At 39.5% G+C, this 144,179-nt stretch overlaps 1 protein-coding gene across 3 annotated transcripts; it reads right to left on the minus strand.

Annotated features, from left to right (window-relative positions):
* Positions 1–2,396: 2,396 nt before the first annotated feature.
* UBE2E3 (ubiquitin conjugating enzyme E2 E3) lies at positions 2,397–93,062 on the minus strand. 3 transcript variants are annotated; one of them, XR_004969263.1, is made up of 7 exons: positions 92,718–93,062; positions 91,402–91,620; positions 89,579–89,629; positions 9,478–9,610; positions 4,950–5,097; positions 2,929–3,181; positions 2,397–2,599 (listed from the first exon to the last, which is right to left on the minus strand). XR_004969263.1 is itself a non-coding variant. In XM_036319157.1 (6 exons), the coding sequence occupies exons 2-6, from the start codon at positions 91,593–91,595 to the stop codon at positions 3,084–3,086; spliced, it is 624 nt and encodes a 207-aa protein (XP_036175050.1). In that variant the 5' UTR covers positions 91,596–91,620; positions 92,718–93,062; the 3' UTR covers positions 2,543–3,083. The 3 variants fall into 3 exon arrangements, 2 of the variants coding, with proteins under 2 accessions (XP_036175050.1, XP_036175051.1); XM_036319157.1 differs by having other exon boundaries at positions 2,543–3,181; XM_036319158.1 differs by lacking the exon at positions 92,718–93,062 and adding an exon at positions 92,097–92,426 and having other exon boundaries at positions 2,543–3,181.
* Positions 93,063–144,179: the final 51,117 nt, after the last annotated feature.

Genomic DNA, 144,179 nt, shown 5'->3' on the forward strand with positions numbered 1-144,179 from the left:
AGGACTGGGCGAGACAGCCCCAATAGAGATTGGACGAGACAGGCCAGACACACCCGGGAGCCCTCCCGTAGTCCCTCCCCAGCTCTGATCGGCCCCAATCGGGACTGGGCCGAACACACCCTGGAGCCCTCCTGTGGTCCCTCCCCTGCTGGCCCATCTCCTGTGGTCCCTTCCCCAGCCTCTAAAATATTTCTTCTAATTAATTTCCTTTCAATGTGCATAAATCCATGCACTGGGCCTCTAGTATGATCATAATTAGAATACTCTAGGCTCAATGAGATGCATGGTGCCATGACCATCCTTGAATACTTACAAAATTACATTTGGAGTTTCACTTGTAAAATTTGCTCTTAATGGAAAAGAAAAACTCTAGATTTTGAAATATTACAATTTACATCTAGAGCAAAGTTTCAAGGGGAAAAAAGCCCTTACTTATCGTGTACACAGATGAATACCTATGTAACAGGGAAGTGGATTTATAGTTTTTCAAAAGTAGAGATTTTTAAAAATTTCATAATTTTAAGGGAACCTCATAGTAAACCAAATGATTGGTTTTTATTTCAGTCCATTTAAAGCTGTAGCCTGTTCCCTGAAAGAGAGAGCAGAACAAGCATAACAAATTTTATAAGGTTAGAATTACCTTTGAGGGTTAACAGAGACTATGGAAATATTCAAATTCAACTCTTTTGTTTCATATGAATAAACTGAAACTCAAAGAAGTTTAAGTATCTTATTTTAAGGCTCCCAACGTAGTTTGTGCAAGAGCACAAATACTTCTAAGGAACCAATTCCCCCACTCTGCCCAGGTGAGTAGAGGACACAGCCCACAAGTAAGCAAAATAGGGTAGTGATAGTCAGTAAGGTGATAGCAAATGAAGGACGTCCAATGACAGCATCCCCAGACATCCTAACATTCAGTACGACGAAGGCTTTTCTAACACTAAGAGAGAAATGTAATACTTCAGGGTGTAGAATGGACAATACTGGGAGTGGGGAAAACTACTTCCAAGAGCTGACCTACACAGAAAGCCTTGCAGTTTATAGGAAAGGACCCCACTTTCATCACATTGACTTGGACTCCATTATAGATTATTGGTCACCACTTAATACAGTCAAAGCTTAGAGGTTTTCATAGGCCTACGCCTGAATTCCTCAAAATAATACCTTTTTGTTTGGCATTCCTTTGTAATATGGGGAGATTTTTTAAGGGAACAGTTTAAGTGAAAAGTAGACATACAAATAATTTTATTTTTACCCTAATTTAATACTTCTATTGACACTCAAGTTAATAGGAGATCACTATTCTTAGTGAGGGGATATGAAACTATAAACGTCTTGCTATATATTTTATGCTAATAATTCCACTCTATAAATTTTGAGATGGTATTCTATTTCCATATTTAGGACTGGAGAAGACATTTGCCTCATATTCCACAGTGTTGGTTCTATGACCAGAGAATTACCTCAGAAATTATCCATCATAGGGAAGAAGTAGCACATTTATACTGTTTACCATATCTAAATACTGCAAAGTAATACTAACTTCTTTAAGAAATCTAATATTTAACAGTTGTAACTAGAAAGAAGGAATTTATATAACCTGGGAAACCATTAAAATTTGGTATGTTTGCAATTGAGAAATAAAGCCAAATCTGCACACCAATCCAGAGTTCTCATCTACTTTCAGGCAGAAAAAGGTTTGTGTTCAACTCTGCCTCTGGCTACAACTGCTAGCCAAGTGCCACAGTAAGAGTGGTAATGCACATAATACACCATAAACATTCAAGAGCAAGGTCAGAAGCAAAATTTAAAAAGTGCACCAAGACATACAACAGCGACCAGATTGTGTCATTTGACAATATTTTCCAATGGTGAACAGATATCACCAATCTGGAAAAGGAATGTTCCATAAGGCAATATCAGATTCCTGAGTGAGCCAGAATTTCAGTTTATTTTTATCTCAAATATCGTATCAAAATAAAGTTTTATATATTTTTGAGACCAAAGGCTTTAAAATCCAATTTTCCACCCTGGCCGGTTCGGCTCAATGGTTAAAGCATCTCAGGTTCAATTCCCAGTCAAGGGCACATACCTCAGTTGCAGGTTCTATCCCCAGCCCGTTGGGGGCACCTACAGGAGGCAATCAATCCATGTGTCTCTCCTACCTTGCATGTCTCTCCCTCTCTCTCTCTCTCTCTCTCTCTCTCTCTCTCTCTCTCTCTCTCTCCCCCCTTCCCCCCTTCAGCCCCCCACTAAGTCTCTCTAAAAATCAATGGGAAAAATATCTCTGGGGTGAAAAATAAAAAACAAAAAATAAAATCCAGTTTTCCATATTTAAGTTCATTATATTCTCTCAGTAGGACTTAAAGGAAAAAAAAAAAACTATACACATTTAATAAGATTCCACATGTTTTCTATTTAATAATTTCTTTATTTGTACTGGTCTTTAGTAGTCATCTTCATATCTGCAATTTTATTTCATCAACAATCATCTCAGACACACCTTCTAACAAGACTGACTTAAAATAGTACGACAGGAAGCTATGCCTTCAGGAGCATGTTTATTGTGTTTGAGATGATACATCAGGTGCTCTCTGAGCTACAAAGGGTAAAAGGAAATCCTCTCATTACAAACTGACAAAGGTAAAAGGTAAAACATTTTTCACAACAGCATTAACCACATACTCAGAAATAGATCTGGGTTTAATACAAATGACATAATTCCTAGTCATCTACGGCTACTTTTATAACTTCATACAGATAATGAATTAGGCTAAAATGCACTATAATATTTGGTAGACTTCAGGACCAGTATCCTTAGTACATCACAAAATACATTTTGATATCCCAAAGAAGCAAGACTTGCAAGTAGGCATTTTAAACATAACTAATCTACAGCTACAAAGTTCTACCCTTGATAGCATTTACCTTTTTGGGGAGTCTCCCAGTCTCCAAAGGATAAAAGCAGAGAGTAGAATCAGTATAACATATACACAGAAGTCCGTATTGTAAAGGCTATAAAGATTTGCAGCACAGTGAGAAGATGCCTTCTGCGCCTTCACACTGCATACAAATTATGTGAATTATGTTGCGTATCTCTTGGTCCACTGTCTGGCTATCCTGTCATGTTCTGCTCTGTTGGTCAAATACTGAGTGGCTATGCTTCCAACCAGAGGATCCGCTGGAAAAGTGAGTAAAGGATAAAAAATATTAGATATCTAAAAGGTACAGTTTTAACATTCTATTAAACTGAAATGTTGATTTTTAGCAGCATCTGAATATTAATATTCAATTTAGCTAAAGGCCCTGTAACTAAAAAATGAGTGTTAATAAGTATGATTTTTATAAAAGGGGTATACTTTTAATATACAAAAACTGTTTCTTACTCTTGGCATTTTATTAAATAATCAAAGTGTGCTGCTCTGGCCAGTGTGTTCGGTGGTGTCAGCCTGCACATGGAAGGGTCCCAGGTTGGATTCCCAGTCAAAGGCACATACCTGGGTTGCAGGTTCATCCTCAGCCCTGGTCAGGGCGCATGTGGGAGGCAATCAATCAATCAATCAATGTGTCTCTCTCACATCAATGTGTGTGTTTCTTTCTCTTTTTTTCTCTCTCTCTCTCTCTCACTCTCTCTCTCTCTTTATCTCTCTCTCTCTCTCTCTCTCTCTCTCTCTCTCTCTCACCCCCCCCCCCCTCTCCCTCCCTCCCTCCCTCTCTGTTCTCTCTAAAAATCAATGGAAAAAATATCCCCGGGTGAGGATTAATAATGCAATACTATTCAGAATAAAATGTTTCCTTCATTCTACATAATTGTATGACTCAAATATCCTTATCTCCAATTGAAAACTTACCATTCTGATTTACATAGAATTCTGAACTGGAAATTGAATCTGAGATATAAACCTCCATTACTCAGTTTTTTCCCCTGGCAAGTGATTGTTACCTGTTTACAGCATTTCTACCCAGAGATATACATGTGTACAAGCATGTAGAATATATTGTTATGCCTATGTTTTTTTCCCCAATGTCTTACATTTTTAATATATCTTAGAAAGCTTTCCCTATCAGTTCATAAAGAGCTGTCTCATTCTTTTTAATAGGTAGATCCTCTATTAATGGACATTCAGGTGGTTTCCAATCTTTTGCCGTAATAAATGATGTTATAATTATCTATCTGTTTGTCTGTCTATCTATCTATCTATCTATCTATCTATCTATCTATCTATCTATCGTATATGTATAACTGTTGGGCAAAAGATAATAGTAATAGACTTTGGTGATTAGTCAAATGTTTAGAAAAAGTAAGTCAACTTCTTTTAAAAACTGACCCCTCAGTAAGATAACATACAAAATCCTTGGCTTAAACATTTTTTTCAATTCAGTACCTCAGTTAATGATCACATGTGGCAGTTATGCATTTCTTTTAAATGTTATAAATTATGTACTAATGACTTTAACCTCTAAGTTTACATAATCACAATCTAGTCCAACAATCTCATCAGCTATAGTTTTTTAATATCTTTCACTCTTACTACATCTAATACAACGAACTAAAATCCAAAAAGGAATAGAAAACAAGAAGTTCTTCATTACTAAGAGGTTGCTTTAATGCACATGGAGGCATAGAAGAAGAAAAGGAGGCACTGGAGTTAGAGACACCACTCTACTGCTGTCAAAGTGGTCTGGACAGGTACACACCTCAGAAAACAGAGTCCATCAATGAGAAGGAGAAAATAAGTATAGGCTAGTAGTCCATTAACAAACCACAGGAAGCTATTGTGAAACTTTTGGTCTATTCTAATTGAAATGGCATTGATAATTTCCTTGCAAAATGTTTTACACTAATCTTTCCACCAATAGTACTACCTTTCCAAATCTACATTTAAGCTACCAGGAAAATGCACTGGTGTCCACAACCTCATTGTATGTGGTAATAAAGATGTGCTTACCAGGGTTGCAGTCTGTCAAAAGAGAACAAATTGACAGCAAAACCTTTGAAATAGTCAAAGCGGGACTCCAGTTGTCTTTAAGGATGTCCAGGCAGATGACTCCCTGACTGTTGATGTTGCAGTGATAGATCCTGGTGCGGAAAGTAACCTAAAGGCAGTCACATTAAAAACAGGAAGAAAATGAAATGCTTTCTTACCAACTAAGACTCTCACCAGCAAAAATGAAGAGTAACATATCATATGATACTAAATAACAAATAATTTAACTGAAGAGCTAATAGAATACTGGGTTTAAGTGCTAACAAAATCAAATGGTTTTATTTAATTTGGTTAAAAAAATGTTCTGGTTTTTACCCAGTATAGCAAGAACTATATTGATTTTCAACCAAAGTGAGTAGCTGATTTGATTAGTTTAATCAAAATGAATGATACAGCAATTCTATGTATGTATGTGTGTGCACACCATACACACAAGCATGAGTGCACATAATACCTGTTTAAAGACAGAAGGGAAAACAAAAATGTGTGGTTGACAAAGGTAAGAGGAACTGGTAAAGAATTTTTTAAGCATAAAGTGAAAAGTTATATTAGTTTGTTAGTAGAAAATATCAGTATCAACTCAGCTCATTTCTTGCCATGTGTCAGAAAATAATGAAGAATTTAGAGGAAGACTGGTTACATCACCAACCTATTTCCTACCCTTTTATTTCCACAACTGGTTCACTGTCTTGTTAGATAATTACGTTAAATAAAACAAGCAAGGTCTTAAGCTACTGAATAAAGAAAGTGTATCTCCAGATGTGTGAAAAAAGAGGATAAATCATAGGAACAAATACTGTCAAGTTTCAAAACAATCCCAAACACTGAGTAGTTAGTCTTAATTTGGAGGTAGAGAAGAAAAAAAAAGGGACAGTTTTTGATCCCTTAGAACTAGCAGTGTACTGTGATATCCCAAGTGGAGTGTGGGAAGAAAATATTACAGTCCTCAAACGTGTATTTCTGATAAGGATACAAAATTAAAGACAAAAAAATTAAAGGTAACAGGGAAGGAACTACTGGTCTTGCAGGAGTGAAGGAAGGGGACCATGCACCTCTAGAATTGCTCTAATTTAGTTACACAGAGCTCTTAAAATATGGCTAGTAGAATTGAAAAGGGATAAGAATGTAAATTACACATTTCAAAGACTCAATACCAAAAAGAGATTGTAAAATTCCCTCTTATATTGGTTACATGCTTGAAATGACAATATTTTGGATGTACTGGGTTACATAAAATATATTATTAAAATTAACTCAGTTTCTTTTTTTCTTTTTCTTTTTTTTTAAAAATATATTTTATTGATTTTCTACAGAGAGGAAGGGAGAGAGAGAGAGAGCCAGAAACATCGATGAGAGAGAAACATCGATCAGCTGCCTCCTGCACATCTCCCACTGGGGTTGTGCCCACAACCAAGGCACATGCCCCTGACCGGAATCAAACCTGGGACCCCTCAGTCCACAGGCCGACACTCTATCCACTGAGCCAAACCGGTTTCAGCAAACTCAGTTTCTATTCTTTTAATGTAGCTACTAGAAAATTTAAAATTACATGTGTAGTTTGCATTATATTTATATTAAACAGTTCTACTATATAATACAGGAATAACACATGTTCAGATTATTGACAGCTGACTCTATGTATGGTTTACAAACACAATACAATTAATATTTTGAATTTGTTTAGCTATTAATAGAGTGAACAAAAGAATTAAATTATTCTTCTTCAAGAAGCTCAACACCTTCTCTGAACTTCAAAAAGAATCAGTATTGTAGAGAAATAATTGTACCTAACACTAAGATAACAGCAGAAGTCTTATTTCTTTTTCACTTGTCCACCTAGAGTTCTGAATGCTTCATAATACTGTATATGATACCTTAGGCAAAAGGAATTAATCAACATTAAAGGGTTAGAAAATTAAAATGAGACCAGCAAAAATATTCACATGCTAACTTAATTTTAAAAAACGTTATTAACCAAAACAATTATGATAAATCACATATAGGAAACTGCAGTTTGAAACCTTTATTTCAGTCAATTTCTATTTTCCATTAAAGATACTAAGAAGTCTTTTTCTTCAACAGATTTCCACTCACGTACAAAGATTATTTTGAAAAATATAAATCTTGCATATTTTTTCTGCTAGTTTTCTATCATGTTAAAACCACTTTTCCAATATGCAAAATGAGGCATGTAAAAATAAGTATCACTATACAGTCATGAGCTGTTTTGCTAAAGTTTTATTTGTTTTCTATAATACAGAAAATCACTGAATGCAACTGAACAGTTGGTGACATGCTGCCCTTTAACACGTCATTTGAATATGAATAAAATTTGTGTTATTATTAACATGAGGGTCTTATGCCTTTACTTGATTGATCTAGCAAGACATACTCTATATAACTGAGAATATTAAAGCAATCATTTAAAGATCTTAAATTCTGATGGGACCAAAGAAAAAAATACTCAAAAAACTGATAGCCACATTTGAGAGCCAATACTTCTAGGGGCTAGGAAACCTTGGTATCTGCAATTTAAGGTAAATAGCACTAGGAGGAAATATTCTTACCTTATTAGATAATATACTTTCTGGGTTTTATCTCTTTCTTTTCTTTTCCAGGCATTAAACTGCTACATATATTTTACACAGCTTTGAGAACAAAGTGAACTATGTTGAAAAGGAAAATGTTTTATTACAGTTAAGGGCTTGATAGCACAGGTTTCCCTAGCATGTCAGAAATCTCTGAAATGAAATAATTATGCTCAGACTTAATATTGGTGGTTTTTACCAGCTGGCCTGACCATTTTATTTTATTTTATTTTATTGTATAATGAGAAGTCAGAGGAAAAATCTATTTAAGTAAAGGTTATGTTTAAGACTTGACAAATAATTGCCAATCGTTACAAGGCACAATTCAACCCTTCTCTGTTATCATCTAATTCATATTCAGAGACAACAAGGAGGCATTAAGTCACCCAGCCACACTCATTCCCATTACTACATGCTACCAACAGAGGGCACAACATACGTTTACTAAATAGTATTAGTTTCCCTCTTCTTTGCCAAGGTTTTCTAGATTTTGCTCATCTATAAAGATAAGCTATTTAGCACAAAATTCAAGTTAGTTAACCCTAATTTCTAGAAGCTGTTAAACAGGTTTACTTTTGAATCCCAGTATGTTTCTAAGGAAGGTTCATAGGATATTTTCCCTCATATCAAAAATCCATCTGCTTTTCTGATGTGCACATGGTATACTTTTATTTATAGTTAACAAACCCGAGAAAACCAAGATGGCGGCATAGGTAAACACCGGAAATTGCTGCCTCGCACAACCACTTCAAAAATACAACTAAAAGACAAAACGGACATCATCCAGAACCACAAGAAGGCTGGCTGAGTGGAAATTCTACAACTAGAAGGAAAGAGAAAAGCACACTGAGACTCAGAGGAGGTGCGAAAGTAAAGTGCAGAGGTACGGAGGCGCATGGAAAGGGCTGGCAACTGAGGACGCGGTTGTCTCTTTCAATCAGGAGGGAGTATCAAGCTCCCGACTGCTCTGAACTCCAGTTCTGGGAGAGTCTCTGGGGACATATGGGGAAAAACTGGACTGTCAGGTATGGGTCGGAACTCGAGGGCGGCTTTCTCTCAGAGGTGCTTGCAGCGATTACCGGGACACTGAGACCAAGGACCTCTTAGGGCAGAGCTGAGGATCAGCCATAGCTGTTTGTCTCTGCCCTGTTGATTCCCTGAGACCCTGCCCCACCCAAGCTGCTAGCAGAGGCTTTTGCATATGAATGGCCTGGCCCTTTGCAATCTAAAATTACCTAACAAACTGCAGTTGGGTCAGAGAGACCCAGAACTTCCAAAAGAAGACCCCAGGTCCCACAGCAGCTTGCACTGCTTCACAGCTGGGCCTCATCTGGGCACCTCCAAACCATAAACTAAGAAGAGGAATCTGCAGATCTCTCCAAAGCTCCTGCTGGGTAGCCTCAGGCAGAGGCTAAATTAGCACCTCCTTAGAGATCCAGAGCCAGTGTACCCAGTGGTCAGAGTGGGACCATTCAGATTACGACTCCTCAGATCCATAAGGGACACACTCAGGGGACAGACTCAGTGAGCACCAAAGCCCCACTGAAGCAAGTCTTGCCCCATAAGAGTGTCTCCAGCACAGAAGTTCTCCCACTGTAGACACAGCTGATTCTCACAGCCAATTGGCCTAGAGGTCAATTCCTCCCAGTGATACCTACAACAATCAAGGTTTAACTACAACAAGACTATAGTTAACAAACCCTCTCTCTGCTGATTACAGTTATTTGTAAAAGGCAGAAATCAATTACTTTCAGTTACATCTTAGTACATGAAAGTTTCCATTATCATTTCATTAAAAAAACGAAGTTAAAATGATTACATCAATACACATTTAACCTTTGGAATAAACTGACTTTAGAGAAGAAGGATAAATATTAAAGAATGTACCTCTAGGTTCTTACCTTTGGTGGCTTAAATGGATAATCGGATGAAAATGTGATATCCAGAAAAAACACACCACCTTCATATACAGAACCTGGTGGACCAAGTATAGTCGATCTCCATTCATAAATATTATCTCCTTTAGGCCCAGCACTATTTAAAAGAAATTAAAAATCAATGTGTATATCTGTAAGCAATAAATATTAAAAACTTTTACCAATTAAAAAAAAAGTTATACCAATTAAATATTAAAGGTAAATTAGCAACTTAGAGTAATCCAATGAGTGCAAGCATGTGTATAAACTTATTTGGAAATACTTCAAATCTACGGAAAAATCGCAACAAAGAACATCATATTACTTTACCCAGATCTCTTTCTGTTAGCACTGCCCCATGTGCTTCATCACACCCTTCTTCTCTATGTATATGTACATGCATATGTATACATACACCCACATATACACAAAGTGCTTTTTTATGAGCCATTTCCCCATAAATACTTCGGCATGCATTTTCTAAAATAACCTCCAATACAATCACAATACAGCTATAATTCAGTAAATATATTATCAGTACAATACTTCAACCAACAATCTGCAAAGTAATGTTGTCAACTGACCCAACAATGCCTTTTAAACAAAACAAACTTCTAATTTTTCTCCAGATATGGGATCCAGTCTTGGGATCATCTAAGTATATCCTGCACCTTTAGTCTTCTTTAATATAGAGCTTTCCTTTGACTTTCATAACATTAACATTTTTGAAAACTACAGTTCTTTTTTTAATAAAATATGCATCGTTTTGAACTTGTCTGATGTTTCCTTAGGATTAGATGCAGGTGGTGCACTCCTGGACAGGATAGTACACAAGTGATGTGTTCTTCTCGGGCATACGATATTCTCCTGTCCCCAATTGGTGATGCTAATTTTCATTACCAGAGCAAGTGCTGTCCAATTTTCCTACTGTTTACTTAATACCTTGTCCCTATAACCAAGAGGCAACCTTTGGACAGACACTTTATTTATTTATTTTTTAAAATATATTTTATTGATTTCTTACAGAGAGGAAGGGAGAGGGATAGAGAGCCAGAAACATCCATGAGAGAGAAACATGGATCAGCTGCCTCCTGCACACCCCCCACTGGGGATGTGCCCGCAACCAAGGTACATGCCCTTGACCGGAATCGAACCCAGGACCCTTGAGTCCGCAGGCCGAAGCTTTATCCACTGAGCTAAACCGGTTCTGGCTGGACAGACACTTTAAAACCATGCAAATATCCTGCTGTTCATCAACATTTGTCCCCTCGATTTAAGATCCACTTGTGAGCCCTGGCCCATGTGTGGCTCAGTGGTTGGGTGTTGTCCAGTGGAGGGAAGCCAGTTAGATTCCTGGTCAGGGCACATGCCTGGGATTGAGGACTCCGTCCCCCGTTGGGGATGGGGTGGGGGGGAGGGAGTAGCAGGAGACAATCTATTGATGTTTCTCTCTTGTATCGATGTTTCTCTCCCTCTTCCTTCCACTGTCTCTAAAAATCAATAATTTATTTATTTTTTTTAAAGATCCACTTGTGAGTCTTGGCTAAACTGAATTACTATGATGGTGATAAAATCGTGACTTTCCAAATCCAGCATTTCCTCCATATTTATCAGCTGGCTCTTGAGCCCTTTATTCTCCCATTTGTATGAATATATACCAGGTGTACTGGTTAATAATGGCGGATTTTGTAATCAAAGAAAACACGATAATTTCAAGAGAAACATCAAAAATGCTTTATTCAAAGTAATGTCCATCGCTAGCTACACATTTTCCCCTTCTTTTAGGTAATTTGTGGATACCCTCCCAATAGAACTTTTCTTGTTTTGAGGCAAACCATTCAGAGACCCAATTTTCCACTTCTTTGCACGTTTTGAAGTGCTGCTCAGAAAGCGCATGTGCCATCGATCTGAACAAGTGATAATGTGAAGGAGCAAGGTCTGGTGAATACAGCGGGTGGGTTAATACTTCCCAGGCAAGATCTTTTAACGTGTCTTTAACTGGTTTTGAAGTGTGTGATGGTGCGTCATCATGAAGCAAAATTACTTTGCCGTATCTTCTGGCAGATTCTGTTTGTGGTTCAAATTGATTATTTGTGGTCGGTAGCGATCAGTATTGATTTCACCTTGTTTTAGAAGCTCATAATACACCACACCTTTCTGATCCCACCAAACACAGAGCACTGTCTTCTTTCCGAAGCAATTTGGCCTTGCAGTCGATGTTGGTGGTTGACCTGGATCAACTAATGATTTTGTGCATTTGGGATTCTCAAGATAAATCCAGTTTTCATCACCAGTCATAATTTGATGCAAAAAAGACTTTCTTTCATGCCATTGAAGCAACATTTTATTGATGACTTTTCGATTTTCCATCTGTCTTCGTTCAGTTGATGTGGCCCCACTTCCCTTCCTTTAAAATCTTTCCCATTGCTTGTAAACGATTGGAAATTGTTTGCTAAGCAACGTTTAATCTTTCTGCAAGTTGTTTTTGAGTTTGACACACATCTTCAGTCAATAATGCTTGTAATTGTTGGTCTTCAAACTTTTTCGGTTGACCTGGACGATCTTTGTCTTTCACATTGAAATCATCACTTTTAAAGCGTTTAAACCAGTGTTCACAAGTATCTTGAGATGGAGCATGTTCACCATAAGCTTCCTGAAGTATACAATAACTTTCAGCAGCACTTTTCTTCAAAATAAAGTAATGAATTAAAACTTCCCACATATACTCTGTTTTCAGCACGAAATTTGACATTTTTAAGCGTAAAAATATCTATGATGTTAACACCTTCAGCAAATTTGACATATGAAGTTTTGAAGCTTGCTGTCAATACAACAAAATAACATACATATCAAATCGCACGTATATCAACATATGTGTAACTCCAACTATTGAAAAAAATCCGCATTATTAACCGGTACACCTGGTATATTACTGGCGAGGCTATGTGAATTCCTAATTTTTTCCTAATGATCTCTAGTAGTTCATTATAGCTTTTAATTATTTTGATACTCAAATTATCCCAGATTTAGCCAGTGGGAGCCTCTTCAAATGGCCCCCATCTCCTGGTGATAGGCCACCATTGGTTTCACTGAGCACTTCCTTACTTTCTGGCATACCAACATGTTCTAGGCTCCCAGCCTAGGAATCAGCCATTTCTTCAAGGAGCCCTCCTGGTTCCTTTTAGTGGGAAGGTTTTAGAAACCAAGGTTGAGAGCTAGGCACTACTAAAGTCCAGATACACTGTACTGTGCTCAGTTTCATTTATAAAATATAAATGTGAGAAGTAATTCAAACAAAATCTAAATTCACAATTATTTGTCAGTAAGGCCCATCCAATAGTTTTCAAAACTCTTTTCAATTTTACAGCTTCCATTTTTCTCTAACCTTCACATCATAAATTACCTTGATTTTCTAAGCTAATGCATTATATAAAGCTTTTTTCTTTTAAAGTGGCCATAGTTTAGAAATGATCTGCATGTTTTATTTAAAATAAGTGCAAACCAGCACTGATTACCCAACCACATTAATTACAATTCAGTATAATTAAAAATGATTTAACTAGTATATCTTATTAATTCTGTAAAACATAAACTTATGAACTGTGAATACCAGGAAAGTAATACTATCAATAATCAAATATGTGCTCTGAAAAATAGTTCATACAGAAAGAGTATAGAAAACTTGATGGGTATAATCAAAATATATTTACAGGATGCTTCAAAAACCTATCTTTAAAGAAGATATATATGACAAATAAAATCTTATTATTTTGGCCTATTTAGGAAAAATATACTTTTAAAACTACTACTACATACTTTGTAAGTTTTAAGTATCACAGCAAGTGGAACTAATTATAGTAATAGCTGGTTGTTCTGTCATCATTTGAGAATCAGTATATTCCCTGAGTGAATTTTCATTGTAACTAAAGACGTACAAAATAGGGTATCAATTTTGTGGTACATATAGATGATAGAACACTACTCCAAACAAATGAGCTATCAAACCATGAAAAAAAAAAAAAAGGAAACTTAATGCATATTACTAAGTGGAAGAAGCCAATTTAAAAAGGCTATTCATTTTGTTTGATTCCAACTACAGAACATGGTGAAAAAGGCAAAACTATGGAGTCAGAAAAATAAAAAAATCAGTAGTTGCTAGGGTTTAGTGGGGAAGAGGGAACACAGAGGATCTTTAGGACAGTTTAACTAGTCTGTATGACACTACAGTAATTAATGAAGGTCATTATACATTTGTCAAAACCCATAGAATGTACAACAGCAAGAGTCACCCCAATGTAGACCAGAGACTCTGAGTGCCAATATTGTGTCAAATGTAGATGCATCGATTGTAACAAATGTATCACTGCTGTGGGACACTGGGAGTGGGGAGGTGGTGCATGCAGGGTCAGCAGGTTCATGGGAACTCTTTATACTTTCTGCTCAATTTTGCTGTGAACATAAAACTACTCTAAAAGATAAAGTGTACTAATTAGAAAAAATACAAATAAAGTTAGAAGTAAATGTTTCTCTATTAAAACAAAAAGTAATAAATGTCTCTTAAACATTGGTTAATAAAAACAGATTCCAACTTATAAAGGAATGTGTGCAAAAATTTGTTTTAAATTAAGGTACTTTGGAACTTGGAACACACTTTAAACACAATAATGGTTTCAATGCTGGCTCAGAGAAAGTCCATTTAAACATTTCCCCTATAACTTTAAATGAGCTACTGTGTATTTGCAGATTCATGACTTGTTTCTTACTAATGGAGACATCAAGAATACCCGTCCTTCAAGCCAAATTGCTAATTCAAACACCCATCACCCTTTCTCCTCCTGGTCCCCACTGCGCTCTCTTAGCTGAAGCTCTTGGAACTCAGGACGGAGTAAAGGTAATCTTAGTTATCAATTAGTTGTTTGCTTCAACAGGATGTCAATGCTGGTTGGGCTTTGGAATATTCCTGGCATATAGAACAAATTTAATTACACTAAGCACCACAGGTAAATGGACATGTGTGAACAATGACTGAAAACCTAAGCAACCTTTGTATTGAGAAAATGTGTCCCAACAATAACAGCTGCAGGAACAACAACCATTTGCATTAAGCACTTGTATGTTGCCAGAAGTCATTATGTTAAATGCCATATATCTATCTCATTTAATCCTCACAGTAATGCTATGAGGTAGATAACATAACTATCTCAGTTTCACAGATGAGACAGCCAAGCCTCACAGCAGTTAAGCAGCTTCCTTTAAAGTCTCATGGCTAACACACAGGCAGACAGTGGATGTCTACCTAGACAGAATACAATCTGAGTGTATCTCTGTATTTCTTTGCAAACTTTAAACAACTGTTTTATAAGTGAACAGGTGTTTCTGAGTGCTTAGGAAAAAGTCATTACTTCTCTAGGTTGAAAGTAATTAGGAGTTCACAATTTATTAGGGAGAGATATAAGACAATGGGGGAGTATAGATGGCCTAGGAAACAATACAGAAAAATAATTCTACTAAAAGACAGATACAGCAGTTCACAATTATCGTATCTTCCTATTCCCCTTCCCCAGACTGATCTCTTTCCGGTAAAATTTAAAACCTGTGAAGTCTGGTGGGAAATGGTAATGCTTACTAATCCATACTGTGTCATTTTGAGCATATAAATTCACTTTGAATCTGAAAATACGTATTTGAGGTTTTTCAATATGCCAAGTATAGTACTTTGTATACTTCCACAGTAGATTGAACTGAGAAAATAGAAATGAATTCATTCATTCATTAAAGGTCTGAGTGTCTACTTTTGTGCTGGGCACCTATGCTGGAAACTAAAGTGGCCTCTGCCCTTAGGGAGATTCCTAGGAGATTCCACCTAGCAGAATATCTACACACACACACAGTGGCCAGATTATTATGACCACCTGATGTTTGTAGGCAAATTAGCTATAATTTCGCACTGAAGCTGCTAGAGGGCCAGACCATTATAAATAGGGAAGCAGGTTGTTTACCACGACAGAAGTGATTTTTTTTCTGAAGATATGGGTAAACAACGTGATGTGTGTGTGTGTGTGTGTGTGTGTGTGTGTATTTATATATATCAAATAAATGTACAGTAAACATGGAAATGTGCTACGAAGGAGAGGTATACCTTGCTGAGTGCCAGGGGAATGTGACCTAGTTAGGTGTATCAGGGAAGGTTCACAGAGGAAGCAATGCTTGAGGTAGTATCTGAAACATCAGGGGGTGTTAACTAGGAGAAGGTAAAGGGAAGAGCTAGGGAAGGCTGAAGAGCTCAAGTAAAGGCCCTGAGGCAAAAAGGAGCAAAGGGAGTGGCAGGACCTAGAAATAAGGCCATGGTGGTAGAAGTCAAGAGAAGGGGAAGTGCAATAAGAGCTGGAAAGTATTAACACATGTCCATGCAGGACCTTGTCAGGCTATCTCAAAAATACACGTCTTTATTCTAAATGTATTAGGAAGCCATCAAAATATTTGAAGCAGGGGAGAGGTCACAGTGATATTTGTGTTTTGGAAAGCTTCCTCAGAGGGAAGGGGACCAGAGAGGCTGTGGAGGACTACGGTAGTAATCCAGATGCAGGTGATGGCAGGCTGCACACACTGGTATCAGAGACAAAGATGATGGATTTGAGACATATTTATGAGGTAAAAATCAACCAAATGTATGCTTTTGGAATATGGGAGGAGGGAAGGGAGATGGGGATTTCAAGAACAACTCATAGTTTTCTTAACTGAGATAGATACAAATGCCATTTACTAAGACAGGGACAATGAAAAAGAAGCTGGTTTTGGATATACTGAAATAAGATGTCTTTGAGATATCCAAGAAATAGATATGTCAACTCAGCGTTGGGGCCTGGGCTGTAGGTATAAATTTGTGAGACCTTGGTACACAACTGTAATTAAAGTCCTGAAGGTGGGAAGGGCCAGATTACAAAAGGAGTGCAGAGACAAGGAAATGACACCTGGGAAGAGAGAACCACATGCAAGTCATGATGACACCTGACAGACCTGTGACAGGTGTATAACAGAGGGGCAAAAAAAGTGACAGCAATAGAGGGGAGAGATTAATTACATGAAGAGATATGAGAAGAAGCTGGGCTTGAAAAGGATGTTAAAAAAATAAGGAAGACTTCATCTGGTAAGGATTTGAGAAAAATAAAAAGTAATTTGGAAAGATCTCCAAGATATATATTAAGTGTGTGTGTGTGGGGGGGGGGGGGGGGAATACAGAGCAGTGGACAGGAGTGTTCCTATTATAAACTACAAAATCTATCTGCATGTGTGTGCTGGCAATGTGAACTGACTGGAAAGATACACAAGAAAATGCTAATAGTGATTTCCTCTAAGAAGGATCTGGTGCTCTAGAGTAAAAGAAAACTGCTTTTACTGTGTACTCTTTTCTCTTCGCAATTGTTTACTATGTGCAAAAAAAGGTGTGTGTGGGTGTGGTTTTTTTTTAATTTAAAAATCATAAGGGGAGAGAGAAAAAACCAGTGAGCTTTATACGGCTGAAGCACTAAGACCACAGGAGAAAATCTAAACCATAAAGGATTTTAAATAGGCAGTGTGAATTTGTATGATATGCTTTGTTATCCTCAATTCTAAAACTGGAGAATTCTACAGAGTTCTGAAATAACAAAGATTTAATAAGAGCTTTTAGATTATCTTGGCTAGAACTACTTACGCTTTCTTAAGTAACTACCCTTCCCCATTGCAAACTTAAGCCATTTTTCCAAATATATTGTATATCTGTGTTACAGAATTTACCAAGCGACAGGAAAATATACACACAGGAGTACTCATACATACATACAGGAAAAACCCATTTATTTCCAGGTGTACTAGTATCGTGACTCAGGGGAGCCTGTTTCCAAATCCTGAGCAAACCAATATGGAGGAAGCTTTATCTTTATACCCTTTGGTTTCTTTATCCTCCATATATGGATCAGACTTCCGGACCTTTGCAAAAAGCCCCATGTGTTGGGATGGGGGCCATGAGACCACACCTAAACGCCTGGCACCAGCGCTGTGTATTGTTCATGGTTTATGGCCTCTGTAAAATGTGAGTATTTAGCTAAACAGATCTTGCAAGACCAGATAATTAAGGAAGGGGTAGTGACTAGACCAGGGGTGGGCAAACTTTTTGACTCGAGGGCCACAATGGGTTCTTAAACTGGACTGGGGGGCCGGAACAAAAGCATGGATGGAGTGTTTGTGTGAACTAATATAAATTCAAAGTAAACATCATTACATAAAAGGGTACGGTCTTTTTTTTTTAGTTTTATTCATTTCAAACGGGCCGGCAGGCCCGCGGTCCGTAGTTTGCCCACGGCTGGACTAGACTATAGGCTAATAGGAATGTGCATTAGGGATACTAATTAACTAGGTACAGAGTCAGGCTGCTGGTCTCCCCCTCTTCCCCTCCAAAAAAATGTCTTATTTTTCTCATCATCTGAACCACAAGTCAACCATGTTTGACAGGATACCCTCATTTTTATTTCCCACTTCTACTTTTAAGATGTAAGATTGGGTAAAAAAACAACTACTGAGCTGATAAATGTGTCAAGCTCTAGTCTAATTTATCATAAAGCTTAAACTAAGCACAGACTCTAAAAGTTCCGGTTTGTTCATGTTTTTTTCCTATATATTTTGTTTTGTTTTGAAGTCTGGCATGAGGGCAAAGCATGAAAATGTAGCTTCCACAAGAAATTGTGTGCTGCATCTTTGCTCAAAACTTAATGATCACACAGAATCCCTTACCTACAAAAGACTTTCAAAATTCAAGAAACCTACTTCCTGTTTTATGGAAGATATTTTTCCTTGGTGGAGAATGTAATTATAAAGCTTCACAATATAAAAAATACATATAGATATAAAACAGGTACTGCTCTAACTGGTTTGGCTCAATGGATAGAGTGTGGGCCTGCAGACTGAAAAGTCCCAGGTTCTATTTCGGTCAAGGGCATATCCCCAGGGTGTGGGCTCAATCCCCAGTAAAGGGTGTGCAGGAGGCAGCCCATCAATGATTCTCTCTCATCATTGATGTTTCTAACTCTCTCTCCCTCTCCCTTCTTCTCTGAAATCAATAAAAAAATCCTATCTAATAAAAGAGAAACATGGTAATTAGCGTACAACCACTACCCTTCCCATTGGCTAACCAGGGCAATATGCAAATTAACTGCCAGCCAAGATGGCGGCTGGCAGCCAGGCAGCTTGAAACTAACATGAGGCTTGCTTGCTTCAGTGATGGAGGACTCCAACGTTCCCCGCCTGCCGCTGCAGGCCGCTGAACTGCAACTCTAAGCAACTATGTAACAAATATAGAAGCTAAACAAAACCCCAGAAACCTGCTTTAGTCTGCAGGGCTTCAGCCAGCAGGATCGCAACATTGTTTCAAATACAGAAGGTAAACAAAGACCAGAAACCTGCTTTCAGCAGCGGAGGCCTAAGAGCTGGAGCCAAGCCTCAAAGCTAAAGCTGGCCCAGAATAAAAAAAAAAGAGAGAGAAAAAGGAGGAGCGGTTGGGAGCTTCAGTCACCCCCAGCCTGAAAACAGCCCTCAGCCCCTCACCCAGACTGGCCAGGCACCCCAGTGGGGACCCCCACTCTGAAGGGTGTGTGACCAGCTGCAAACAGCCCTCAGCCCCTCACCCAGGCTGGCCAGGCACCCCAGTGGGGACCCCCACCCTGATCCAGGACACCCTTCAGGGCAAACCAGCCGGCACCCACCCGTGCACCAGGCCTCTACCCTATATAGTAAAAGGGTAATATGCCTCCCAGCACCAGGATCAGTGGAGCTGAGAGGCCTCCCGGCACCAGGATCAGCATGACAGGGGGCAGCGCCCAAACCCCCTGATCAGCCCTGCTCTGTGCCTGATAGGGGGGAGCTACCCACCCCCCTGATCGCCCTGCGGCTCTGTGTGTGACAGGGTGCGACGCCCCCCCCCCCCACACACACACGGGCCCTGCTGTGTGTGTGACGGGGTAGAGCCATAACCTCCCCATCGGCCCTGCCCTGAGTGTGAGAGTGGCGGCACCCCAACCCCCTGATCGGCCCTGCTCTCTGGGTGATAGAGGGCAGTGCCCCAACCCCCTGATGGAGCCTGCTCTGTGCGTGACAGGGTACGGAGCCCCAACCCCCCTGATGGGCCCTGCTCTGTGAGTGACAGGGGGTGGCGCCACAACCTCCCCATCGACCCTGCCTTGAGTGTGACAGGGGACAGCGCCCCAACCCCCCAATCGTCCATACCCTGAGCGTGACTGAGGGTGGCATCACAACCTCCTGATCGCCCTGCTCTGTGCATGACAGGGGGCGGCACCTCAACTCCCCAATCGGCCCTGCTCTGAGCCCGACCTGGGGCTGCACCTAGGGATTGGGCCTGCCCTCTGCCACCCGGGAGCAGGCCTAAGCCAGCAGGTCATTATCTCCCTAGGGGTCCCAGACTGCGAGAGGGCACAGGCCGGGCTGAGGGACCCCCTCCCCCGAGTGCACAAATTTTTGTGCACCGGGCCTCTAGTATATATATATTTTAAAAAAGAATAAAACAGTTAGGTACTCCCAAAACTCAGTGTTAATGTTTCATTCTTGTAACATCTAGTGAATACCCACTAAGTGCTGGGTATGTAAGCAGAATAGACAACATCTCTGCTCTCAGAGAGATTATATGAATATCGAACAAAAAACTCAAAATTATTAACATGAAATAATACTGGATAAATGAAAAGTTACTTATGTAAGCAGGATATCTCCCAAAAAGAGACAGGAAAAATATTGATTAACAAATTGATACTTAGCATTTTTTTCTCCTAATACATCTAAGACATGGGCTGTATTCCCATCATTTAACATTGGTTCACTCATGTAATAAGGAGAGAAGAACACTGAACAAAATCTCCCAGGTGATTTTAATAAACAAACCCATTAAGAATTACAGTGGGTCCTCAAATACTACTGTATGTTTGTTCAATGTTGTTTCCTTATAAGTTGATGAAATAAATGCCATAGAACCTTAACTCTTATTTATTTCAATTAGCCTATGGCAGTGGTCGGCAAACTGCAGCTCATGAGCCACATGTGGCTCTTTGGCCCCTTGAATGTGGCTCTTCCACAAAATACCACGTGCGGGTGCGCACGTACAGTGCGAAGTTGACTTAAAATGTTAAGTAAAGTTTATTAAGTTAATTTTAGGGAACGTTGTGGAGTGAAAGAAGATGTAGTGTCGAGGATTGAGAAAGGTGTGTTGAGATGGTTTGGACATACAGAGAGGATGAACGAAAGGAGATAGACGAAACAAGTACACAAGACAAGTATGGACGAGAGATTGGAAGGGGTCGACCTCATCGAACGTACCTCAATCAGATTGAGGACGTTTTTAGCAAAGGCCAGCTTAGGAGTACTCTAATTAAGTTAATAACAATGTACCTACCTATATAGTTTAAGTTTAAAAAATTTGGCTCTCAAAAGAAATTTCAATCGCTGTACTGTTGATATTTGGCTCTGTTGACTAATGAGTTTGCCAACCACTGGCCTATGGTAAGATTGGTTGTTATACTGCTGAGCCTTGAATAGCTCTGGGGTCGAAAATTCAAGTGTAACTTTTGACTCCCCCAAAATGTAAGTACAAATAGGCTACTGTTGACCAGAAGCCTTACTGATTACATAAACAGACAAGTAACATATTATTTTGTATGTTAAATGTATTATATATTGTACTTATATTATAAAGTAAGCTAGAGGAAAGAAAATGTTAAGAAAATTATAAGGAAGAGAAAATACATTTACAGTGCTATACATATTTATTGGAAAAAGTGCAGTATTAGGACCCATGAAGTTTAAACCTATGTTGTTTAAGAGTCAAATACACCTTGTTTCACTTAACCTGTGGAGCTTTAAAAATTACTGAATTCTAGGTCCTAGCCAGCTCACCCTCCAACCAACAGACTCTGATTTAATCAGTTTGGGTTGTGGTCTGAGCTTAGAGAGGTTTAAAAGCTCACCAGGTGATATAATATGCAGTCATAATTCAAAATGACTACAGGTAGGGAGAGATCTGATATTCAGCAAGAATGGAAAATGACAGAATTAAAACAAAAAAAAAAGTTTCCAATCCTCAGAAATGATATAATCACCTGGGACCTGTATTGTTACTGATGGTACCAGTGGTTCTCAACCTTCCTAATGCCGCGACCCTTTAATACAGTTCCTCATGTTGTGGCGACCCCCAACCATAAAATTTTTTTCGTTGCTACTTCATAACTGTAATTTTGCTACTGTTATGAATCGTAATGTAAATATCTGATATGCAGGATGTATTTTCATTGTTCGCAACCCACAAGTTGAGAACTGCTGGAGACAGATGTTATGTAGGCTATGATACCTTTTTGCTTACACTCATTAGCACCTTTGGATTATAGCGATTTACAGCAGTAAAGCTTGCTCTATGAGCTTAGCCAGGGGCAACCAGCCTCTCTGGACAACTTCCCTATCACCACCTCAAAAAGCTGAAATGATAACCAGCAGAACATAACACTTTTTAAATTGGTCAAACAAGAAAATGTCTCAATAATATTCTGACTCATATAAATGCACAAGTAATTTTGCCTATACATTTGTCTTTAAAAAGTAAAATGCTGTATGACAGTTTAAGAACCTTGATCTCCCTGCTCTATGTTTTCTTGCCATTTCCCTCTCTCTTCCTGCTTACAAAGAAGAAGTAGACTTAAAAGCATAGACCCAAGGGACAGCTACTAAAGACAAGTAAAATCTTATTTTAAAATACTAGTTAAACTTAAGTAAGGCCCTGGCCAGGTGGCTCAGTTGGTTGGATCAGTGGCCCATAAACCAAAAAAAGGCTGCCGGTTCGATTCCTGGTCAGGGCACATATCTGAGTTATGGATTAGATCCCCAATTGGGGCATGTACAGAAGGCAACCTATCTATGTTTCTCTCCCCCCCGCCCTCCCACCCCATCATGTCCTCAGGTGAGGATTTTAAAAAAATTAAAGAATACAAAGCAGCAAGAATGTGCCTGGTGGGTGTGGCTCAGTGGTTGAGTGTTCACTCATGAACGAGGAGGTCACAGTTCGATTCCCAGTCAGGGCATGTGGGCACATGCTGGCTTCAGGCTCAATCCCCAGTGGGGGACATGCAGGAGGCAGCCAATTGATGATCTCTCTCATCATTGATGTTTCTATCTCCTTCTCCCTAAAATTAAAAAAAAAAAAATCAAGAATGTATTAAACTACGTGACATTAAAGAATTTTATCGGCATTATTGGAATACTGAAATCAGGTCAAAAACTTAAAATTACAAAAGAGGGTGCTACACAATAAGCTAAAACTAACTACTCCTTAGGATAAGGTCTTACAGAAAACACAACATCCCTTTAATCTCTATCACCTCAAAAGATTTTTCTCTCCACTTTCATCCATTATTGTCTGTGTTTGCCCTGAAGTTTAGTCTCCCTATATAACGCCACAGATATCATTACACACACATACAATTAGGTATAGATATAGATATGTATGGCTTAGAGATACCCTGTTTCACATAAACTACAGTTTCTAAATCTTTAGTTGTAAAAGTGCTTCTCTCCATTTCACTCTGCTTCATCAAGTACTACTTACTGAACATTATATTTGTCTGCCCAATTGTCACCTCAAACTCAGAAAGTCAAAATAATCTTCAAAATAAGCCTAGCCTTTCTTTTTTTTTTTTTTTTTTTTAAATATATTTTATTGATTTTTCACAGAGAGGAAGGGAGAGAGATAGAGAGAGTTAGAAACATCGATGAGAGAGAAACATCGATCAGCTGCCTCTTGCACATCCCCCACCGGGGATGTGCCCGCAACCCAGGTACATGCCCTTGACCGGAATCGAACCCGGGACCTCTCAGTCCGCAGGCTGACGCTCTATCCACTGAGCCAAACCGGTTTCGGCATGCCTAGCCTTTCTAAAGACCCCAAATTCTAGTACCCGACTGCAAAAGTATAAGAGGGAAAAGTCATGCCCACACTCTACCAGTGGGAAAAGAGTATGACTTTTTAAAGGTTCCTTAACCACATGTATTAAAAGCCATTTTGATTAAGTGAACTCACTTCAAAAAGCTGTCCCAAGAGAATATATAGAAATGTAGATAAAGATTTTTCTTACAAGGAGGTTCAAAGCAAAGTAACAATAATGAGACTCAAAATCCAACAAAATGGAAAGTTAAATCACCTCTGATTTTCAATGAACTATGAGGTAGCCACTGAAAATCAAGGTTTTGAAGATTATTTAATGACATGGGGAAAATGCTGATGACAGAGTAAGGCAAACAGATCATAAAATTGTATATATTATTCAAAGTGTGTAAAAATATGTTTAGGTATCATATTTAAAGGTGATTGGGTATATCTACAACAAAATCATAGTTGATTTTTATTATGTGTTTTTTGCTTTTGTGTCTTACCAAATACTCTACAGTAATTATACTTTTATAATCAGAAATTAAATGTTATTTTTTAAAATGGTACTGTCATTTACTGTTCCAGTGTTGCAGGCATAAAACGTAAGTTTTAAGTCTCTTTCCTCACCAGGCCCCCTATCCAGTCATTCAGCAAGTTTTTTAAAGCAATCTTTCTTATAACACAAGAGTGAAGCAGCAAACTGTTGGAAAGCCAAGGAAATTCTTCAGAATTCTTGGGAAATTCCTCAGATCTTTGCTCCTGCCATTTTTCCTACCTCCATGATCACTCCTGCCTCTCTGAATGTTCTTTATCTGAATTCATTAATAAACAGAAGGCTGTCCCGGAAGCTAAAAGTAACATATTAGTACTCCCTTGCTGTTTGGCTTTCTGGTGAGGTCACACTGATGAGGGCCAACTAGAAGCAGAGTACAGCAGCCTGAGGTCTAGACAGAAAACATAAAGTAGGTAAACAACCCCTGAAGGCACAGAATGTTAATGTCTTTCACAATAATGGTTTTGAATTAAGAAGAAAAGAATGAGTGATGTTCAGAATACACTGTGTTTCTTAAGACAGGCAAACATTACTTTTCAAATATCTGGAAAACTTAAAATATGCTTGGGGGGGGGGAGGATATTAGTGAAAAAATGATAAATCTGAATAAAGCCTAGGGCTTAGTTAATAGTAACTTACCAATATTAATTTCTTAGTTTTGGCAAATGTAGCAGAAGGCTCCACAAATATTCTCTCATTTATGACTACCCTCCATGGCCTAAAGCAGCGGTTCTCAACTTGTGGGTTGCGACCCCTTTGGCGGTCGAATGACCCTTTCACAGGGGTCGCCTAAGACCATCTTGCGTATCAGATATCTACATTACGATTCATAACAGTAGCAACATTACAGTTATGAAGTAGCAACAAAAATAATTTTATGGTTGGGTCACAACATGAGGAACTGTATTTAAAGGGCTGGAAGGTTGAGAACCACTGGCCTAAAGGATAGGCACCACTATGGTACTAAGTCAATGGTACTCACATCTGCCCAGATCACCTGCCATTGTGTGATGGTGCAGATGAGGTCTCATGCCCTCCACTCCCATGCTCTTCCAGACCACAATTGTCTCATGTCCAAGGGGTGGGTGTCATTCCAGTCACCAAGTGAAAGCATAAGCCACAAATACAATTCCATTTGACAAAACTTTGTCACAATTTACAGTATTAAGAATCATTGTTTCATAGCACTCACAGAAAACCCTGAGACCCATTTTAACAATTAGTATTGAGTTATAATGATCTTCTATATAAAATAATATTTCACAGTAAGCTTCTATTTACTGTTCAATGCCCCTCTAAGGAGAGGTAAAGGGCTCCATCCCCAGTGTTATTTGATACTCTATATAAGGACTAAAATCTACTTTAAGAAGAAAAAAAAGGCCAGTGACTCTTTGAGGCATAATTCTTCACTGTACTTCTTTAGAGAAAAGGAAATGTGCTGAAGCCTCAGAAGGAACCTCTAAGAGACTACTAATGAAAATTCAAGTCTTCCCCTATTCCACGATAAAATGTTTTTCATTTAGTGCACAGTCTAACTTCTTTGATCAATCTAACAGTATGACAGTAAGGAGAATAATTTTATAAAAATCCCAGAACCTGTTTTGTTAAATGACTTTTAAACTATGATCATTTTGAATATTATAGCTGCTAAAAATATATTTCCTTTGTCATCAAGACTAAACTGTTTTTCTGGTATTTTTAACCTATGATCCAACTGAAAGCTCTAGTGATTACCCATCCGCCTCCTTTATATTACACCCTGCACTGCATAGATTACATTTTATTCTAATCTTATTTAGATGTTACAGCATTTTTACATGTCCCAAAACAGCTAGTATAATGCTTTCCACATAACACTTAATACATGTTTGCTGAATAAATGTTAAACATGATAAAAGACATCATGACAAAAGATTGATTCATTTTATTTACATCAGAAGCCAGGCACTATAGACTGTGGTAAGGATAAAAGTCAGGATAAATAAGATGACACCTAACTGAATTTACAAATATGAAACTGTGTGCAGTGCAATGTGTGCAGAACTAGATAGTTCTGCTTAACTGGGTATAACAGAAGGCTCTCTGCATGCCTGAATATAAGCCAATCCTCCATTTCCCCAGTAAAGAGAAAAAACCTTTTTCCCAAGGCAATACTGTTGTTGTTGTTAATCCTCACCCAAGGATATTTTTCCACTGATATTTGTTAGAAAGAGTGGAAGGGAGGGGGAGAGACAAAGAGAGAAACATCGATGACAGAGAGAGAGATTGGTTGCCTCCCACATGCATCTGACCGGGGCTGGGGATGGAGTTTGCAACGGAGGTTCCAGGTTCGAGGTATGTGCCCTTGACCATAATCAAACCCAGGCCCTTTAGTCTTTGGGTAGACGCAATATCCACTGAGCCACACCAGCTAGGGCCCCAAGCCAATCTATTTTTAGGAATGCCAAAGAAGCAAATGAGGGTTAGTCTATATTTTATGACTATAGTAAAGCCTTTTAGTGTATGGGTCATGATAAATAAGTTCTGGGTTGTTCTGAAAGAAATGGGTGTGCCTCAGCACGTGACTTGTCCTAAGGCATAACCCATATTATGGCCAAGAAGCCAGTCAGGACAGCATGATTTCCTACAGGCAAAGGTGTCAGACATGGTGCACTTTATCTCCCTATTTGGTTAATCTGTACACAGAACAAATACAAAAAAACTGGGCTAGACTCAGAGGAAAGAGGAGTGAAAATTGGTGAAAGAAATATCAATAACTTAAGATATGCAGATGACACCATCTTTCTGGCAGCAAGTAACAATGATCTGAATTCTAATGAACGCGAAAGAAAAAGGTGTCAAAGCAGGACTACATTTGAACATCAAGAAGATAAAAAGCATGACTGCAAAAGGAATATACAACTTCAAAATAGACAATGACGATATCAAAATTGTTAAAGTTTTTACTTATCTTGGTTCAGTATCAATTCAAATGGAGACTTGAGCAAAGAAAAAATATCAAGAGAAGACTGAGACTCTGAAAGGCAATAGATGTGTCATTAGAGACCAAGATCATTCACACCCTCATATACTCAATTGCTATGTACTCATGTGAAAGTTAGGACAGTGAAGGTTGATAGGAAAAAAATGAAATATGGTTTTCGAGGAGAGCTCTACAGATACCCTGGACCACCACAAAGACAGGCCAGTGGGCCCTTGCGGGAAGCCACCCATTGTCTTCACTAGCAGAGAGGTGTGGACAAGGAGCCCAGAATGCTGGTGACCCCTGAACCCTGGCAAAGGTCAGGGCTATGCACCCACTGTTTAGTCCAGACAATGGTAGCTGAAGCAACTTCCCCACCAAATAGTCATGTAAATCCTTACTGAAAAGATAGTCTGTTATTGGAAATTGCCTGCCTAAGGGCTATAGGTGTATCCCACACTGAATAAAAGGATGGCAAGGCCTGAGCAGAGGTGGAGTCCTTCCTTTTGGGATAGGCTCCCGCCTGGCCCCCCAATTTCCAAATTATTATTTCTTGTCTTATCTCTTTCATTTGCATGCGGCCCCTCTTCCAGACCCCAAACCCTGAACCACACAGGACATGGGGTCACTTCACAGGCTCTAGAGCAAATTAAGCCTGAAACATCACTGGAGGCAAGAATGACAAAACTGAAGCTGTCCTACTAAAGGCACGTCATGAAAAGGCAGGGTTCTTTGGAAAAGACAATAATGCTCGAAAAGAAAGAGAGCAGCAGGAAAAGAGAAAGACCAAATATGAGATGGAATGACTCTAAAAAGAAGCCATAGGCATGAGTCTATAGGAGCTGAGGAAGGCTGGTTAAACCAACACACTGTGGACACCACTCATTCAAAGGGTCACCAGGAGTTGGAGCCCACTCAACAGCACGTAACACACACACAATCATTTGCTAGTTTAGCTACAAATCACCCAATAAAATAATAAACTAACCTGCAAATAATGCCTTTATCCACTCTTATGTTTCATTAAAATTTTATTCAACTCCTTTTCAGCAATCTTTATATTACAGACCATAGACATGGATTGACGAGAGAGGGGAAGAGCAATTTCTTTTTTTTAAAAAACATATTTTATTGATTTTTTTACAGAGGGGAAGGGAGAGGGATAGAGAGTTAGAAACATTCATGAGAGAGAAACATCAATCAGCTGCCTCCTGCACACTCCCTACTGGGGATGTGCCCGCAACCCAGGTACATGCCCTTGACCGGAATCGAACCTGGGACCCTTTGGTTCGCAGGCTGACGCTCTATCCACAGAGCCAAACTGGTTAGGGTGGAAACACCTTTTCTGACCGCTCATTGGCTAAGCTCCCTCTATGCCACTGGTAATATTCTTAGTAAATTGGGTAATAAGAATCCAAAAAGGTGATCTAGGGTTTTTTATCACACTCCTGGAGAAAAAAACGAAGTTCCACTGCTGGATGGCTAAGAAATGTCATATCCTGCCCTCGCTGGTTTGGTTCAGTGGATAATGCCTCGGCCTGCTGACCGCAGGGTCTGGGCTCAATTCTGACCTAGGGCATGTACCTAGGTTGCAGGCTCCTCCCTGGCCGGGCCCCAGGGCAGGGCTCATGCAGGAGGCAACCAATCAAAGTGTTCCTCTCACTTTGGTGTTTCTCTCTGTCTTTCCCTTTCTCTTCCACATTTTCTAAAAATCAGTGGAAACATATCCTCAGGTAAGGATAAAAAATAAAATAAAGAAATGTCATATCCTATGAAAGACACATCTTGAAAATGCCTTAAAAAAGTTGTCTTTTTTTCATGGTGAAGGGACTGGAGTCCATGTTGATGTAAACACCTTGGTGGCTGCGGTGACTGGCAGTGGCTGCAGCACCGGGGTGATGGGGCTGGTGCCTTCCCCTGATCAGCCCGGTTGCCTCCCTCAAAGGGAGGCCAGACTGTGGCTTAGGCCCGCTCCCCAAGGGAAGAAGGGAGTGGGCCTAAGCCGTCAGTACGACATCCCCTGAGAGCTCCCAGTATGTGAGAGGGGGCAGGCCGGGCTGAGGGACGCCCCCCCCCCCACCCCAGTGCACTAATTTCGTGCACCGGGCTATCTATCTATCTATCTATCTATCTATATGCACACACACACACACACACACACACATACATACACACAGATTGTCCCCTTGGGTGGTCACAAGTTCTACTGCTCGCTATGACGTGCAGTGACCACCAGGGGGCGGTGCGAAACATGGCATGTGTCAGTGATACTAGGGGACTGGGCACCGCCATCTTTGTGACGGAGTGAAGACTAATTTGCATATTATTCTTTTATTAGATAGGATGTATTGTTATGAATTCGAAATTCACATTGCTATAAAATATATGACCTTTCATTTTTAAAGTTGCAGATAACATTAAAATTCTGAATAAATATATTAGATCATTCCTAAATGTAGTATAATTTAGGAAGAATAGATAAAATTAAAAGTTTGAATATTGTACACAATTCTTGTTCACAAATCTTTTTACTAACAAACAAGTAGCTTCATGGGGAGAGATATTTCTGGCTTATTAGTAAAATCCAAATCAAAATCTTAAAATATCAGTTGCCTGGGTAACTAACTGGTCATCAGCCTTATCCTATCTAATAAAAGAGAAACATGGTAATTGGCGTACGACCTCTACCCTTCCCATTGGCTAATCAGGGCGATATGCAAATTAACTTTCAGCCAAGATGGCGGCCGGCAGCCAGGCAGCTTGAAACTAACATGAGGCTTGCTTGCTTCAGTGACGGAGGACTCCAATGTTCCCCGCCTGCCACTGCAGGCCTCTGAGCTGGCAGTTTGAAACATAGTTACAAAAATAGAAGCTAAACAAAACCCCAGAAACCAGCTTTCAGCTAGCCGGGATCTCAGACCTGGAGTTGATACAGAGTTTCGATTGTAGAACCGAAACAAACCAGATACCTGCTTTCAGGAGCGGAGGCCTAAGAGCTGGAGCCTCAGAGCTAAAGCTGGCGCAGAATAAAAAGAAGAAAAAAGAAAAAAAGGAGCAGTTGGGAGCTTCAATCCCAGCCTGAAAACAGTCCTCAGCCCCTCACCCAGACTGGCCAGGCACCCCAGTGGGGACCCCCACCCTGAAGGGGGTGTGACCAGCTGCAAACAGCCATCATCCCCTCATCCAGGCTGGCCAGGCACCCCAGTGGGGACCCCCACCCTGATCCGGGACACCCTTCAGGGCAAACCAGCCAGCCCCACCCATGCACCAGGCCTCTATTCTATATAGTAAAAGGGTAATAGGCCTCCCAGCACCGGGATCAGCGGAGCCGCGAGGACTCCCAGCACCGGGATCAGCGTGACAGGGGGCAGCGCCCAAACCCCCTGATCGCCCTACGGCTCTGTGTGTGACAGGGGACGGGGCCACAACCTCCCTATCGGCCCTGCTCTGTTCCTGACAGGGGAAGGCGCCCCAACCCCCTGATCGGCCCTGCTCTGTGCCTGATAGGGGGGAGCTCCCCAACCTCCTGATCGCCCTGCGGCTCTGTGTGTGACAGGGTGAGGCGCCTCAACCCCCCCACCCCACGGGCCCTGCTCTGTGTGTGACGGGGTAGAGCCATAACCTCCCCATCGGCCCTGCCCTGAGTGTGAGAGTGGTGGCGCCCCAACCCCCTGATTGGCCCTGCTCTGTGGGTGATAGAGGGCAGTGCCCCAACCCCCTAATGGAGCCTGCTCTGTGCGTGACAGGGGGTAGCTCCCCAACCCCCTGATGGGCCCTGCTCTGTGCGTGACAGGGGGTGGCGCTGCAACCACCCCATCGACCCTGCCTTGAGTGTGACGGGGCGGTGCCCCAACACCCCAATTGGCCCTACCCTGAGCGTGACTGAGGGTGGCATCGCAACCTCCCAAACCGCCCTGCTCTGCGCATGATAGGGGGTGGCACCCCAACTCCCCAATCGGCCCTGCTGGCTGCACCTAGGGATTAGGCCTGCCCTCTGCCACCCGGGAGCAGGCCTAAGCCAGCAGGTCGTTATCTCCCGAGGGGTCCCAGACTGCGAGAGGGCACAGGCAGGGCTTAGGGACCCCCCCCTCCCCCGAGTGCACAAATTTTTGTGCACTGTGCCTCTAGTATTTACAATAATCACAGAAATTACACAAAAAATATCATATGGTCAATAGACTAAAGTTGGACAAGAATTTCAATCAATATCAAACTAATATATGTTTAGTGACAACATATGTACAAATATATTTAATATTGCCATTGACATAACTACATTGATTGACACAAAAGATGAATATAGGCAGTCAAGCCAAGGTAATTTGAGTAAAACATTTACATTGATGGCAATATTGCAACTTGTAGAACACTAATTAATCCCACTTAATCCCCATTATATGCAGCCACCCCCTTTCTTTTCTCTAAAACTTTGGAGAGCATCTCTTCAGAATTATCAAAAAATATGTCAAAGATCTAATAACTGTCTGACTGGCAGAAAATATACAAAGAGGTGACCTCTTCCCTAACTTCACACCAACAAGATATAAAAAACCATAAGATATCAAAATGAGAAACTGCAGTTATATTTTCAAGGAATTTAACTAAAGTTATTACCTAAGGTTTATTCAGTGTCTTCTTAAATTAAAAAAAAAAATCAGATTACAAGAAAATGCCAAAACAATATATAGAATATACAATCTACACCTGCTCTACTCAAAAGCCTATTTTTCTGTGTCTAAAGTATTGACAACAAATCATCTTTTTTCAAACTTTTTGACTAAATTTTTCTAAGGGTTTGAGTTTGGTTTTTTAGTTTTCCATACTATTTTAATTAAAACTTTTCAAATATTAATTATTCCAACACACTTGATACCATAGCAAAAGTCTCTTTAGTTTTGGTGTCATTTTATTAACTACTCTGTTGACCCTCTAAATGAAATAAAATTGCTTCTTGGTATTATTCAAATTTTAACATATTTTTGAACATTAAAATAAATAATTTTACACATTTTAGATAAAATTTATAGAAATTTATCTATACTTTCCTGCGCTTTTAAAAACTGTTTCTATATAAAGATGAACTATCTTAGTTTTAAAAACAAGAAAGAACTACACATTGACATCACACTTGTTCTTACAGCAGACAAGGTGTGAACTCAGACTTTTCTCTTTTATTAAGTGTAACAGATTGTCACTAAAATGATTCTTTACTGCTAATATATGTAGATGTGACTGTAGATTATTAATAGCCAATAATATGATCCAAATCCAGAATTAACTTAATATAATGACCCGTATTTCCATAATTTCTGAGACAAGTTCAATAATACAGTACTGTAGTTACTTAAACCCAGAAAAATGACATATGGTACTTAACACATTGTTTGCAGGTAGCTTTTATCGCGTGCTAACAGGTGGCGCGGGCCATTTTTGCAGTTGAATAGATTGATTATCATTATACCTGGAAGTACATACATAATTCACCATTGTATGTGTTAGAGACCCAAATTTTGTCCTTTGGAATTCGTATATCTGCATGTTAGCATCCCTTTAGAGCAATAAAAAAGTATAAAAATAAACATATTTATACGTTACCCGCATTCTACCGCTAGTCTATAAAAACCGTATTAATACGTATCCCGCGCTCTACTACCAGTCAATGTAAAACATATAAATACGTTTCCCGCAATGTGTTAACAACTATGATTAACGTTGGTTACTATTCTAAAAGAATACCCTTAAATACCTATTCCAGACAGCTATACCTGTTTTCATAATAAACACTAAAAAGGAAAATATCAAAATTATAAATAAGGCTGAATAAATTTTCACATCAACTATCAGGGAAAAAAACAGGTAACAACTCCAACTTTAGTTCCAGAACCCAGCAACATGTGACTGACTAAAGCCACAAGAAATGGTTATGCTGGATTCTAAAAAAATCTTTAACAACTTCTCAATTAGCTGTCCTATCAATGGATCGAGAGATTTTGCTATTTTATGTTTATTAATGAAGACCATAATGAAAAAACAGTATGACGACACATAAGAAAAACCTACTTTTGAAATTACATTTTAATTACTTATTATTCAAGCAAATCACCTAAGTAAACAAAAAAAGCAGACTCCCTTATTTCATTTTTATTAAAGACTATGGGGATCCCGTTTCTTTTTTATCATATACAGCTTTTCCTTTATAAAACAGCTATATTAAATTGCCTTTATAAAAAGAAATTACTCAATAATAGAATCTAGTTGGTGGGCATACAGGGAGTCACTATAAAATTTTTAGCTTTACTATAGGTTTAAACATTTTCATAACAAAATGTTGAGAGAAAAAAGATTACTATAACAGACTCATTTATATAGCAGCACATCACAATTATGTCTTTAAAATACCATCTACTTATATAAAAACCCTGGGTGTAACATCACGTCCAGAAGCATGACCAAGCGGAAGGAAGTCAGTCCTGCAGGGGTCGCTTTGGAAACAGCTGCGCCAGCTCCCAGCTGTCCCCCCCCGTCCCCCCTGGAGGGCGAGGTTTCAGGCAGGAACCCGCCCTCAGGGTGAGGTTTCAGGCAGTAACCTGCCCTGGGAGCAAAGCATGGAAGTACTGAGTCCGGCCTTCAAACCAGTAGGGAAGAGGCAGCCCCATTCCTCACAGAATCTGCTGTTGGATAGCTTGCTGTCAGTGGCCTGCCAGCCAGGAACCCCATTCACCTGCACCCCGGACCCTGACAGGAGGGAGGAGGGAGCCCCATTCCTAACGGAATCCACAGGTGGCCAGCTTGCTGTCAGGGGCCTGCCAGCTAGGAATCCTATTCACCTGCCTATCTGTATAAAGTTTTAATACATTATATTAGAGGTCGTGGTGGTACTGTTTTACTCACAGCGTCTACAGGAATTGCTGCAAATTTACTTCTCGGTGGAAGCACCTTTCATTCCCAATATAAATTACCGATTCCATTCAATGAAACTTCAATTTCTAGACTCAATATAAAGAGTGAAGTTGCTAAAACTATTAAAAAGGCCCAACTTCTTATTATTGATGAATGCACCATGGCATCCAGTCATGCTATAAACGCCACAGACAGATCACTAAGAGAAATTTGAATGTTGTATTTGGTGGGAAAGTTCTCCTTCTTGGAGGGGATTTTCGACAATGCCTCAGTATTGTACTGCATGCTATATGATCGGCCATAGTACAAACGAGTTTAAAGTACTGCAATGTTTGGGGATGTTTCAGAAAGCTGTCTCTTACAACAAATATGAGATCAGAGGATTCTGCTTATAGTGGATGGTTAGTAAAACTTGGAGATGGCAAACTTGATAGCAGTTTTCATTTAGGGATGGATATTATTGAAATCCCCTGTGAAATGATTTGTAATGGATCTATTATTGAAGCTACCTTTGGAAATACTATATCTATAGATAATATTAAAAATATATCTAAACATGCAATTCTTTGTCCAAAAAATGAGCATGTTCAAAAATTAAATGAAGAAATTTTGGATATACTCGATGGAGATTTTCACACATATTTGAGTGATGATTCCATTGATTCCACAAATGATGCTGAAAAGGAAAATTTTCCCATCGAATTTCTTAATAGTATTACTCCTTTGGGAATGCCGTGTCATAAATTAAAATTGAAAGTGGGTGCAATCATCATGCTATTGAGAAATCTCAATAGTAATGGGGTCTTTGTAATGGTACCAGATTTATTATCAAAAGATTACGACCTAACATTATCAAAGCTGAAGTATTAAAAGGATCTTCAGAGGGAGAGGTTGTTCTGACTCCAAGAATTAATTTGTCCCCATCTGACACTGGCCTCCCATTTAAATTGATTCAACAATGGTTTCCTGTGATGCCAGCATTTGTGATGACTAATAATAAATCACAAGGACAAACTCTAGACAGAGTAGGCATATTCCTACCTGAACCCATTTTTGCACATGGTCAGTTATATGTTGCTTTCTCTCGAATTTGAAGAGCATGTGATGTTATAGTTAAAGTTCTAAATACTTCATCACAAGGGAAATTAGTCAAGCACTCTGAAAGTGTTTTCACTCTTAATGTGGTGTACAGGGAGATATTAGAATTAAGTTTAATCACTTTATCAGTCATTGTTTGAATCACTGTTGTTTTTATTATCATGTTTTTGTTGTTTTCAAATCATGTTTTTGTTGTTTTCATATTATGTTTTTGTCGTTTTTATATCATGCCTCTGTTGTTGTTATATCCTTTTGTTACTGTTTATTAATAAATTTATATATTATTTTCATATACATTTTACTAATTTCCTTTCATCTCTCACACTTCTATTATAGAGAAAGGACAAATAGCAATATTAGAATATCTCTGCTAATTCCCTTTTTTTCAAAATATATTTTATTGATTTTTTACAGAGGAAGGGAGAGGGATAGAGAGTTAGAAACATTGATGAGAGAGAAACATCGATCAGCTACCTCCTGCACACTCCCCACTGGGGATGTGCCTGCAACCATGGCACATGCCCTTGACAGGAATCAAACCCGGACTCTTGAGGCCGCAGGCTGATGCTTTATCCATTGAGCCAAACCAGTTAGGGCAATTAATTCCCTTTTAATGTGCACGAATTTCGTGCATCAGGCTAATAGTCCTATATAATAAAGAGCTAATATGCTAATTAGACCAAACAGCAGAACAACCGTCCTGACGACCTTCAGGATAACCTTCTGAATGAAGCCAGGGCTATGAAGGCCGGAGCCCTTGCACGAGTTTCATGATTGGGCCTCTAGTTATAAAATGTAGTTTGAAAAGAAATTGGGAAAAAGTTCAAAGTATAATTTATAGTTCTACAATTCTATTTTATTGTAAAATTTTACATCACCTGGTTATTGCTTACTCATTGCATGATGATTAAAATTCAGTTTCCAAAATACTTTATTAAAAGTTCCTTCCTTTTTGAAAACTTCTCTGAATTATATTTTGTATATGGTGAGTAAATGACAGGATGGTAGACTGGACGGATGGAGTCTCACTTTTTCTTAATCAAGTCTTAACATAATCCATAATTCACTTTAAGAGTCAATCCTATATACCAGTACACTGACAACCATTTTCTGAAAACAAATCAGTCAAAAGACTAATAATCTTGGAAGACAAATGAAGATATTAGTGAATATTTTAAAAAATAAGTCTTTGACAACTCATTATTCAAGTCCCTACATCAACTTTTGGCTCATCATGAAGGACTCGTTTTTTCTTAAGTCTTAACATAATCCATAATTCACTATAAGAGTAAATCTTATATACACTGACAACTATTTTCTGAAAACAAATCAGTCAAAAGACTAATAATCTTGCCCGGATGGTATGGCTCAGTGGTTGAGCGTTGACCCAGGAACCAAGAGGTCAGTCACCGGTTCAATTCATGATCAGGGGACATGCCCAGGTTGCGGGCTCAAGCCCAGTGGGGGGGGCATGCAGGAGGCAGCCAATCGATGATGTTTCCTCTTTTATCGATGTTTCTATCTCTCTATCTTCCCCCTTCCTCTTTCTCTAAAAATCAATAAAAAAAATATTAAAAAAAAAAGGAAAGACTAATTTTGGAAGACAAATAAATTAATGAGTATTTTTTAAAATAATCCTTTGACAACTCATTGCTAAAGTCTCCACATCTACTTTTGGCTCATAATGGAGGACTGAACATATATGTTTATTTCCTCCCCAGTCATGACTGCATACAATGTTAGAAGGAGGGATGGGACAGGGCATGACTAATCAGATCTATCATAACCATGAGCACACAAAGGTTACGAACACAAGAAATATAAAACACAAGTTTTTCAATTGCTCTATCAATGCTGACAGTAAAGGGTAGGGAAGAATAAAAAGGGTCTACTGAAATCAAGGATGATAACAACAATAGTAATAACAACAGCTCACATTTACTCGCATTAACTTAAGTGGTTGGCAGTATTTTAAGTTTGTTCTATATATCCGTTCACTTAATTCTCACACTAAAATCTAAGTAGATACTACTACTACCCTCACTGTGTAAAAGACACTGAGACACAAAGAACTTAATAGAACTAAAATCTCATCTAGTAAATGATACCAAGATAGAGCAGCTGTCCCTGATTTTTATGCCCAGAAATAGCCAGAGTATGTCAGAGTAGAGTTACTTAACATAACTATGGCTGAGTCGCATGATGAAAGAGGTACAACACACTGACTACGTACACTGGCCAAAGTCCTCTGTCTTCTTTCTGATGCTACACAGGAATTCATGATTCCTTTAAGTAGCAGATTCCTTATCACCAAATAAAAGAGCAAGGCCTTAAATTAATTTATTTGTTACAAATATCATTGAAAATGGAGATTTTGTGGCTATATTGTTTGAGAAATTAGAAGACAAAGACAGAGGACATACAACTTACTGTTAGCATTAAGATAAAAGTATCTGTATCTAATCCAACTTTAACAACTTAATAATTAACATAACTCATTCTTTCCCTGTTCAGTATATAGGTGATTCTTATTTATTCATGGATTTTGTATTTGTGAATTCACCTATTCCCCAAAATATATTTGTAAACTTCAAATCAATACTAACAACAACCCTTTTGTAGTCATTCGAGGAATATGCAAAGTGGCAAAAAATTGAGTCCCAGCTGAGGTAGAACAAGACAACTATGCCTTCTAGTTTCAGCTCTCACACTGTAAACAAGTAAGCATTTCAAGGTCTATTTAGTACCACGTTTTTTGCATCTGTGTATTTTTTGTTGGTTTACTGTTTGAAATGGCCCCCAGGCATAGTGCTGAAATGCTTCTAGTGTCCCTAAGTGCAAAAAGGCTCTGATGTGCCTGCCTTATGAGAAAATGTGTTAGATAAGCTTTGTTGACGCATGAGCTATAGTGCCGTTCGTTGGCCACAGGTCCAATGTTAATGAGTTAACAATGTATATTAAAGGAGTCTTTTAAACAGAAATATAAACAAGGTTTATGTACTGATCTGTTGAGGAAATATAACCAAAGGCTCACAGAAGCATAAGTCTGTATTTTGTATTTCCCTTAGGAGCAATGTGTCAGCAATCACTAATTCAGTGTCTATGGCAGCATTATAGAACAGAAGCACTGCAAATAATGAGAACTGACTGAATTTCTTTTTCCAATCATCTTGATAAATCTTCCTGAAAGGGGTAGTTAGCAAAATTAATCTTATTTTCAAGACAGTCTCATTGAAAAAGTTAAATATCCTATCTGATAACTTAAACATTCACACAAAAAAAGGTGGTCCAGCCCTAGTCGGTTTGGCTCAGTGGATAGAGCATCGGCCTGTGGACTGAAGGGTCAGTGGTTTGATTTCGGTCAAGAGCATCCGAGGTGGCAGGCTTAATCCCAGTGGGGAGCATGCAAGAGGCAACCAATCAATGATTTTCTCTCATCACTGATGTCTCTTTGTCTCTTGTTCTGTCTCACCCACACCCCCTTTTCTCACCCACCCCCCCTTTTCTCTCTGAAATCAATAAAAATATATTTTTTTAAAAAAAGGTGGTCCAGCCCTGGCCTGGTGGCTCAGTTGGTTGGAGCATCGACCCATACACCAAAAGGTTGCGGGTTCGATTTCAAGTCAGGGCACATACCTAGGTTATGGGTTCTCTCCATGGTCGGGGAGCATATGGGAGGCCACCAATCGATGTTTGTTTGTTTCTTTCTCCCTCCTCTCCTAAAAAAAAAAAAATCAATAAACATATCCTTGGGTAAGGATTTTAAAAAACAACAACAAGGTGATCTAAGAATCCTAGACTTATTATAGTATACTGACCATAACAAACATTAACCAGAGGACATCAAAATGCATTCTCACTTAAGTTCAAATATTATTGTTAATAACCTCTTACTACAGCTGATCTGCATTTTACAATTTCCAAAATAATACACAAATTACTATTTTATATATTCACACAAGCTGTGAGTGAGGCAGGGCAGCTTTTACTCTTAACAAAACAACTGATCAAAAAAAGAATTTTAGTGGTTTCATATATAAGAAAGAATAAGGTCATGGATTCTCAAGACTGTTACTCCAAACCTGCAAGTGCACTAAGAAATCATTTAAGTTATGACAACAAAACCCAAAAGCATTTCCCAACCTATGGTCTTTGAAAAAGATGAAATATAAACTAATAGAAATAGATCATTAGTCTACAAGAATATTAAGCAAACCATTGGTTCAAATACTATTAGATTAACGTGCTTTCCTAACCACAGGTATTAATTCAGCTCATCTAAAAGGAAAATTGTAACTGCAAGGGGGAAGGAATTTACAATTATTAAAATAATTGATTTTTAAAATTTGGATAAGGACAGAAAAATATTTTTAAAAAAGGTTTAAATAACAGTTTACATTCAATATTATTTTGAATTAATTTCAGTTGTACAGAAAAATACAATTCAAATGAATACATAATTTCAAGAGGGAAAACAACACTCCATTGGGATTAATTTGTTTGCACGGATAAAAACACCAACATTTTAACTCATTTTTTAGTTGCAACTATGTTATATATAGGCAAGTCCATAAAAACAGGTATATTGCTGTAGTAATTATCTACTCCATATTTCTGTATCAGTTAAACCACTTTTCCTAAAATAATTATTGAAAAAGTATGCAATAACCCTTTCATTAGTTTCAAATACGTATACATTAAAATACAAAAAAATTTCCAAATAAAATATTATGAAACGGATAAAATTCCCTTTCTTTTCCATCTTCATTGTCTAAATATAAAAAAGAAAAAAAAATTTTTGCTAATCCTCATCCAAGGATATTTTTTCCCATTGATTTTTTTTTCTTTTTAGAAAGAGTTGAAGGGATGGAGGAAGAGGGAGAGAAAGAGATAGAGAAATATTGATGTGAGCAAGACACATACATCGATTGGTTAGATTGGTTATGGCAGGGTCTGGGAATAGAACCCGTAACCCAGGTTCGTGCCCTTGACCGAGAATCTAAACACTAAGCACACAGACCAAGGCTAAATCTAAAAATTTAGTGAAAACTTTGATCTACCCAGTCAGTTCCAACCATATTTTGTAAAACAATAAAATAAATAAAATCTAGATTTGTTTTTACACTCACATCAAGGAATTCCTAGACATATTAGGATTAATTTAAAGTATTCTACTTCTTATGACCACCAAATTCTTTTTTCTTATGCATTACACATGAAACTCACTTTTAATTGTTTACCTTCTTTCTCCTAGCTTTATATGAAAACTAGTTTGAACATTTCCTCTGAATCTATATTTGATCTTAGGTACCAGAAACAAAGAAGAGTTTAGTAGTTTAGTAACATTTGCTCAGCATATGGAAAGGTGGTAGAGGCAGTGCTGAAAGAATTGTAAGATAGGGATTAAGAAGACAATAATCTGATTTTAGTATGTTATTATTTATGATCAAAATATTCTTATTAACTGTTATAGGTTGAATTTTGCCCAACCCAAGGTATATGTTGAAGCCCTAATCTATAATACCTCAAAATGTATTCCAGAAACAGAGCTGCTGAGGTAATTCGTTATGATGGGTCATACTTAATCCAACATGGCTCCTGTCTTTATAAGAAGAGAAGAGTCACAGGGACACTCAGGGAGAAGATGAAGGCCATGTGACAACAGAGGCAGAGACTGGAATGATGCATCTATAAGCCAAGGAATGCCAAAGACTGCCTGCAAATATCAGAAACTAGAAGAGGCAAGGAAAGATTCTCCCCTACAGGTTTCAGAAGGAGCATGGCCTTGCCCACACCTTGCTTTTGAGAACTTGTAGCCCCCAGGGCTGTGACACAATAAATTTATATTCAAGCCACAGTTTGTGGTAGTTTGTTATGCAACCTAAAGAAACTAATTTTATACACACACACAAACACACACACACACACACACACCACACCTATAGATATGTAGTACACAGATATCTTCCTATAGTCAAATATATACACTGAGTGGCCAGATTATTATGACCACCTGACATTTGTAGGCAAATTAGCTATAATTTCCCGCTGAAGTTGCTATAAATAGGGAAGCAGGTTGTTTACCATGACAGTAGAAGTGATTTTCTTTCAGAAGATATGGGTAAACAACGCAATTTAACAGCCTTTGAACGTGGGATGGATGGATGGAGATAGATAGATAGATAGATAGATAGATAGATAGATAGATAGATAGATAGATAGATATATGCCGGGAGCCGGTCCATCCTTGCTGTTTCAAAGGACCTGGCATATATGGCATACTGTTCTTAATATGTTTGCTCACCTTCTTGGCACTATGTGTTTTAACCAAGGTCTCTGAGAAAGGTTGTTTCCCTAGGTAGGGATTTTCCCCTGAAGTTAGGGAGGGAATAAAACCCCTCAACTAAGTGCCAGGCGGGTAATTAATCACTTTAACTATGAACAATCATGCTTAAGCTACATAATCTTTACTCCCTGGAATGGAGATAAGAAATGCCCTAACCTTTGTAATAGAGATTGATAGGATTGAATCAACTGGTATAAATACAGATGTAACAAGACAGCAAGAGTCAGAACTTAGAATACAGAGCTTAGAACACAGAACTAAGAAGACAGAACCTACACAGAACCTACAGACAGAAGAACTTCGCTGGAGAGAACATGGCAAAAGATCCTGGACTGAACCTGACTACAGAAATGGGCAAGAGAACCTGACTAGAACCTGGTGACTGAACCTGGCTGGAGAACCTGGGCAGAACCTGGCTGGAGAACCTAGCGAGGGAACATGGCTACAGAACCTGGCTGGAGAACCTGGAGAACCTAGCAAGAGAACATGGACACAGAACCTGGCTGGAGATCCTAGCCAGAACTTCGCTGGAGATCCAAACCAGAACTTGGCTGGAGATCCTGGCTGGAGATCCTGGCTAGGCTGCTGATCAACTGAACGCTGCCTCCATGTCATTCCTTCTTCACCAACTCCGTCTACGCCTTTGGGGACCCCTGGACCTGCTGGGGTTGGACCCCGGCATCTGGCGCCCGAACAGGGACCCCTAGGTAAGCCCCACTCTCGGGATGGATAGGACTCCACCGTAGGAAGAGGGTGGATAGTCTTCGCCGACTCCGTCCACACCTTTGGGAACCCCTGGAACAGGATTCCCCTAGGTAACCCCCCCCCCCCCCATTGAGAACCCCCACACTCGGGACGGATAGGACTCCACCAGGGTACTGCAGACCCCCCTATAGAGGATAAGTAAGGTAAGAAGGTGGATAGTACAGAACTTAGATTGAGAAGATGTGCCATACTGAGTCCAAAGAAAGAAGACTCTGTATTGATCTTTACATTAAGAAGACGTGCCATACTGAGCCTAAAGAAAAAAGACTCTGTATTGATCTTTTAACACATATGCTTGCTAGCAGAGGAATTAAGGTTACTCCCAGTCAGACAGAACGTTTTATACAAGAAGTATGTCCATGCTTTTCTGAGGAAGGAAAGGTAAATGTAATGGCATGGGAGAAGGTAGGCCCAAGGAGCCTTATCCTTAACCCCACTGCAGCCTTTCCACCCTGGGAAAGTGCAGGATTGGCAAGCTCTCCCTGGGGTGATAGATCAGGACTCAGGTAATAGCGGAAAGCGTCAATCCTACTCTTAAAATGGATACAAGAGAGCATTTGGGGCTTTTTCTTTTTAATGCCTGCTTTTAAAAAATAAAAAAGGGGGAATTTGCCGGGAGCCGGTCCATCCTTGCTGTTTCAAAGGACCTGGCATATATGGCATACTGTTCTTAATATGTTTGCTCACCTTCTTGGCACTATGTGTTTTAACCAAGGTCTCTGAGAAAGGTTGTTTCCCCAGGTAGGGATTTTCCCCTGAAGTTAGGGAGGGAATAAAACCCCTCAACTAAGTGCCAGGCGGGTAATTAATCACTTTAACTATGAACAATCATGCTTAAGCTACATAATCTTTACTCCCTGGAATGGAGATAAGAAATGCCCTAACCTTTGTAATAGAGATTGATAGGATTGAATCAACTGGTATAAATACAGATGTAACAAGACAGCAAGAGTCAGAACTTAGAATACAGAGCTTAGAACACAGAACTAAGAAGACAGAACCTACACAGAACCTACAGACAGAAGAACTTCGCTGGAGAGAACATGGCAAAAGATCCTGGACTGAACCTGACTACAGAAATGGGCAAGAGAACCTGACTAGAACCTGGTGACTGAACCTGGCTGGAGAACCTGGGCAGAACCTGGCTGGAGAACCTAGCGAGGGAACATGGCTACAGAACCTGGCTGGAGAACCCGGAGAACCTAGCAAGAGAACATGGACACAGAACCTGGCTGGAGATCCTAGCCAGAACTTCGCTGGAGATCCAGACCAGAACTTGGCTGGAGATCCTGGCTGGAGATCCTGGCTAGGCTGCTGATCAACTGAACGCTGCCTCCATGTCATTCCTTCTTCACCAACTCCGTCTACGCCTTTGGGAACCCCTGGACCTGCTGGGGCAGGACCCCGGCATATATATATATATACACACACACACACACACATACACACACACACACACACACACACACACACACACACACACACAAACACTGAGTGGCCAGATTATTATGACCACCTCATCAGTACTTCGTTGGGCCACTTTTTGCCTTCAATACTGCGGCGATTCTTCTTGGCACTGACTCCACAAGATGTTGAAAGGTGATGGGAGGAATCTGACACCATGCCTGATGAATAGCACTGTCCAGTTCTGTGAGATTTGATGGTTTGTGGAACCAGCTGCCTGATGGCTCTTCCAACTTCGTCCCACAAATGCTCAATTGGATTGAGACCTGGTGATTGTGGGGGCCACCTAAGCAAGGTAAAGTCTCCCTCATGTTCTTGAAACCACTCCTGCACAATACAAGCACCGTGGCATGGTGCATTGTCTTGTTGGAAGAAGCCGTCTACATTGGGATACGCCTTCAACATGATAGGATGAACTTGATCAGCAACGATATTTAGGTATGTTGTGCTATTCAGACATTGTTCCACACAAATTAAAGGGCCCAAATCATGCCAGGAAAACATGCCCCAAACCATAACACTGCCCCCACCAGCTTGAAGGGTTGTACTCATGTATGTGGGGTGCATGCTTTCATGCTGTTTCCGCCAAATTCTCACTCTGCCATCTGCATGATGCAACTGGAAACGTGATTCATCGGACCACATGACGTTTTTCCAACGCTCGACTGTCCAATCCTTGTATTCCTGTGCGACTTGGAGATGTTTTATCTTGGTAACTGCAGACAGCAAAGGTGTTCGAACAGGCTTTCAGCTTCCATATCCTATACAATGCAGTGTATGGCTAATTTGCCTACAAACGTCAGGTGGTCATAATAATCTGGCCACTGTGTGTGTGTGTGTGTGTGTGTGTGTGTGTGTGTATCCATCCATCCCACGTTCAAAGGCTGTTAAAACGTGTGGTTTACCCATATCTTCAGAAAAAAAAATCACTTCTACTGTCGTGGTAAACAACCTGCTTCCCTATTTATAATGGTCTGGCCCTCTAGCAACTTCAGCACGAAATTATAGCTAATTTGCCTACAAACATCTGGTGGTCACAATAATCTGGCCACTCAGTGTATATTCATGTAGATGAAAATATTAACGACATGTATAAATACAGGTGCTTGTGTGTGTGTGTGTGTTTACGTATGTATGTACATTACTACAATACATTCCTCCAAGAGGGGTTGAATCTTTAAACATAAATAGTGTTCTTTAGATTTAACTGGCATTAAGTGCTAATATAATCTTTTTCAATAATATTCATTTTAGAAGAGATGGCCAATAAAGTACTTAAAGTCTAACAGGCACGAATGAAGACAAAGCACAGTCACCATGGCAGTCTCATTATGTGGAGCTTGGTAAAAATGAAAACAATGAAATCAACTAGGTTGATCTTCTAGGAAGAAAGAGAAAAGCATGAAGTAAAGATGCTGCAAAAAGAAAATGGAGGAAAAAGTAAACCAAGCTCAGATGGATTTGAAAGATGATGGTTGACAACATGAAGGATGGGAGTCTGTTACCCAGAAAACCTCTAGAGCAGTGGTTCTCAACCTTCCTAATGCCGCGACCCTTTAATACAGTTCCTCATGTTGTGGTGACCCCCAACCATAAAATTATTTTTGTTGCTACTTCATAACTGTAATTTTGCTACTGTTATGAATCATAATGTAAATATCTGATATGCAGGATGTATTTTCATTGTTACAAATTGAACATAATTAAAGCATAGTGATTAATCACAAGAACAATATGTAATTATATATGTGTTTTCCAATGATCTTAGGCAACCCCTGTGAAAGGGTCGTTCGACCCCCAAAGGGGTCGCGACCCACAGGTTGAGAACCGCTGCTCTAGAGGCAGGCCTCAACCCTCAGGTCAACTGCTCTATGTCCTGGCTATCAAAGCCCCCTTTTTACTTGGCAACTGAAAGACAAAGTGAGCTAAAGGAGCACTCTAAGCATTATTTACATAAAAAGATTTAAAACCTTTTATTTAACATTGTTTTTAAATAGCAACATATGACAAAAGAGAGTAAGTACTTCAATATAAAAATAGAACAAGGGAGAAGCCATACCTAGAAGGGACAGATGACTCAAATCTAGAAGCAGCCATATTTACTGAAAAGGGTGGTGTGCATACTACCACCTGTACAAGAGTGTAAACAGAAACTTTGAGACAGCATGGAGGGACCTGGAGAGTGTTATGCTAAGCGAAGTATCACATGATCTAAAGAACAAAATAAACTGATAAATAAAATAGATCCAGAGACAGAAACATGGAACAGACTGTGGAATCTCAGAGGGAAGGTGGAGGTGGGTGGGAAGAGATTAATCAAAGAACTTATATGCACATATGCATAATCCATGGACACAGACAATAGTGTGAAGGCCTGGGGTGGGGGTGGGGGCAAGGATGGGCTAGAAAGGGTCAATGGGGGGATGAGGGGAAGGGGACATCTGTAATACTTTCAACAACAAAGATTAATTTTTAAAAACTGTCTTTCCTTGGAGAAAAGTGAACAGAACTGTTGCACTCATGGTCCAGTCTGAGGAGAAAAACTGGCATAAAACAGGAAGGATTTATACTTAGTTCCCCTCCTATGCCCCCAACTCAGTCTCTGGAGTCACAACCTCAGATGTACCCACCTCCAAGCTTTCATTTCTGAGCCCCTCTCACTGCCCCTGCTCTTACTTGTGCCAGAGGCCTCTCCTGGGCCGCAGCCTTTACCTGCACCCTACTTCAATCCCTGGAGGGTCTGGCCACTGTCCTGCTTTAATCTGAGCTTCCAGTCCTCTGCTTCTTTCAGATTTCCCAAACCCTCAGTCCCTCCTTCAGGCTCTCCCCTTCTCCCCTCCCTGCGGGACGAGTTCCACCCTCAGTTCCAGACCCGCCAGTAATGGTAATCCAGGTTCCATTCCTGGCCCCGCTGTGCATCCCACCCCCAGCTCTCTCTTTTTAAGTCAGATCTAGGAACTCCTTACTCTAGCTCCATGTTCTTGTCTGGGATATAGATCTCAGATGGGATCCAAACTGCCAGTCCCAAACCCACTTCACTAAACTGTTCCAGCAATTCCAGGCTCTCTAGACCCAGAGATTTCTTTCTCTCTGGGCTCTTGGTTCTTTCTACCTTTCATACATTCTTTTTCTTTTTTTTCTGGGAGAAAGATAGGGTTCCTTGTTCTTTTGGTTTTTTTGTTTGTTTGTTTTTATTTTCAGTCTTTCATACCAGTTTCAGGGTGTGTGTTTTTTTTAATTTATCAAGTACTTCTATCTCAAATTTAGGTAAAATGTGAATATATTAGTAATTAAGTAAATAACAGTAGTAGTGACACACTGAAAGGGCAACAGTTGTTAAAATAGTATATTCTGAGTCTACATTCATCTACACAAACTTTAACCATACCTACTGCCATCTATGCATCTAAAATTCTCAAATACTTGTTTCCAGCCCAGACTATTTCTCTGAACTAAACTAGCAACATCCGTTTACACTAAACATCCTCATATAACTTTAACTCAATTCATTCAGAAATGAAGTCAGACTCTTTCCCCTAACTCACCCACCACAACCACAACCAGTGAAAACAAAAATAAAAACAAAACCTCCATTCACACTTTGGTCTTTATCCAGGATTTCCCATCCCAGAATATGGCACCACATCCACTTGATTGCTCCTGTCATAGATAGGGGGCCATTCCTAACATCCCATCTCCTTCACATCCACATTTTTTCAATCACTACACTCTACCCATCTTCTGGCATATCTCTTACATGCTTCCATTTCTTTCCCCCCCAGCCACATCATCTCCTTCCTGGACTACTACAGGCAGGCTGACTGATCTGCTAGCATCCCCTCTTGTTCTCCCTTCTGCAACTGATTATATTTTCCAAAAATAACCACATCAATAATTGTGGCCCATATGCTTTTCCAGAACCTTGCCATTCCCCATTAAGAGGCATGGTCTCCTTCTCCTTTCTTGAATTTGGGTGGGGCTCTTGAGACTACCTTCATGAGCAGAATGTAGCAGAAGTGATGCTGTATGACTTCTATGGCTATGTCAGAAAAGGCAATACAGCTTCCACCTAGTTCCTTCCATCCCTCCCCCCCCCCCACCCCCCCGTCCTCGTCCCCATGTCCCTTTCCCTCCTCCTCTTCCTCCTCCTCCTCCTTCTTCTCTCTTAGAATGTTTGCCCTTGAAGCCCAGCTATCATGTTTGTTGTTGTTTTTTGTTTCTTAATGCTCACCTGAGGATATTTTTCTCATTGATTTTTAGAGAGAGTGGAAGGGAGGGGAGTGGGGAGAAAGAGAAACAGATGTGAGAGACACACCGATCCATTGCCTCCAGCACGAGCCCCAACGGGGGGAGGGGGGGGTCAAACCTGCACCCAAGATACATGCCCTTGACCAGGAATTGAACCTGCAAGCCTACAGTGTGCCCACTGATGCTCTAACCTCCCGCCAGATGGAGAAGCCCTGTTCCCCTCTCCCTTCTCTCTTTCTCACTGCTTATTCTGGAGGCAGTTAGCTGCCATGTATGAGGACATTTAATAGCCTATTGAGAAGCCTTATACTGTAAGGAACTAAGGCCTCCTGCCAACAGCCAGTGAGGAACTGAGATATCCTGCCAAGAGCTATGTGAGTGAGCCATTTTGAAAATGGATTCTCCAGTCTAATCAAGTCTGCAGATAACTGTAGCTGCTGATACCTTCACTGCAACTTCATGGACCATCTTGAACCAGAAGCACTCAGCTAATGCTCTCTAAAAAATCTGATTCATGGTAAATATGAAATAATGATGTTTGCTACTTTAGCCACTAACTTGTGGGGTAGTTTATTATGAAAGGGCGAGGACTACGCCCTCCACCTTGCCCCAGGGTAAGGGCTACACCCTCCACCTTACCCCAGGGTAAGGGCTACGCCCTCCACCTTGCCCCAGGGTAAGGGCTATGCCCTTCATCTTAACTTGGCCATGTGCTCAGCAAGCTTCTTCCCGGAAGATAGTCAAGGGAAGTGCACGCCATCACTATGACCACATCCTGTGTACTCGCGCCTGGCCAATAGGCAGGGCCCACAGTCCTTTCTCCTCCCCTTACCCCAAACCCCTATAAAACCTCTCTCCACACAGAGTTTTCCCTCTCTCAGCCACTGGAGCTTACCGTTGCATCGGTGAGTGTGGCAGGGGAGCCAAACCTAGGTTTGAAATGAATGACTCTTTGCTTTTGCATCGGACTCGCTGGCTCCCTGTGGGTTCTTGGGAATCATGAAATCTGGGCACAACAATTACATACCAATAGATAATTAACACAACCTCTATGGTACACCATCATAACACTTAGTATCTTTCCTTTTTTAAACTTAACATATTTGCAATTTTTAAAAATTAATGTATATGTTCTCCTGACGGAAAAGAAAGGAGTATATGAGCAGAAAATAAGCCTGATTTATTCACTGTTACATTATCAACACCAAAAAATATCTAAGACGTGGAAGGGTCTTCAGAAATATGCAGTATGAGAAATGTTAATATTTATCAATATCCCTAAATTCATGACTACATATGTGCTATGATGATAAAACTTTAGTCTAAAGTTTGATGGCATCAAATGGCTTACTATCTTAATTCAGAAAGTAAATATTAATCACAAATATGTATTTGTGTGTGTGTGTGTGTGTGTGTGAAGTATATTGCACTTATTTTACTAGTCAGATCTTCCAAACTAGCTTCAGGCATAACAAAGAGATTACTTTGTGCCATTAAATGTTAAGCCTCTGTGTGCTTATCAGTTATTCAGATAAATGACTGAAAATCAATCATAAACACAAATATGAATCCATGAGAGCGCATATACATGTGCACCTGTCTGTATACAGACACTCACACGCATCCTTTGACCATGTTTGTTTGTTGTTGAGAGCTGGTAAAGTACCTAAAATATACAGCAAACTACCTAGGAAATAATACAAATCCTAAGATAATTCTGATTCAAAGGACAATTTCGCTGGCAAACACTTAGACCCTCCATCAACTGAATAAGAAAAAATAAAATATTTGCCTGAATTATGTTTGAAAATTTACTATTTACAATATTATATGTAATGGTTCTGTTAAGACTAATCTAACCAGTGTAGTATTGCTACACTAGAAAGGAATAGATAATACTATACCAAAATGTCATTATTGGCAAGGGGCAAAACAAATTAGTTAGTGGTCAATCACATTGATTTCTCTCAAAAGAAAATAGTAATTAATTTCCCCCTCCCATTTAGTAACCGAGTCCTTTAACTTGCAGTGGAGAAAAAGCACAACCCTTCCTCATAAAATGATAGTTTAGATCAGAAAACACTAAAGTGACAGGAAAAAATGATGCATTCTATGGAGTTCACTTTGCCTAATAAATCTCAGAGAAATTTAAAGGAAATCCATCTATATATATAAAAAGCCAGCAACCGTAAGGGCCATAACAACTATAACACCCGTCGCTATGATGCCCACTGTGGCCAGCGAACCTGCCTGATCAGGGGGTGGGGCTGGCGGGCCAACCTCGCCGCCCCTCCCCCCTGCCAGCCTACCCCTGATCAGGCTCTCCCACCCTGATCAAGAGCAGGGCTGGCTGGCCAAATGCCCTCTCCTATGCCCCCCTGGCCAGCCCCGCCCCCCTATCAGCCCGCCACCCCTCCCCCGGCTGGCCAGCCCCTGATCGCACCCCCCACCCCAATAGGGGGCGGGGCTGGCTGGCCAACCTCCTGCAGCCCCTCCCCCCAGCTGACCCCACCCCTGGTTGCCCCCCACCTCAAAAGGAGGCGTGGCCAGCCAGCTAACCTCCAGCAGCCACTCCCCCCAGCTGGCCCCGCCCCTGATGGGCCCCAACCACCAATCGGCCCACAGCCCCCCTCCCACTCCGATCAGGGTCAGGGCCAGCCAACCAACCACCCATGGCCCCTCCCCCAGGCTGCTGGCCCCCAATCGGCACCACCCACCCCAATCGGGGGCGGGGCCCACCAGCCAATCACCCAAGGCCCTTTCCCCCAGCCAGCCCGGCCCTAATTGGCCAGATCTGGGCGGGCTGGCCGGACAACCTCCCGCCATCTCCTCCTCCCGAGAGGCCCAGCCCCAATCCACCCTGATTGGGGCCGAGCCAGCTTGACCCCACCCGTGCACGAATTCATGCACTGGGCCTCTAGTAAATATATATAAAAGCCTAATATGCAAATTATCCCCTCAGGAGTTCGACTGGGCGTTTGATTGCTTGCTATGACGTGCCCTGACCACCAGGGGGGCGGCGCAGAATGAAGGAAGGCCCTGGCTGGCAGCCGGAAGGCCCTGATCGGCTCTGATTGCTGGCCAGGCATAGGAACCCTACACCCATGCACGATTTTCATGCACCAAGCCTCTAGTAAATAAAATAATTGTCTGTAATGTAAAATTAAATAATTAATCTTTATCATTTGTTCTTACTAAAAGCAGTTAAAAAGAGAACATATGGCTCACTCATTTCAAAAGTTAAAATGGGAGTGCTCCCCCTCTGGAGCATGTCCGAGTTTGTCTCTCCCCCCTGTAGCCTGTCTATCCCCTAGGCCAGCTGTGGGCAAACTACGGCCCGCGGGCCGGATCCGGCCCGTTTGAAATGAATAAAACTAAAAAAAAAGACCGTACCCTTTTATGTAATGATGTTTACTTTGAATTTATATTAGTTCACACAAACATTCTATCCATGCTTTTGTTCCGGCCCTCCGGTCCAGTTTAAGAACCCATTGTGGCCCTTGAGTCAAAAAGTTTGCCCACCCCTGCCCTAGGCATTACCTTTGTCATTCTCTCTCCTAAGCTCCAAGGGCCTTTTTAAAATAAGTAAATACATAAATGTTTTTATTTTACTTTGGAGAGAAAGGGAAGGGAGAGAAACATGGGTGTGAAAGAGAAATATCAATCAGCTGCCTCCTGCATGCCCCCCTACTGGTGATTCAGCCAGCAACCTGGGCATGTGCCCTGACCAGGAATCAAACCAGCAACCTTTTGGTGCACAGAACAACCCTCAACCAAGTGAACCACACAGGCCCTTTTTTATACCTGTAACTTATTTCCTGAGCCCACACAGACCTGCTGGCTCACTTTTTCAACCTCTATGACTTTCTAAATAAACTTTGCATTATTAAAACAAACAAACAAAAAACCTAAAATGAAAACAATAAATAATGGTATGATCAAATTTTTATAACACTAGTTGCCAGAGGGTCTCAGTGATTAAACTGTTATAGCTCACAGAATGCTGTGTGAAAGTTGAAGAATGGGAGAACATTACCTGGCAATAATATAGTTAGAAATTTTCACTTCTATACCATGGTTCCTTTGCAGCAACTGAGTTATCTTTCAAGAAGAAAATTTTGTTGGTAGAGTATTAAAAAGAATACTGAACTGGAGCCCAAAGACAGACTTTTGTTTTGGTTTAGTAAAAAATGAGTCAAGACCCTATGGTCGACCCATCCTTGATTTTACTAACAAAGTGAGGGGCTGATAATAGATAAGTCCACAAGGGACCTGCCTCTTGTATAATGTGCGGTTGGAGCTGATTAAGTCTTCAGTGGGAAGTTTTTAACTCAGGGCATTCACTAAGAAAGATATCAATATGTTCATTTTTGCAAAAGCAATCAAAGCACAAATAAAAGTCTGAGACAAATTTGAATACTGCTTATAGGGTTCTCAACCTGTGGGTCGCGACCCCTTTGGGGGTCGAACGACCCTTTCACAGGGGTTGCCTAAGACCATCGGAAAACACATATATAATTACATATTGTTTTTGTGATTAATCACTATGTTTTAATTATGTTCAATTTGTAACAATGAAAATACATCCTGTATATCAGATATTTACATTATGATTCATAACAGTAGCAAAATTACAGTTATGAAGTAGCAACAAAAATAATTTTATGGTTGGGGGTCACCACAACATGAGGAACAGTATTAAAGGGTCGTGGCATTAGGAAGGTTAGGAACCACTGGCTTATAAGCACATCCATGTAAGAGTAAAATGCAAAAAAAAAAAAAAAAATGAAGAGCATATAACAAAAACTACTAGCAGGAAGTATACATCTTCAATATACTAAAACATCATACTTCTTTTTATCAAAAAGGATTTTCCCCTAAATTGGTTTTATCAGTCAAAGACTGTTTTAGTTACTCTAAAATCCCACTAAAAACACCGTTTATCCAAACAGAGAAAAAAGAGAAAGTATAATATGATACTGAGAAAAATTCTAACTATGAAACAAAGTTCACATATAACTACTCAATCTTTTTTGGCAGCCATAAAACAATTACTAGCTAAAACAGTGCCAATCCTGCCAGAATTATTACTCCTACATAGGAGAATTTTCAATCTTATAGTATTAAAAACCTACATCGTTTCTGTAGATAATCTCCCTTATAGCACACAAACATTAGGGCAGATAGGCAAACCTAGAAACACAAATATCCCTTTGATTTCTTCTAAGGTTAAAAAATATCAACCACTACTCTTCTATTGAAAAGAAATCAAAAAAAAGCAACCATCTCCAAAATAATGCTTCAATATTATAAAGGACTAGAGACCCGGTGCACAAAATTCATGCGCTCAGGGGGTCATTCAGCCCAGCCTGCACCCTCTGGCAGTCTGGGAGCCCTCAGGGGATGTCCGATTGACGGCTTAGGCCCATTCCAGCAGGACATCCTTAGCACTGCCACGGAGGTTGGAGAGGCTCCTGCTGCTACACTTGCTAGCCGTGAGCCTGGCTTAGGGCTTCTGGCTGAGTGGCGCTCGCCCAGTGGAGTAACCACCAGGGGACAGCTCCTGAGTTGAGCATCTGCCCCCGGTGGTCAGTGCGCATCATACTGACTGGTCGTTGTGCCTTTCAGTTGATCTGCATATTAGCCTTTTATTATATAGGAAGGGGTAGTACAACCAAGAAATAGTAGGACAATGACATGTTAATAGCCAGCTCTAACACACCTGAAATTGACCCTTCTACTGATTTCACTGAATGAAATCACTGAGATCTACATAGAGAAGCACAATCTTACCTAATAATAGACAAACATGCAAATTGACTGTACTTTCGCTATGCCTTAAGCCACGCCCACCAACCAATCAGAGCAACCATATGCAAATTAACCCAACCAAGATGGCGGCCGGCAGCCACGGAGCTGGAGCAAGCAGGAGGCTTGCTTGCGCCAGTGATGGAGGAAGCCAGCCTGCCGCTGGCTCTGAGCTCCACTCAAAAGCAACAAAGTTTCAATTACAGAAGGTAAATAAACCCCAGAGACCTGCTTTCAGCAGGCCATGGCCACGGAGCTAGAGCGAGCAGGAGGCTTGTTTGCCCCTACGATGGAAGAAGCCAAGCTTCCCGGCGGCTGCTGCCGTCTCTCAAGGCAACAAAGTTTCAATTATAGAAGGTAAATAAACCCCAGATATCTGCTTCCAGTTGCCATGGCCACAGAGCTGGAGCGAATAAAAAAACAAAAACAAAAAAAGGAAAGGCTGGGAGCTTCAGTCGCCAGGGGGCTTGGTCAGTCTGAAAACAGCCATCAGCCCCTCACCCAGGATGGCCAGGCACCCCAGGGGGACCCCCACCCTGATCCAGGACACCCTTCAGGGCAAACCAGTCAGCCTCCACCCATGCACCAGGCCTCTATTCTATATAATAAAAGGGTAATATGCAAATTGGCCCTAATAGCAGAATGACTGGGAATGACTGGTCACTATGACACACACTGACCACCAGGGGGCAGATGCTCAATGCAGGAGCTGCCCCCTGGTGGTCAGTGCACTCCCACAAGGGAAGCTCTGCTCAGCCACAAGCCAGGCTGACGGCTGCCAGTACAGCGGTGGTGGTGGGAGCCTCTCCCACCTCCTCAGCAGCACTAAGGATGTCCGACTGTAGCTTAGGCCTTCTCCCCACTGGCAAGTGGACATCCCCCAAGGGCTGCCAGAGGGATGTCTGACTGCCAGCTTGGGCCCGATCCCCCAGGGAGCGGGCCTAAGCCAGCAGGTGGACATCCTCCGAGGGGTCCCAGACTGCAAGAGGGCATAGGCCGGGCTGAGGGTCTTCCTCCCCCGCCCCAGCGAGTGCACAAATTTTTGTGCACCGGGCCTCTAGTTCTATGTAATAAAAGCCTAATGTGCTGCGTTCAATTGTCCGTTCAACTAATCAAAGTGTAATATGCTAATGATATGCTAAGGCCACTCAACCGCTCATTATGACGTGCACTGACCACCAGGGGGCAGACGCTCCAACTGGTAGGCTGCTGCTGGGGTCCAGCTGATCAAGACTGAGCGAGACAAGCCAGACACGCCCTGGAGCCCTCCCGTGGTCCCTCCCTGGCTGCCAACCTCCCGAGTCCCTCCCTGGCCCTGATCATGCACCAGTGGGGTCCCTCAGACTGGCCTGAGCCCTCGCAATCCGGGATCCCTCGAGGGATGTCGAAGGGCCAGTTTTGGCCCAATCCTGCACGCCAGGCCAAGGGGTCCCACTGGTACACAAACTCGTGCACCAGGCCTTTAGTTAAAATATAAAGGAACACAGCTCACCACAAATATATATTTTCTAATTATTATAGCAGTACGATATATACCAGAATACTTTGGTAAACTTTAATCTTACTGTTTCTAGTGTGTTAAATACTACGATGATCCAGAAAGGGTAAAAAAAAAAAAAATGGATATTACTGAATTTTTATTATAACCATGTTTCTGGCTGAAAAAGAAATAAAAATAGAAATAGTGTTTACAAAATCAAGCTACAAATACATTAGAGAACAATTAATGAAGGGGAAAAATCTGGAAAAGTTCATTTATCTAGAAAAATAATAGATTATACTTTTATGATAAAAAGCATTTATATAATAGCTAAGAACCAATATGCTTTATTAATAGCACCTTACAATTCTTTTTTTTAATGTCTTTATTGGTTTTCAGAGAGACAAAGGAAGAGAGAGAGAGAGAGAGAAAGAGAGACACATCAGTGATAAGAGGGAATCATCGATCGGCTGCCTCTTGCATGCCTGCTACTGGGGATCGAGCCAGCAACCTGGGCATGTGCCCTGACCAGGAATTGACCTTGATCTCCTGGTTTAAGGGTCAGTGCTCAACCACTGAGCACCACCAGCCAGGCACTACAATTCCTAATATCAATATAGCTTTAAAATGCTTCTGACATTTTCTAGTGGAATTAGTCTCAGCATATACAGGAGTCAGAAGAAAATTTCTTTAATAAAAGAAAAATAGCCCTGGCCAGTGTGGCTCAATGGTTGGAGCATCAGTCCATACACCCAAGGGTTTTATTCCCAATCAAAGGCACATACTGGTGTTGCAGGTTCCATTCCCTGCCCCAGTCAGGAGAGTGTGGGAGGAAATGGATATATGTCTTTATCTCTCTTTTCCTCCACCTCTCCCCGCCACTCTCTCAAAAACAAAACCAATAAAAAAATATATCCTCAGTTGAGGATTAACAAAAATAAACACAAGAAAAAAAAATTATAATTTTTCACTGACTAAAGCAAGTGAACACACTACAATAAGCAAAAGCAACATGACAATTTAATGATTCATAAGGGGCTTTTTGGTGGTGAAAATGGTCATTTACTTTTTAGCTACTTGTTTCATAATGTGCCCAATCTCTCAACTCCAAAAATATTATATGCCTAGGAAAAACATCACACTAGCATTAAATTAACCATTACTGAGGAACATAAAGGACTAGATAGGTCATTCTTTCTTAAAGATTCAAAACAATATGAAAAAAAACTCATATATTAACTTTGTAGCCTAGGAATATTGAAAAAGTTAAGAGAAAGGTATATTATGAATGTATAAAATACTAGATACTAGTCCATTTTATCATTTACTACCATAAAAAATATACAAATCTATTACAAAAGGTTAAATTTTATCAAAATTTACACACATACTTACAGATCATCCATGGTGCCATTTGTAGAGGAGAGAAATGTAAACAAATGTAAAGGTGCAGTATTAAATCATAACTGCATAAAATTAACTGTACTATATACTATACTACTGTAATAATTTTGCTTCCACCTCCTGTTGCTATTGTGGAGAGCTCAAGTGTTTGAGTATCTGCTTAAAATGCCGTGTGATGCTAATCATCTCCCAGTGAGCAATTCATATCCCCAGTGAATTACACATCTCAGTAAAAAGAGATCTCTTGTGGCTCTTGCACAGTTTTCATCATGTTTAAATGCAATACCATAAACCTTGAATAACACCCTGGGATCCATACAAATTGCCACTAGTGATGCTGGAAGTACTCCCAAGAAGCAGAGGAAAGTCACGACATTACAAGAAAAAGTTGGACTGCTTGATATGTAGGTAGATTGAGGTCTGCTGCTGTGGTTGCCCGCCATTTCGAAATAAATGAATCCAGCCTAAGAACCACTGGGGTGGGGGGATGGAAGGGGCGGGAAGGAAAGGAAATTCCTGAAGCCATTGCTGCAGCTACATCGCTTTTTACACAATAGCTTTTTATCTTGTACTGAAATGCAGCTTTTATGAGTACAGGATAGCTGTAAGAAAGGCATAACTGTAGACTCCAATATGATTCGAGAAAAATCAAAGTCATTGTATTGCCAATTAAAGCAAAAGGAAGGTGAAGGACCTAAAGCTGGAGGATTTATGCCAGCAATGGTGATTTGATAATTTTAGAAAGAGGTTTAGCTTAAAAAAAAAAATCAAGGTAACAGCAGAAGCAGCTTCTGCCAACCAAGAGGCAGCAGATGAGTTCTCAGACACTATTAAGAAAATGAGGAGAAAGGGTATCTGCCTGAACAAGTTTTTAATGCAGACAAAGGTGCCCTATTCTGGGAGGCCGTGGGGGGGTGGGGGGGATAGGTATTTATTAGTAAGAAAGAGAAGCGAGCACCAAGAGTCAAGGCAAGAGGAAGAGACTAACTCTACTGTTTTTTGCAAATGCAGTATGATCAGGACTGCCCCTATCCATAAAGCTGCTAATTCCAGAACCTTGAAAGGAAGAGGCACACCAGCTGCCAGTGTTTTGGTTGTATGACAACAAGAAGGCCTGGACAATGAGAACCCTTTTTCTGGATTGGTTCCATTGATGCTTTGTCCCTGAAGTCAGGAAGTACCTTGCTGGTAAGGGACTGCTTTTTAAAGTTCTTTTGATATTGGACAATGCCCCTGACCACCCAGAACTTCATGAGTTCAACACCGAGGGTGTGGAAGTGGTCTACCTGCCCCCAGACACAACATCTCTAATTCAGCCTCTACACCAGGGCCTTTAAAGCTCATTACACATAGTACCCTCTGGAAAGGATTGTCAACACTATGGAAGAGAACCTGGATATAGAGAACATCATGAAAATCTGGAAGGATTACACTATTGAAGGTGCCATTGTGTTATAGAAAAAGCTGTGAAAGCTATCAAACCCAAAACAATTATTTCCTGCTGGAGAAAACTGTGTCCAGATGTGGTGAATTATTTCACAGGATTTATGACAGAGCCAATCGAGGAAAATCATGAAACTGTGGATATTGAAAAAAGGTTGGGGGTAAAGAGTTTCAAGGTATGAATCTTGGAGAAATTCAAGAGCTGATAGACACCACGCCAGAGGAATTAAAAGATGACTTGATGGAGATGAGTGCTTCCAAATCAGTGCCAAGTGATGAGGAAGATGTAGAAGAAGCAATGCCAGGAAGCAAACTGACATTAACTAATCTGGCAGAAAGGTTTCAATTATTAAAGACTGCTTGTGACTTATTTTACGACATAGAATTTTCCATGGTAGAGGCACTGAAACTAAAGCTAATGGTGTAGGAAGGATCTGTACAGTACAGAAACATTTTTAGAGAAATGAAAAAGCAAGATGTCAGACAGAAATGATGTATTTCCATGAAGTTACACTGCGTGTGCCTGCCTCTCCTGCCTCCCCTTCCACCTGCTGCGCCTCTGCACCTCTGGGACAGGAAGAGCAAGCCCTCCTCCGCCTCCTCAGCTACGCAACAGGAAGACGTTTATGATGAAGGCCTTTATGATGATCCACGTCCACTGTCCACTTAACGAGCAGTAAGTAAACATCATGCCGTACAGTTAAGGAACTTATCTGTTGTGTATGTGTGTCTTCACATGCAAATCTAATAACTATCTGGCAAGAAATGCACGAGATGTTTTTGTGTCACCAGCACCATCATTACTAAGTATTCAAGTGCAAGACTTGTATGGAAGTGGATGGCCCATTATTACACAGGTATATGGTGAGTGATATTTAATATAAAATCAACAATGATAGTTTTCTTACTGTTTTATAACTCTGCTTTCAAAGAATCACATTATCTTACCATATGTGCCTCTCTGCCCCTACGTCCCCCCACTCTCTCAAATGGAGAAACTGTGCATCATTTTAAATGGAACAATCTTTCCAATAATGTATTATTAATATGACTGTGATACTACATGCCATAAACATTTTATGATGACTCATTAACTAGTATGTAGGCTAGGCTACCATGAAGCAATTGTATAGATTATGCTAGGCTACCATAAACAATCATATTGCTGTTTGTTTGTTACTGATGCATGAACTGTTACACCTGTAAATACATATGAATTTATTTTTCACATTATTTTTTTCATTTTTTATGTCTAGTGTTGGTAATATAACATTTACAGTGTTTTGTATCATGTAAGAGAATACTGATATATATACTGACAGACAATATAAACTTAAGGTATCAATAAATACAGTATACAGTACTATAAATGTATTTTCCTTATAACTTTCTTAACATTTTCTCCAGGTTACTTTATTGTAAAAATATAGTATATAATACACATAACATGCAAAATGTGTTAATCGACTGTTATCAGTAAGACTTCTGATTAACATTAGTATATTAAATTTAGGGGGAGTCAGAAGTTATACATGGATTTTCAACTAACTGTGTGTGGGGGGCATGGGGCTAGCAGTGCTTCTAACTCCCCCTTGTTCAAGTGTGAGGTGAGACTCAATGACTTTTTCAAAGACTATAAGGCAGAAGCATGGGCATAATTTATCAACTCATTTTTCAAACTTAGCTCTTAAGAAATAAAACCACGATTTCTCAGTAACTATTTAATATCTGCTTGTAAGGAGGTGGCCTGCCTTAAGCATGCCCAGAACACTGGCCCACTTTAATTATACCCTTTTCCCAAACCAAAGACCCTCCACTATCCTCACAACCAGACACTGTGACAGCCAGGCCCAATCTCTTGCTCTGCTACAACCTTGAACTGCCTGCCCTCAGCACAGCCCTGAATGTCTTGGAACTGAGAAACTTCTCCTCATACCACCAGGGCTGTAGTAAATGTCCCTGGAACTAAGTGCATTTTCCACCAATAGTCAGCTTCTATGCATGCAAACAAAATGCGATGGCCACTTTAACAAAGCACAAGACCAGTGCAGTATAGTAGTTCGGAGCATAAAGTCTGGGGCCAGTCTGCCCGAGTTCTAATTGTGGTTCCACCTTTTACCAACTGTATAATCGTAGGCAATTAATTACATTATCTCTCTGTGCCTCAGTTTTCTCATCTCAAAGTGAGAATAACATTCATAAAGCTGTTATGAGACTTGAAATAATGCCTAGCAGAAGTTATTGTTCAATAAATATAAGCAGAATTATTTGCAGTGTCCAGCCAAACCTTGTGTAGTAAAACAAAACCCTGCCCTGGCAGGATGGCACAGTTGGTTGGAGCATCATCCAGTACACCAAAAGGATGCGAGTTCGATTCCTGGTCAGGGCACATACCTAGATTGCGGGTTCAATCGTGGTCAGGGCACAGACGGGAGGCAACTGATCGATGTTCTCTCTCATATTGATGTTCTTCTCTTTCATCAATTTTTCTTTCTCTTTCTCTCTCTTCCTTACCCTCTCTTTCTAAAAACCATTTAAAAAACATATCCTCAGGTAAGGATTAAAAAAGAAAAACAAAACCCTTACACAACATAGCTGCCTAACTGATAGCAATCATATTTGTTTATATTGTAGAGAACCCATGATATCATATGGAATAATTTATCACTAAGGCCGAAGTTTAAACTGATTAAATCTTGATGACACTTGTCAAGTCCTACTATAAAAAAGCAGACTAAAGACTATTCTGAATCTGGCAGGGGGGGTAAGAGATCAACCAAAGGACTTGTATGCATGCATATAAGCATAACCAATGGACATAAGACACTGGGGGATAGGGGAGGCTAGGGGACTGTCTAGGGCGGGGGTGGAGGGGGGGAAATGGACACATATGTAATACCCTTTGTATTACTTTATGCAATAAAAAAATAATAATAATAAAAAAGACTATTCTGAATCTAAAATACTGCATTTATTTGGTTTTATTTTCAGTGTATGCTTGGTGAACAAGCAAACTGACTTTTCCATTCCTATAGAAGCTTGGGTAAAGGTTCAAGGCTCCATTCAATATGGCAGTCACTAGCCACATGTGGCTATTAAAATATTAAATAGTAAAATTAAATTAAAAATTCAGTTCCTCATTCATACTAGGCGCATTTGAAGAGCTGAGTGTCCACGTATAGCAGATATCAGACCTTCCTACCACTGTAGGAAGTCCTGTAGGACAACACTGGAGTAGACTGAGTCCTGCAGTAGCACCATCTGCTCCACTGGCCTCCACGCACCAGGGTCTTGCCTCTCAGTGAGCAGTGGCAGACAGAACGTATGGATACTGTGCTCCTCCAGAGGAGGTCAAGCTGGAGACCAGAGCAGACCTCATGGAAGGTCCATGGCCTAATTAATTTCAGCTACAATTTCCATCTCTTCATTAGAGAGCAACAATGTTCTAGAGCTATGTCCCCAGCATAAAGGAAAAAAGATAATCAATTTTTACTTAGTTCAGTTTTATTCAATTTCCTCTCCTTACCCCAGTTTAGTCTATTCTGTTTATAAAAGTGGGTAAGGTTTGTTTTACCAATGGAGAGCAACAACTGGGATTGACTAAGCAGCTGTGTGGGAAACATGCTGGCCATGTTTCTCCCCATGCCATACCAGCTACAGTCCAGATGAGGGAACAGAATTAGCAAGCAAGCTGTTCCAAGGGGTGGTGGACATATAGGCTCTGATTTATGCAAATTATTATTCCACAGTTATGAAATCACCACAAACTGCTAGAAAATAATAGGATTATATAACCCTCTTGCCAAATCTGGGTCAAGGGAGTTGGGATGACTTTGGAGGACTGGGGAATAAAAAAGATCTGAGACTACATGGCTCAAAATATTACCTGCTCAGAGATGCCTCAAGCTAAATTAGTTCATTGTTTCATAACATTTCCAGGGCAGTTTCTTGCAGAAAGGAGATTAATTACTAAATATTCTAAATTCTGCATTGTTTTTAAAGTAATTTTATTTTAAACTTTCCAAAGTGTTGACGTACTAGCAGTACCTCAGCTCAAAGATTATTCTTTCAAAAATCAGTCTTATCTGAAGTATCAGAGGGCTCCCAAAAGGTTTCTAACCAATATTATTTGCAAAACACAAATGTTTTAAGGTTGGATTTACTTATCATGAAAATATCTCAGAAGGGTTGTCAGATTTAGCAAATAAAAATACATGATGATCTCTCTGAATTATTTCTTACAACTGCATATAAATTGTAATTATCTAAAATAAAAATTTAATTAAAGAACTTATGACATCCAGTTAAATTTGAATTTCAGATAAACAGGGAAATTTAGCATATATCCTATATATATTTGGAACATATAAACAAGTTCAATTTAATTAGGTTTCCTGTATTTTATCTGGCAACTAACTCTATACCCCAAAATTTTAGCCTTCATGGAATCTGAAAAGGCAACAAATAGAAGCTGACAAAATCTGAAATCACAATCAACATGGACAGTGTACAAGAGGGACTAGACAGGGAGGTGAGCTTTTAAAACAAGCGAAGTGAGCCTTAGACAGCAAACCTTAAGGCTCTGAATCCAAATCCAATGCAAGAGAATCTTGTTGGAGGAAATTTTTTCTGTATACATTGTGCTGCATTCCAGCCACACTGTTGATACAAATCCCAAATAATACCACAAAACTGTACCACTCCACCCATCCCGTTCTGGCTTGATCCCACAGTAGGGTTCTTTAGAAATGCCTCCTGATTCTGTCCCTACAGAAGGACTCGGATTGGACCCTCTCCCTTCCAGTTATGGCAACCACCTAACAACCCTCAGCCCAACCATTGGTAGTTAGATCAGTATCTTGGTTTAGTTGAACCATACATACAAGCCAAAACCCTGGCTACAGATTCTTTAAAAAAAACTAACAGAAGCAATTCAAGACATCTAGCTGAGGTTTAAACAAAAAGTACAGAAATACCTTAAAGCAGCGGTTCTCAACATGTGGGTCGCTACCCCTTTGGGGGCCGAACGACCCTTTCACAGGGGTCGCCTAAGACCATCGGAAAACACATATATAATTACATATTGTTTTTGTGATTAATCACTATGCTTTAATTATGTTCAATTTGTAACAATGAAATTGGCGGTCACCACAACATGAGGAACTGTATGAAAGGGTCGCGGCATTAGGAAGGTTGAGAACCACTGGTTTAGAGATATTGTGGGTTCCATTCTAGACCACCACAAATAAAGTGAATATCCCAATAAAGCAAGTCCCATGAATATTTTGGCTTCCCGATGCATATACTAGTAAAAGTTAAGTGTATACTATATTGTAGTCTTTTAAGTATGCAATAGCATTATGTCTAAAAAATGTATATACCTTAATTAAAAAATACTTTATTGCTAAAAAATTCTAACTATCATCTGAGCCTCAGCAAGTTCTTGATGTTGATGAAAACACATCTGCAAAGGGCAATACAACAACAAAACTTGCTTTGGTAAAGTCATGCAAAAAAACTAATTAACCTAACTCTCTGTAAACATCTTTGCCATTCCACAACTCAAATAAATGTAATTTCATATTCATAAAAATATTTAAGACACAAATTTCCAAAAGATTAAGGCTATAAAAATAGATCTGGCCCTAACCGGTTTGGCTCAGTGGATAGAGTGTCGGCCTGTGGACTCAAGGGTCACAGGTTCGATTCCGGTCGGGGCATGTGCCTTGATTGCGGGCACCTCCCCAGTGGGGAATGTACAGGAGGCAGCTAATCGATGTTTCTCTCTTATCGATGTTTCTAGCTCTTTATCCCTCTCCCTTTCTCTCTGTAAAAAATCAATGAAATATATATTTTAAAAAAATAGATCTGTTAAATGGAGCAGATAAAAATATACATTTATATAACCACAACAAATTCAATAGTTTTTGTAACAGGATGCTATAAACCAGGGGAATCAAACCCAAATGCTCTCAAGTGCCAAGCAGGTAATGTAAATTAGTTAAGTAAGCCAGCACACTGGGAACAATCAAGACTATGGAGAGTGCCTGCCAACCGAAAGATGCTTACTGATTTTGTTACTGAGTGAGTTCCATTCTCACTTGACTTGTGGCAACCCATTTCACATTTGCAGCCCTTCTCATACCTACATGCTTCCAGTGAGTTAAAGCTACTCAAGTCTCAGGGATCAAGCAATCACCTAAGCATGAACCACAGGTACATACCACTTCACTCACCTCCCCTCTCCCATTGTCACTGATTCAAGGATGAACTCAATTAGAGCTAATGGGATGCAATTAGAATTCTGAAGAAAATACTGGGCCAGGACTTTCACACTATTTCATACTATGTTTGAACCTGAAGGATGTAGCTGGGAGGTACTAGCAATTATCTTAGGACCACAATGAGAAAGCCTGTCTAATAATGGAACCAACCAAGAGGAAGCAGAGTTAGCAAACGGAGAAGACAGGTGTTGATGGTATGGCTGAGGCCAACTCTACCCTGATGGTTTTGGTTATGCGAAACAACTTATTCAGTTGTACCATTATTTAGTTACTAGCGGCCTGGTGCACAAATTCATGCACTGGTGGGGTTGCTCGGCCTGGTCTGCAGGATTGAGCCTAAACCAGCTCTCTGACATCCCCCGAGGGGTCCCGGATTGCGAGTGGGCACAGGCCAGGCTGAGGGAAGTTGGCCAGCCAGGGAAGGACTGCGGGAGGGCTCCAGGGCATGTCCAGCCCATCTCGCTCAGTCCTGATCGGCCAGACCCCAGCAGCAAGTTAACCTACCAGTCGGAGCATCTGCCCCCTGGTGGTCAGTGCACATCATAGCGACTGGTTGACTGTCTGCCCCCTGGTGGTCAGTGCATGTCATAGCGAGTGGTTGAGTGGCCTTAACATAACTTTTGCATATTATGCTTTGATTGGTTGAACAGCTGACTGGACGGCAGGACACTTAGCATATTAGGCTTTTATTATATAGGATGCCAACAAATTCATGTTTTTCTTAAGCCAGTTTGGTTTGAGTTTTCTACTACTCAACAAAATGAGTCCTGATTCAGGCATTCAAAGTCAATTTTAAAAAATAACTCACACACAAATACAGTGCTGAGTTTGGCTGACAGGTTCAGGCAGTATGCAAAAGTATATGCAAATATAAACTCTTGGGTTTTATATAAAATTCTTTCAAAACATTTTCCTTCTAAAATATAGGCTACCAAGATTTGAAAAATACTAGTCTTCAAAACTACATTTGGCAAAAGTCCAAGAAGCAATGGTGACCTTGGTTGTCACTTACAATATAATATGTTACATTTTTCACAGTATAGCATACTATAATGCCTTGGCCTCTTTAAAAAGAAATAAGCCCTAACGATATGCATACAACACAAATAAATTAAAATATATTCCTTGTCACAGATTACTGTGCTAAACTGATAATCCTTATATCTTCACCCCCACTCCATATACACACTCTCACACAAGCAGACACCTCCTGCCACCAGAACATCTATAAGGCAGTATGATGAACAGCAAGACTTTTGGGATCAGACAGACTTGAGTTTGAATCTTGTTTCCATCATTGGTTAGTATGTCTTTAGACTAATTACATAACCTCTCAAAGATTTATTCTTCTAATTTCTAAAAAAATAATATCTGCTTGAGAGAACTGAGAAATAAGTAACATGTAAATTACCTACGAAGAACCTAGCATAGCTGATAAGTAATAGCTGCAATTTCAAATGGGCACGCATACCTGCAATTAAGTGACACTCGTCTTAATGCACAAAAAAGGTAAATGGCAATCAAGACATACAAGACTAGAAGTCTTGGAAAACATAGTCTAATTCTAACATATACTATGTGAGAACAAATAAATTTTGTTGAATGAAGCATTTTAATAATCAAATTTAGTGTTCAAAAACAGAAAACTGACTTATGGAATTACAGTAGTAAATAAAAATCACAATAAAAAAATCAGGGAACTAGCCATATCTTATTGAAAGTTTACATCAAAAGAAGTCCTATCATAGTTAGAGTAAGTTATTTTACATCTTGCGACAACATTATTCCTCCTGGAATTAAGTTCTTAAAAAGACATAATTTTAATTAAAGTTATTTACAAAGTATTTCTATAAAAGTCCAGAGAGAAAACACCATTTTTGCTCATTAGAAACGTAACTATTGCTAATAGCAAGATTATCTATAAAAAGGTAAAGCAATTACAAATATATTAGTTCACATTTGCTTAAAAGGTATTAATATAAAAAACTAAACTCCTAACAAAAATATTTCAGCTTAGAAAACTAATGAAAATATGTTTAAGTCCAATATAAGCTCCTTACTAAATAAACTCCATCTAGGAATCCCACTTAAGCCGAATACACTTCTCGTCACAAAAGTGATGTTCAACTTTCCAAAAACAAAGAGAGACATCCTCCCAAACAAAAAGTATGCATGTGCTACCATAAGATACCAATAATGAAAAATCATGGGCAGAGAGAGAAGTGTTTCAAAACAAACTCCTTTGGAAAACAGCCTGCATTTCTGAACTGGGGATTAAAGCTCTCTTTCAGACCTTTCACAGAGAATCACCACTAAAAAGGGTTATCATTAATCTTCGCTTTACAAACAGGAGTATGCCCCTGTTCTTGAAATCTATGCACAATAAAAAAAGGCAAGAAGGAATAAAATACAAGTTAATCCATGACAGGTAAGAGGACACAAGGCAAATATTCTAAATCCAGGCTTGTCCAAAGCAGTAGCTGTGGCTATGAAGCACTTACAAAGTCATTAGTGCTTAATATGTTGAAATATGTTGTTAACTGTAAAACATACACCAGGTTTCAAAGGTATTATACAAAAGAAAGGTAAAATAGCTCATTAATAATTTTATATTGTTTACATGTTAAAATAATAAATTTAGATGAGTTACTAAAAATACATTAAAATTAATTTCACATATTTATTTTTAACTCTCAATGTGGCTACTAAATAAACATTAATATATAATATAGATTATAACTAAAAATAGATAAGAAGACATTACTAGTGTTTTTGTCACACAGCCAACAACTGACACATATTTTTATTAAAACAGCAACCATTAAAAAATCCATTCCAAGAGGTGACTAGTAGGCCAACCTTAAAGTCAACCTAATTCCTAGAACTTATTAGCCAGCTAGGTGTAGAAGGCCCCGCGTACTTCCAGCTAATGCCATTTGGGCTTCTAGGATACTGTACTGCCTGTTGTTTGTAATATTTAAGCCCCTGAATCCCCATGTGCAACAGCTAGAAAAGCACAACTTCCTTCTAAACTTACATTATGAAAACACTAAGACATGGACAAACATCACATTTTTATGACCAAATATTTAATAGTGAAGACAGTATCACCTTACCAGAGGATTAAAAAAATAAATTGTAAAATCTCCTTACCCATATTTGAAAATAATATAATATCAGATTAGAAAGGTGAATTGCATCCAGACCATTTTCTCCAGAAACATCCATTTGTTAATTGGCTACCCAAGTCTCTAACCACCAGCACTCTAGTTACAGGCTAACCTGTTACTTCGAAATCCAAACTCCTCCTTCAATATCCTACAGAGATTTCCTATTGCCCTTACCTGTCAGGGTCCTGACCATCAGTTTTAAGAGGTCTGATGCCACTTCAGGCCTAATCTCTAAATTTTTTCTTTTCTGCCTATTCCATCCATTGTGCTTGAGCAAACTTACTTATTTGGTGCTCCATTAACCCATCATGTCTCTAAGTCATCTCTTTTGTTATATTTCCACTTCTTGCTCCCCTACACATTCATAGCAAGGAGGGGGACTTCCAGGACTCTAGGCAAAACAATTTTATTTTATTTTTCCCAGCAAGTTAAGAAGCTCTTTAAATTCTACTTTCGACATACAAGCTCTCAACTTTCTGGAGGCTATAGTTATTTCTCTCCCACCTATCTTTCCTGAATAACTGACATCTTGCACCTTGTTTCTTCACAGTGATTTACATTAAAGGTAATAAATCACTTATAAAACTCTAGAGCAGTGATGGCGAACCTTTTGAGCTCAGTGTGTCAGCATTTTGAAAAACCCTAACTTAACTCTGGTGCCGTGTCACATATAGAAATTTTTTGATATTTGCAACCATAGTAAAACAAAGACTTATATATTTGATATTTATTTTATATATTTAAATGCCATTTAACAAAGAAAAATCAACCAAAAAATGAGTTCCCATGTCACCTCTGACACGCATGTCATAGGTTCGCCATCACTACTCTAGAGCTTGGAATGAACTTTCCGGTCCTCTAACATCCTGAAATGTTATCCCTAAGTATTTTTTCTGAAGAGTTGATGCAAGCTTTCAATAGGTTTTTTAAAACAGTCCAAGGAGTGCAACCCCTCTAATGTCATTTCTAATTTCTGCCTCTAAGAGCCTGTGTGAATTCATATCCTTCACCCACAATCATGAATCTTGATATATCATTAATATGAGGTAATACTTTATGAATAGTACATACTCTCTGTAATGCCACTACAAACATTTTTTCTGTGTTTAAAAGTTTTGTTCCTTTCACAGCACCTATTGTTCAAATTCCAGTATATTGGAATTTCAATAATCTCCTCTATAATTTTGTTTATGGATTCAAAATTAAAGTTAATCTTCAGGGTTTAATCATGGCCATTATGGGGTGCCATTCACACAGTATTCTGTGTTCAACTCAGCACAGAGTACAGAATGCCACTGCTGGAGCGGCACAATGTGGATGTTCTGGACCAACCAACAGCACGTACGTCCATTTTGCAAAGTTCTCCAACAGTTTGACTTTTTACAATATATTTAAGATTGTCATTCATCTGGAGCTTATGTTGTAAAAATTGTGATTAACAAGTTTTTAAATCATGATTCATTTATTCCAATTTCACTTAGTAAATCATCTTAACTCTAATTTTGGAAAGTGACTTTAACAAATTAATTTTTAAAGGTGTTTGTTCAATATACTTAGTCTCAATCTGAACTTCTATTCAACAAAACTTTAAAAATATGTATGTATCTTTTATGTGCTAGAAACTGGGCTAAATACTGATAATGAAAAAGGCAAAAGATGGTTGCTGAATCAATTACTATACTGCATACTATCTTTTATTCTGTCCCATTCATCATTGATATTTGTGGACTAGAACTATTTTTTAAATCTTTGCATTAGAATTGGTTTTAATATGTTGCTTTTCAAAATGCTCTTTCATAAGCATGCCTATTTATCTTCCACATAACAACTGCTATTTACCATTATGTGCAACTCATACCATGTATTTAATATCAAATCCACTAAAAGCAGATGAAAGAATTACTCTGAGAGGCATTAAATAACTTGCTCAAAATCTCAGTTCTTTGTGGAGCTAGGACTTGAATTTGTATTTGTCTAACTCGAAAGCCCTTTATCTGAGTCAGCTGGCCTTCCTGAATACACAGAAAGAACAACTTTTTTTGGTGGGGGAAAGGATTACTCTGTCTTTGCCTTTAAAATATTTATACCTTTTTTTCCTTCAAACTGTATATTATAATCACATAATATAATATACATAACTACAATGTAACAACTGACTCCGCCCCCTCCACTCCCCCGTCCGTTCACAAGTATTTTTAATAAACACAATATTGGCTTTTTGTTAAAGGAAAGTCTATTTTATTATTCTAAGAAAGAATTCTCTTCTACTTCAATGTTTAAATTGGGAGTCAATCTAAATATATCAAATGATGCTCAACATCACAAGTGATTAGGGAAATGCAAATCCAAACCACAATGAGATGCCACTTTACACCCACTAGGATGGCTATGATAATTTTTTTAAAAAAGAGCAAAAAATAAGTATGGCAAGCATGTGGAGAAATTGGAACCCTCATACATTGTTGGTGGGAAAGTAAAATAGTATAGCCTTTGTGAAAAACAGTTTGGGGGTTCTCAAAAACTTACACAGAGAATTACCATATGACATAGCAATTCCTAGAAATAAAAGCAGGTATGCAAACACATGCCTGAACTATGCATGAATAGTTCTTAGTGGCACTATTCATGGTAGCCAATGGGTAAAAACAACCCAAAAGCCCATAACTAATGAATGAATAAAATATACCAAATACTAGCCCTGGCTGGTGTGTTCAGCGGTTAGAGCATCAGCCTGCACATCAAAGATCTTAGGTTTGATTTCCGGTCAAGGGGACATACCTGGATAGCAGATTCCATCACAGGCCCCAGTGAGGGCACGTGCAGGAGACAACCAATTGCCGCCCTTCCACTCTCTCTAAAAAAAAAATCAATGGAAAAAAATATCCTCGGGTGAGGATTAACAACAACAAAATATATACTAGAGGCCCGATGCACGAAATTCGTGTAAACAGTAGGCTTTCCTTCTCCCGGCTGCTGAATTCCCTCCGGCACCCGGGCTTCCCTCGCAGCCACAGCTTCATCCAGAAGTTCGTCTGGTCTAATTAGCATATTACGCTTTTATTATTATAGATATACATACATATATATGGAGAAAGCGCAAATACTTTTATTTCATACTAGAGGCCTGATGAACAAGATTTGTGCAAGAATGGGCCTTCCTTCCCCTGACTGCCAGCACCACCTTCACTCTGGCCGGAGCTTCCTTTCTGCCTTCACTCCGGCCCAGAACCGCCTTTCTGCCTTCCCATGTTGCCCAGAGCGGCTGGGGCAGTGAGGAACACCTGCGTCGTCGCCCCCTCGGCACCTGCGTATGCAAATTAACCTGCCAGCTTTGTTGGGTTAATTTGCATACTCACTCCTGATTGGCTGGTGGGTATCGTGATGGTACAGTCAATTTACATCTTTCTCTTTTATTAATGTAGATTGTGTATTTCTTGAAATACCTTTTCTTCTTTAGCCTATTATTGCAGTCAGAGGATTGGGAGCTGCCATGCTTTTCTTCGCAGTCCTGTAACAAACTTCCTTTGTTAAAGGGTAGTATTCTCTTTTACTAAATAAATTCTACTTTGTTTTTACAATTTTAATACTCCACTTCATCTATGAGATTAGATAATTGTCATTTTGGTAGTAATGGTTATCATGCTTGGAGATTTAGATATTTGCCTCAAAATATGTTTAAGGTAGTTTTCCATCTTTTCCTATGCTCTAGTACAGTGGTCAGCAAACTGCGGCTCACGAGCCACATGCGGCTCTTTGGCCCCTTGAGTGTGGCTCTTCCATAATATACCAGCTCTTCCACAAAATACTGACTTCTGTGCATGGGCCACGAAGTTTCAATTGCACTGTATGTGCACACCCCCACGTGGTATTTTGTGGAAGAACCACACTCAAGGGGCCAAAGAGCCGCATGTGGCTCGCGACACGCGGTTTGCCGACCACGGCTCGAGAATAAAATAACACGGGAAATACCTACCACTTAGAAGTTTAAAATATCTTACTAGTAAATCCATAAATAAACATATTTAACAAAATTATAAATTTTTAAAGTTATTTTATAAATCTAACTAGAGGCCCAGTGCACAAAAATTTGTGCACTCAGGGGGGTCCCACAGCCTGGCCTGTGCCCTCTTGCAGTCTGGGACCCCTTGGAGGATGTCCACCTGCTGGCTTAGGCCCGCTCCCTGGGGGGATCGGGCCCAAGCTGGCAGTCAGACATCCCTCTGGCAGCCCAGCAGCCCTCAGGGGATGTCCACTTGCCAGTGGAGAGCAGGCCTAAGCTACAGTCGGATATCCTTAGTGCGGCTGAGGAGGCAGGAGAGGCTCCCACCACCACCGCTGTACTGGCAGCCATCAGCCTAGCTTGTGGCTGAGCAGAGCTCCCCCTGTGGGAGCACACTGACCACCAGGGGGCAGCTCCTGCATTCAGCGTCTGCCCCCTGGTGGTCAGTGTGTGTCATAGTGACCAGTCATTCCCAGTAATTCTGCTGTTAGGGTCAATTTACATATTACCCTTTTATTATATAAAAATAGAGGCCTGGTGCATGGGTGGAGGCCGGCTGGTTTGCCCTGAAGGGTGTCCCGGATCAGAGTGGGGGTCCCGCTGCGGTGCCTAGCCAGCCTGGGTAAGGGGCTGATGGCTGTTTGCAGGCTGGTTAAGCCCCCCTCTCCCCCAGTGGGGACCCTCACCCCATGGAGGTTTGGCCAGCCTGAGTGAGGGGCTGATGGCTGTTTTCAGGCTGGCCATACCCCCTTTAGGGTGGGGAGTCCCCACTGGGGTGCCTGGCCAGTCTGGGTGAGGGGCTGAGGGCCGTTTTCAGGCTGGCCAAGCCCCCCGGCGACGGAAGCTACCAGCCTCTCCTTTTTTCCTTTTCTTTTTTTTTATTTTGGGATTTATTTACCTTCTATAATTGAAACTTTGTAGCCTTGAGAGGAGCTCAGAGCTGGCCAGGACCGGCAGGAGGGAAGCCTCTGGCTTGCTCCAGCTCCGTGGCCACGGCAGGCTGAAAGCAGATATCTGGGGTTTATTTACCTTCTATAATTGAAACTTTGTTACTTTGAGTGGAGCTCAGAGCCGCCGTGGCAAGCGGGAAGCTTGGCTTCCTCCATCATTGGGGCAACCAAGCCTCCTGCTTGCTACAGCTCCGTGGCTGCTGGCCGCCATCTTGGTTGGGTTAAATTTGCACATAGCCACTCTGATTGGCTGGTGGGCGTGGCTTAGGGCATAGTGAAGGTACAGTCAATTTGCATGTTTGTCTTTTATTAGTGTAGATTTATATTTTCAAATGAATCAATGATCCTCCGTTGATTATCTGAAGAGACAGCTGTTAGTTATTTTTTTTTCTTATTTTTATAATTAAATACCTGTATTAGGGAGATTTAGGGGTCTCTGGTGCTTTCAGCTCACATCATCAACTTCTAAAGTTGTATATTAATAAGTTCTTATTTACTTCTATTTTCAGCTGTTTGCACCAAAATTTCATGCCCTCATTAACTCATTGGCTATGCAGATGTGTGTACAAAAGCCTTAATGTTTAGTAGACTCCTTCCACAGACTTTTACCCATACTTTTCTATCATGACAGGCAATCAAAGTATGGGGTGTTTAAGAAATAGTGAGGCATGCCCTAACCGGTTTGGCTCAGTGGATAGAGCATCAGCCTGTGGACTGAAAGGTCCCAGGTTCAATTCCAGCCATGGGCATGTACCTTGATTGCAGGCACATAACCAGTAGGGAGTGTGCAGGAGGCAGCTGATCGATGTTTCTCTCTCTCATCGATGTTTCTAACTCTCTATCCCTCTCCCTTCATCTCTGTAAAAAATCAATAAAATATATTAAAAAAAAAAAAAGAAGAAGAAGAAATAGTGAGCCGTTACAATCAAGTAAGAAACATGGTCTTAACTCAGTGGTTCTCAACCTGTGGGTTGCAACCGCTTTGGTGGTCGAACGACCCTTTCACAGGGGTCGCCTAAGACCATCCTGCATATCAGGTATTTACATTCCAATTCATAACAATAGCAACATTACAGTTATGAAGTAGCAACGAAAATAATTTTATGGTTGGGTCACAACATGAGGAACTGTATTTAAAGGGCCAGAAGGTTGAGAACCACTGTCTTAACTGATCTCTAGCTTCACAGAGAATAAATGATATTTCATTATCTCCCCTTCCCCTTCCCCACTCTCCACATCCCAACTAAGACCTTAATCCTCAGAATACTACTTCTCAAATTATGACCGGAACGCTGCTGGTACCTGAATCCTAAGAGACATGCTTCCTAAAATGCACACTGAGACCTCCACTGGACTAACTGAATCAGAATCTCTGCTTTTGATAATTGTTGATTACAAGAATCTCTTGATTCACCAAGCCCAACCAATACTGCCCCAATACATAGCATCAGGGTAAGGTAACCCTGTAATTTATCATATAATCTAGGGCATTTCTGAAAGTGAAAGGAAATGCTATTAATAATTACACCAAGACAATAGATATAAACCAGGATATATGGTCTAAACAGGGTTCCTATAGTGCTCTACACTCTGAGAATTTGGCTAGTTTTAGGGTTACTTTCAACTAATAAGTTTATTAAAATTATTCTAAAATGTAGTGCAAGAGCATTATACTAAGTCTAAAAACATAAAGAAACAAACATAAGATCCATATCCAGTTCTGGTGCCCAGTCCAGATGGAAAGAGAGATCACATGACAAGAGGCGATGAGTAGCAGCAGAAATGATGTGTAAGTCTCTCAAAAGAGAGAAGCAAGTTTTGAAATATGCCTTAAAGCAGCGGTTCTCAAACTGTGGGTCGCGACCCCTTTGGGGGTCGAACAACCCTTTCACAGGGGTCGCCTAAGACCATCGGCAAACACATATTGAATATATAATTATATATTGTTTTTGTGATTAATCACTATGCTTTAATTATGTTCAATTTGTAACAATGAAATTGGGGTCGCCACAATATGAGGAACTGTATTAAAGGGTCACAGCATTAGGAAGGTTGAGAACCGCTGCCTTAAAGGATCATGACTCTTTGGAGGATGACAGCCATTCTAGACAATGAGAGATGATAAACAAGAATGCTGAGCCTAGAAAACCCATGCTATGCCTGGGAGGTGGGAAACAAACCACTTTTCCTAGAGCATAGGTCTTTTATAGGTAAGTGGAAGATAAAAATAAAGATAAGTTAGGAGCCTGATGCAGAAAATTTTGATGGACAACCACTGACATTTCTGAGGGAATTCCAGAATCAAGCAGCAGAGTTGACAAATACAGCATGAGTGCCCAGGGGAGATAAAAAGGGATAGAACATACAAGGGTGAAAAAAGGATATATATCACACGGGGGAGGAAATAATAAATACTGAAGAAGAGAAAATAGGAGATAGAGGAAATTTCAGCTGTGGTAAAAAAATAAGTTGAAAGTAAAGGGACATAAGAATGTGGGCACCTAAAACGAAAAGAAATTAAAGTAAGTCATGAAGAAAATATTACCAACTAGATTACCAAATGGCATAATTAAAATAGAAAAGGAAAAAACAAATTAAAAAGATGAAAGACATACAAGACAGAAAAATAGAGGAGGCTATATCTATAGATAGATAGATAGATAGATAGATAGATAGATAGATAGATATAGATAGATATCAATAAATTAAAGAAATATGGGAAGCCAGATAGGGGATAAGGAGAAAAAAGATCACAATTAAATGGGCTTTAATAATAAATCTTTTATAAACAGGAAGAGGTTAGTAATTAGAAAGAGGCTGGCCCGGCCTGCTAGCTCAAGTGTCCTGTATACCAAAAAGGTTGTAGGTTCGATTCCTGGTCATACAGGAGGCAACCAATCGATGTTTCTTTACATCGATACCTCTATGCGCGCACGTGTGTGTGTGTGTGTGTGTGTGTGTGTGTGTGTCTCTCTCTCTCTCTCTCTCTCTCTCTCTCTTTCTCTCCCTCTAAAATCAACAAACATATCCTCGGGTGAGGACTGAGAAGAAATGAATAAAACTAAAAAAAAAAAAAAAAAGACCGTACCCTTTTATGTAATGATGTTTACTTTGAATTTATATTAGTTCACACAAACACTCCATCCATGCTTTTGTTCCGCCCTCCGGTCCAGTTTAAGAACCCATTGTGGCCCTCGAGTCAAAAAGTTTGCCCACCCCTGGGCTAGAGGCAAAAGAAAAGAAAAAGTTCAGTTTGAGACAATGGCCTTAGCAGAAACCTCCTCTAATAACACAGGTTTTCCAATTAATAAAATTAAATTCACTAATAATGAAAAGATCAAAAGAATATACAAAGATACATATTTGCAAGAACATGGGTATATGTACATGTTAAGCTCATGCATAAAGTTCATATTTAGTATAAGACTTCAAAGTTTGGGGAAGGTGTAAAGAGTTAATTGCTAGAGGAAGAAAATACCATTTTTTGCATAGAAGATAATTACATATGCAGTAAAATCATACATATTTGGTCATGATAGACTTTACATAAGAAATCTATGACAAATTATTATACATTACTTGAAGCAACACTCGATAAAAATATTTTTATTACAGCATTATGATTTGCTCTCATTACATTGGAATCTAGACCAGTAATAACTCTTTCTCCCCCAAGACATTTGGAAATGAGAGGAAGGGGTAATTTCTGGCCGCCACAATACTGGGAGGGGCTCTACTCAAATTTAGTCAGCAGAGTCCAGGGATACTCAATTATTTCCAAGGCAAAGCACAACCCAGTCCAAATGCCAAGGGAAGCCCAGATGAGAAACAGTGTAAGTAGACAAAGAAGGTTACTTGCCTTGTATATTTAGATAATAATGTTAATTTTTAATACTCAATTCTTGTGTAAATTAAGTTGACTCTAATAAAGGTCTTTGCATTCCACCTTGATCTATTTTATTTTGGAACTTAAAAACAGAACTTTAGTTCTAATACAGATATTTCAGTTATTTTAATGCTAAGATATTAATTGGCCCCTGACAAATGATGAAGAGGTGGCTAGGAGAATGTCAGTTTTTTAAAACAGTAACTTCAGTAAGTATTCCGTTTTCAAAATAATAACTAGGGCAAATGTTAAGTTGAATGTATTATTTGCATTATTTTACCACCAAATATATCCATGCAATTTTTATATACCCAAAGTTTTCTAAGGCAAAGCAATTTAAGTTGAAGTTTACTTAAAATTAAGAAGGTCTATCTATGTATATAAAAGGCAAATATGCAAAGTGTCCCCTCAGGAGTTCAACTGGGAGTTCGATCGCTCACTATATGATATGCGCTGACCACCAGGGGGCGGCACGGAATGAAGGAAGGCCCCCGCCAGCAGCCAGAAGGAAGGCCCTAATCAGCCCCTATCGCCGGCCAAGCCTAGGGACCCTACCTGAGCACAAATTTCATGCATCAGGCCTCTAGTCTGTATCTATAATAATAAAAGCATAATATGCTAATTAGACCAGACGTCTTTCCAGGATGAAGCCGGGGCTGCAGCCGCAGGATCCAGGCAGCTGCCCGCAGCTGTGAGGGGGGGATTTAGGCAGCTGTGACTGCAAAGGCCTACTCTTGCACGAATTTCATGCATCAGGCCTCTAGTCTATATATATAAAAGCCTAAGCAACCGGTCATTGGCCGGTCGACTGGTAGCTATGACGCTCACTGACCACCAGGGGACAGACGCTCAACACAGGAGCTGCACCCTGCAGGCCACACCGAGGGACCCCATCGGAGCACAAATTATAATGGCACTATACTAAAGTAATGCAACGGATTGAAACAGTAACTATAAGTTCACAATGATTCTGAAAAGGATACTAGGGAACCAACTTATTATTGTGAAAGAGAAATAAAAACAAAATTGGTAAACAAGCAAAAAATTAAGCATTTATTCTGCCTTCATTTATGTAACTTACCCAACTGAGTAACCAAATACTTGTAGGTAAGTTTCTCTTTAGAGATATATTCCAAAGACTGCCAGTATCCCAAAGACCACCAGAACTTATGTGTCTCCTGACAGAAAAGCATACTGCCACCTTTGAAGTAGCTTTGTCCAAAAAATAATAATCATGTCACACCTGAATTTGAGCAAGCCTTTTTTTATATATTATTACTTTTAATATGTTTTTATTGGTTTTAGAGAGAGAGGAAGGGAAAGGGAGAGAGAGATAAAAACATTGATGAGAAACACCAATCAGTTGCCTCCTGCACACCCCCCTACTGGGGATCGAGCCTGCAACCTGGGCCTGTGCCCTGACTGGGAGTCCAATCAGTGACCTCTTTATTGGTGCATGGGATGATGTTCAACCAAATTAAGCCACACTGGCCGGGCTTGATAAAGCCTCTTGACCTAACTCCCAAATTTACTGGAAACACTGAACACAAACAAAGATATTAAACTACACTATAGGAATGCAGTAAGCCAAATCCAGGTTCTGAGAAACAGCCCCATTTCTTCATTAAATAAATTTCAAAAATGAAATAAAAGGGGGAATGTATAGATTAGAAGAATATAAAAGACATCAACCAATCACAATGTGTCTACTTTATTTGAAAACTGATTCAAATAAGTCAAGGAGGAGGAAGGTGGGAATTTTCTAGGACATTCATGAAACACTTGTAAATCTGAACAGTGACCAACCGAGGAACTTAGATAAAATTGTATGTGTGTTGCCCTGGCTGGTGTTTCTCAATGGTTAGAGCGTGGGCCCGCGCACCGAAGGGTTGAGGGTTCTAATCCCAAGTCAAAAGCACGTACCTCGGCTGCAAGTTTGATCGCTGCCTCGGTTGAGCTGAGTGCAGAAGGCAACCAATCAATGTCTCTTTCTCACACTGATGTATCTCTCTTTCTCTCCCTCTCCCCTCCATCCCTCCTTTTCAACTCTCTAAAAATCAAAGGGAAAAATATCCTCTGTTGAGGATTAACAACAATAAAAAATTTTAGGTGTGTTAATGACATTGTGGTTAAAACGGAGTCCTTAGTTTTTGAAAATGCATACTGAAATATCTGTTCTTAAAAATGCAGATTAAATGATGTCTGAGATTTGCCTCATTATAATACGGAGGGTGAAATGGAGGGGTTTATAAATGAAACAAAGTTGGTCAGGGTTAGTAACTATTCAAACTGGGTGAAGGCTCCATGGGGATTCATCATACAAGTCTGTTTACTTTTGTATGTTTCAAGTTCTCCATAATAAAAAGTTAATTTTCAAAAATTAAGAAACCTCAGCAGGAGGGAAAAGAGATCATTTGCAGCATATTTATTTTAGGGTTTAAAAACAAAATGAATACTTGGCACAGTCCTCTAATGGATCTGAAGATATTAGGCATCTGGGAGGATATAACAGAAATGTATTTTAAATGTTTAAACAGACACTGGTGTAAATAAAACAAAGAAAATCTAAAGGTACTCTAGTTAAAACTGCCATTGAATTCCACATTGATCACAAGCATCTAAGTTTGTGTCTGAACCCTTCAAAATGCCAGATTTTCCCTCATTATTAGAGCAAGTGAATTTACTACAAGCATATACATCTCAAATCCAACAAATATTACCAATACCCTTAGAAACAAGTGTGAAACAAAAATAAAACCATAAAGTTAAGGCCTTATGGTGCCCTCTATATTTTGTGGTTGCTTGTTTAAATTGAGAAGACTACAGAAAGCAACAGGAAGCTATAAACAATATGTAGTGACAATCTCTATGATCGATTCTCTAAAGGGACCCTGAATAAATGGATTCTTGACCTACTAAAATTTAATGTGAAAAAATGATCCATTTGTAAAGGACCTATAAGATTGTAAATGGCAAAACAAACTACAAATAACCACCCTCAGAAAGGGGATGAATGGTGTTTACAAAAAGTGAGACGCATGGATGTAACAGGAGGATCATCACGATGATTTATAAGTAAAGGAAAATAAAATAAAAAGGTAACAAAATTCATGTTTCCCTAGGCCTTTCATTCAGACCAAAACATGTGGAGTTATGCTCCCAAAAGCAATTTCAGACTAGAGATGTCTTTATTTTTCCCCCGACAAGCAAGAAGTTAAACAGAATGACAAAGTATATTTGTTCTGGGACAGTGAAGCAGCAAAGAAACTTTGGAATGGCATAAATGACCCAAATCCCTCCCAAACAGGCAAACTAAACCTCGGACAATGAAGGAACATAGCACTATTGCAGTTCCTTTCAGAGTTTTATTTGTTGCAAGTAACCATAAAATTAAAACAATTATTATATACACCAGAGACCAAACAGAGGGAACTGGCATTTTAAAAAATTTAAATGATCCTAGAAATTTGACTCTATAGTTATTATTCATAAGGTTAATCACTTTCTACTGACCATCCAAAACAGGCACTGAAAACAAGCTTATGCTATTTACCTAAACACCCTTATAAAACCCATGAAATGTTAACAGAGAGAAAAATCTCAAAACTTTCCAACTTAGCTTTATATTGCATTTAGACAAAATGCAAGGCACAAGTGAACTGTAAAACTCATTACGTTCATCAATCTAAAATGAACCATATAAACCTTGCAGGTCACCCATAAAAACATTTTCCTCAGTTCCACTTCCAAAGAGACTTAATTAAGAAAAAAAGCAAATTCCCATATTAATATCTAGGAATAATTTCTGTACAAATTTACAAGCTTAGGAAAAACAGTACTTACATAAACTACGAACCTATGTAAAACAAGACAAAATTAAGGAATGTCATATAATACCAAATTTCTGTAAAAAAGTAGATCTAGTACTAGTATTAAAAAATAGTAAGTGAACATGTTGCTAAGAAATCAGTAAAAAAATTCTCATAAAATCCTACGTGATTGGGGCTTTTCTCCATAAAGCTAAAAATTCTCATCTGCAGAAAGATTTTTTTCCAACTTCAAAGCAATTTCATGGACATCGACTGCTTCACAATACCCCAAAGAAAAAGGTAGAGGTAGATTAGAAGTTATTCCTTAGCCAACAGGAAAGCCATAGAGAAAGAACTACAAGGCAGAGAACAAAGATTTGCCTTTTCCATTAAGATCATATTCAATCCCTTACCTTCCTCCTTACAAGGAAAGCGAACAGGGCAAGAAAGCTGGAGAGTTGGAGAATGCTCCCTGAAAAGATAATGCTTCTAAATAATTTTTTAAAAAGAAGAAAAAGAACCTAGCCCCCCCCAAGACCAAGAAGGAAGCTTACTTTTCTCCAACTTACCATACCTGCCAAGTTCTAAAACCTCTAAAGAAACAGTATTTTGGAACCTTCAAGAGACTATAAGCAAACAAGTGAGATATATTTATTTACACTAAGCATGCACCTCCAGACCCGTAATCAACTCTGAATCCTTTTACCAGATTTCTCAAGCAGCACTATACTAAAGCACCAGTGCTTACTTGCATGTCAAAAGCAAGCCTCGATTTTTGCCCTGATCTGTTCTATGAACTACATTTGTGACATCTGGCAATTTTCTCAACTCTCAGATTCAGTTTTGAATTTTAAACAAGACACCTATTTCATACTGGTAGGGTTGTTTTGAAAATTAAACAAGGTAGTTTATTAACAGGTACTATACTATGGAATTCAGAACAGTGTCAGGCTGGTGCTCAATTATTTCCTCTTTCCACTTTTGCAGTGACAGTGAAAGTCATCTATTCATGGAAGTATATATCCTGTGTGGCAGAGAAATTGATTTTTCACTGAGTTCCCATAAGCTCCCCCACATTTTCCAGCCACCCTACAGTTAGTCGAGGCCATGTGATTAATTCATGTCCTACTTCCAAACCAAAGCACTTAAAAGTTGGCACATGACTCTTGCCTAGACACATGTTCAAAACAGCAGAGCTGTAAGATGCAAGCAGTATAGATTCAAGTCAACACATCCAAGAGCTACCCTGAAGAGTTCCTGGACCTACAGTGGACTTCATATGAGCAAGAAAAATAAAGCTTTATGTTTATATGTTATAACCCTTCTAAGGTTGTTTGTTAAATGCAATATAGCTAGCAAAATTTAGTGTACCCTTTTACAGCCAAATTGCCTCAAATGTTGCAAGACAAAATGCATACATAAAAATGGCAAGTCCTGTGTTTAAGTATTAAAGGACATCTTCCTCTCTGTATATCTAGAAAAAAATGGAATGATTAAAAGACAATATTTGATGGTAAAGTGGAAAAGTAATCCAATATACACAGAATATAACTTAAAAAGAAATCGATACTTATAGTTTCACCTTAAGGGGAAATAAATTCTAAAATGGAGTATATAAATTTTTTTCTAGTTAAGCGTACAAATTGTATAAAAACAAATAGCAATGATCCAAAAATAACTGAGAAATTGAAAACAGCTATTAGGAACAGGTAAAAGAAAGACAAGTATAGAGCAAGACTTTAAAAAACCCTTTCTCTTGCCGAAACCGGTTTGGCTCAGTGGATAGAGCGTCGGCCTGTGGACTGAAAGGTCCCAGGTTCGATTCCGGTCAAGGGCATGTACCTGGGTTGTGGGCACATCCCCAGTGGGAGATGTGCAGGAGGCAGCTGATCGATGTTTCTCTCTCATCGATGTTTCTAACTCTCTATCTCTCTCCCTTCCTCTCTGTGAAAAATCAATAAAATATATTTAAAAAAAAAACCAAACAAACAAACAAAAAAATCCTTTCTCCATGAGTAAAATAGCTGTAGTAATTTATCATTGTAATAGAAATAGTACTGCTTATACACAATTCTGGAATCCCAAAAGCTCTGTAAAAAAATCAAAGGTTTTTTAAAAATAAGTTTGAAGCAAAATAATTTGGCAATAACACCAAACATGAACTAACCTGAAACTATCTGAATTCTCTATTTATCTCACTTAGTATGAATGCTCATACATTTTTGGTGTAGAAATATGAATATGTTTGATTATGGAGTGCTGCCCCAGATCCCGTGAAGGGTGTTGCATAAAATACAAAAGTCACAGCATATTCCCTTTCTAAAATCTGAAAATTTCTGCATTCTGAAACACATCTGGCCCCTAAGGTTTGAAATAAAGTCAATTTATAACAATAATAGAAACAAATAATTTCTGTATTGTCTTAATGATAAAAATAAAAACCAAATGAAATGTAAAACAGAAATTTGATGATTGTCTAATGGCGTTTCTCCTTGATGGTACTTCAATATTCCTAGTACAACACAAACACAACCCGCCTAAAGTTAGATCATGTCGGGGTATGATTAAGTAGTAGAAAACATAAAAGATATAAAAATACTATTGTAAGCATTTCTGGCCTCAATAGACCATAATTTAGCAGGTATTCAAGACAGCCATTTCTGTGAGTTCACATAAAAAATACCATATACATACATTAGGTAATCCTATATAATAAAAGGGTAATATGCAAATATAACAAATGGCGGAACAACTGGTAGCTGTGTCACACACTGACCACCAGGAGCTACAGGCTCAATGCAGGGGGAGTGCTGCTCAGCCAGAAGCCGGGCTGATAGCTGGAGAGTGCAGTGGGGGTGGCGGGAGCCTCTCCCACCTCTGTGGCAGCACTAAGGATGTCTGAATTAATGAATGAATAAATAAGTGGGGAGCGGTCCTAAGCCAGCATGAGGACATCCCCCAAGGGATCCCGGACTGTGAGAGGGTGCAGGCCAGGCTGAGGGGACACCCCCCCCCCCCCATGCACGAATTTTCGTGCACCAGGCCTCTAGTATAATATAAACAACAGCACAAAAGTCGTGGGAGGTGGGCACACCGGCTCTGAGGAAGGTGTAGGAGAATATATTAAGCAGGCATCACTAATAAGCTAGGGAATGGTAAAAAGCAAACTATGCAAATTCAAGAGAATCAAATAAATACCTACAGCAGGATTTCTCAACCTCAGCACTACCAACATTTTAGTCCAGATAATTCTTTGTTGTGAGGGGTTGTCCTAGGCACTATAGGGTATTTAGCAGCATCCCTGACCTCTACTCACTAAAGGTCAGTAGCAGCCTCTTTCTATCCCATTGTGAAAAGCAAAAAAGTCACCTAGGCATTGCCAACTGTGGATGGGTTGGGAATGGGGCAAGTAGGGAGGCAAAAATGGAACCCCTCATCCATAGGTAAAAGAAAGATCAAAAGTTTAAAGATGTTTCTTCTTATAGATTTTAACAAAATGTCAAGTATACTTCCCTGTCAAAAGCAGTATGGGAAGAGAAAAAAACATTTTCTATTTCTCTAGATCTACAAGTGGTTTTATTACATGTTTATAAACTCAATTTTGTAGGGAAGATGAGAATAGCAGATCAAGCTCTCCATTCTCATTCTTGCACTATACAAGCAAAAATGATTTGTTGATTTTCTTATGAGTAAACATATCCATCTGTTGTTAAAGAACTCATTCAAGGAGGGAATGAGGTACCAATCAGCTTCCTATAGAAAGGAACAAAACAATCTGGGAGTCTTGCATGTAGCTAGCTGCAAAGTAACCATATAACTTTTGAAAATGCACACAGTGTTCCCACCCACTTTCTAATAACATTATCTTCATTAAACTTAATAGAACCCTAATGGAAATATGGCCTTCTGAGAGAAAAGAATAGTTTCCCATCATATCATTCTTTTGGAAAAAGTATTTGTCACAGCAGTACTGAGTTCTTCTGCTACACTGACATATATGATGGACATAATTATACTTAATGTGATTTTCAATTTTCTTTTATTAAAAAAGGTAGCCGAATACTTTTGAATATTAAAATTACAATTAAGAAAAAAATAAAAAATATATGGGATATTTAATATTTCTTCACTCCAAAGTCATTATTTTGCCTTAAATTTCTATTTCTGTTAATTTGACAGACTTCAATTTATTCATTAACAAATCTTCATATGCAAAAGCACTGTGTGAAGCAAGACATAAAAATATATGAAAGTCCTTCTTTCAAAAGAAGACTAACTCCTACAGAAGGTAGACAAACAAGTAAATAATTATAGCATATAGCATTCATATAGCATATTAAGAATTTGCAACTGTGTTTTTGCTTTAATCAGTCAGTCACAAAGAAATGCATACAGGGGCGGGCAAAAGTAGGTTTACAGCTGCAATACAAATAATACTTAAACATTTAAGTTTATCAGTAATGTCCAAGTGCCAAGAAAAATCCTCATGATTTTTGAGGTCTACACTGATGCCAAGTTAATTAATAATAAAATAAAAATTCACCATTGGTAGATGACCACAGTAGGGTAGGATGGAAAATACCTTCCCTAAGAGTAGTTCTGTATTTTTATCTGTTTTACAAATCAAGCTTCCAATTACAATTTAACTTTTATAAAAAGGCAGGTTCAGGATATTTTTCTGAAGAATTGAAAATAAAATGACTAGATGAATTCATGAGACAGAATTTTGTTTTATAAAATAGAGTGCATTCACATAGCTCACACTGTCTAATATAAACAATACCAACAATTAAATGTATAAGTAAAACAGAAAAACCATATCTGTGGGTTTACAATCCAGTAGTTACTGAATAAACAAGCAACAAAGCTATGTCAATATCACATGCTATTTTGATCATGACCTGCCTTCATCCCCCAATTAGAAAAACCTTCCAAATCTCTCCTTAGATCACTGATAAGGAAAGAATACTATGTTTAGATAACTAAACTATATCAATTCAGAATCTAAATTTTACAAATACTGATATAATCTCATTCTCAGTAAAACTGCAAATTCTTATAATGAAATATTTAAAAGGGAAAACAGCCATCACCCTTATTTTAAGATTTTTCATTATAATTTCCTGGACAGTCAAGCATTCTCTACTGAACTAAAAGTATCATTAACTTTATTCATATTCCTTTAAAAGGGATATACGATTTGTTTATTTTTGCTCAACTTTCTTATGTTTTCTTTTTTATTCAAGTTCTAAGCCACTGCTTTTACTAACATCAAACAACTGCTTGATATGTCCTTAATAAACTGGTGCCGAACTGACTGAAATGAAGTTATTCCTAAGGTAGGACACCAATATACTGGAGAAAATGCAAGCAAGAGTGAGGGAAAGCTGCAAAGCCATGTCTCCCACTTTATGAATCCGATTTATAATTGTTACAAAACTAAAACGTATTAACTCATCTGCTCCTCCCACCAAACCTAAAAGGGGGTGTCATTTTACTCTCCATTTTACAACCAAGGAAACCGAAAGACAGAGCTATTCGATAACTTATCTAAGGTAACATAGTGAGTAAGTGCCGGAGCAGGGATATAAACTCAGACAGCCCGGTGCTTTTCAAACCTTAATGTATATACAATTCACCTGGGAATCCTGTTGAAATTCAGGTTAGGATTCAGTGCTTCTGCAGTGGGGGAAGGCGAGATTCCAACAATCTCACCTATGATGCAGATGCTGCTCGTCTGAAGATCACTCTTTGAGCAGCCAAGTACTAGTCTTTGCTAAAAAATGATGAAAAGTGGTAATAACCCTCAGAGGTAGCGTTCATCCCCAGACAGAGGGTTATAACTAAATCAAGGGTTTCTAACTTCTGGTTTAGAACTTAATTGCTCCTTTTATTAATTATTTTTAAAAAGAAGGAAGTTAGCAAAATGTGCTTTCAGGTTTTGCACTATGAACTTATTAATACTCTAACTTGATACTGTAACACCTCCTTCCAATAAACCTTTTCCACATCCAAAAACTATTTACAAATGTCCCTGAATAGCTACTTTAACATAAATTCAATCTGAACACATTAAAGAATATTTTAAGAATGTATATTTGTCTCATATATATGGGGAAAAGTAGAGTTTGAGTTTAAAAATTCAGCACCTTTCTGTATTCTTGTCACTTGTACAAGTGGTAACTGAGGGGACAAGAACACACTTTGGGAAACAGGCGGAACCTAAATGTCTGAATAGCACCTCACTCAACAATTCTAGTCATTAACTTTCTCTAAAAACATACGGAAATGCCCAAAATACAATTTCCCTTCATTCTCATCAACTATTTATACCCTAATCTAGATTATAGTATGTAAAGAGTATAAATTGAAGACACAAAATATTATGCCTTTGCTGAGGATGCTTTGGCCTTAGGCACTTCAATACCTAAAAACTGAAACGCCATCTAATCACTGGAAATAAACAGTTTAGCAAACTTTTATACTCTCAGGAAAAGAAATACTAATACTCTCAAAATATATTCAAACAAGTTTAAAGCCACACACATAATTCAACAATTAAGTCTACCTTAAGATCACCATGAGTGTATACAATATAGACATGGCTAGATAATAACTAAAGAATCTTTTATTAATTCAACATAGAAAGTGGTTTAAGGGAAATCTTAGTCTGAATAATTTTGATTTTGTTGAGTTTTCTTGTATTTCATTCAACATTTTCCTAAATGTACACAGATATACTTTCTTTTCTTCCCTGAGGAACAATTAAATCTGTCACATACTTTGACAAACTTGTAAAAATCATATTCAAAACCATAATGGAACTCTGATTAACTACACATGAAAGTCAAAAGAATTAGGTTTCATTGATTTCAATCAATATGAATTCACATGTGCTAGAATTTATAAATATAGAATCCCATTTTTAATAACATAAATGAAGAAATTTAAACTATATAATCATTATGAAGCCAAAATTCTCACTGATGACCTTGTGAATTACAAGAACACTAGCAATGTGTCACATACCTGACATGAGTAAAAAATATAATACAAATTTGGACTTAGCTGTCAAAAATCCTAAAATGTCTCCACTAAACACTGAATATTCCAAATTCCTGGACAACGACAGGATATTCCACCCAAAAGAATCTTAAGACATATAATGAAACACACAAAAGTATCTGGATATTTTTGTCAGATGGAAGACTGTCCCCAAACTACCAGTCCTCTACCAAGACTCGTATTTCCTGTCTGTTTTTGCTTTAATCAGTCAGTCACAAAGAAATGCATACGGGGTGGGCAAAAGTAGGTTTACAGCTGCAATACAAATAATACTTAAATAATAATACAATAAATTGTATTTCACATACTCACAACTGTAAACCTACTTTTGCCAACACCCATATACTAAAAGAACTAAAGAACTGAAAGATGTCATTGCAATAGTTAATGGTAAACATAAGTTATGACAAGGGAAATCAAAGATGATGTATTCCATGTTATTGCTCACAAGCAAGCCCAAAGGTTTGCTACTTCACTAGTCTGATCATTAAATGTGAAGCGCTCACGAATTGCAATGAAAACAGAAAAATAAAAGAGAAAAATAAAAACAAGTTAACTTTCTATCTCCTAGAAAGATTCTACTTCCTCTAAACTAATCCTCAGTGACCACGTGGAACCATTCCTGCATTAAACTGTACAGCGCTATTCCTTCAGCAACTGCAATGCTGCACTACTGCTCTAAAGACATACAACACATGTCTACTGGGCTCTCTAGTTTATGCGAGTACACTAGTTTGGGCCATTTGTAGAAAAGAAACAGAAACCTTTAAAAATGTTTGACCTTATGTGCCATTTTAAAACACTGAAGAGTTTTGAATGGACAGCGCTTTGCATCTTTTATAATAGGAAATCCCCAAATACACTGCAATTTAAGGGATTCTTCAGAGAGCAAATTTAACTTGACCCCCTCCCTAAATGGCTACAGCTTTGACATATACCATTTAGACACCTAAAAATATTTTGATTTATTTATCCATTAAAGCAGTGCTGTTCAATAGAAATACAATGCAAACCACATATGTAATATTAAAATTTCTAATAACCACATTAAAATGGTAAAAAATAAAAGTGAAATTAATTTTAAATCAGATTTTATATAACCCAATATATACAAAATATTATCATTTCAACATGTAATAAAAAATGTTTTTAAATTGGTAAGATTATTCTACATACTTTTCTTTGTACTAAGTTTTCAAAATCCAATGTGTATTTCACACTTATGGCATATCTCATTTTGGACTAAACTGAAGTGGTCAACAACCACAAATGGCTAGTGGCTACATTACTGCACAGCGTAGGTCGTAAGTAATACTTTCAGATCTGACATACCACTATCTATTTAAAATTATTTTGCATTCTTGTTTCCTTTTGGAACTGAAATAGCTGATGACAAATATAAGCAAAACTGTTAATTCACTGGATAAATCAGGATCCGATCACCTTATCCGAGGATCCGGTTAATACACATAGAAGGAAGCAATTGGATTGTACCCTATTCTATCTCAAACATACTTCAGAGATAGGTCTCATCATCACAAGTGAACACAACTTGTAGCAAAAATAAAGGTAAGACAAGAAAACATTCTCATATCAAACCATAACACTGCCTTATTTCTAGCAGCCACTCTCACTCTTGAGCACATATCTCTATGCAAGTTATCTACAAGACTGTTTCTCTAAGTTTGATGAATTTTAAAAACCATAAAGTCACTACTGAAAAACAAAGCACTAAGTAAGAGGAATTGAAAAAATGTTTCAAGGAAAAAATTATCCACCAGTTATCTTAATGCACCTTATACCAACCAAGAATCTTAAATTATTCGACATGAGTTTCACTGATATAAATTCTTCCCACAAATTCCAATTCATCTAACTGCTTCTCATACACATTATTTCAAGTACCTAAATTACTAAGAATTCTTCCAAGTAATTAGGACATTTGATTAAAATGTAAATAATTCCAACAATATACTGTCTAGAAAACAACTAAAACCGTTAGCTTAGCACATGAAATTTGTCCTTACGGCAAGTTAATGAATAAACCAAACAGAAACAACTTATACTCTTATTTACTGCATTTACATTTTATAACACATTCAGTGATTTCTAAATTTGGAAGGTCAGTTCAGATTGCACACAAGCAGTAACTTTAAAGCTCAGCAAAAACTGTAGAAGTTTCTGCAATATACTTCTGAATAAACACACACTACAGAAATACAACAACAGAAAAAATCAGCACCGTTCAAATCAATCTCAGTACAAAGCACAAAATCAGTACATTCACAAGTCCAACATGTATATACAACATGCTAAAACGCATTTTTTTCTCCCAAATGTACTTAATTCACCCTAGAAAATGTTTGTTTAATCCACTCGCAAAGCTGGAAAGAAGCAAATGTAGCCTCTTCAGCAGCACACACATCCAAGGACGATACATCAACCTCTTGGTATTTTTCCACAATTTGAAATTAAATCAACAAAATTTGTTTCTTACCTGCAGTTAGGAGGAGGATCGAGGGTTATTTCAGCTAGCTCCTTCTGAATTCTGTTAGTGAAATGAGAACAGACAAAAAGGATTTGCGATAGTCTACAGAATAACCGGGGAATTACACTGCCCTCTACCACCATGCAGTTAAATGCAAGGCTGGCTTTGCCTTCAGTAATGCTAACATGGCTGCTTCCTCTTTGTTCTCAGAGGCATAACCCAAATCCCTTAACAGAAACTTTGCAGCTTTTTTTCTCACTTGCTACTGTAAATAAATAAGACATTTACACCTGTTTTGAGAAATAGTCCTCCAATAGCACTCAATAAAGGATCTAAAATCTGTTTTAAAACACTTTTTACCAAAGAAATTCTCTTTTCAAGCTTATATGCAAATGAGACAAGAAGGGAGGAGGGAAAGCATTAGAATATTTGACAACGACTTCCAGTCACGTTTACCAAGGTAAAAATTAACAAGCTACTGCCCTTACACATTAATAGTGCTGACAGTATTTTATCTGTAAAAAAGAAGTTTAAAATTTATAAATGTCTTTACCAGTGAAAAACTTCCAAAGGACTTTGGCACTAACCTTATCTGTTTTCCCTGATCTTAAGTACAGCACTTAAATTTAATAAATTTGGGGGAAAGGAGATAAAAAGATATACTATATTGCTTTGAGAAAAGGGTGGGGGGGGCAATTATTGATTTTATTCAGATTTAAAATGCTCTCAAAGCTTAAGATGTTTAAAATGTTCCTCAGATTACAATAAATTGACAAAAACTGTAAATTATTCCAAAGACTGCTGTTATTTAATAAAATATGTTCGTTAATATCAATTGTTGATACAAGAGATGAAAATCCATAGAAAAATAAGAGTATTTCTGAATCATTACAAAATGCCAATATTTGATCATTTTTATATTTTTTTTTCCCTTTGGTTGTGATCAATAAAAATCAACAAAATGTCAACACTGACTAAAACTGTAGGTACATTTGATGTATAATTACCACAATTCATGGATATTCCACTACGACCACCGATGGGAGTCCCACTTGACAGAACATTATTTTCACCATCACAGATAATAAAAATCAACAGGAGACAAATGATCTTTCACTTATACCCAACAAAATATGTTTGTCCTGCTGTTGAGTATTAAAGTGTCAAGCATAGCCACAAGTTTTTCAGGGAAAAGGCACAATGACAGTGAAAGTTTTCAATCACCAAGTGCCATCTAAAACTGGAAGTAGCACTTAGCAGTTTCATTTGCCCTCAAAGGAATTCGAAAGCATAACCATAATTCAACTACAAAAAGTAATACCTGGGATGCATGACTTAAGGTCAGGTTTGGAAAACTGAAAGCACATTTGAAGCAGTTTTTCAAATCTGCTTTCAAATACAGCTGAGGACTTGAATTGACAAATTTCTAGCAAACATGACGGTTAAGTTTCATGGAGAGGCTCTGCTGACCCACAGAAGTGTCCACTTCAAAGAAGAAGAGTATACGAGTCATAGAAAGGAGCATCCTCAATGGACCAGCTAATCCGGGTTCACCCAATTTTCCTTGCCAACTCCTTCAACCATCTGTCAGAATGTCAGTCCAATCTCTACCCAAGGGCACTGCTACAGAAGTTACCAGAGCACAGAATAAGTTTGCTTAAAAGTGTAACTCGAGGGAGGTGGCTTATGTGCCACCTCAAGAATGACAACTCATTCTGGCACAAATAAAAAATCCCAGTAAATACTGCTGAACTGCTGCGACGACCAGCACAAGTGTCGAGCCACGCGGAAGACAGCCTGACAATGTGCTAAATCCCTGGGTGACACATTACCTTTTAGCACTAGTGGATAACTTCGCAGTGGTTTTGCTAGAGAGTTTGGTGTTCTTCTTCTGCTGGGTGGCAGAAGGCTTCCTTTCTTCCTGTTCTTCAGGCTCTGGAGCGGCTGGGTCTCGCTGGTCTGCATCTGAACTTCCACTGCTGGTGCTGGGGCTCTCATCATCGGACCTCTGCCTCTCACTGGACATCTTGATGAAGTTAGTACTTGGGAAACTTTTTTAAAAAGAAAAAAAAAAGGGGGTGGGGGTGGGGGGAGAGGAAATGTTAAGTCTAAGAAATAAGCCCATAGCCTTTTCTTCCCTTAACCGTCCCCTAAAATCGTATTTTAATGAAAACGCTTCCAAAGTGTTCACACGATCCCATCGTCCTGCAAGGTTACCGGGGCGGCGATGTGCCCCACGCCAGCAGCGTTCAGGGGTTCACCCAACTCAAGTTAGAAAACCCACTCGCATTTTTTTTTTTCCCCCAGCCCTTGGACAATCTATCAATTGTCTACTTTCTCCGAAGGCAGGAGACAGATCTGCCAGGGAACTTCGGCAACGAGCATTCATAACATATGACACACTGTCAATAACAGATCTCGCTGGGGAAAAAAAAAAAAATGTTAAAAAGTCACTAATAACGTCCAAATATTTACCCACTGACATGGGTCCACGCTCCCAAATTCCCTTTCCGAGAGGAAAACATACCCCGTTCCTCGCCCATATGCTTATTTAAGGCGGCGATTCCTCCTCGGTGCACGTTAAGCCTTCCAACACCACACTGAGCGAATTTAAAAAGCCACGAAAACCCACCCACGAGCTGCTCGAGCCGTCCCCGCGGCCGGCGGCGGGGGTTCACCCGGCCAAGCCCGAGCTGCCGCCCCGGGCAGCGCCGGAGCCCCACTGCCCCTTCTGCAAAGCTCCCCGTGCCACCCGGGCTCCTCGCTCAATTTTCACATCACGGACCGACATTTTGTCCAAAAATCACGGTGGGGGGGAAAAAAAAATATCAGGGGGGGAAAACAAACAAACAAACAAAGCCCCAAGAAGTGCAACAAATCTCCGCGCCCCCGGAGGCGAGCCGCGGCCGGCGGCGGCCACGCAGCCCCGCGGCCCTTTGTGGGGAGGGCCGCGCGGGGGCCGGGGCAGCGCTCGCCTCGCCGCGCCGGGCGCCAAGTGATGCGAGCAGCCGGCCGGCCCCGCCGCGGCTCGGCTCGCGGACACCGGCGGCGCGGGCGCCCGGCGCGAACAAAGCTGCCCGCCCCCGCCCCCTCCCCCACCGCCGCCGCCCCGGCCGCCCCCACGCGGCCCCCGGCCCCGCCGCCTTACCTCGGCCGCCCGCCCGGCCCGCTCGCGCGCCGCTACGGTGTGGGGGAGGGCGAGAGAAAAAAACCCTTCCTTGAGGAAATGGAGGCAGCTGGGGGGGGAAAGGGGGGGGGAGGGAAAAAAAGAAGCCGAGGAGGCTCTGGCCGGGGAGTGTGGAACATTGAAAGTCGGAGGGGGCTGTGCAGTGCCGGGCTCCGGCCGGAGGGTGGCGCCGCCCCGCGCCTCCGCCGGAGGAGGGGGAGCTCGGCGGGGCGAGGGCGCGAGCTCCCGGCGAGGCGGAGAGGACGCGGGAGACCCCCGCGCGCTGTGGCCGCCCGCCGCCGCCGCCGCCCGGCTCGGCTCCTCCCGGCCGCGCAGTCAGCAAGTTCCGAGCGCGCGCGGGGGAGGGGCGGGCGCGGCGCGCGTGCTCGCTGCGGGCCGGGCGGAGGGGGCGCGCGCCGCCGGCGCTCGGCGGGCGCGAGCTGCTCCCGCGCGCGCTCTCCGCGCCTCCCTTCCCTCGGGGGGGTGCGGGGGGGGTGCACGCGTCCGCCCGCGCGCGCGGCCGGGACAAAGAGCGCGGCGGGGACCCGGCGCGTTGGCCCCTGCCGCCCTGGGCCGCGGAGCTGGTGCCTGGGAGGGCGGGGGCGCGGGCGCCGTCTCGCGGGGCTGCCGTGCCGCGGGGTGGCTTCCGGCCTGAGCCCGCCTCCCAAGCGAGGCTGCCCATTGGACTACCCGCCCCGCAGCCTGCAGCCCCGGTGCCTTGGGGCGGGGGGACCGAAGTCATCCCCAGGATTGGCCACAGCCCCAGCGTGGACCCTGGGACCCCCCCACTCCTGGGCCAGGGCCCCAGGCGCATGGTGGGGAGGCTGCAGCCCCCCCTGGAAGGCTGGAGGCTAAGGTGTCCTTGAGGAGGCAGGCAGGTGCAGGAACGCTGCCTCTGGCCCCTCCTGGGAGCTAGAGGGGCCAGATGAGGTCTCGGGCACTGAGGGAGGGAAAAAGGATTCTAGATTATGGGACCTGCCTCTGCTGCTCTTTGGCCCTCAGTCTGTGAAAAGGGGACAGTCGTTCGGATGCTTTGCAAACTCAAAATTCCAAAACAATTTTTTTAAATGTCCCGTTCAAGATTGTTTAAAGTGAAGAAGAGGCGTTGGGGGCTCCCAACCTGACAATTGCTGCGGGACTATTCTGACAGGCATGCGAGATGCCAGTTCTGGAAAGAGCAGCCCGACTGATACTTGGTCAGAATGTCCACACAGGTGGACTCTGCCGGGTTTGCCCCAGGCACAGACGAGTCAGAAGTACAGACACTTCCTGTTTGCAGCCCAGACCTCCCCAACTCCTGAGAACTTGCTCCAGTGATGGAGCCCCGCAGGAATGTGTGGATTCCTCTCCCACAAGTGTCCAGGGGCAGAGGTGCTGGGAGAATGTGGAGTTCACAGAGGGAGTGAGAATGGCAGTCATAACAGACGAGCTAGAGTTAAAGAAAAACAACAACAACAAAACAGTGAGCCAACATATTCTTTTTCCTCCAAACAAAATTTTTGGTGGAGGGTTGCTTACAATTCTGAAGAGTAAGTTACATTTCTGTAATTTTCCAAAGACCCAGTCATTCAGTGAACTTCGTTGAGGGCTGTGCTGCTAGGTGCTAGACACACCAAATGCACTCACTCCACCACTGTGTGACTAAAGCCAGGTCTCCATTCTGTGCTAGGAGTTCCCAGCCCAGAAAGGGAGCAATGTCTTCAAGTTCACCGGGTTGATAAGGAGAAAGGCTCCTCCAGTCAGAATGAACAGCATCTCTCAAGAAAGGGGGAAGAAAGAGTATGGTGTGCTTGTTAAGCATTCGATTTGGCTGAGACAAAGGGAGCTTGTGGAAAGAACTTGTTAGTGAAAATATAGACCGAATGCCCCCCCCACCCCACCCTTTACACTGTGATGCTGCAGGAACAGCCGGCCAATTTTAAGTTTGAACTTGGGAATGGGGAAACTGTGAAAGGAAAGCTATATGTAAAAGTGGATCCTTTTAGGAAATTTTATATCACAGAAAGAGCCCGAAGGCCCAAAGGCCAATTGCTGATAGGATTTGGGTGGGGCCAGGAGATTTAGCTGAGTTTTGATAGCATCTCCTATAGAACAAACTGTACTGAGCTGAAAAGCTATGAAACTGGATTCTAACCTCATCCTACCAAGTTTATGTGGCCTCGAGGAAGTTACTTGTTCCAACTTAATTTTTCACCTGTGTAAAGCGGTTGTAGCAAAGGTGCTAAGTCCTCTCTTGCTCAAAAGTTCCATGATTCTTCAATGAGTTTGAAGTCGCGGGCTTCTACTCAACAGTCACTCAACAGAATACTTAGGAACCACCAAACGCTGGGAAATTGAAGTGAGATATGGGTGCGGCTCCCTGCCAGCTCAGTGGCAGTGGGACAGCCAGAAATGTAGGCTATAGAATGAGAAGTGCTCTATGAAAGGAGTGAACAGAATTAGTGGAGCATTATTATTAATTAATAATTAGTAATGGAATTATTAGTTCAGCTTAAGGTCATGGGGTGTGGGTCAAGAAAACTAACAATGAACTGGTCCAGAGGGATCAATAGGTGATAATATAGATAATGTTCTTGGCAAAGTACTTGGGACATAATAGTTGTTCAACAGTACTTAGCATATAGTTACAGTCACTGTAAAGAGACTAACTGGCTCCATAAGGTTAGGGAAAGTAGTGGCCCACCCCCACAATATTAGCTGCCCAACTACCTTCATTCACCTGACTCAAAGGGCCATCCAGCTCACAGCTGGCTCTAAGGTAACATGACATCACCTTCTTGACCAGAAGCAACTTATAAGTTATACATTGTTTCTAACATGAAGTTCTTCCTCACAGGACACCCTGTTTTGTAATAATTTTCTCTCTTTCTTGTTTTTGCCATGTCAACCCTTGAAATTAGGGATCATGTTTGGTTTTTTTAATCATCTCCTGAGGACATGCTTAGAGAGAGGGAGAAAGAGAGGAACATGAATCAGCTGACTTCCATATGTGCCCTGACCAGGGATCGAACCCACAACCCAGGCATGTGCCCTGACCAGGAATCAAACCCACAACCTTGTGGTGCAGAGGACGACACTCTGGTCAAGCAGATCATGTTTTATAAGCACTTCTGAAGGTGTACATATTTGACTTGATGCAAAGTATTCCGTAAAGTGTGCAAAAAAAAAAAAAAAAATCCCATCTGACTCAAAACAGTAGCACAAAGCAGTACCGCACCAGCTACAAGAAGATTGTTCCCTCTCAGTCTCCTGTCTTTCCTACTGGTATGGGTCCTGCCAGCTTCTAACTCACAACTCGGAGAGAGTCAAAGGTAAGGGGCAAGATACTATATCCAACTGCAATAGGTACTGCCACAATTACCTCCCTTCTCCCCCCGCCCAAAATGTGACCTAAAGGCACCTGTCTTAAGGACAGACAAGGAAGGTTCCAGAATCCTTTAGACCTCCCTAATTTGGGAGGTGCTTTCACTGAGCCTTCACTGGGCCTCTGTGATATTTATGTACATAGGTATGTGTGTGTAACCTAGAATTCTGCAGGATCCTGTCATTTGAGTTACCTAAAAGCTTCTGAATTCAGTGATTATATAAGCTACAGCGAGGCTACAGAACTCTTCCATCACCCACCACATGGCCAGCAACGTAACTCACACGTAAGGCATGTGGAATAAACACCTACTAATTTGATTTGTTGATTTCAGAGAGCTTTTGTTTGTTTCCTTCGCTCAATAACTTTTCTCAATATTTCTTCATTTTACACTTTTCTTTTTTCGGGCTGTTTCAGATGCTACCGAGTTGCTTGTGTCCATTAGTTCTCTGGTTTATGAGGAAGTTATTTCTTGGTCCAGGCTTAATCTAAGAAGCCATGTTTGCATTGTCAGTGTCAGTGTCTCTGCACCCCCTGAGTCCAGTGCACTGCTCGACATCAGTGCTTTCCTTCCTTGTGTCATGTATGGAAAACCGGCCACCTGCCAGACTCTGAGCTGGCATTCCGGCCGCTGACTTTTTATATAGAGAGATATAATTCTGTACAGACTTATAAAAATATCAAATCATCAGAGACAGTTAAAGGGCATGTTAGAAATTTAAGATGATTAAACTATATACTGCTTAAAGGAGGTACTGCATTCTTGTACATAAAATTTGCAAATCTAAAACTATATGAAATTTGCAAATCTAAAATTATATGAAAAAAATAAAACTGTATGCCAAATACCTGTGAGAATATGATGAAAAGGGCACTTGTGTATATTGATGGTGGCAATGTAAATTGCTATAACTTATTTCTGGAAAGCAATTTGGCAATGTGTTCCAAGAGTCATAAAAATGTTCATACCCTTTAACCTAGTAATTCTACTTTTGGGAATCTTTCCTAAGGAAATAATCCAAAATATTAAAAAATGCCATATGCCTGACAATGTTTATCCCAGTGTAATTTATACCATATAAAAATGGAAACCACTCAAATTATGTAACATCAAGGCTTTAATAAATTATGGTCCAGTCACTCAATGGAATATACATGGATATAAAATGATGTGTATTATAACTATCATTTTTACTATCAGTTTCACCTCATGGTTGAAATCCTTTCCTATGTGATCAGCTGATGTTTTCCTTAATTTAAAAAGACTAACAAGAGATGTTGTGCATCATCTTGACTACTGGCATTTTTACTTAATATTATGTCACTTAAATTTTTCTGAGATACATTAGAGTATTTCATGTGTGAAATCAGATTAAGTGTATTCTTTCTGCTTCAGAAAGCAAAAATCATATGCATCATATGATGAGAAAATGTATAAAGGAGATTTGGAAGTAATAGGCAAACAATCACTTTGGTTTAAGGGTCTGCTTACTTGTGAATTTGGCCACCTTTTCTGTATTGCACAAGTGCTTATTTAATTGGGAGGAATTCAATAAGAAAGAATATGCTTTAATTTGGGACTACAAAGAAAGTAGTTCAATTTGACATAATGAAGAAGTTACAGTTTAGTTGAATGTCTTTATAACTAAAGAAGTAAAACAGTATTTTTTAAATGGGGATATTAACTAAGTTTTTTGAGAGTTATACTTTAGTTTTTTCAGGTCCAAATTCTAGAGCTTTATCGTAATCTATAAACATCTCAAATGTATGCCTGGTTTTAATTTTTCTGGATTATAATATCCCAAAATAACTCAAATTAAGTAAACATCACAGAGTGATTCTAGTGGGTTTAAGAAATGATAATTTTCAGCCAAAGCCGGTTTGGCTCAGTGGATAGAGCGTTGGCCTGCGGACTGAAGGGCATGTACCTGGGTTGCGGGCACATCCCCAGTGGGAGATGTGCAGGAGGCGGCTGATCGATGTTTGTCTCTCATCGATGTTTCTGACTATCTCTCTCCCTTCCTCTCTCTAAAAAATCAATAAAATATATTTATTTAAAAAAAGAAATGATAATTTTCAATAAGAATATACACGCAGTGTGTGGTGGATATAAGTAGCATACCCAACTTGGATTCATAAAGTAGTGATTGCTTAATACCAGTACTTCTGTTCCAAGAAAAGGGTATTGAAATACTAGACGTCTTTTGACCAAGGAAATTGAGTCTGAGACATGAACTGACTTCCCTAAAGTCTTAAAGATAGCTCTTGACAGAACTAGAGACAGAATTTTGAAATTCTGTTCCCATTCCACTATATTATCATATTCACCAGGGCATATAGTCCAGTTTCCCAAGTCATCAGCTCCTGTAGAGATGTCATCAGAAAGTTCTTTTCTCATAAGTGTAACAATCTTCTTTTTTCACCCTTGTTCATCAGCATGAGAAAGATCTCTGACACAGTGACAAAAATTTGGCAATCCTGTTATAATCACGCATAATACACTATATATTGCACAGTACTTATCATAGTTTGTAAGTACATAAATATTCACGTGATATGTCTTTAATATCTTCTCCCACTACTAGAATAAGAGCAGGGACCATATCTGGTTTTTTGTGCCTAATACAATGCTTGACATATAATATTTAGTAAATGATTTCTGAATGAATAAGTGGATGGTCAAGTTATTTTCACATTCAAAGTCAATTGAAGGGATTATTAAAGAATAAAAACAGCCCTAGCTGGTCTGGTTCAGTGGATAGAGCATCCTGTGGACTGAAGGGTTCCGGGTTCGATTCCGGTCAGAGGCACATGCCCGGGTTAAGGGCCTATCCCCAGTAGGGCATGTGCAGGAGGCAGCTGATCAATGATTCTCTCTCATCATTAATGCTTTTATCTCCCTCTCCCTTCCTTTCTGAAATGAATAAAAATATATTTTAAAAAAGAATAACCAAAAACATGAAACATGATTTTTTACACTGCCTAATTATTTATGGATCTGATTTTCATGAAAAGTAGCACAGGCCAAATATACAGGAGGCTAAAAGTATTTAGAGAAATTAAAGAACAATAGGTTAATTAAAGGATAATGGATTAAAGGACAAATAAATTAATGGTGTTTGGTATGTGACCCTAACCTCTGAAATACATATCAGAAGAACAATGACCTCATTTTCTCACCGAACTACTTACAGAACCCTTGTCAGAGAATGAATATTGGCTTATGTTACTTTGTAAAATGCAGGAGGGCAGCAAAATTTTTCTAACCTGCTTTATGAAATGTCTACATAGAAGAAATCAAGTTACGTGTTCTATAAAGCTAAATGCTAGCATCCTAGCTGGTTTGGCTCAGTGGATAGAGAGTCGGCCTGTGGACTGAAGAGTCCTGGATTTTGGCTCGATCCCCAGTAGGGGGTGTACAGGAGGCAGCCAATCAATGATTCTCCCTTCCTCTCTGAAATCAATAAAAATATATATTTTTTAAAAAGATAAAGGCAAATACTAGCAACCTTGATTAATCTCAGATTTATTGGCAGACTATTTTAAAAAATATTTGTAACGATTATTTTTAGAGAGGGAGGGAAAAGAGAGGGATAGAGAGATAGAAACATTAATTGGCTGCCTCCTGCATGCCCCCCACTGAGGATCAAGCCCTACCTGGGCATGTGCCCTGACCTAGAATCAAACCAGTGACCTCCTGGTTCATGGGTTGATGCTCAACCACTGAGCCACACTGGCTCAGGCTGGCAGATGTATTAAATCAGTATACTTTTTAATAAGATTGTTTGCATCAGGTGAGAGTTCTACTTTCTGGGCAGATTAATTCCAAATTTATCTCTTTTCCTTATCCTTAGGGGGAAAAATGTTTTTAAGTCTACAACTTACCTATGGCCATTTTTGCCACACATACCTCTATCCCCCCACCCCCCATCCCCTCACACACACACACACACACACACACACCCCAGAAATTGAATTTAGGAAATACAACTATTTGCATATCTGAGACTTTATTTAATCACGTAACAAATACCTTTAAAATGACAAAGCACAGTGCTAGAAGATATGCGCCAAACGAGATATGAAACCTGCTCTAAAGCATTTATAATCTAGCAGGATGGTTTAAGAAGGAGGGCTTCAGGTCCAAGAACAGGACTTTCCTGCCTGAAAAACAATGGCAGGTTTTCATTCACCTATTCTTCATGGAATAAGCAGCCCCTTAGACTTATGGTTTTACTGCCTACAAATACATTACAGGAGAAGCCAGAGGATGAAAAGAGGTATTTATATGCTTACTCAACAAACAAACACTGAGTACCTAATTCAACAAATAAGAAAGCTTATTTTTCAATGTAGATGGCTTGTCCTTCAAAATACACAGGGAACAGGCTCTCAAGAAATAGACACGGGTTGAGTAGATGGAGAAACAAGCTCTATCTTAGGATAATTCTATGGTATAAAAAAGCAACAGTTATTTTTTGCATTGTAGCAAAGTAGAGTTTATGTGTAAAATAGAGTTCAAAGTTCAATCTTCCAATCTTTCAGATATTGGTTTCTTTCGCTCATTCCCTGCCATCAAAGCCATATTTCCAGTGCCTAGCACTGTGTTGGAACTCAATAACTATTTGTTGAATAACAGCAAACACTTCCGTAACACATATTGTCTTTTATATACACTGACTCATTTAATACTCTCAATAGCCCCAATGAGGCAGGTACTGTTATTATATATTAACTAGAGGCCCAGTGCACAAAATTCATGCATTCGGGGGGAGGGGGTCCCTCAGCCCGGCCTGCGCTTTCTCACAGTCTGGGAGCCCTCAAGGGATATCGGACATCCTTAGTGCTGCTGCAGAGGTTGGAAAGGCACCTGCCACTGCCACTGCACTTGCCAGCCATGAGTCCGGCTTCTGGCTGAATGGTGCTCCCCCTGTGGGAGCGCACTTACCACCAGGGGGCAGCTCCTACATTGAGCGTCTGCCCCCTGGTGGTCAGTGCGCATCATAGCGACCGGTTGTTCCGCTGTTTGGTCAATTTGAATAATAGCCTTTTATTATATAGGATGTTACAGATGAGATACGGAGGCACAGAAAGATAAAGCAATTTGCCCAAGGTCACATGACTAGTAAATGATGGACTCTGGCCAGGAAACCCATGCTCTTGACTGCTATGCCATGCCACTTCTAAGTACATAAACAGCATTCCAAGCAAGGGGATGGGAAGGAGAAGGAACTGATAGCGTTTTTGGCCCCACAGTCAGAAAGGAAAGAATTGGGACCTCTGGGACAGCCTGGAGATGTTGATAGCCAGTGAAGAATGAGGGGGTGCTGAGGTTTTAGCCATCCCACCGGAGTTGCTTTTGGACAATTTTCAGACGGTGAAATTGACAGAGACTGTCCAATGAGAAAGAAATATGTAAGAAAGCCCTTGTAAAAATCAGAAATGGTTTCTGGCCCTTTGGGGCATTTTTAGTTCTGCCAATCTCTCTCCTTCTTTATGCCATTCTCTTCCTTTGTCCCTTTTCTCTACTATCCCTTTTAGCCTGTTATCCTGTTGACCTACATTTTAAATTATTGTATTTATTAAATCAAATGTATACATAATCTCTCTCTGCACTTCCATGAAAAGGAAATCACTAGAGTTATTTCAAACTTGTTCCTTATTAGTGTGGTACAGCAGGCCGTGAGTCTTAACAGAAGAAAAATCTCCAAAAGTGGACTAAGCCTTAAAAAGTAAAAGATTGCGAAAATAAATCTTGGTACTCCATCACTTCATTATTAGAAAAGATGACCAAATCTTAAACACAAAGCGTTTCATGTTAAAATTCAATATTTTCTTTTACATTTTAAAAATATCTCCAAATTTATATTTAAGAACATTTTAACATTGATTACACTCTTCACTTTATAATAACAGCAAGAATCCATTTTGCCTAATGTCAGCAAAGGAACAGTTGATAGAATCCTGAAATTTCTGGGTTGATAAAAAGAACATTAAAACACTGATAAGCTATATTTATGCATTTAACTATGTGAGTATATAAAAATAAGAGGAGTTGTCTGGAGTAAATTCTCAGCATCATCAGGCAATTTGTGCTTAGTCTGGTACAATGGATGGATTAATGAGTTAGTCTGGGTATACTTAGTCTAATTAGTAAAACAATGCAAATAGATATACGTGTGTGCGCGCTCGCACATGCACAATATGTTTGCTACAAGAACAGGCACTTGTTTGTTAAAGACTGAAAATAAGGATCAACATTGCAGCATTTACAACCACAGAAGTTGATAAACCACATAACTCAGGTGTGTAAATATGGAATAAATAAAACCAGTATCAGGGACTGACAACAGGAGTATCCGCAAGGGCTCTGTATTGCCTAAGCTCAGTCGCTACAGTGTGTTTTAGTATAATATGTGTGATGGACAATCCAAACAAAAGGGACCCGTTTTAAAGAGATTGATTTGGGGAGAGGGAAGGTGATGTGATATTCATCTCTGTATAGCTCCTTAAGACTGATTTACCACAGTGGCTTGTGGAAGTAACAGATGTTTATTTGAATGAATATTCATTGGCTGACATCAAGTCCCAGTAGATGACACTTTCCTCTTAAGAGGTCATATTTTCCTCTTAAAGAGTGTTTGCTATTGCGGTTGCCAATTGTCTATTTACAAGCTCCTTTACGAAGGAGCTATGTAAAGTGGAGTATTGATGTATAATGATGTAGAGTCTGAACCAGAGGTAATATGCTAATTAGAAACAGCAATAATGCCAGATATAAACATCATAGTGGCTTACCTTATCCTTCTTGACAGAATCATGATAGCTTCTCCTGAAACAAGCCAATCATGAATTTTCCTTTAAATTACCTTATCACTACACTGCTTCAGTTGTAAAAACATGTATTTAAGATAGAACATTACCAAGAAGTGAAGGGACTTTAAAGCGCCATAGAAACCAAATAAAAAACTTGATTGTGAAGCTTTAAAAAAAATTATAACATTTTATATGAATAGAAATTATTATTATTTGGAGCCTAGCTGCATCTCTATCACCTGCTATACAGAATCTTGCTTTCTTCTACGTGTGTTTTTAGAGAAAACAGCAATATCAGAAGTACAGATAACCTGTTACAATTGTTTGTTTCATGAATTCATGCATTGGGACCAGTTTATCGTACCTAAGGTTACTTTGGCTCTGCAAAAGATTATTTTGGCAGAAGTTTTATTAGTGTGTCAAATTGTCTTTAAGAAACTTGGCCAGGATTACTGCCCAAGATGGTAACTTATAAATTTTAAACCTTATTACTACACACTCCAACTGCCTTCCCCTAAGACAGTAGTACCATTGAATTTTCTGGTGCTCTGATCCAAATGCAAATTTGTTACAGAATTCCAGAAACAAGATAATTTTAGAAGCAGAGTTACAATGAGACAATAATCTGGATATATTTCTTGGTTCATGAAATGCCTGAAGTATGTAGTAACATAACTAAGTCTCCATTATCTATGGTGTTACAACAGATACAACATATACATTGAAATCTGTAGCTATTCCAAAAGTATCACTGTTAAGCCATTATAATTAGCCTTCTTTCTGAAACTCACAGATGTGTTTTCCATTATCTAACCCTTTATATTAGTGGTTCTCAAATTGAGCTGCACATTGATGATGGACAACTTAAAAATAATAGTAATTTATTATTCCACCTAATTAATAAATATTAATTAGATGGAATAAATATAAACATATTCCAGCGTGGCTCAGTGGTTGAACAGTGACCTATGAACCAGGAAGGAGGTCAGGGTTTGAGTCCCAGTCAGGAGACCTGCCCACGTTGTGAGCTCAGTCCCCAGTGTGGGGTGTGCAGGAGGCGGCTGGTCAATGATTTTATTTCATCATTGATGTTCCTCTCTCTCTCTTCCTCTCTGAAATCAAGAAAAAATATATTTTAAAATATACAGGTCACACTCCCAATTAACTAAATCATAAGCTGTGGGGATGAGACCTAGACATTAGTAGTTTTTAAATCTCCCCCTATGAGTCCAATATAGTTAAGGTCAAGAGCTATTTAGTGTTAAGGATGCTGAGTATCAGTGATGAGGAGGAACAATAAGAAAAGAATGTCTCTTTACTAAATTAAAGAGTAAATGTCAATGATTGCTCAAATTGCCATAGACCAATGGTATGTAGAAAAATACATTTTGGCTATTTTTTCCCTGATTTCTTCAAAAATCATAATTTCAGTTCCATCTAGTATATGAGAGGGTAAATTTTAAGATCATAGAAGTATTTACCTACTTATCAATATTGAAAGACACCAGTGATATGTTACCCCTATACTTCGATATATAATCATTATTTTTTTAATTTGTGAAGTTATTTTTTCAGAGAAGTGGTTTTTAATAGATACTTAGCAAAATATTTATTCTAAAACTATAATATATATATTATTGCATAGTCATAATGTAGAATGATTAATTTTTAAATGGCATTTGGAGGTAGGAGGGATGTCCTTGAGAAGTGAATTTTAGCTATTCTCAGTTTAGGGTAAAATGATAAATCTATATTTTGTGCTTTTACTCCCTGAAGTTTGTTTGTTTTCATAAAGTATGTTTTCCTGAGGTATCTCATAAGCATTATCTAGTAAGAAAGATGAATTATAGAAGAGGAAACATTCCCCTAACTTTATTGTAATTTTAGTAAGTTGGAAGCAGTGATTTATTTGCTTAGATATAATTAATATAGAAGGCATTATGGTATATATAGTGCTTAAATTCAAACAAACCAGTGTTCAAAACCTAGTTATGCCCCTCCTAGCCATGTTTCCTAGAATGTATTTATGGGCCCAGGACTCACTTTTTTCATATTTAAAAGGAGCATATTTATATTTTCTGTGCAAAGTTGTTAGTTGTGGGAGACTAAATGTGGAAATGTTGACAGAGCTTTTAGCATAGTGCCTGGCACATAGTAACCCCTGAATTAATGGTAGTCATTCAAGCTATTTTTGAAAGCCTATTTTCCTCACTAAGTAATATATACTGCTTTTTTTTATAACTGCTTACTGCAGATTTAACATTCAAAGGGGTTACAGGAAATCTTTGTATATTTTTTTTCTTTTTATTGATTTTTTTTTTTACAGAGAGGAAGGGAGAGGAATAGAGAGTTAGAAATACCGATGAGAGAGAAACATTGATCAGCTCTCTCCTGCACACCCCCTATTGGGGATGTGCCTACAACCTAGGTACATGCCCTTGATCGGAATCGAAACTGGGACCCTTCAGTCCGCAGGCCAATGCTCTATCCACTGAGCCAAACCGGTTAGGGCTGTATATTTTTAAACGCAGGCAAAGAGCCACAGGACAGTGTTAGTGGCTGCACAGGTGCATGCGTGGCCATGTAAGTTCAGTGTGTAACCCGCCATGCTCATTCACGAACTGAGGGAACTTGTTTTGTGAACAGATGGGTAACATGCAATGTGTGCCTCAGCAAAGCTGAAATCACCTCCTATCACAGACCACCTCAGCCATGACTGAAGAGAGGGAATCAAGAATATTAAATCAGCCCTAGCTGGTTTGGCTCAGTGGATAGAGAATCGGCCTGTGGACTGAAGGGTCCTGGGTTCAATTCCAGTTAAGGGCACATGCCTGGGTTGCAGGCTCGGTCTCCAGTGGGGAGCGTGCAGGATGCAGCCAATTAATGATTCTCTCTCATCATTGATGTTTCTATCTCTCGTTTCTTCTCCCTTCCTCTCTGAAATCAATAAAAATATATATTTTTTAAAAATAATATTAAATCATCTTATTCTGAGGGTCTCCCATTCTACATATATTGCATTTCATTGATTCTAATATGTATATTTTAATATCTCTGAAATCAAAATGTTACCATCCGATCAATAATATCTTAAATCACTCTCAGCCAAGCAGCACTTGAGAGGTAGTTGGCATTGCCTGTGACTACATGAACTGCAATAGCTTTTCATATTGCTATGATGCATGATAAAAACACAAGGCCAAGTAAGTTTAAGAAAATTATTCAAATAATAACTGTAAAATAAAAATTCTAAGTGATGAAAAATAGTGTCATAGTTTAATTGGCAGTGATTTTTCTTCCTTAATGGCACATAAAATTATAATGCATCTTAGAATCTAATCTTTAATTTAATGTAATATTTTGCAATGTTTTTACAAAGCAACTTGACAGGATGCTTCAAAAACTTCTACAATGTCGATCTATCCAGCCATTTCAATGCTCCTAATTCATCCTAAGGAAAGAATCAAAATTAATCCACCTTAATTCTTCTATCTCTGTTGCTGTTTAGTCTAAGTTAAATAATGTGGTAGGTAGGCAGAATAATGCCCCCACCAAGAAATAGATGCCTATGTCCCCCAACCCCTGGAAGCTATGAATATGTAAGGTTACATAGCAAAGGGAAACGAAAGTTGCAGATGAATTAAGGCAGTTTATAAGAGGATCTTAGAATGATTATCTTGGATTATCCAAGTGGATGATAAGAATCATTAAAAGTGAAAGACTGAAGAAAAGGGTCAGAGCCCTGCCGGTGTGGTTCAGTGGTTGAGTGTCGACCTATGAACCAGGAGGTCACAGTTTGATTCCCGGTGAGGGCACTTGCCCGGGTTGCAGGCTCAATCCCCAGTGTGGGGTGTGCAGGAGGCAGCTGATCGATGATTCTCTCTCATCATTGATGTTTCTATCTCTCACTCCCTCTCCCTGCCTCTCTGAAATCAATTAAAAAATATTTTAAAAAAGAAAAGGGTCAGAAAAGGAGCTGAAAGGAAGCAAGAGGTTGCAGTAATATGATGTAGTGAGAGAAGCACTCAATCTGCGATTGGTGACCCTGCAGATGGAGGAAAGAGCTACAAAACCAGGCAGGCAGGAGGCCTAGAAGCAAGGCCATGGAAACGGCAAGGAGACGTGTCTTCCCTTAGGCCCTCCAGCGGGGAACGCAGCCCTCGAAACACCTTGATGAGAGAGAGATAGCGGTCAGATTTCTAACCTATAGAGGAGCAAGAAAATACATTTTTGTTGTGGTAAGCCACTAAGTTTGTAGGAATTTGCTATATCAGCAATAGGTAACTAATATAGTTGATAAGGTAGAAAAACTTTTATGATTGATTGTGTACATTAGGTAAATCATCACTAGACTGTTGAATTTAATAGACCAGTACAAGTTTTAAAAATGTTAGGGCCAATTGCCAGCTTTTGATTTTGCCGCTTTATTTTAAAGTTACTGCTTAAAATGATAACATCAGCATATTATAACATCATTTTACAAAGGGAAGATTATATATATATATATATATATATATATATATATATATATGCAAATGTTTAAATGAATTTAAATTAGAAAAAACTCATTAAATTGTCTTTATTTTCCTCACTCATCTAAGGACCAATAAACATATCCCCAACAGCACTGTAATATGACCAAACATTTGGAACCTCTGTATTAGCAGCAATGTCTTGATTTTAGTGTGTGGACTTTGGAATTCTCTAAAAAGAGGAGCATTGGGATAAAGACAACAACAAAAATCCTTAGATCCTAAGTTATTAATTCAGAATTGTCGGAGGTTTGGAGTTAGACATCTTGTGATTACTTTTGCTGTGATTTCTTTTTTATTCCTTCCTCATCTTCTCTTGCCATATAGCCAGAACAGGTTGTATTAGTTTCCCATAGCTGCAGTAATAAATTACCACAAACTCGGTATTTTAAAACCACAGACACTTGTTCTTTGACATTTCTGGAGGTCAGAAGTCTGAAATCAGTTTCACTGGCCGATCACAAGGTGTTGGCAGGACCATGCTCCCTTCAGAGGCTCTGGGCATGGGGAGAATCTGTCTCCTTGCCTTTTCCAGCTTCTAGAGCTACACTCCTTGGCTCATGGCCCCTTCCTCCTTCTTCAACGCCAACAGTATTGCATCTCCAAACCTCCTTTCTCTGCTGAGGTGGTCACCTGGCCTTCTTTCATTTGTGTCAAATTTCCCTCTACTTACCTCTGATGAGGATATTTAGGATTACATTTTAGCTCCCACCCAGATATCCAGGATAAACCTCCCACTGCAAGAGCCTTAATCTGATCAAACCTCCAAAGTCTCTTTTGCCATATTAGCACCATTCACGGGTTCCAAGGATTAGAAACAGGATTCATTTGGGTGCCATTATTCCACCTACTGCATATGCTTAGTTTATGCACATAGTGCATAGCCATTATATTTGTTTTAAGTAGGAAAATTTTTTTGAGAGAATCTATTAAGCCACCTATTAAAGTTGATACATAGTCTAGGATGTCTAAACCCTAGAAATCCATGACTACCAAAGAAAAGAGGGTCATAACACAAGTTAGCAGTACACAAGTTAGCAGTTTTGATTGAGAGCCTATTCCTTGTGTGTCATACCCTCTGCAGCAAGCCCTGTCCTAGGTAGAAAAGTATAAACTACTTGAGAATATTCCACATTAATTTTGCAACATTCTCTGAAACTCCTGGTGCAAAAATGACAGACTGCTGGTGCAGAGCAGTGCACCCAGCATTTCTCAACAGATGCTCAGGCACCCCACGTTTCAGCAGTGCCTTCCTGGGATCCGCTGGTGCTCAGGCGTATAAAATGGAATTTAAGGGAGCTCGGGGGGCCCCTTCTTCCCTTTTACTGAATCGCTAGCAGACAACTGGAGGATCAGTTGTGCTGCCGGGGAGAATGACACAGGAACAAGCTGGCAATCTCAGTCCTGTTCCAGCCATTGCTGCTGAGGTTCAGGAGACAGTACCTGAGTGATGCGGACCCACCTAATGCCCAACGAATCACCAAGGAAGAACACGGGTATCGGGAGGATTTGACTCTGTGCCAGTCCTAATAAATAAAACAAATACCTTCTTATATGCCTGGGAAAGGAGAGAGACTCCAAATCAGTGGTTTCAGATTCAGTTCTACGTCCTACAGGATTTCACAAGTACTTCAAAGGGGGCAACCATGGTAGAGGAATAGGCAGAAACCCAGCTTGGACTCATTCACACTAGGTTTACTCAGAGCAACCTCACTTTGGTCTGTTTTACTTATTGGGGGTTCTGGGTGTTTTTGTTTAAGAATAATTCAACTAGGCACCACACTTTCTTTTTAAAATTTATTTTGCTTCACCATGTTCCAAAATTATTTAAGGGAAACATTAATAAACTATAATAATAAAAGCATAATATGCTAATTAGACCAGACAGCCAAGCGACCTTCTGGAGGTCATTCTGGATGTCCTTCCGGACAAAGCCGTGGTGGCGGGGGCCGAGGCAGAGGCAGTTAGGGGCGATCAGGCAGGCAGGCGGAGTGGTTAGGGGTGATCAACCCATAGCAAAGCCCAATGAGTCTACCTGAGTCCGCAGGAGTGGTGAGCTACTAAGTAATGATATTTCCCCCTATGCTTTCTTTGTGTCAAGAACCTGAGGTATTCCAGCAGATCTTTACTGGTAGAAAAGATGTACCTAGTTGTCGAGGGCAATAATAATTAAAGGGCTATACCCTGGAGGCAGAGAGCTAATTTTAGACTGTTTAAGGGCTACAATCTAGTACATCGCCTACAGGGTCTGCATGATCTGTGCACCTTCCCTTGCCGGCCTCAGGGCAAATCACTCTCCTCCCCTCTTTGTCCTCCAACCAAACAGGCTTTGTGGGGGTGGGGGGCTGGGAGGGCTCCTGTATTCTGAGTGCCCCAGGTCCTTTCCTCTTCAGTGTCTTTGACACAGACACATTGTTCTTTATGCCTAGATTGCTCTCTCCCTGCTTCACTCTGTTAATGCCACCACTTCGCAGATCAAGGCAAGTGGCACTTTCTCAAGAAATCTTCACTTGAGCTCTCCAACTAGATCTCTCTCCAGTTACTTACGCTTACAGTCTTAGTCCTTCTGTGAACTACAATTGTAGTTACAGGATTAATTGTAGCATTTGTCGTTTGCTGTCTGTCTGCACTGCCAGACTTTGAATTCCTGGAGGGCAGGAAGACCATCTGCCCAAATATCATGGCTAAAGTACGAATGCTTTGTGCAGAGTAGATGCTCAGTTTGTACTTGCGGCATAAATGAGGAATAAAAAAACTGAGCTTTGGGAGTGAATAATAAAGAACAGAGAACAGGTTCCGAAAAGTTTATGATTTGGTAGCTGGATGTGATAGGGAAAGGAGAAGTCAAAGGTAGTTCAAAGATTTCAAGTGTGAGAGAAGGACGGTACCACGGCTAGAAACGAGACTAGTGGCAGCCAGGTTTGGTGCTCTGTTTTGGGCACTTTTTATGTAAGATGGATGATGGGACACGTAAGTAGAAACATCTACCAGTTAGTTAAAGAAAGGAAGGTAGACAGATATTTGAGGTTGCTGTATGGGCAATAATTGTTGAGGGACAGGAAGCGCTATCTTACTTGATTGCATTTCTCATGCTATAGCTTCACAGCCATTTTTCATATGGATTTTTTAAATTATTAAAATATTCATGTTTAGTATAGATAGTTATGACAATAATGAAAAAATATAAAGTTAAGTTCAGTACACAAGTAGAAATTGGCTTCTTTCCAACAAAAATACATAAATTAGTATAACACTCTCAGAAGGTCATTGTAAAATGTGACATAAATGATTAAAAATAAAAATATACCTCATGCTACATCATTTCAAAGCTTAGGAATTTACAGAAGGAAATAATCAGGTCTGTATATAAGGTTTGTATAGAAGTATAAAATCTCTTTACCTGGATATGACCATTAAATGTCTGGATTTACTTTCAGTAATTTTTCTATGTTGGGCCTTATTGTATGAATAATAATTTTTTAAAATTCAGGTTATACTATATGTACTATTTCAAGGTTTACTTTCTTCGCTCTATCTGAGGTCATAATCACATATTAGGTTATGTCCTAATAATCTAAAATTAGGTTATTTCTATTTTTCCTTATATAAAAATGTATAAACATCTATGTACGTAAATCTACTTTATTCAAAGGAGGCAAGCAGATGTAAGCACAAAGTAAAATTGCTATGCATTTTTTTTTAATTAAATCTTTATTGTTCAGATTATTACATTTGTTCCTCTTTTTTTCCCCCCATAACTCCCCTCCTCCCAGTTCCCGCCCCACCCTCCGCCCTCACTCCCCACCCACTGTCCTCATCCATAGGTGCACGATTTTTGTCCAGTCTCTTCCCGCATCTCCCACACCCCTTTCCCCCCCAGGAATAGTCAGTCCATTCCCTTTCTATGTCCCTGATTCTATTATAATCAACAGTTCATTCTGTTCATCAGATTATTTATTCACTTGATTCTTAGATTCACTTGTTGATAGATGCATATTTGTTGTTCATAATTTGTATCTTTACCTTTTTCTTCCTCTTCCTCTTCTTAAAGGATACCTTTCAGCATTTCATATAATCCTGGTTTGGTGGTGATGAACTCCTTTAGCTTTTCCTTATCTGTGAAGCTCTTTATCTGGCCTTCAATTCTGAATGATAGCTTTGCTGGATAAAGTAATCTTGGTTGTAGATTCTTGGTATTCATCACTTTGAATATTTCTTGCCACTCCCTTCTGGCCTGCAAAGTTTCTGTTGAGAAATCAGCTGACAGTCGTATGGGTATTCCCTTGTAGGTAACTGAGTTTCTTTCTCTTGCTGTTTTTAAGATTCTCTCTTTATCTTTTGCTCTTGGCATTTTAATTATGATGTGTCTTGGTGTGGTCCTCTTTGGATTCCTTTTGTTTGGGGTTCTCCGCGCTTCTTGGACCTGTAAGTCCATTTCTTTCACCAGGTGGGGGAAGTTTTCTGTCATTATTTCTTCAAATAGGTTTTCAATATCTTGCTCTCTCTCATCTTCTGGCACCCCTATAATTCTGATGTTGGTACGCTTGAAGCTGTCCCAGAGGCTCCTTACACTATCCTCGCATTTTTGGATTCTTTTTCATTTTGCTTTTCCGGTTGGGTGTTTTTTGCTTCCTCGCATTTCAAATCATTGACTTGATTCTTGCGCTCCTCTGGTCTGCTGTCGGGAGTCTGTATAATATTCGTTATTTCAGTCCATGTATGCTTAATTTCTAGTTGGTTCCTCAATATAAGATCGAGGGTCTTATTAGTTTTCTTGTAGATCTCATTAAGTTTATCGGCGGCTTCTAAACAGTTCTTGAGAGACCTTAAAAGTGTGGTTCTGAACTCTATATCTTCCATTGACAATTTTGTCCTGTTTCTTTGTCTCCGCATTTTGTTATGCTTCCTTGGTGCACCCCCTAGTGGTCTTTGTTCGCAGTCTTATAGTTAAATCTTGATTGTTGTAGCTAATTCCAGGGAGGGTTTGACCTCCAGGCCAAGTGGCTATGAGAATCAGCTGTGTCAGTAGTGAGAGAACTTCTGTCCTCTAGGGAGGTGCTAATCTGGCGTTTGCCTGAGGCTATCCGGCAAATGCCTGTGTGCAGGGCTTGGGCGGGGCGGGTCGCACAGGATCAACAGGGTGGGCCGGAGAGAGCAGTTATGGCGGCTCTCAGTCCTGTCCCCAGGGGCTCTGCCTCTCTGAGTCCCAGCACCCGCTGCAAAGCTCAGAGAGAAAGCTGCACTCGCTCTGACCGAAGCCAGACAGTCCCGCTTCTCCCGTTTGAGTCTGGGTCCCTAAAGACTCGCCCGGATCTGGAGCTCAGAGTCTGCGACTCCCTCCCGTTTGAAAATGCCAACCGCGCCCTCCGCCGCCAGCCCGCTCTGCGCACTCCGCACCTCAGAATTTGACTTCAGCACTGCGCCTCCTCTGAGTGTCCGTATGCGTTTCTCTTTCCTCCTAGTTGTAGGACTTCCACTCAGCCAGCGTTCCTGTGGTTCTGGGTGATGTCCCTTCCGTTTTTTGGTTTCACTTTTGAAGTAGTTGTTCAAAGCAGCAAACTCCGGCGTTAACCTATGCCGCCATCTTGGTTCTCCGAGAAGGGACTGTCGCTATGCATTTTTAATACTCTTGATTTATTACCCAATGATCCCCCAAAAAGTTGAACCAAAATATATCCTCACTAGCAGGATATGACATTTCAAACTGACAATACATTCTGGCAAAGTTTAAATTGATCTCTGATTAGTTCTAGGCGACTCACTGGGTCTATTATGTCAAACTAGAGGCCTATTATGTCAAACTGGGTGGAGGGTGGGGGGTGGTGGTGTCCCCTCAGCCCAGCCTGCACCCTCTCCAATCTGGGACCCCTGGCTCCTAATCACTCACTTGCCTGCCTGCCTGGTCGCCCCTAACTGCCCTCCCCTACCAGCCTGGTTGTCCCCAACTGCCCGCTCCCTGCCAGGCTAGGCTCTTAACTGCCCCTCCCCCACTAGCCTGGTCACCCCCTACTGCAGCCTCCCTCCCCCGTTGGCCTGGCTGTCCCCAACTGCCCCCCGCCCCCCTATCAGCCTAGTTGTCCCTCACTGCACCCTGCCAGCCTAATCGCCTCCAACTGCCCCCCTACCCCCCACTGGCCTGATCGCTCCCAACTGCACCCCCCCTCACCAGCCTGCTCACCTCTTACTGCCCCCCTGCCGCCTGGTTGCCCCCAACTGCCCCCCCTGCTGGCTTGGTTGCCCCAAACTGCCCTCGATGCCAGCCTGGTTGCCCCTAACTGCCCCCTCCCCCCGCCGGCCTGGTTGCCCCCAACTTCCTCCCCTGCTAGCCTGGTCACCCCCAACTGCCCCCCCCCCCCACCACCGGCCTGGTCGCCCCACGCAGCCTGTTGTTCAGTCATTTGGTCCTCCCTCACTAAGCCCCCTGCCGGCCTGGTCGTAGGCAGCCATCTTGTGAGGGTGTGAGGGTTAATTTGCATCTTACATATTTATTATATAGAATAGGCACTTGTCTGGGCTTTGAGAAATGAAGGAAAAAGGAGGTCACCACCAGTGACATAGAATTAGAATAAGTTGACTTAAACCAATGTATTAAGCATTTTGGTTTGTTTGAATTGCATGTCAGTACTTACAGCTATCCTAGATATGACTACTTACCCTTCATTTTTATTTTTCAGAGAACAATTCAGGCTTTTAAAAATTACTGATTTGATGACCACTTTGTCAAGTTCATTTCCTGGTATGACAATGAATTTGGCTACAGCAACAATTATGGTCCACATGGCCGCCAAGGAGTAAGAGCCCCCTGAACCACCAGCCCCAGCAAGAGGAAGAGAGGCCCTCAGCTGCTGGGGAGTCCTTGCCCCAAATTGATCCCACAATGCACTGTGAATCCCTGACATCCACAGTTCCTGTCCCAGGCCCCCTGAAGAAAGGGAGGGGCTTAGGGAGCCCTACCTTGTCATGTACCACCAATAAAGTTCACTGTACCGAGCCAAAAAAAAAAAAATAAAAAAAAAATTACTGATTTGAGAGAGAGAGAGAGAGGAAGGGAGAGAGAAACATCTATTTGTTGTTCTACTTATTTGTGCATTCATTGAGTAATTCTTGTCTGTGCTCTGACAGGGAGGCAGGGGAGATTAAACACACAACCTTGGTTTACTGGAATGATGTTTTAACCAACTAAGTTACCCAGCCAGGGCCCCATTCAGTTTTAAATTGAAGCATTATAGCACTATACTTGCTGTATATGAGATATCAGCATCTTACACGTTGGTCTCTACCTGATTCCCCATGACTCTCTGCTGCATTAGTGGGGGAAGATTTGGCAGTTACCAAAGGAACCTACTCTGAGAACATTTTTCTTCCAAAACTGGGATTCAGTTTAAAGAAGCCAGTGTTCAAATGTTACGTGCAGAGTTACTCTCCAATGAGCTTACATATTATTTCATCATAGAGGTTTTTAAACTGGGAGCATAATTTATTCCATTGCATTTGCTGCAGTAGAAACTATGCAAAGCCTCTTTGCAGAGACAGAGGAGGATCCCTTCTCCTAGAACAGAGATATGTAATGTTGGGCAATTTGGAGACAATCTCTTTACTGCTCTTGTAAAAATTCTGTTCTGAAATGGAGAATAAAAATTAAAAGTCAAACAAAAATAGGAAAAGACAGAAAGGAAACTGAAGATCATCTTAGAAAAGAAGCAGAACCAGGGAGAGCAAAATGTAACTACCTCAAAGTAGTAAGGAACTCTGAAATTAAAATGTTTTTTAAGTTGAAAATTTCCTTATATTTGACCCTCAACTAAGATACTTTTATAATTTTTAAATTATGCCCCTTCTCTCTGTTCAAATACTGCAACAATTAATCATGCATTCACTAAAAGCTTTCATGTGAACATCAGTGAGGAGTCATTTTTTCTGCATGGATGAAGAAATTTGGCTTAGAAATTGGATTAGTTATACATGTTTGGAAATAGCTTATATGTAATACACCCGTTTCCACTTAAACATGAGGTTATGATTATGTGCATCTTTGCAGATGTGAAATTTAAATATAACAACATTTACTGAGTGACCCAATATATTATTTAACCACCCGTAGCAAAGTGAACTGTACTTTGCTATTTTAAGACTTTTTCGTAAATGATAAGAATTCACTGGAAGAGTTAATTCTGTCCAAGTTCTGATGTAGTTTGTAGATGGGCACTTCCTTTTACACAACCGATCCTTACTAACAAATTCTCACTTTGTTCAAAGCAACAAAGAGCACTACAAAAAATTCTCCCCTCCTGATGCTGCCTGGTTTCCGGGGTAGGCCATGTGATTCACTTCTGGCCACAGACACGCAGCCGTCTGTTGGGCATGAATTAGGAGGTTCGGCAGGTGCTACTCCTTCACTCTTCCAGCTCATTCTTTCCTGAAACTTAGAGGTGGTGTGTGGGGGTGCAAGGAACAACTTGCAGCCATGGACAACAGACATAGGGAGGATGGTGAGGATGATGGAAGACAAAGATGGAAGGAGCCTGGATCCCTAATGATGTCACTATGCCTCACTATATCCAAGCCCTACACTGCTTGTATCTAGTCTGGTTTTTCATAACAGGAAAAATCTCTTCTGATGAAGCCACTATGGCAGAGTTTTCTATTATTTGTGGCTATGCACAGCCCTGACCAGGAATTGAACCATGATCTTCTGGTTCATAGGTTGACACTCAACCACTGAGACACATCAGCCGGGCCACTTATTTTTCTTATAGAAAACTTTCAGAATTTCCTTCTCAGTTTTAAAAAGATATCCATTAATTTATTTTCCTTTATGGCAAATAATCTGGATAATAACAGTCTTTTGTTCAGTTTGAAGGGATCAATGCTCTTCTGAATTTCTGTGGTCAAGGTTATTTAATCTTATGCTTGCTGCAGGAGCCTACATCTTGGTCAGGCATCCTCAGCTCCTCTTACCTCCTTCTTGCCTGAAGTAAGGCACAGAGAAGAGCCTGAATATTTGAACCAGAATAAACCATGAGTCATCTGTATTTAACACACTTCTCATCATAAAGCAGGTATTTCTTACTCTCTTTCCAAATGCTCAGTTTTATAAGATCTCAGCTCTTTCTGTAATCACTTCAAGCCAAAGAGCATTTACTTGGCTTCCTTCCTTTCTTTTTACAGATGTCACAAGAAGGCAGTCCTAAGGTCTGCATTTACTTTCCTCCTCTTCTTTTTAAACTTTACATCTCTTTATAGGGGGAAAAAAGCCACTTTTTTAAATATATATTTTTATTGATTTCAGAGAGGAAGGTAGAGGGAGAGAGAGCTAGAAACATCAATGATGAGAGAGAATCATCGATGGGCTGCCTCCTGCACGCCCCTGACTGGGGATCGAGCCCACAACCCGGGTATGTGCCTTTGACTGGAATCGAACCTGGGACTCTTCAGTCTGCAAGCCAACGCTCTATCCACCAAGCCAAACCAGCTAGGGTGATAAAAGCCACTTTTTACTTCTTCACCTTTATTTTATTTCCAGTTTTTATTTTCCTCTCTCAATCTTACTTTTTCTAGTTAGATGCAATATGAGGGGCTCATCATCCTATCTAACAAAGAGGGAATATGCTAATTAACCCTCATGCTGTTGCAAAGACAGCGGTGCCCATAGCCAATAAGGAGGGAATATGCTAATTGACTGCCCCACCCTCAAAGATGGTGGCGCCCACAGCCACAAGATGGCGGCACCCAGTCCCCTCAGCCCCACTGGGGTGGCAGGCTCCGTGTGCCTGCCTCCAGAGTCCCCCAGTCTCCTCATGCCCCCAGCCGCCCAGGGCCGGCCGAGGCTCAGGTAGCCAGGGCCAGCCAAGGCTTGTGCTGTCAGCAGAGGCAGCAGCAGAGGTGTGATGGGGACATCGCCTTCCACTGATCACCAGGTCACCTCCCACCCCTGAGGGCTCCCGGGCTGTGAGAGGGGGCAGGCTGGGCTGAGGGACCCCCCTCCAGTGCATGGATTTTCATGCACTGGGCCTCTAGTTGTCTTATATTAGAACTAACATTATTATAGTCATTGGAAAAAAAAAGAAAAAATACATACAGAAGGGAATTTCATGGTTGGATAGAGTTAGGAAGAGATTGCTAAATTCAGGGAGATGCTCTGTTAGATGACATATTTTTTAAATTTTTAAACATTATACTATAATGTATGTATTAAAAGATATGTTTTTAAAGGATAAAATCATGATTCTCAAACAAGTATACATTGTTTGTAGCTACTCTCATCAAAACGTAGTTTATTTCTCCACCCCTTGAATCTGGGTTAGGCAATGTGACTTTGTTTTAGCCAACAGATCACTAGAAAAAAATGATATAAGTAGAGGCTTTGAAAACACGTGAGTATTGGGTCTTATACAATCTTGCTGCTGGGAACACTGAGGCCACCATGAAAGAAGCCTGGGTTACCTCCTGGATAGTGAGAGATCAATATGGAGAGAGAGGTTCAGCCATTGCAGCCCAGAGAATCCCAGACCTTACTTAGCTGATCTGCATGGTTAATGTAATTATATAAGAGAGTCCAAGCAAGACTAGCAGAAAAACCACATAGCCAACCCACAAAATTATGGGAAATAATAAATTGTTCTTATTTCAAACAACTAAATTTTGAAGTGATTTGTTCTTCAGCAATAGATAACTCATACACTGGCTCAGTAAAAAGGAGAATTAGGGAATGAGAAGACAGTCTGAGGAATTCACCTAAAATAGCATAGAGAGACAAAAGAGATTAAAATATGAAAAGGCAATGTGGATAGAGGATAGATGGGCAGATTCTAACATCCTTCTAAGAGGATCTAGAGGGAGAGATGAGAGGGACTGGAGGAGAGGTAACATCTGAAGCAATGATAACTTGGAATTTTCTAGAACTGAAGAAAACCATCAGTCTCTATCTCCAAAACTATTAAAGTATACTTTGTGGGTTTAATAATGAAATTATACACACATACACACACACTAGAGGCCTGGTGCACAGAATTCATGCATGAGGGGGGGTTCCCCTCAGCCCATCCTGCACCTTCTCCAGTCCGAGACTCCTCGGGGGATGTCTGACTGCCGGTTTAGGCCCGATTCCAGGGATCGGGCCTAAACCGGCAGTCGGACATCCCTCTCACAATCCTGGATTGCTGGCTCCTAACTGCTCACCTGCCTGCCTTCCTGATCACCCCTAACCGCCTCTGCCTGTCGGCCTGATCACCCCTAACTGCCCCCCCCGCCAGCTTGGTTGCCCCTAACTGACCCCCCTGCTGGCCTATTTGCCCTTAACTGCCCCCGCTGCTGGCCTGATTGCCCCTAACTGCCCCCCTGCTGGCCTGGTTGCCCCCAACTACCTACCACCAGCCTGGTTGCCTCTCATGGCCCCCTGCTGGCCTGGTCACCCCATGCAGCCTGCTGTTCGGTCATTTTGTTGTCCCTCACTGCCCCCCCTGCCGGCCTGGTTGCCCCAGCCAGCCTGCTGTTTGGTTGTCCACCTGGTTTTTTCAGTCGTGATGACCCCTGGCTTTTTATATATTAGGATATGTTTGCCAACCTTATAAGAGTTGAAGAAAGTATGAATTCTGTTCAAGTTAAACTGGAAAGGATCAGTTTTTCATTTTGAAATCCAAGTTTCTTAACATTTGACAGGTGGCCAGGATGACGGTGCAGAAGGCCTCCTGTAGCAAGGGTCACATATTGAACATGCTTTGCTTTTGTCTGTGAAGCCTCCCTTAACCCCATGATTTTGAGTGTCTCTACATAACAAATTCTCAATCCCAGCTCTAGTACAGGAAGGGGGACATATGAACCAAGATGCTTTAGTTTTTTCTCTCCAAGAAATTTTACACTTCAGATAAATTCATTATGAAAATGCCCAACATGCTTGTGGTACACACATGCAGCATATTATTTCTTTTGTTTCTAAGGATTTAAGAAAGAAAGATGAGTCTACCATTTTGATCTAATCTTTCTTATGTGCTCTTATTCTGCTTAAGTTATATATTTTGTAAAACAGCGGCAGATAAAAAGCAGCAAATTCAACATCAGGAAAAAGGCTCCTGGAGATAGACTTTTAACAGCATTGAAGAGTAACAGACTGGAGTGTCATCATAAGGAAGAAAATGGAAAACCTTTTAAAAAAGAGACACTACTAGTCAAAACACACATCAATAGGGTGATATATCTATACTAATAAAAGGGCAATATGCTAATTAGACCAAATGTCCAGACATCACTCCAGATGTCCATCCTGACAAAGTTGGGGCTGGAGGAAAGCCAGTCGGGGTCCCAGGTGCCTACGGGTTGCCAGAAGAGAGAAGCAGCCGGGGTCCCGGCCAGAGGAGGGAAGCCCGGGTCCCAGGTGCCAGAGGAAAGCCGGTGCCGGCAGCTGGGGGAAGGAAGGCCTACTCTTACATGAATTTTCGTGCATCGGGCCTCTAGTATATATATAATGTTTTGGTAGGCTCTGAAGGTACCAGTTTAAGTGGAATACACAGTGATAATTGTATGGGTCATTAGTCATTTAAAAATATTTTTTGTAGTCTCAGTTTAATAAGGCAGGAAAGTGGCAAATGTGCCTATACATTTGTGGAAAGATTTCTATCAAAACAAACTTTTATTGTTTAAAGGAATAAACACTCATGTGTAAAATTTATTCCACAAGGACCGGAGGTTTTACTCCATTAGCTAAAAGCTGACAGTTTAGAAATTCATCAACTTTCTTTTTTTCACTTTGTCATGGTCACGTTTTCATAAAAATCACTCTGGAGTTCTATGCTGGTAAAAAGATAATGTTTTTCTTTCCTTGGTAGGTGTTTTAAATTTTATCTAAGGAAAATTTCTCTTCTGTTCAATTTAGAATAGTTCTATTTTTTAACAGGGTACTGTGGGTACTGGTAGCTTTGTATTTGATGCACTGACTACTGATTTTTCTGAGTCACAAAAGTATCAGAACCTAATTATTTTGCTACTAGAAAATTGTAAGTAGAACTTTCTCCAAATATCCCTTTTTAGACATTTTTTGAATTACGGTAAAAGTGTGCTGTGCAAGGACTAATTTTTCATATTAGGAAATAAAAAGATGAACTAAAAGTCCAGAGTTTCCAAGTTAGTTACCTACTCGGGTTAACTGTATAGTTGTCATTTGGTACTGCCCTTCTTTTCAAGGAGGTGTGGATCCCTGTACTCTGATGATTGTCTTCTAGTCTCTGCTTGGATGCTTCCGTTACAAGGGGTTTGTAACGTTACAAGGCATCCCATTTTGCCTTTATTCAGCTCACGTTGTTAAAACACTATATTGCTTATATTGAAGCAAATATGCCTCCCTATAACATACACCACTTAACTCAAAATTGTTCTTTCTGTGTTTGTTATTCTATATGTGGATCCTTAACCTATTTGAAGACAATGGTCATAGTTCCCCCCTTCTTTCTATTTTCATTTGTCTAAAATAAATTTCCCTAATTTCTTACACAGCCATTTTAAAAATGTAGATATTTAGAGACTTTATTTTTTTTATTTTTTAAAATTTATCTTATTGTTGAAAGTATTATAGTTGGCCCTTTTTTCTCCCATTGACTCCACTCCACCCTGTTCCCAGTGACTTAGATATTCATTTACTAGAGGCCTGGTGCACGAAATTCAGGCATGGATAGGGTCCCTAGGCCTGGCCAGTGATTAGGACCAATCTGTGGGGTGACCAGTGGGGCCTGCAGCCGCCTACTCACCTGCCCTGCCCCCTGCCACCAACACTTGTGGCCTCCCTCTGTGGGAGGGGACCAGCGGGGCAATCGGGCGGGGGGGGGGGGGGGGAGCGCCGGCCCACTTGCCAGCCAGCCCTGTCCCCTGCCACCACTGGTCGCCTCCCTCTGCAGGGCTACTGGTGGGATGATCAGAGGGCCCCCACTGGCACCCGCCTTGTCTGGCCTGGGACCTGCAGGCTGGGGGCAGCTCCTGCATTAAGCATCTACCCCATGATGGTCAGTGCGTGTCATACCGACAGGTTGTTCTACCGGTCATTCTGACATTTGGTTGATTTGCATATTAGGCTTTTATTATATAGGATTTGACAAATATTTACTAAACCTTTACTATGTGCCATGCTGTACAAACCAGCATAAATGGTATAGGCAAAGTGTCTATTCTCATGGGGGTAAAAAAATAATAAAATTTACAATAATAAAAAATATATAGGACATACTATATTATATAATGATATATAATACATTAAAATATAAGAATAATAATTGTTTTAAGTTCTGTGAAGGAAAATTAGGGTGGTGAGTTAACAAGTAAATGGAGAATGTAGTTTTCAATAGTATAGTCAGAAAAACATTCTTGGCAAGGTGGCATTACAGACAAAAGAACAATAACTGCAAAGGCGAGTTATGAGAAAGGGCTTGACTTGTCTGAGGGACAAAATGGAGACACGTTTGGTTAGAGAATAAGGACTGAGGCAGAAATTTATATAATAGGAGGTAGAAGAGATACAAGAACCCAAACCAAAAATGCTCTGTGGACCATAGTAAGGACTTTGGATTTTATTTAAGTGATGGGAAACCATTAAAGAGTTTTAATTAGAAAGGTGATATCACTTGATTTCAGGTCTAAAAAGGTCACTCTAGCTGATGTGTGGATACTGGATCATCTGGTGGTAAGTGTTAAAATTGGCAGACCAAGTGGAGGCTATTATGTAGTGTAGGGAAGATGGGGTTGGTGGCTAAAGAAAAACATGGTGGAGATAAAAAGCAATGGGTAAGTTCAATATATATATATATTTTATTGATTTCAGAGAGAGGAAGAGCGAGAGAGATAGAAACATCAATGATGATAGAGAATCATTGATTGGCTGCCTTCTGAACACCCCCTACTAGGGATTGAGCCCATAACCAGGGCCTGTGCCCTGACTAGGAATCAAACCATGACCTCATGGTTCATAGGTCAATGCCAAATCACTAAGACACACCGGCTGGGCTCCAGCTGAGTCTTGAGATAATCAGCTTAGGCTGACAGCTTCACTGAAATCTCTATGGAGAGCCTGAGATAGAAGGAGTATAAGCTGTTCCCTGATTCCCAACCCACAGGGACTGTGAGATAATAAATGTTTGTTCTGTGGACAAGAAAGGGGCGCTGTAGTAAACTCAATCAAAGGTGACATTACAGGGTGATCTGGTTGAAATTCCTACCTTTGCAGGTCATGCATGTAGGTAGTCTGACCTCAGGCCTGTAACTTCCCTAACAAAAGGTTAGCTTTGTCCATTGTTTTTGTGGATCTAGGTTAACATATCTTTGAAATGCTTCTTTTTAGACCCTTCAGAATAGAAACCACCATAAAGAGAACACAATCTTATTAACTACCTTGTAATCCAATCCCCACCTTGCTTTCTCCCACTTTCATGTAATCTTCCTTATGTTACCTCCTTAATTCCAAAGGTATAAAAGAAACTGCAAAACTGCATTCTCTGGAGCATTTGAGATATTCCCCCCAGGCATTGTCATCAGTTTGGCTCATATAAAATCTTATAAACATTCTTTACAGATTTGGATATCTTATGTAGACAGATCTTTTAAGCTGACAAGTGTTAGGGACAATTTGTTACACAGAAATAAAAAGCCAATAGACTCTATACTGTTAGAGTTTGAACAATAGTAAATGTACACAAACTCTTTCAAAAAATAGACTAGAAGACAATTCTCAGTTCATTTTATAAGGACAGCATGATGCTATTTACCAAAATCAGATAAAAATATTACAAAAAATATGGACTAATATTTTTCATAATCACAGATGCAGGAACCATTAACAAAATGTTAGCACATAAAATTAACTAATATATATTAAAACTCTAATATATCATGACCATGTAGGGTTGAGACATAAAGGTAAGATTTTTTTAATGTTAAAAATTACCATCATTCAGTTTACATTGTAACAGTTTAAAATAGGGGGAAAAAAACCCACAATCATGGCAAGAAATGCAGTATTTGGCAAAATTTAGCACTTATTCATAATAAAAATTCACAAAATTCACAAACTAGAGATAGATGGAAACTTCACCCATCTGGTAGAATGCACTTATGAAAAGCCTACTGTTCAGTGTTGAAACATTAAAACTTACCCCCACTACTGTTCAACATATAACTAGGTAGACACTTTAGGCAATGGAGTGAGGAAAAAAAAGGCTTAAGATATGAAGGAAACATAAAACTATCTTCAGATAATATGATTGTGTACAGGAAATCCTTAAAAGTCTCTAAATACTTATTAAACGTAGGTATATTTAACATGTTGAGAATCCAAAATAAGTATACAGTATACAGAACAATTGTTTCTCTCTATAATTGAAGCGTTTTTTAAAAAATTCACATTTGTAGTAACATCTAAAAACAGAAAATACTTAGAAGTATAACAAAAAATGTGTAGAATCTCTAGATTGAAAACTGCAAAATGCTGCTGAGAGCAACTAATGCAGACTTACATAAATAAAAAGATTTCTATGCTCTTGGATAGGAAGACAATATTTGAAAGATGTAAATTCTTCCCAATTTGATCTGTATAGTCAATAAAATTTTAATAAAGATAACTGCAAGACTTTTTGAGAAATTGACAAGCTGATTCTAAAACTTATATGTAAAATTTAAATAACCTAGAATTGTCAAAATAATCTTAAAAGTTGGGGGGCATAATCTGCAACAACATGATGGTCCTAGAGGGTATTGTGTCAAGTGAAATAAGTCAGATGGAGAAAGAGAAATGCCATATCATCTCATTTATATGTGGGACCCACAAAACAAAATAAACCAACGAAATAAGCCAAGCAGAACATAAACAGACTCATTTTGACAGTTGCCAGATGGGCTGAAGGTTGGGGGGCTGGATGAAAAAGATGAAGGGATTAAGAAGTACAAATTGGTAGTTACAGTATATCATGGGAATGTAAAGTACAGCATAGGGAATATCGTTAATAATGTTGTAATAACAATGTATGGTGTCAGATAAGTATTAGATTTATTGGGGTGATCACTTCTTAAGTTACATAAATGTCTAATCACTGGGTTATGCACCTGAAACTAATATAATATTGTATACCAACTATAACTGAAAAATTTTAAAAATTATTTCTAAAAAGTTGGAGCTTACTAATATATTACTTGATTTCAAGACTTTATATAACACAGTGGTAAAAATAGATCAGTGGCACAGAATATTGAGTCTCCAAAAGACATATATAAATATAGCCAACATATTTGATACAAAAGTATCAAAAGTATCAAGGTACAGTACTGTATTATAGTTCTGTGGCAAAAGAAAGTTTTTTGCAGACCAATGGTATAGGAAACATTTGGATATCCATATGGGGGAAAAAGGAACACACCTACTCCATATTATATACCAAAATTAATTCAAGAGGACTCATAGACTTAAAAATAAAGGCTAAATTTATAAAGCTTCTAGAAAACTTCATAATAATATAGCTTTGCAACCATTGGTAAAATGAAAATTTTTTAGCAATGACACCGAAAGCACTAATCATAAAAGAGAAAAAGAACAGTCAAATCACAGACTGGGAGAAAATACTTTCGTTATATATATCTGACAAAGGACTCATAGCTCAGCATCATCCAGCACAGGGAAGCACATTGAAACCACAATGAGATACCCCCTCTTAGTAGGGTTAAAAAAATTTTGCAACACCAAATGCTGTTAAGGATACAGAACTTTCAGAATATTCTCATAATGCTAGTAGGGATAAAAATGGAAAGCTGCTTTGGGAAATAGGGTGTCAGTTTCTTATAAACTTATGCATTTACACATCATTGTATTTCCTGATGTTTATCTAAGAGAAATGAAGATATGCAGCAACAGAAAGCCTAGTAGAAGAATGCTTAAAGCAATTCTGTTCATAATAGTAAAAGCTGGAAACTGCTCAGATGTGTGTTCATCAGTAGGAGAATGGGCAAACAAACTAGTATATTCATACAACAGAACACTATTGAGCAAAAAAGGATTAAATTAGTGGTGCACTCTGCATCTCAGAAACTATTATGCTATGTGAAACAAGCCAGCATCCAAGAAATGCATATTGCATGCACCTATATGAAGTTCCAGACCAGACAAAGTTAACCTTTTGTGATAGAAATCAGAACAGTGCTGCTTTCTAGGTGGAGGGGACAAACCAGGAAAAGGGACAGAGAACTTCCTGATGAGAGAAATGTCCTATATACTGAGATGGGTGTGGGTTACACTGGTGCCTGCATTTGTTAAGATGGAAAGGTGCCCTTAAAACCTGTGCATTCCTGACATCTTAATCATATATCAATAATTTTACAATAGCATATAACATTTTAATTGCTGCTCTCCATTAGAGCCTCCTTTCGTCAATCCATGAATTAGCACACATTGGGTAGTGCGATTCAATTGCCAATGAATCAATCTACCTGAATCTTTATGCAGGCAAAGTTTGTCCATTGTTTCCAAAGATATCAGAGTTTCGTGTTAAATAAAGCTATGCTATGTTTGTGACACTCTTTGATATATTCATAGGCCCAATAATTCTAACTATTGATGAGGTTAGACACAAAAGTCAATGTTAAGTTTCATAATTCATTAAGTGTTCATTTTTATACTTGTTTTCTCTTGTTTCTCAATATCTTGTGTTCTACTTAACTTACTATAGTATTTAACTCCTTTAATAAATCATATAGCATCTATTTCCTGACAACTTGGATTTTGTTCCAAAATGTACACTATTTAAAAAAAGAAGACTAACAGGATAGGATAAACATAAAATCCTTCTAAATTGAATGGTTGGGAGGGGTACTGAGGTGGGGAGTATTGAAGCAGGACGCTGAGCAAGAGAGAATCTGAAAGGAGTTAGGGAGTGATTGGATGAGAAATTTAGGAGTTGTGGTTGGAGCTGTCCGAGGTCTGAATCAAAGAGATGTCATGTGGCCACATTTTTCAGAATGGTCCAAAAAATGGCAGAAAGAATGGGAAGAAACCTTCATTTAAATGCAGCATGCATTACAAACCTTTTCAGACACAGAGGCAATTATGGCAAAATATTGCTATCTAAAAGTTAAAAATATTTTTGTGGAGGTCTTACTCAACTAAAGATATTAAAAGTATTCCACTCTGTTACTGCTAGAGTTCATGAGTTAATGAGAAGCTTTTTGATTCCATCAATATCTGTCAATATCTAGTCCAAGGGCATTTGTGCATTATAGATAATACTATTAAGGATTAAATGTTAAGTTAAAACCTAATCATTTTAGAAAGTTATTACTACAATATACAAGGATTGTTTATAATGATAATGATGATAAGATAGCTAATGCTCCTTGAGTTCCTAGTATGTACCAAGTAGCATTAAAATATTTCCCAGGGATTTATCTCGATAAATCTTCACAACAATACTAGGGCACAGTACTGTTATTATTTCTATTTTGCAGATACAGCAAGTGAGCTACATTCAGTTTTATTTAGCTAGCAATGGCTAAGTCCAAAGCTTTTCTCTCCACCAACATGTTATGAGTCAAAGATGTCAATTTGTGTGTAATTGAATGCTTATATAGCTGCTATTTTCCTTTTAAAATATTCTACTCATAACATTTTGCTACTTTTAAAGCCATTTTTTCTTAGGGTTATTTATTGTTTATTTCTGACAGCGTCTTCAAAGAATAGGGACAGCAATCTTATTTCTATGTTCTTCGGTGTAAAAATGAAGCTATTACCCAGCATAAAAGTATTAATAGAATCTTTTCCCAGAGAGATGGATTATCAGGGAAAGTAAACGACAACATTCTCTGGCAATAAAAATAACGAGACAGACAGGACAAAAGTAATGACATCCTCTAGCATAATCTCGGCAGAAAATAACTAAATCACCTTGAAGGAGATGAACTGTTACAGAACACCATCCTTGTCTAATATGGATTGACAGGCAGAGACGGGATCCTTCAAGAGGATGGCAGCCCACAGGCCCATGTTCTTCCAAGGGATCAAAGGGACTGACACTGCCTGCCAGCCCCATCTAAGCAGAAAACAACAAAGTTCTCTTCAGGCGGATGTTTACTCTAAGATAGCATTTCTGGGGCAAGATAGCATGTTTGGGAGAGATGACAGCATTTTTCCTTCACATCTTGTCACGTGTTGGAGTAGGACACGAACGGGGGGAAGAATCTACCAAACCTGTGGGCTCCAAAGCAGTCATGAATCTTTAGCAAGCGAGGGGAGTTGGACTATTCTGTGACACAATTGTTTTAAACAAAAAGCAAGTGAAGTACTTGGCTTAAAGATTATTATTAATTTCCCTTTGATCAATAAAAAACTAAAAAATGTTTCATATGGACTCAGTTTATCATCCACCAAAGTGGATTTTAATAATTATCTAGAAAGAAAAATGGCTTGGAGGGATTAAAATGTTAAATAATAAAACAATAAAAGTTCCAGAAAAAAAATAAAAACATTTTATAAGATTTTACAATCATGATGTGAAATTCTGAATCCTTATGGAAAAGATTGATTTGACTATGTAAAATTATGAAACTATTAAAAAGTTGAAGACAAACTGGTGGAGTCAACATTCACTATTAATATTTTATTGGTTACTGTTCTTAACATATAAAAAAATTGTGAGAATAATAAAAGAATATAACTTTTACTCAGAATTCCCAAATGTTGACGTTATTACATTTGCTTTCTTGTCTTCTTCTCTCTCTCTCTCTACACACACACACACACACACACACACACATTTTTCTGCACTGAGAGTAAGTTACAAAGTACTCCTTAACCCCTAAATACTTCATTGTATATTTCCTAAAAGTCCATGACATTTTTATATAATATCAGTACATGTATCAAAGTTAAGATATTAATATGATATAATACTATTTTCTTACCTAGAGAACTTAATCAGATTTCTTCTAATGCCCCAGGAATGGTCTTTAAGCAAGAAAATCCATGGGCTGTATTTGTTGTTTTGTCACTTTAGTTTAGTTTCATCTGGAGCAGGCTCTGTGTCTTTCTTTGTATGTCATAACAGTGACACCTTTGGACACTTTTGAAAGAGTACAGGCCAGGTAGTTTGTAGAATTTTTCTCACCTTGAGTTAGTCTGCTTTCTCATGCCTAGGTTCATGTCACGTACTTTCCGCAGGAATACCATAGAAGTGATGTGTTTTCCTTAGCACATCATTACCAGGAGGCACATGCTGCAATTTTGTCTTCTCATTGGTGGAGTTAATTTTGATCACTTGCTTCAGGTGTTTGCCAGGTTTTTCTAGTGTAAAGATACCATATTTCTCTTTGTAATTAATAGGATCTGTGCGTATTTACATTGAGATGAAAGAAATATTCAGTTACTCTTCAAACTTCCACCCACTAATCTTAGTATCCAACATTGATTCATACTTGAATCAATTATTACTACCATACTTACCAAATGGTGATTTCCTAATTCCATAATTTCTTTTATATTGTTTGCTTTCTACTGTAAGGAAGATCTATCTCTTTTTCTCTATGCATTGTTTTTTTTTTTAAATATTGGTATGGACTAATGGATTATAATTTTAGTCAACAAAACAATTGTATTAACATTTATTAAAATAATATTAAATTTTCTTAATTATTAGAATATAACTTTTATTATTTTGGTGCTCAAATTGGACCAGATTTGGCAAATAGGATCACTTCAAGCACTTTTGTGTCCTTTTCACATATCCCAATCATTTTAGAACACTCTCCTACTTTCTGGTACAAGATGGTTGAGGCTCACTGTCGTTGGCCTAGCCCTGGAATGAGTCATTTTCCCAAGGAGCCCTGGCTCCATTTAGTGGAGAATGGTATTCAGAGACATACATCTGCGCATTAGCTGTGTAGAGAACTGCTCTTTCTTTGCTTTTTGAGTAACATTTAAAATAATAGAACAATTAGAAACAATTTAACATTTATTAGAGGAATCAGTTAAAGTATATCTGTAGAGTGGAATACTATGTATATAGCTATTAAAAATAATGAGGCATCTTTACTGTACTAATATGGAAGAGGGTCTAATATACATTATATTTAAGAAAGGTAAGTTAGTGAAAAGTTGGTATGGTTTATTTTAAACATTATACATAGGTAGATGTATAATGTTTTCTATTTTCAAATAGAAAATTTTAAAACCCTGGAAGATTACATACCAAACCACAAAATGTTTTTAAATTTCTGGTAGTGGAATAAGACATAAGGTAAAATTTTAATTTCTTCATAGGTTCTTATAGCTTTTTATGCATTAACCGTTTATCAATTTTTATTTAAACACATAAATCTGAAACCAATAAATACAAAATAAAAAACAAAAACTGCTAATGGTTTACAAGAGAATAAAAGTAATTTATGGGGAGGTTAGGGAAACTCGGCCTCATTTTATATTAGTAAAATTGCTATATGAGTACACACTAGTCAATTAGTTTGTAATAATTGCCTCAATCAGTAAGTCAATTTTCTTCAAGTCTCATTTAATATCCTCATTAGTTAAGTTTTTCCCCCTATAAATAGACTCCTCTATTAGGGCACATACTTGCTAACATATTTCCAAATAAGACTAATAGGTGCCTCTGGGCAGGCTTGACTTCCTTTCGGCCAATCTTGATTCAGGTTCAGACTCACCTGGCACTGACAGTGATGGGCCTGGATCACAGGCAGCAAGCTTCCACATTCAACCAGGGCCACCGACATTCTTATCATTGGATCGTTATCATCTAATCCTGCATACAAACATTTTTAAAATTTCCTTTCCAATTGAGGTCTTGCTATTTAGCTCTGCCCTCATCTAGCATCACTATTGCAGACATATAGTGCAATTAACCTGTGCCTCTAGCTCTTTTTTGAAATCTTCTAAAAGATTTTTTTAAAAGAGACACTTTAAAAAATATTTTTATTGATTTTAGAGAGGGAGGGAGGGAGGGAGAGAGAGAGAGAGAGAGAGAGAGAGAGAGAGAGAGAGAGAGAGAGAGAGAGAAACATCAATGATGAGAGAGAATCATTGTTGATGGGCTGCCTTCTGCAGAATTTTTAAAGAACCTATAGATTTCCTCACAGTTATAGTGAAAAGAACACTCCATTTGAAATGGAGGAGATTTGTGATAATCTGGTACTGTCACTATGCAGCTTTTTCCCTAGGCAAGTAATTGACATTCTGAGAACCTCCATTTTCTTATCTGCACAATTGGAATAGTCACACCTACCTTGTACAGTGCAAGGGCTGTTGTAAGGAGCAATCAGAGAGCAGATGCAAAGGTACTTCATGAGCTCCATTGGAGGAAAAGTCTTGGTTAATGTGATAGCTGTTGTTCTCACTCCAGTTAGGAATATGTAATTCTGACATGTTATTAATTCTGGAATGAGGGAAACAACAAAGATATTTTATGAGACACTAATGTGTTGCTTCTCTTCACATTTTCTAGGTGTTTTTTCCTCCATATTTTTAAAACACCTTATTTTAGAAAGAGCCTGCATGATGAAATAAATGGAAAGAAAATATTCTAACCGACAGGTCTGGCATCACTATACTGTGACCACAAAAGATGTGACTATAACAACCTGAATTTTTTTGCTTGTCAGGGTTGCGGTTTCTTTTTGTCTTCCAACTGTCAAGGTTCCCAAGCGACTTTGGTGAAAGCAGCCCTTTATGTTAGCAGCCCAGTCTCCGGTTAGCATTCTTGTAAGTGATCAGCTTCCAAGGTAGCTAATCCACAAGGATAGGGCTTATTTCTGCAGGCTGGGGTTTTTGATAAAGCAAATCTGCTAGGCCTTAATAAATATAAAATACCAATTCCTGACGATATCAAATCTGCAAATTTTGGTAATTGAATAATTTTCATATACATCTTAAATTTTCTACCACATGGAATGACAATTCTAAGGTACTGGCATGCCAGAAAAAGTAGTAATCAAACTTTAGTGATGGACTGTTTTCTTTTTACAAAGACCTTTTCCTTCTTGTTTGGTGCTGCCAAAGCTTTATCCATAGGAAATCAGTGTGAATGGGGAAGAGTATTTCTCCAGATTTGTGTCTGCTTCAACCAAAGAGGAAAACATTCATTTATCTGAATTTGTCTGTAGTATGAAGGCTTCCTTGGCAATAGACCTGGCTAATTTGTTCTTGTCAGTATCTCAAAGACCATAAAAGTAATAAAGCAGGAAAACAGATTTCAAAATTTCAGTGAAAAGACAGGTACACTTCTTACATAAGGACTTTACAATAATATATAGCATGTAGTACGTAAGAGATTTCTTTCTTTTTCAAAAAAATATGTTTTGAGGGTTGGAGATTTGTAAATGGCATTGAAAATGAAATACCTCAAAGAAAAAGAAAAGGAGATATTGGTTAAAATATCAGTATGATTGCATAAGGAGATTTCTTTTAAAAATTTTTATTGAATTTATTGGGGTGACATTGGTTAATAAAATTATATAGGTTTCAGGTGTACAATTCTATAATATATCTTCTGTTTATTGTATTGTGTGTTCACCACCCCAAGTCAAGTCTCCTTCCATCATTATTTATCCTCTTTTTACCCTCTTGTACCCCTCACCCCCTTTCCCTCTGGTAATCACCATACTGTTTGTGTCTATCAGGTTTGTGTGTTTTTTTTCCCTTAATCCTTTATCGTTTTCAACCAGCCCCCAAAACCCCTTCCCTCTAACAGTTGTCAGTCTGTTCTTTGTATCTATGAGTCTGTTTCTATTTTGTTTAACTTATTTTGTTCACTAGATTCCACATATAAGTGAAATCAGATGGTACTTGTCTTTCTAACAGACTTATTTCACTTAGCATAATACTCTTCAGGTCCATCAAGGCTGTCTCAAAAGGTAAGGGGTGCACATATTCTTTTGAATTAGTGTTTTGGGTTTCTTCAGATATATACCCAGAAGTGGAATTGCTGGGTCATGAGGCTGTTCCATTTTCAATTTTTTTTGAGGAAACTCCATACTGTTCTGCACAGTGGCTGCACCAGTCTGCTTTCCCACCAGCAGTGCACAAGCACTCCCTTTTCTCCACAGCCTCACCAACACTTGTTTGTTGATTTGGTAACCATTCTGACAGGTGTGAGGTAATATCTCATTGTGGTTTTAATTTGCATTTCTCTAATGATTAGTGATGTTGATCATTTTTTCATATGTCTATTGGCCATCTGTATGTCCTCTTTGAAGAAATATCTATTCAGGTCCTTTGCTCATTTTCTAATTGCATTGTTTTTTGTTTTTGTTTTTTGGTGTTGAGTTTTATAAGTTCTTTATAAGTCGGGGTTGTTGATGTTAAGGGCTTTCATAAGAACTTATAAAACTCATCAGATGTATTATTAGTAAATATGTTCTCCTGTCTTTTTATTTAGTTGATGGTTTCCTTTTCTGGGTAAAAACTTTTCAGTTTGATGTAGTCCCATTTGTTTATTTTTTTTTAATTTATTGCTTAAAGTATTACAAAGGGTATTACATATGTGTCCATTTATTTTTTTCTTATTTACATTGCCCAAGGCAATAGATCAGAAAAAAATATTGCTAAGAGAAATGTTTTTATTTTATTTTATTGCCTATGTTTTCTTCTAGGATTTTTATGGTTTCATGACTTACATTTAAGTCTTTATTCCATTATGAGTTTCTTCCTGTGTATGGCATAAGAAGATGGTCTAGTTTCATTTTTTTTGCGTGTATCTGTCCAATTTTCCCAACATCATTGATTGATAGACTATCTTTCTATCTTTACCCCATTGTATGTTCTTGCCTTCCCCCCCACCCCCAATATTAATTGACCATAAAGGGGTGGGTTTATTTCTGAGCTCTCAATTCTGTTCCATTGATCTACATGTTTATATTTATGCCAGTACTATGCTGCTTTTATTACTATAGCCTTATAGTGTAGTTTGATATGAGGTAGCTTGATTCTTCTAACTTTGTTCTTTCATTCTCAAGATTGCTGTGGCTATTGGGATCTTTTGTGGTTCCATATACATTTTTGGAATATTTGTTTTAATTCTGTGAAATATGCCATTGGTATTTTGATAGGAATTGCATTGAATCTACAGTTTGCTTTGGGTAGTATGCACATTTTTATTATGTTAATTCTTTCTGTCCACGAACATGGTATATGCTTTCACTTATTTGTATATTATTCATTTTCTTTCTTCAATATCTTATAATTTTTCAAGTACAGGTCTTTTACATCCTTAACTAAATTTATTGCTAGGTATTTTATTTTTTATTTTATTTTTTATTTATTTTATTTTATTTTATTTTTTTAATATATTTTATTGATTTTCCACAGAGAGGAAGGGAGAGAGATAGAGAGTTAGAAACATCGATGAGAGAGAAACATCGATCAGCTGCCTCCTGCACATCTCCCACTGGGGATGTGCCCGCAACCCAGGTACATGCCCCCGACCGGAATCGAACCTGGGACCCTTCAGTCCGCAGGCCGACGCTCTATCCACTGAGCCAAACCGGCTTCGGCTAGGTATTTTATTTTTGATGCAATTGTAAATTGGTTGTTTCCTTAGTTTTCCTTTCTGAGAGTTCATTATTGGTGTATAAAAATGCAACTGATTTCTGGGTATTTATTTTTTATCCTGCTACTATACTGAATTCACTTAGCTCCTTATACAATCATACTGATTCATTTATTTTAGGTGGAATCTTTAGGGTTTTCTATATACAGTATCGTGTCATCTGCAGAGGTTTCTAACAACATCTTTTGTTTAAAGAGATGTGTAAAAATTGGGGAGACTCCAAAATAGGATTCATTCAAAGAGTAGCACAAACATCTAGAAATAACATCAGAAAGATTAAAAGCCAGAATAAACCGAACACTTAAAAAAAATTACCAGAAATAGCAGATATGACTTTTAAGTTGTGTTTAAAGCAGAAAGAATAATAAGAAGAAAGGGTTGAATACATAATTAGAATGAGGGCAAATGATTTCAGGCTTCTAGATATCACAGACAACATGCAAAAACCTGTTTGCTTCCATATTTGCTGCAAAATGGTAAGGTTTCTGAATAAAAATGGAAACTGAATACATTATAGAATCAATCATAGACCAAGATATGTAAGGAGGTAAAATGAAATTTCTGATAACTACAACTGAGTTTTGAGCCTCCAGAAGCAGATGAAGTGTCATTTCAGGATGACAGAAACTTTCATCAATTATCTAAGATCTCCTAGCAATGTTCCCTCAAAATCGAGTCCTGCCAAGGTTCTTGGAACTTGAAAGATAATATCCCCATTTCATAAAAATAAAAACCTATCTACTGTTAGAACAATGATCCTGTAAGTTATTAATATTTAGAAAAAAATATAAGATTTTCTATGGCTTTTTTAGGATAAAATATTTCTAAATATCTGATCATATTTTAACAGAGTTAAATACTAGAATGGTAGGTACAAAATGTTAAGACTGGCATGTAATGATTTTAGAAGAAAGAACTACCTCTAATCTCCTAATAGATAAGCTGGTAACACAGGGAATAAGATAGTCCAGGTGTATTCACAGTTTATTTAACAATCATAACTAAGCGGTGATGCTATATTACTTTTAAGCATTGGTTAGCTTTATTTACCATGGATCAAGTACATGTTGGGTTAAGAGATATTGAGGATCTGCCTGTCTTCCTGAGGCTGTCTGGGTCTCAGAGATAGCTGTGTGGGTATTGACAGAGCCTATTTTCCTCATGGTAAGCATGGATCCCATTGGAAGCTACAATAGTGCTGAAGGGAAAGAATTAGATTGTTTCTATTCCTAACTGTACCATTTGGAAGCTGTGTGGCCTTGCAAATACCCTTGTCTGTAAAACAAAGATATAACTGCTGTAAGTCAATCTATGGGTGGCTGTTAGGTTTTAAAAAGATCATAGTTTTAAAAGGCTTTCCAAAGTGTCCCTAGACGTAAAAGGTACCAGTATCTCTGTTTCAACCTGGAATAAGGGCAACTATGGAAGACCAGAGGGATCCTTTCCTGACTCTCTCCTGATCAGCACGTTCATCAATGGAACTAGGACACCTAATTATTAGATTTAAAAAGCGTGGCAACAACAGCTTTGACACCCAAAGCTTTGTTTCCCAATCCTGCCCCAAGTACATTTCCAGGCAAAAATATCAGACCAAAAGAGCAAGATGAAGTTTAGCAGGAATAATGGGCTGCTACCTAGACTTGGAAATGCAAATATATAAGTACAAAACAGTAGGAAAAAACAATGGGGCAGCAGCTCATGGGAAACAATCTACAGTGCTTAGTTGACCACATGGTTAATAAGGATATTATGACAAGTGTAGATCTCTTCAGAGTGAGACAGTCAGACCACCTCAATCCAATGCCTGGAATGTAACTGATACATGAAAAAGTTATTTTGCTCAATTCAGCACCCATGCCCCCTTAATTCAAGAAAGACATCTACAGTCTGTAATGTGACCAGTAGATACTGGAAATGTCAGGAAATTATGATCTACAGGAAGAGTTGAAAGAACTGAGTGAAACAGGTTAACCTTAGGAAGCAGACTAGTGAGAAACCTTAATAGCTGTCTTCCAGTATCTAAAGGTCTGTCAGATGTTGTTATAAGGATTATTTTCACTGTATCATTCTAGAGAGCAGAGCAGGAATCTGTGGGTGAAAGCAAAATGATAGCAGATTGTTGGCTCACAGAAACAACTTTATAATAACACCTCAATCTGTACAGCAACAGATGTTTTTTTCCTCTTGGTGAGAAAATAAAATCTCTATTGGAGGTTTAAGCCAAGGCTACTGCAATCTATTAGGGAATCTATACAATTCATTTGTGCTTTGGGCTGCTATCTAAGGTCTTTACCAATTCTCGCGTTCTATGATTTTATTTGAAATTTGTCTTTATTTTCAAGACTATTATATGTCCAAATGTTTATTTTTACTTCTCTTATTACACATATTTCAATAGACACTTTGCAGTAGATGGTATATTATTTTCTGCCCGTAGGGCATTTTAAAGAAGCTAGTCAACCCTTAAAAATTGCTGATTTACCATCTTAGAAGTTTCTTTACTCCGCAGAAGTAATTTATTGCACGCAATCATGATATATAATATCTCTGGCTTATTAAGCATAAAAAAATCCCTGTTTCTGCATTATTATAGTTAAGTTTTCTACCTTAGAAAGCCTTAACAGTCATAGTTAAGGTTACTATGGTAACCGTAATTCGATTCTTTGTGACTATAATTTACTTTTTATACTTACATGTTAACTTTGATTCTTTATGTCCATATTATACCTACCTATTCAAAGTGACAAACTATAGTCTCTACATAAAGATAATAAACAGGTTAAGGGTCTTTCCCCTGGAGATTATAAAAAGAACTGTTTGAAGTAGATAGTTAGAAGCAAGAATAGAAAATTAGTGTGTTGTGTGATAAGGGAGGGCAAAACAGAGAGTCATGGTAGATTATAGCATGGATTGTAGAGAAAAATAAAGTAACAATAAATCAGCAAAATTATATTGTAGATAAAATGTATAAACTGTGCTAGGCTATAGCAGGTAGGTATAAAAAAAACCCCATGAGCTGTATGCAACTACTTCCCCTTTCTATGCTCATGGTACATCAACGACTAATCATGGCCCTTTTTCTATTGATCAAAAGCAAGTGTTCAGAATCCTTCACACTATACTATAGACAGTGACTATTAGTTGATATCAATTATCATTTTGTCTAGAAATACCTTAATTATGAACGTAGAAAAGGCAATAGTCTCCATAAATTTGGCACAGATCAGTTTCTACTGTTCCTATTATGGATCTGGGAGGCTGGCTGGAGGATTTACTAAAAGACCAATGATTTACCCTTGCTGGTTTGGCTCAGTGGATAGAGCTTCGGCCTGAGGATTGAAAGGTCCTGGGTTTGATTCTAGTCAAGTGCATGTACCTTCAGTTGCAGACTCAATCCCTGGTCCCGGCAGGGCATATGCAGGAGGCAATCAATCAATATGTCTCTCTCATATCGAAGTTTCTCTCTCTCTGTCTTTCCCCCCTTTTTCCACTCTCTCTAAAAGTCAATGGAAAAATATCCTTGGGTGAGGATTAACAACAACAAAAAAAGACCAACGATTCTAACATTAGGGATACCATGTGAAGATGACTATGTTTTATTGAAAAGATTAGAACTTAGACTCAAAAGGAGTCCTCTCTGTGGCATTTGGGTAAAAACTTAACTTTGTCTGGCTGGTGTGGTTCAGTGGTTGAGCATCAACCTATGAACCAGGAGGTCACAGTTCGATTCCTGGTCAGGGCACATGCCTGGGTTGCAGGCTCAATCCCCAGTGAGGGGTGTACAGGAGGCAGCTGATCAATGATTCTCTCTCATCATTGATGTTTCATCTCTCTATCCCTCTTCCCATTCCCTTCTTCTCTGAAATCACTAAATACATATTTTTTAAAAAGAACTTAACTTCTCTGAGTCCTAATTTCTTCATTTGTAAAATATACATAAAAACATTGATCATCACTGTTCAGAGGAGAGAGCAGTTAGGACATTTAACAACAGGCACTCTATGCTGGGCGGAGATGAGAGGGGAAACAAGTCTGCTCCCCAAGTCAGCCAAATCAACGGAACCAATACAGGTGATTAATGGGGTCTGGACTGTTGAAGCCAGAGCATCTTTATATTCATATATTTAAATGAATGTGAAGTTTATGCTAAACTTTGTAGTATACACTGTACAACCCTACATAATTTGGATTAAGTTCAGTTAGTACCACACTTTGGGTTATTATTTGTTTAATGTCCTCAGCTAGATTGAAATTTCCTTGAGGGCAGAGATAATATTTAGTTTGGCTCTCTGTCAGCTAGATTTTTTTTTTCTGACATATAATGGCTCCTACATAGTACGTTAACCCAAGCTTTTTGAAATGGAGAATTCAAGCTTCTTCAAAAATTTTGGTCACTTATTTTGTTCTATTTCTTTTTTAGAAATATATTTTTTATTAATTTCAGAGAGGAAGGGAGAGGGAGAGAGAAAGATAGAAACATCAATGATGAGAGAATCATTGATCGGCTGCCTCCTGTATGCCCCCCCCCAGAAATCGAGCCTGCAACCCGGGCATGTGCCCTGACAGGGAATTGAACCATGACCTCCTGCTTCATAGTTCAACATTCATCCACTGAGCCACAGCGGCCAGACATGGGTATTTCTTTGAATACTTCTCACTCTCTCTGATATAAATTTAAAAGTGGCTAAATTTTCTGTGAAGATACTTGGTGCTAATTACCAAGTTTAGGTAATTTCTAATATTTATTTTTCTGTTACGAATTATATTTAAGATTTACTTCTTATTCCACTTCAGTAGACATACATATTTATTATAACTTGATTTGCAAACTTCAGTGTCTTTCCATTACCAATAAAAGCAAGGAATCTCCATAATTAAAGTGAGTTGCTCTCCTTAAGAGCAAGCATCTGCTTTTCCCCAAACACCCGCCAGCAATTATAAAGATTTATTTTCCTCCCAAATATTTTCATTCTCCTTGTATACTGTTTCTTGTACTATCCATCTTCTTTGACATAACATGATTTCAATTAGGGTTTTAGTGGTCAAAATACATGTTTGAAGATTTTAAAGGTTAGTAGTTACAAGTATGCCCAGCACTTCCTGTCAAAATACTAATGCCTCAGGTTATTTGGATGATAGCCTCAAAAAAGGAAACATCAGTTGGTTGAGCATCCTCCCAGACACCAGGAGGTCGCCTGTTTGATTTCTGGTCAGGGCACAGGCCCAGGTTTAGGGCTTGATCCCCAGTGGGGGAGAGGGAGGGTGCCCCCAATCGATGATTCTCTCTCATCATTGATGTTTCAATCTCTCTCTCCCTCTCTCTCTGTCTCTAAAATCAATAAAAAACATGTTTTTAAAAAGGAAACATCAATAAAAATTTTAAGCATGGTATATTTTAAATATACTGTGGAATTATTAAATATAATCAGAATAAACCAAGAATATAATAATGCCACAGTTCCACACCTTTCTCCACTTGCCCCCTTAGCCTAGTTAAAAATGAATCCTCCCAAACTGGGAATACAACCAGTTGCTCTTACAAGTGTACCTGGGAAATCTGTAACTTATATTAGTCCCTCCTCCTTCCTGTTTCATTCAGGTTTTCTAGGCTTCCTGAACATGGAAAAAAAATAGTAGCCAAAACCCTTCTGCCCCATTCTTTTAAGAATAGGTATTTTTATTTATTTTTTTATTTTTCCTCTCTCCTTTACTCTATGAACTCAAGATTGGAGTTGTGTGGAAGTCTGTGGTCCTTCCTGACAAAATGAAGAAAAGGACAAAGCTATAAAACAAATCCTGACTTTTGGTGGGAAGTGACTAGAAAGTAGGGGAGGAAAGTGGGAAGCAAGAGAGAGAAAAAAATGATACAGCTGCTATGGCTTACAGATGACTTCCATCTGGTAGCATTGCTTAAGCTATTTTCCTATCTTAAATTCTATTTTATTTTATTTTTACGTATAAGTAAAGATTAAGCAAGGGCTGGAGTAAGCAATTTCTACTCGTGCTTTCTCAGTTCTCCCATTCCCGGGCTCAGAGCATCTGCTTTTCTCCAGCCGGGAACTCTTTGCTTGGTGCTCCCCGGCTTCGCTTTCCCTCTAATTGCTACCCATCTGTTTCCATTAAGCCTCTAAGCCATTTGTCTCATTTAAATATCTCATTCCTTTTTCTAAACACTTCAAACCAAATTCTTACCTCAAATATTTACATAGCATTTCCACAGACTTCTGCATCTGAGGACACTATCATTTGCTATTTTGTAAAGAATGTTATTCAGCACCTTTCACACTGTGAATGCTAAACATGCAATTATTATTACTTTGATAGCATGTCAGTAAAAAAAAAAAAAGTTGAATGGAGTGTTAAGCTCATTCTTTTATAAGATTTCTGTAATTTAATTTAAGGACAATAGTATCTTTCTCTGATCCAACTTCAAGGTAAATTATCTTGACAAATTCTTTCCAGATTTTAGATCTTAGAAATATGGTTAAATAAAACCAATCAGCAATTGGAGTTATCACAATAGCTCTAGAGCAGCGGTTCTCAGCCTTCCGGCCCTTTAATGCAGCTCCTCATGTGGTGGCCCAACCATAACATTATGTTCGTTGCTACTTCATAACTGTAATGTTGCTACTGTTATGAATCATAATGTAAATATCGGGTATGCAGGATGATCTTAGGCGACCCCTGTGAAAGGGTCGTTCCACCGCCAAAGGGGTCGCGACCCACAGGTTGAGAACCGCTGCTCTGGAGTGTTCCTCCAGTCATCTAAAACTTTAAATCTATATATATATAAAAGCCTAAGCGACCAGCTGACCGGCTGGTAGCTATGACATGCACTGGTCATCAGGGGGGCAGATGCTCAATGAAGGAGCAGGAACCACTGGCATGGAAACATGGAAGACTGATGAATATCAGAGGGAAGCGGGGAGGGGAGAGAGTGGGAAGAGATTAACCATAGATCTTATATGCATACTAGAGGCCCAGTGCATGGACTTGTACCTGGCCTGTGGGGATCGGGCCGAAACCGGCTCTCCAACATCCCCCGAGGGGTCCTGGATTGCGAGAGGGTACAGGCCAGGTCTAGGGACCCCACGGTGCATGAATCTGTGCACTGGGCCTCTTAGTATTTTAATAACATCCCTTGTCTCAAAATTCTGTCTTAATACATATGAAATAAAAGTCTCAATAAAAAGCCACGAGAAAACAGATTCCATTCCACATCTCCTATGACAGAAGAGGTGATTTATTTTTCCAGAGGTAACTTAATCAGCGTAAAACATTTCCTCCAAATGACAACCACGAGGACAACAAAAACAACAGCACACATACATGCACACATTTCAGATACCTGTTTTGGCAGCTGCTGTTCCATAGCATGAAGTCTGCAGTTTAGGAGTCTCCAAACATCTCCTAAATGGTGCCTCTCCGTTAGTTAGCAACCACCTGTCTCTAATAATCCTGTTGTTTCACCTGCCAAAAGTAAAATAAAATAAAAAAATAAAAAAATTAAATACTGCTTTCATCATAGCACTTCCTTCGCCTCCTGGAAGTTGGTTTTTTAAAAAATATGTATTTTTATTGACGTCAGAGAGGAAGTGGGGGGGAGGGGAATAGAGAGAGAGAGAGAGAGAGAGAGAGAGAGAGAGAGAGAGAGAGAGAGAAACATCAATGATGAGAGAGAATCATTGATCGGTTGCCTCCTGCACGCCCCACATGGGGGATCAAGCCAGCAACCCCAGCATGTGCCCTGACTGGGAATCGAACCATGATCTCCTGGTTCCTAGGTCAACGCTCAACCACTGAGCCACGCTGGCCGGGCCTAGAAGTTGATTTTTAAAGCTCTTTCCTTCAACTGTTTATTTCATTGCTGTCCAAGGTCGTCTTTTTATTCCTCCTGGCATCTTTTCTATTACCTCTTGATTCTTGTCCCTTATATCTTCTTTTATATTCTTCACTTTGTACCTTTGCTCTAATTGCCTGTCATCACTTTTCCAACAGACCAACAGTTCAAGACCCAGTTCAAATTTAATGCTAGCCAATGATTCACCTCACCCTTACCGTATTAGTCTATTTCTTGAATATATTTCCAGTCTTTAAACAGAAGCAGTTGTAAGCCATTACTTACCTTTTTCCATTTTTCATTCCTAGCATCTCATCATACTGTACCTGTTATGTGTGGTTTTCTCTAGTTGTCATTTCAATCAAGTTTTATGATCTCTAAAGAAAAGACAAATTCTTCTTAGTAGCTCCCCACCCTTGCATATTCCCATATACAGAAAGCATTCAGTGATTTTGGAGTTTATCTACAAACATGCTTCTCCTATGAGAAGAGTCCAGTTTACCAGGATTTTGCATTCCTATAAATCCTAGAACTTAATTACGATAATATCTTCAGGACCCATTCATGAGATTGCCTTATAAATGAGAATGCTACAGAGAAGGTTTTTCTGTATCTCATTAAGTAAATGTTCCAGAGAAGGGTCCAAGATGATTCCTCCCTATAATAACTAAAATCAATAGTTGCCCTGGCCGGGTGGCTTAGTTGGTTGGTGTGTCTTCCCATGCACTGAAAAGTTTTGGGTTTGATTCCTGGTCAGGGCACATACCTAGGTTGTGGGTTTGATCCCAGGTGGGGAAGCATATAGCAGGCAACTGATCAATGTTTCTCTTTCACATTCTCTCTCTCTCTCTCTCTCTCTCTCTCTCTCTCTCTCTCTCTCTCTCTCTCTCCTCTCTCTCTCAAATCAAAACATATCCTTGGGTGAGGAATTTGAAAAATACTATTATAGCAAGACTATAGAAGCCGCTTGTCTCACACCCACTGTATTTAAATTTTCCATGTGGAGTTCTACCCTGTTTCTGCTCAGGTAAAGGCTGTCAAAGAGGGGGACCTTGCCAGAGACTCGGTATCTCAAATAGCCTGTTAGGTTAGGCCCCACAGTGCCAAACTGCAGTAAGGTAAGTTCTTGGCCGGTTTCCTCTTTCTGGTCCTTTGCTCCTTCCTACCTCGCAGCCTTTTCCACCTCATTTTCATTTTCTCTTTCTTGAGTTCTTCTCTCTCTGTGGTCTCTGAGTTCCTCTTCCTGTTAGGGAACACACTCTATAGTGTTTTTAGTCATTATTTCAGGAATTTCTAAATTTGGAAACTACGTGTTTTTACATCTTAAGGTGTATTTTTGTCTCTATTCCTAAATGATACTGAAAATATTCTCTTTGTGTAGTTTGCTAATTCCTTCTGTAAGTCAGCAAATGTGCCTTTCTTTCCCATCTTGCGCTGCAAAGGCTGGGCACAGTAGCTGGTTGAGGCTTACAGATATCTACACAAGGTAAAGGCTAACTGGGAGCTGGCCTGTGCATGGAAAGCTGGTATGAAGCCATCTTTCTCCTCCACTCGGTCCCACTACCCTTACTCCTCTTGGCCCCATTTTTTCTCAACCTTAAACTTCCTTTCTCAGCCAAAAGCAAGGAGAATTTTTCTACATCCACTTCGTACATTTGAGTCAAATCCAGTGATTTTTCTTGGATACTATGGGCATCTGATTTAATTATTTTGACATTAATTAATCTTGGGATTTACCTGTGGCCTCCTTTGTAAGTTTGTTTGGCTAGGGCTCAAATCTTGATTTTCTTGGCAGTAAGTTTCTGTAAGGAAATACCTAGTTACCAGTGCAGTACATCAAGGCCTCCTGGAGTCTGTTCACAATATTAGACAAGATACAGTGGTTCTAAACCTTCTGGCCCTTTAAATACAGTTCCTCATGTTGTGACCCAACCATAAAATTATTTTCGTTGCTACTTCATAACTATAATGTTGCTACTGTTATGAATCATAATGTAAATATCTGATATGCAGGATGGTCTTAGGCGACCCCTGTGAAAGGGTTGTTCGACCGCCAAAGGGGTCGCGACCCACAGGTTGAGAACCGCTGGACAAGAAGCTTATGTCAACTGACCTAAGGTTTTCTTCCCTCCACTACCCAATCTGCTCTCAAGGTTCTGAAAACAGAACTAGACCAAGACAAGGGCGCAAGTGTGGTGTTTATCGTAAGGTGGTCTAGGTATAGATATCTTAGTATGTCTTATGGATATCCATTTCTGCTTTTTAGATCATTTGACTTTTTGTCTTGAATGTCCAGTTAAAAGAAATGTGTGCCTTTTCCATTTTATT

Source organism: Myotis myotis, unplaced genomic scaffold, assembly GCF_014108235.1.
Source record: "Myotis myotis isolate mMyoMyo1 unplaced genomic scaffold, mMyoMyo1.p scaffold_m19_p_8, whole genome shotgun sequence".
In the NCBI taxonomy this organism is placed as follows: Eukaryota; Metazoa; Chordata; class Mammalia; order Chiroptera; family Vespertilionidae; genus Myotis; species Myotis myotis.

Coding starts and splice junctions, on each gene's coding strand:
- UBE2E3 (XM_036319157.1), bottom strand. CDS start 91,595: ATGTCCAGTGAGAGGCAGAGGTCCGATGATGAGAGCCCCAGCACCAGC. Junction 9,611..89,578: donor GATCCTCCTCCTAACTGCAG/GTAAGAAACAAA, acceptor TCTTTTAAATAG/TGCTGGGCCTAAAGGAGATA. Junction 3,182..4,949: donor TTTGACAGACTGCAACCCTG/GTAAGCACATCT, acceptor TCACTTTTCCAG/CGGATCCTCTGGTTGGAAGC.